Consider the following 128,698-nt stretch of genomic DNA (forward strand, 5'->3'; position numbering starts at 1 on the left):
GTTCGGACAAACTGTCGACAAACAGTCAGCCGTGGTCGTCCAGGACGTCGAGAACCTGATGCCTTGTAAAGAAGACAAGCGTGGTTAAGGCTCTCAGAAGGCGTCCGTAGTAAATGGCCCAGCCAACCGTATCGCCTCCGCTTGATGACAGTTGTCACTGGAGTTTGCTGCGTCCGTTCTTTTATTAAGGCATTCCTCCGTTTTCATGCGTCATCAGCACCAAAAACCCGTTGTTAACTGATAACATAACATAACTAATAACATATTCCCTCAAAAATGTTTTCCCTCTCTGTTGAAATATTTGACCACAAGGTTAATTTTATAAATATTATTGATATGTTATGCCGTGTGTTTATGTTCACTTGAACTAACCAACAACATATGATATTTTTATAGAGAATCTGAAAAATCTACAGATCACTCAATATTGAAAAGAACTCATTTTCAACAAAACGGTACCGCTTAACTGAGACATAAATTCTTCATTGAATTTATGTATTAACGGATCCTTTACAAAAACAGTTTTACAGTTCAGAATAGTGTTGCCGAATATCCACGCATTTTATTTCCGCTTAAGGATATAAAACTAAGCACTTAACGTGTTTACTGCAAACTAGCGTTTATTGTTTCATAAAATTAAGTTGAAAATGCTTTACCCATGTTTGAATTTCGTAATTTTTATGTTTAGTGGTCAAAATTGTATAGTACTTTATTTTATTATTGTAAAATTATATCGATTGTGTAAGATAATAAAAGTCTTATTTTTATTACCCAAGTTTTTTCTTTCACATTTTAGAGTTTTTTGAGCTTAAGTTAATTTGTATTGTGGATTTATGCACTCCCCATTACCTTCTTAAAAAATGTATGAACAAGATATTAAATGTAATCCATTTATTAAGTTTTAGCCCGGGCATTTATTCAAATAGAATCGGGTTGTGCTCCCGTGGCTAGTGCTGCGGACTCGCAGATCAGATGTCCGAGGTTCGAACCCCCCTCTACCCCAACTTAATTTTTATTTTCTAATAGTGAGTTATTTACAGGTCGTTGAAAACGGCCATCAAAATTTTAATATTTGGGATATTATGAGAAAGCTGATATATTTTTTTTGGAAATAAAATAAATATTCAAGAATTCGAATATTTTCGTTCTCTCGTAGACCGAACCTACCAAAATTCAAAAGTAGCGAACTTATTTTTTAATTACTGGAACCCCTAAGTACGTATGTATTTTTCGCTTATAGTTAACTTGAACGTTCCGGTCTTATCAACTGTCTATTAAAAACTCCTGTCCACAAATTAACGCTAAACTCTAACGCGTTGTCTATGCGAAGCGAATAGTGGAGCCTATTTTGAGCATTTACTTTTAAAAATAAAAATCCAACTACATGTCATTGTATTTTTAATTTCACACGATCCCGTCCTTTTATCAAACAAACTTATTTCTTAACTTAGTATCGTTGCGTAGTCTAACCAAAATAAGCTAGCTAACTTTTTAAGTACGTCTTTGATGCACAGAAAAAAAAAATATTTTAGCAGTTGTACAATTCAAGTTTACTTTTTAACATGATGCTCCAGCACTAGACCATAATTTTTTTTCATTAAAAAAAATTTTTTTAGAGCCCTTAAAAGAAAAATTATGTTTGCAGATTTTTATTATTTTTTATTTGAAATTAAATCAAATAACGACTCAAAACTGTATTGTACGATTATAGACCTACTACTGGAAAAAAAAAGATTGTAGTTAATAGTTTGGCTAGACTTGGGACATCCAACCTAAATCGGGTTTTTACTAAAATTCCTTAAAAATCCAAATAAATTTTAAACGACTGAATATCGCAAACCATACATGGGGATTAAATTGATAGGCATTGAGATCCTGCATCGCTCTGCAATCGATGATCTACCCTCCCAGTTGTATAGATATTTTTGATATCTACAGGAATGAATTATTTTCTGAAAGGGTTAATAATGAAATAATTTAACCATTTTTGACCTAAATTAATTCTTATTGATATGAAAATAAATTTTGTATTATTTATGTAGGTACCTACTGAAGGATTTTTTAAAACATATTTGCCATTAAAAAAAAATAATAATTAAGGAAAATGATTTTTCCGTACAATTCTGACTATCAACTTAAACGTAATAAAATAGAGACGGTAAAGGTATCATCATCATTATCCCCCTTTCTCCATACAGTGGTGTACAGGGCACTACGTTTGCAAACCATATGTAGATTATTTAATTATCTATTACATAAGGGTAAGGATCAGTCTTATGCTTTAGGTAATAAAGAGATACAAACAATAAAAAAACTAAACTCGTCCCTTTTTAATTTCAGTAGGTACGGGAGCAAACAACCCTTTAAATGTGAGTATATTTTAATGAACAACCTGTCAAAAGAGGTTGACTACAAACGCATTAAACATAGTAAAACGGTGCTTGCCCAGAACAAACTGTTCTCTTCTGTCACAATAATTGTGACAAGTGAATAAATGGTAATGAAAATGAAAGCTTGGAGCTGAATTATTCTGGCATATTACCGTTTTTAATCTGGTAATAAATAACGCCGGGGAATTTTAACAAAATGTGTAAAAGTCCTCTCCGTGACATTAGTGTGGCACATTTGTCAACATGGCGCGCTTTGGCGGAGTAGCAAAGCCACACAGCGTGCCGCCATTTTGAACAGGTCTGACGTTCATTTTCCCGCCAGTTGACAAGTTTTAATTAGTGAAGTGAAAAGTACTTAAAACTGTCGCAGTAAATAACCCGCTCAGTGCTCGATAAAGATTCCTCTAAGAGGGGAGGCTTCAACAAGCGTCAGTGTAATATTTAAAGTAATCGATCATTAACACAATTCAAGAACTCATTTACATGAACATGTATAAATTGAATATTCATTTAAAATAAATAAATATAACAACTTTGTTTTTAACCACTTTTTTTAATATTTTTCTATTAACTAGTTTTAAAGCTATTCAAGCTTTATTCAATCAATCAATTCAATCATATTTTATCAGTATTATGTTAGACACATGGAACTAATAAATCAAGTCTTTTAAGGATAAGAAGCGTAATTTGAGATGGATTCGCTCAAAACTAGACAGAAGTGGAGTAAAGAAAATATTGTTAATTTGATTATTTTTTCTTATTATATTTTCATTGTTGTACTGTACAAGAACTTTGAAAAAAATCTCATCAGAGATGAGATTTTTTTGCGTAACATCACGACTTATCTCGATGTTTTAAAAGTATAAAGTACACACTAATTGGACAAAAGACTGTTTTTAAATTATTTAAATTTAACCCAGTCAAGCAATCTTTTTTCTGTACCTTAATTTACAAAAAAATATACACTTAAATACCGTTCTAAAAAACTTAGATCTAAGATGAATTTTTTTTTGTTTTTTTTTTTACAAACGCCAAATTTGATTTTGTTATCTGACGTATCTAAAAGTTACCGGTAATGTTATTTTGAAAACTTCCCTTTTACGAGGCAGAAGCAAAAGGGAAACGTTTATTCGCCGTATCTGGAGAATCTTTCGAGCGGGAAATCTATAAACGAAAGTATTTGTTCTGTCAGGTGTTGGCACTCCGCTTCAGTAGCTCCGGTTTGGTGGTAAAACTAATTTACTCAAACTTCTGACCAAAACTCTATTTATCCACAGTTCCTTTTACCAGTGCGCAATGCCAATGGTGGGAAATTTCATTAATTTCACAATTTCATTTTTAAAGAGACAATAATTTAACACATTTTCGACGCTCTCGTTTAAATTTATTTATTTGACGAACTTATGCAGTTCATTCTAATGATGGTAAATACAATTTCTTATAATAAATACAGACACTAATAATATAAAATACAACAAAATAAAATTAAAACTAGGACAAAAAAAATAAAAATTACTACCTCAAGACAAGATTCTTAGTGTAAAATAATCTATAAAGACTTAACAATGTTTGATTATGTCCAAATGCTTGCAGACTGGCTGGATTTCCTCCCTAGGGAGTTGTTCATATTTAAATTTATTTCAACAGAGAGGGAAAAAAAATTGAGAAGGGAATATGGAAGTCTAGGCATTTACAGGGCTTATGACCTGTCATTGGCTGGTTTAAGTGGCCACTTTAAATATTGTTGAATCACTACCTGGTAAAAGAAGAAGTATAAAAATTGAAAAATTGTTTTCAGGCGTTGCCTAGTAGGTGATTTGGTTCAGCCGGATGAATCTCACCCACGTGATAAAGGTTTCAGCTCTTTTGCTTCACAAAAGTCAACAGATGGAAGAGTTGAGGAAATGTGGATGTTCAAACATGGGCAGAATGGTGAATGTTACACAGTGTGTAAAGTGGCCACTTAAACCAGCCAATGACAGGTCATAAGCCCTGTAAATGCCTAGACCTCCATATTCCCTTCTCAAAAATTTTTCCCTCTCTGTTGAAATAAATTTAAATATAAAGACTTACACTAAAAAAGTCCAGATCTTGTCTCGAGTCATAAATTAAACCTACTCTAACCTTAAAATAAGGACGACATTACATAGATTTATATACTATTAAGCGGGTTTTCCAGATGTTTATTAAAATTTTTTTAAGTAATCATTTAAATTTTTAGTTTTCTTTAATAATATGCATGCCTCCACTTTCCATTATGTAGGATCTCAACTCAATACAGAGCTCTCGGCCTTATGGATTTAGCGTTACATTATTTTTTTGTTTCGTTATTTAGCGTTACATTATGTATCTGTAATGTGTAAAAAACACATTTTATAAAATCTTGATTTAATACCCACTTTCTTGAAAAAAATCTGTTACGTTTTGGTGTTCTTTTGTTAAGAGGGTTATAGTGCATTAGACGCATATTTTGGTTTGTATGTGGAGCTACCCCCACCCCCATATACTATATAATAAAGCAGAGAAATAGGTATTTGCTATCTTGCTCTAACCTTTATTCTTACTTTGCTTACCTAGCTCCGAGTCATGTTCAGCGGTCCATTGAGGGAGATTTCCACCGCCACTCGCAGCTGTTATAATATATTTATTTTGGACAAATAATTTCAATAAAAAAACTTGAAGGTAGAAGGAGTGTGCAATCAATAAATATACACGCTTTCTCTACCCTAGTCTACCTGAATACCTCCGTCACAATTTTATTAAAAATGTTTTTCAATAAAACACCATAAATATTTACAAAGTTCAGCGCTCCTTATTGTTGTCGGCTCCCTGTAGTACCAGAGCCCTCTTGATTTAATAATCTGAGAAACTACACTTTTCATTGTCCTTAGTTACAATAATAAAAGAAAGAACCTTTAAAAAAAACTGTTAAAACTATACCTACGCCAACATTCAGTTAATTATAAGTTATAAACATATTATTTGAATGGTAAAAACTGTTAATTTAAAAATATATTCATCAATCATATAATACAAATGAATAAGGGACTAATTTAATACCAAGAATTATTCAAAAAGTTCATTTTTAAAACAACAAAGAAACAAACTTATAACTAAATATATCACGACAAAATATAAACCAAAAAACGTTGACAGTCTTTGTGCTTAAAAAGCACAATGATATCCCCATAGTTTTCTTAGTTTCATTCCATTTGTAATTAAAAAGCAGAGACTACAACATTTTATAGCGTAAGGGTATATGATTTTGATTATAAATCAGGCAATACGGAAAATGTTTATTTTTGTGATTTTTCTGCCATTTTCCTTCGTTTTATTTGGGTAAAACCGAAAAATAAACAGTAGATTATGTTGGATTTAATATTAATACATGAAGTGGGAAGGGTTCTTTGGTTTATTTCGCATTCAGCCATTTGTTTTTCTCCCCACTCGCGCCTTTTTTACTTTTGAGCCAAAATAATGTTCACAAAAGCACTAACCTTAAAATTTTATTTTTAATTTGGGTTTTGCCACAGTCAAAAGATTTGAGAGGCCCGCCGCGTTGACTTGAAAGTAACGTGAAAGTCGGCGTTAGGAAGAAATTTTCAGTTAACATTTTATAAATGTAAAACGAAAATTAAACGAACGCCAAGGCAATGGAGATATTTTACTCACATTATAAATACTAACGGAAATTTGTACATGTTTAAAAATAAAATGGGGGCTTAAATTTAGTTTTTGAAAAATACCTCTGGCATTTAGGATACCATAAAGTTCGCGGCAAAATGAAAACGTTCAGCTGTTGATTTATTTCGAAATATAAAACTGGGAAAGTTTTCTCTTGCAAAAGCTAGGATTGGCGTGGTATTAAACGGAGTTAATCTGCATACGAGTAGATATAGATAAAAAAATATGGAAGTGCAATAAGAAAGCCATTTCAAATTATTTCAAAATATTTCCACATTTTTTATACGCAGTATCATTAAAATATTTTTGTGTTTTACTTTAAATTTATTTAAATGTCATTTTCTTTTTTTTTTAAACAGGGAGATTAACATAAAAGTCACTTTACTATTTTTTCGTGTGAAAAGCAAAGTTTTTATTGTGGTCTTTATTTCCAGAAACGTGAATTTGCTAATGAGAACGGAAGGTAAGCCATTATTTGTATTTTTATGTTCCACCCCGGTTTGTTTAGATAAAAGCGACACAAAAGCGTTTGAAAATTCATAATGAAATTTGAAACAACCCTCCAGAATTTAAAATTCAGGTGTTTTTTGGTCAAATCAGTCTCAGATCTTTTTACATGCCAGGCCTCGTTTACAATTGGATGTTATCTTTAAATGTCCATAAAATGAAATCGAATTTTATGTATCAAAATGTGAACAGAATATTCGCTTTTACATTATAGACAGTTGAAGATAACTCTGCGGTCTTATTGTGTCACAATTTTTTTCGTAGGTTCGTTCGTTCGTCATGTATCCATCTCATTCTAACGCAATCGAAACCATATTTTGCTCTCGTTCCCTCTCATACGATACCAATAAATTTACGAAACGAATTAGTTACAGCATAAGGCCACTGTTAACTTCCCATTGTTATCGGGCCCCAGATCAAAATTAACGTTTTCGCAAACAAAAGACAGAATATATTTTATTGCGACCAAAAAGAATAAGCACAATGGTTGATTGTACTTTACTTGACGTAAACGATATATATACGAAAAACTCAATGTTATATCAGTTAAACAAATATATCAACAATATTTTGAGTTTGTCCAAATTTTTGTAGACAAGGACTGGATTCAACTCCCTGGGGAGCTGTTTATATTAACATATTACAACAGAGATGAAGAACATTTAAGAAAAGGTAATATAGAAGTCTAGGCATCTACAGGGCTTATGACCTGTCAATTGCGGGTTTAAGTGGCCACTTTACACAACGTCAAAAATTACTTTAAAATTAAAAAGTTATAAATTAGGAGACAAATTATAGATATGATGTACTTGTATAATATAATTCACAATGTTTTGTGTTCAAAATGTGTCATTGTACGTTCCCCGTAGGCGTCTGAGATCACCTGATACATTTTACCTTCCAATTTTTACAAACAATATGGCACATTTTAACCCTCTTGCAAGTATGTTCAGACTCAATAACAAAATGGAAAAAAAAGTTAACATTGACATTTATCATGATAGAGCAAATGATTATATAAATATTACGATGTATCTTAAATCAAATGCCTAATCCTTATTTTTGTGTATGTAAATTAATTTTAGTCTATTTTGTTATATCTTATCAATTTCTCTTTTCTTTTCTTAAAAAAAAAATTCAGTTTCTTATGTTTAACTTAATCTTATTTATTTAACTCAATCTTTATTCTTATCTTTCACTAAACTTAATCTTTATTATTACTTAAATTGATTTTACACACTTATTTTATTTAATTTATGAAAGATGGTGGAGCTCTATAATTGAGAATATATATATAAAGAAAGTTAGTAATGCTTACTTAAAATATGTATGTATTATATGTATTTTTGTTGAACTTCCAAATAAATAAAAAATATTTAAAAAAATTAAAGAAATAAAAATAATTTTAAAAAATAAATAAAAACACTAGCGGAGCCAACAGACGTTGTCCTTCCCGAGCGTTGGCTTGCCTGCTGTTAGCTGGTTCAGGGGACATTTTTTCGCTATTCGAGTTTTCGATAAACCATATACTGTGATGCCTTTAAAGTCATGATAAGTCATCTTATGAATGCTCCGATTCGAGTTGTATTTAAAAAATCAAACGTTGACTTATCGAGTCTCCAACGCCTCCCTCTCAAGATGCAACCACCAACAAACTCAGTCATCAAGAATGTAATTCCATTTAGAAAAAGTCTATACCCCTTCATGGAATCTCGAACAGATTCAACCGGGAGAACAGTATGGAAGTTGGAATTACTAACGCTCGAATAATGTTCACAGAGTTTATTTTTATGCAATAGAGAAATATCACGTACTACGAAAACGAGTTTTCATATAACTTTAAAAAAGAAAATATAAATAAATATGTCACTAGAAAAACGCGACATGTTTGGCATTGATAGTTGTGACGTCAAGATTATTGACGATGTTCTAAAAAAAATTGAATGGTTTGGAACAACAATGTTTGAGTATGTCCAAATGCTTGTAGACAGGCTGGATTTTCCCCCTAGGCAGTTATTCATATTTAAATTTATTTCAACAGAGAGGGAAATCATTTTTGAGAAGGGAATATGGAAGTCTAGGCATTTACAGGGCATGTGACCGGCAGAATGGTGAATGTTACGCAGTGTGTAAAGTGGCCACTTAAACCAGCCAATGACAAGTCATAAGCCCTGTAAATGCCTAGACTTCCATATTCCCTTCTCAAAAATGTTTTCCCTCTCTGTTAAAATAAATTTAAATTAGGTTTGGAACAAAGCTAAAAATGAACATAAATCGTGACGTATTAGGGGCGTAGCCAATGCAATGACCGTTTTTGCGGGAATTAAAAAATTTTACAACTACTAAGTATTTAAAAAACAATTACCTGACCCTTTTTACTTTAATTTTTTTTTTAAAGTTATATTTCCCTATTCGCATGCAATACAATTTGGTTTGCCTCTTTAAACTTATAATAACGCAATATCTGTATTTATTAACCGTTATATTGTCTGAATAAATTATCACGATTGATAAGAGAAATTAATGATATGTTACAATAAAAAATGATAAGACTAGAATTGTATATTATTTAACTGCAAAAATATCACCCAAAAGAATCCGAGGAGAAAACTGCTACATGGATTGATTATAATTGTCATCTTATCATTTGGACATGTTTCTATCTTCCTGTTAAATTATGTAATGCATTCTATCGATTGACGTTAGAAATTCCATTTCATCCAAATATTTTCAGATTTTACATGAATTTATGGATTCCATGCGGGCTGTTCGTTCTTTTATAATTAAATGTACGGAATTCCGATAAACATATTTAAAACAGAGTAAGAAAAAATTATCTTTATCTGTGAGCAATATTTTATATGAATATCATCCAGGATGATTAATTATTTAAGTCCAAGAAATTGTGGATAGGATTGCCAGCCTGAGGAAGGTACTGACTACATTTTTAATCTGTATTGGTCGGAGGGAGTCAGAAAAATTGTTGTCCGATGTAAAAGGACGTAAGCTGATTTCTAATTTTACAGGTAATGACTTAGGTATTATTTAGGTGTAAATGGTATATTATTTATTTACTTTTAAATCTGGAAGTAGATCACTTAGGGTATATTATAATGTGTGCTCTAATAATAATAATAAAATTACAATTATTTTTTATATCTTTATACATATCATTCTTCAGTACGTGTGATGTCACTGAACTCCTCCTTAACGGCTTAACCGATTAACGTGCAGTTTTTAGCAAAATGTAGATCTTTGCACTGCGCGTGTTCGTAGATATTAAAAATTTCAATCGAATCTGTAAAAAAAAGTTATAAGCATACACCTTTTTTTCATCGACCTACTAGGGTTGCATTCGACGAGAATGCAAATACAAAAAATGAAAGGATGTTGTTTTTTTGTGTTTATAAATGTTTACACACAACATTTGCTTTTATGGATTGCAATCAAATTATTTTCTTACATTCCTTATAATTTTCTCCCATTTATTTATTTTAACTTGATTTTCGGTGATACTTAAATAATATTAACTGACATTCAATACATTTTAGTAAATCGCATTAATGAATAAAGTTCACTCCTGTTGGTGAGAAAAGCCGAGTTTGACATTTGCAAAAAGAATTTTATATTTAAAAATGAGTTATATGATGTTTTGGAATTAAACTATAAACAAGTACCTAGGTATTTCATTTTCAATAAAAAGTCTTTTTTTAATCTAATAGCAGGCAAACTAACGTTCGGGCAGGACAACGTTCGTCGGGTCCGCTGGTTATATTATAAAATACATTATTTACTGCCTCAGTCAGGCAATTTAGAAGACCCACCAGCAAAAACAAAAAATACGTGTGTATACTTTTACCAATTAATTAATCTTTTGTATAAAAAATTCAATTTAAATTGCTGTAATAAATACGTAAAAAAAACAGTATTCAAGGTCATGGCATTATTTGGGTCAATTGGTTAGCCAAATTGAACCCTATGAGAAAATAAACAAGATAATCAGTTATCGTGCCAGATCTATATTAGATTTACGATATAAAAATTATTGAACCCACGATTTCGGTTCTTCAATGGACGTCATGGGAGCCTTTGCCGGATTTTATGTGACTCATAGTTAGCGAAATCGCTCGTGTTTCCGCACCATCGCCATTTTGTCTATGATTTGTCCGCGCGTTGATCGTTTTTGTTTTCTCTCTGGCAGTCTTGCCAGATGTGAGTTTATTTTACATTTTTGCAAACGGTTGGGCATGGTGTCTGTTAAGCTTGTACCATAACTAAGTGACATTTGACGTTGAGTTTGACATTTCAATCTTCTCGTTTCGTCGTCATCGTAGCGATGATTAAACGATATATGAAAAATGTATTTTTTGGTTAAGTTTGATAATCTATCTTTATATTTTCTGTACGCATGTATGTCAATGAACTTCTCCTAAACGGCTTGACCGATTTTGATGTTTTTTTATTACGTGTATTTGACTGGATCCCTGGATGGTTTAGATTCCTGGACCCAGAAGGTGTCGCAGCAATCTTGAAATTTAGTTAAAAAGTTATCATGTATAAAAACCCACCAAAATGTATTTTTTATGTTTTCTGGTAAAAACCAATAATTCCATTTAACATATATTTTTGTTCGAAATTTTATTTATTGAAACATTTTAAAGGAACCCAGATGGTCTCGTAAATATGTATCATATCCAAAATAAGAATTAAAAAGACCGGAAAAGATAAAAAAATATTTAGTGAAACATTCAATTTGATTTTTCTCAGTATAGACATTTAAAGGGTTTTATCAGAATACCGATTATATAAAGTTAGTGATGGCAATGAGCTTCCCAATTTAAGATAGTGATCCGCTAAAGTTTGCGGAAGCTGGTAGAACATTTCCTTTGCGAGTACAGAGTATACACATATACTTTTAACATTTCCTTATGTGATGGCTAGATTTATATTTGGAAAATAAAATTGAATCCGATATCGTGATTTCAGCATTATGGTTTATTTATGAAGGAGTTTTTCCGACGAGTCAGAAAATAATTACACGTATCCGCGATCAGGGAATGAAACGCAATTTTTCGGGTTGCACGTCCATTCAATCACAAATCACTTCAAATGTATTTTCTACAAAATGTTATTTTGAGTGCTTTTCAGATTCATCTCACTTATTTTACTAGGCGCTCCAAAAAGTACAAAAGCGATTTAAATCACAGTTTTTGAAATTTTATCTTGATAGCTTAATACAAAAACATCAGGTAGCCAGTTTTAGATAGTGACAATATACATATTAGAGGTACCTATAACAATTAATGAAAAATGTAAAGCATTCTTAGGGCCAGTTACACCTGTAGGATTTAGTTGCTGAGGGTTGGAGCTCCTACACCATTTAGAGATTAAGAGAGAAGACACAAGGTTGCTGTTTGATGGTTATTTATTACATGGCGAAGAAATAATGAATTATGTCGGACGAGTGTTACATCGATGATGGGTTGAAAAGCATGTTGAACTGCATGCTGGAACTAAATCACTTCGTTGAGCTGGACTGACTGACTGAACTGAACTTGTTGGGCTGACTGACTGGCGTTGCGTCCTGTGGTCTTTTCATAAACCACGTTTTTTTGAAGTTCACTTCTTATGATAGGGACAATGTGAATGTACTGCAGAACGATGCTCCCGATTTATGTGCAATGCTGTTAGAGTTGCATTATAGCGTTGTATTGAATTCTATAGAAAATAATGACGTTGCTTTCTTCAGTCATCACACCATTTCAAGTGAAACGTTTTAGCACGTGTGTGTCATCGATTATGAAATATAAACCTTACATATATAATACACTAATAACACAAATTTTATTTTACAGCCAATGGAATAAATTTAAAAGCTTCCAAAAGCGATATTTACTTAATTATTTTACTTTTAATTATTATTATTATATTATGTTGAAATCAATTAAATAATATCTGCTCAGATAGGAGTTTTTTGACGTACGATAGCCGAATAATATTTTTATGTAAAATATCTAATATTAGCACAAAGGAACCACTTGGAAAGAAAAATGAGAAAAGTTTGTCATAAATATCGAAAATCGTTCAAAGTAATTCGTCCAAGTCGAGTAAAACCACTTTGGATAAGTGTATTAGACATGCTCACTCTCTCCAATCTTATTACTACTAGGACCTAATACCCTTCTCCTACCACAACCAGTCGAGTGTAAGATTCGATTTGATTAATCAAGCTGATTCCAGATGACCTGCGACCTCTTGTTGTCTCTAGTCTCCTGGTAGTGATATAATAAAAATAGCCGGGGTTGCGAAGTCACTGAATTATGTAACGTTTTTAACCGCCCTATAAAATCTTCAATTGACAACTTTTTATATTACAAAGTTGATTTAAAAGCATTGATATATACGTTTATTTAAACGCAGTATAGGCGTTAACTTGTTTTACATGTGTTAAAGTCAGAAATGTATTTCCCAAAAAAATAGTTAGTAAAAATGAATTAAGAAGAATAAGAAAAACTACGCATACGTATTAATAAAAAATACATGAGTATACAATGTATACACATAAAATACATTATTTATTTATTTATTTTGTTTATTTGGATAATCAACAGCTATAATTATCTTATATATTTATATATAACAAAACAAATAACAAATAAGCCAATTACAGGTTTTCACAAGTAGCATCACAGTAAGTTAAAAAAGATTCTCAAACATAAAATGAATAGTTATTAAATGTAAATTTAAAAGAAAAGAAAAAATACTACGAATTATTTCGAAAGCAAACGCCGTACGTCATTAAGATTATTTTCAAATAAATATATGTTAAATGATTTATTTATTAGATTAAAATTATTAAAAGTTCGCCATAAATATGAATTTTGCTTATAATTAGATGAAACAAGAGGTATGTGAAGAAGAGGGTTATTTCTTAAAACTTTGGAAGGAACATTGATATAAAGTTTGCAAAGTAGTTCAGGACAGTCAATTGATCCAGAGGCAATTTTAAGTAAATAAATTATATACGCTATTTCACGACGTTTTTACAGAGGCAATAGGTGATGTTTTTTACATATATGAATATACTAGTCGGATTTAAACTCAAGTTTCAACCGGAAACACATGAACTTTACGAATTTTTTTGAATATTTTTTTTTATTTTTTTTATATTAAAGATATTACATATTGCCACATAGTAGTATTTGGGTACTTCAATTTGTGGATAATGAATCTATACACTGCCTTTCAAAATTCACAAGTGTTAATATCGTTTACGTATTCATTTGCAAATGCATGAATTCTCCTTATTGGCGAGTGTGCACTGTAGTTTATTGTAGTTACATTTACACAGAAGGGCTTATTAAATCGGGTAGTACGGCTTAACAGTCAAACATATGTATAATTAATTTACTCAACTGTAAAAAAATATGTTAAACTCTTTCGATATTATTTATATCCACATATAACCGAGTTGTATTCAAGTTGGCTACGTACCAAAGCCACATGTAAAATTTTTATTACATGGATCAAGTCAAAACCTCTGAGCGTTCGCAACAGATTTTTTTTCCTATGCTCTGGTTTGGTAGAGTTTAATTTTTCATCAAACATAATACTAACATCGGTCATTTCGGCCACTTGCTCTAAATTGTCGAATTCACTGTTTAGTTGAAAGCAATTGGGTTCTTATTTCGGCAAAAAGTCAAAACTTACATTTCGCCATTTCAGTTTCAACAGACCATTTTTAACGAAACTCAGTTAAGTATACAAAAGTTCTGAGAAAGCCTTAATTCATAAAATTAAAATATGTATTTTTGAAATATGATAAGGTATTTTTTAACGAACTTCGTCTAAAGTTGTGGTCATTATTTATATCTATTTCGTAAAACAAACTTTAAAAGTTTATTTCTGATGATTTGTGTTTTGGGCTGTTGGACAAAAATAAACTTAAGCGACGATTTGTCAATATTGAGGAATAAGTTGTTTTTTTCACACCATACATTCAAACTATTTCAGTTAGATTGTAGAGTTACGCAATGGCCTTTTTTTCCTCTCTATGTAGTTTTATACCGTGGGTATACTGGCAAAAAAGCTTTAACTCTCAAATCCCTGTTTTGAGAAATCGAGCATTTAAGTTTTGTTACAATTTTACTCTTTTTATGTAAGATGTTAACTGCTCATTTAAAAACATGTTTGTTATTTTTTTATTTTTCTTAGTTTTATACTCAATAAGTCAATATAAGGTTATTTGAAGCTTTTGGCCTCAATAAAATATCTGGTATACGACTTACCCTTAAATATATTTTGAAAACTACAGATGTATGAAATTTAATATGAACTAGTGTATTTTGCCGGTTTGAAGATCGTTAAAAACTTTACAAAACTGCATCATTAAGTCAAATCCGCATATTTTTGAGTTAACGTTTTTTGCCAGTATACCCACGATATCATGTTAATAGATTATTTCTTTATTTTTAAAGCTCATAAGACATTTCATATATTTATATAAGGTCACGTCACGTTTTGTCTGGTCTGGTTCGTTTAGTCATCACGTACTATTTAATTTCTCTCCGATGTAATCTTAGATAATTTTCAAAAGTTTAGCTGTAGTATTTAAGCCTCAGAATTATAACGCGTTACAGAAACAGAGACAGTATTTCACTCAATTGCATAAAACAAAAGCCTTGCAAGTTTTTGGCTTGATTTTTGGGTAAACAACAGACGTGTAAAGGACGGTTTTGTCGCTGTGCTTTTGACTGTCGACCTACGGCCCATTGTTTTGCTGTAAACCATAGCTAACTTCATGATTGATAATCCTAGACTGATTTTTGTCCGTCCTGTCTAAGATAAGTATGTTAATATACATATTATATTACTTAGGTAGGTAACAAAAGTCTACAATGTATGCAAGGATAGCGATTTGCTGATGAATGTCGATAAATCGAATGTGATAGTTTTTGAAAGGAATGAAAGTATGACTTAATATGAAATCACTATGAATGGGGTTATACTAAAACAGGTTGAGGAATTTGTGTATCTGGGAAGTATGTTTACTAGGGATGGAATGACTGAAAAATATATTTAAATGCCTCGACGTCCATATTTCCTTCTCTTAAATGTTCTCCAACTCGTTTAGAAGTGGTAAAAAATATAAGAATAGTTATTTCAAAAAAGTTATTCTTTCAAAACAGATAAAACAGTTTCACAAAAAAATTAAACTGTAACTGTAAAGAAAAACTTTGTCAGGACAAATAAAACTGATTTGTGAAACTGTTTCTAAAAATAACAGCTTAAAACAGCGTGGTCAAAACTATGACACCCATCTTTAATCTCTATGCGTACTAAATAAGTGTACACTCATTTAAACACGTCATAATTTAATTTTTAAAAAAACAGGATCTCTATTTCTTTTAAACAGCCTTTTTACCACGGTATTAATTTGTCATGCAATGGTTGCCGGTCATCATAGTTGAGTTACGACTACATTATAGAGAACTTTAAATTTGATTTATTTTCCCGAAAATCCCTTAACTTTTGTCCAACAAGGTGGAAAACCATTTTTCATTCCCGGTTATACTTATTTATAGAAATACGGCCTATGATCCTGTCCCTTGCGTGGGCATAGAAATACGATTATTTGTTCCTTAAAGCCTAGTGACGTCAATAAAATTTTGTTCAAATTGCTTTGAGTGCCTTATACAGATATTTATGGTGCAAGAAGGCGGTGTTTAAAAAATGGGTTAATGTATTTGCCAGCATTATATTACATTTTATTTATTTCTTAAGTTAGCTTATATAAACATAGTATATAAACTGATTTTTACATTTATTTTACTTACATATCTATTTACATATTTTTACAGTACACATACCTTTTTTTTCAAATTCATTTAAACTTTTTTTATTCTTCGTACATTCAGGTATCTCTTCGAACATTTTTAAACCTTTATACATAACTAGCGGACCCGACAGACGTTGTCCTGCCTGAACGTTGGCAAAATACTTTTCATTGATAAGTAAGTACCTAGGTACTTGTTTGTGATTAAATTCCAAAACTAAAAATTGTTCATATTGAATTCAAGTAGGTACCTAGGTACTCGTTTATGGTTGGATTCCAAAACATAAAACAAATATTTTTTCAAATATGGAATTATTTTTGCAAACGTCAAACTCCGGTCGTCTTACTAAAAAAGGGGTGTACTTATGGCGGAATACGATTTTTAAAAAATGTATTTATTTTACTATTATTTTAATGTTACTAAAATCCAATAAAAAGAACTAAATGGGTAGAAATTTCAAGGAATTTAAGGAAAGAATTTGATCTGAGATCCACAAAAAAATCCTGTTTGTAAACATTCAAAAACAAAATTTTTTATACACGAAAAAACAACCACTTTACATTGTTTTTCAAATGCATTCTCCTCGAATGCAACCCTAGTAGATCGATGAATAAAACATTTATGCTCCTAATTTCTTTTTTACGGGTTCGCTTGAAAATTTTAATATCTACGAACACGCACAGCGCAAAGATCTATATTTTTCTGAAAATCGCACGTAAATCGATTAAGCCGTTTAGGAGTACAGTGACATCACACGTACAGAGGAATTATATATATTATAAATATACAATTTTCCGATTTTGTTTTTTTTAACCGTATTCTACCCTTATTTCTAGAATGGAAAATTTTATTTGGCCCTTTTTAATTAATGAAGTATTTGAGCATTTGATTGTTTAATAATTTAAATATAAAAACAAGCATATTATGCATCAGTCTCTTTTTTATTGTTATCCAACTAAGAATATTTCGCATTTTTTATATTTTATTTTACCTACACTTAATCAATTGATTTTCAATCATTTTTACAATTTCAATTATTCTATTTCTAACCGGAGAAAAAATACAGTTCTAAGAGAGAAAAAGATCGGAACCTGGACGAACGTTTTTATCGGGTAAAAATCCTTAATAAGAAAATCGAACTAAGATAAGTTCATCTCATTGTATGGTGGTTGGCGCGTTCGCCTACAATTTTTGAGGTCCCGTATTTATTTCCTGTGGAGTGGGCGTAAAATATTGGTTACAAAGATGGTTCTGCTAGCAATATTTTAATGTTACTGGACCGGCACCTGAAGCATAAGCCTGATCACCATATCTTCTTGCAAAATTTTCAATTACGCATCCTTTTTTTTATTTTATAATTATTCTACAATTTTTATTATTATTCGTATAAATATTCATGTGTCAATCATCACTTTGAATAGTTTTGGCACCATTTAATAAAAAACACATGTTACAAAAAGGCCTTACCTAAACACAGGAAATTTATTGCTAGTCGGGGCCTGAAATAAAAAACCTATGTGCATTGTAAACAACAGTGAAATAAATCAACTTAGCTTAATAATGCAGTGCCCTATGCACCATTGGATACGTAAAGAGATTTAATGTTGATGAATCGTATAAATGTATATTTCATAACATCTATACTGCCTTGCTAAGCGTACAAGTCGCAACTGAAAAAAAATAGCCTATTTTCTAGCCTCACATATTTAATAAGCCAAAAAGTCATTTCTGTTTTTCGCATATGAAGTGTTATCAGATAAAAAAAAAAATCAAAAAAATGTAATCGACAAATCATAAAGCAGTAAGATTTTCAATTTAGCAGCTACAACTTTTAGCCTTAGCAGGGCAATATATTACTATATTAGTGCTTTCTGTTTACTTTTGTATACTTATTGTTTATATGTATTTAAATGTATACTGTAGTCAATTGTAATTTTTTTTTAAATAAATTCAATCTTTTTCCATACTTGTTTGTATGTAAAAACATATAATTCTCCCTTTCTTATTAAATTTTTTTAATGCACAATTATTATTACTTTTGTTTTTATAATCATATTCTGTATATGAAACTGCCGTGTTATAATATTTATGTACATATTATGTACTTTTTATATTTTTTTCATTTACTTTATTGAACATATCTATTTAATATGGTAAAAACTGCTGCGTGCCGTGTATATTGATAAATAAATTTCTTTTTTGTTTATATTCTATTTATTACCTTTCCTATCAGTATGCCAATAATTTTCAAAACTGAGATTTTTCAAAATAAGAGTAGTAAGTTTACATATTACTACGAAGATAAATATAGCCCACCTAAGAACCGAGTCGTCTAAGTCTAGTACAGAATACTTTGGGTTGGCGATATTGAATTCCTCGAAGGCTATATTATCAAACACTTATTCGTATAAAGGGTGAATAAAGGCTTAGTGGAATGGGCTGAACGGAAGCGGAATAGGCTGTACGAAAGTGGAATGGGACTTCTATTGACGGATTTCTAATTTTAGTTTTTGCCTAACCCTTATCGGTCTGTAAATGCACCCCGTATAGACAGACAATGAAAATTGAGTATTAAGAATATAAAATTTTCTTCGACTTCGATGTTATCTTTGACGGCAGAATCTGAAATTAATAATATAGTTATGTATGTGAAACAGCCACCATTTTCAACTAGATAACTCTCGTGTAAAAATTCAAAAACAGGACCTTGAGTGGAGATAAACCGGCCTCTTAATAAAGTTGACATAATAAGGTCGAAAAAATATTTGAATTGTGGTTTATATTGTTATATTATTTCATTGTCCCTGGACTAGCACCTGAACGTAAAACTGATCACCTTACCTTCATTTATTAAATTATTGAGAGGCACTGCATTTGGTGCACCAACACAGTGCCCTACACCACCAGATGCAGATATCGGTATGGTGATAAGAATTCTACACAGCAAAATAGCGACCTCCATGGTGCAATGGCTAAGATGCTTGCCTCATGCACGCAGAGTACCAGGTACGATTCCAGGTAAGATCTCGCAAAAGAAAATTCAAATCTGGATGTTCTGTGCTGTAATTCACCGTTGTAATTTGGCCTGCTTGCCTGTTGTGGTGCTAAAAAATACAAACACTTACATGTTAACGAAAAGCGGACTGTGGCTAAAAAACGAATTTCATTTAGTTTTGTAAAACGTTGGAAATATTTGAAGAAAGGAAAGGAACAATGATATAAACCTACCTTTGATACGATATGAATGTTTTTCAATTTTGGGCACTAGATGATGATGTGCACTATGAATTATATAATGATTTATGATAACTATAGAACGACCCGCGACGAACCCAAGAATTTTTATGTAATCTAATGTAATGTCAAAATGTTGTTTGTTTTCTTCCAAATCCAAATCTTCTAATTTTGAATATCTTCCGTATTGATGTAAGATAGGTACCATAAGGATGGTTCAAGGGAAGGATGGGAAAGACAGGTAATCGGCCAGGAATAATATTATAAAATTTTGTTATTTAGTAAACATACGTGTAAATATATATATATGGCAAAACTATTTACAATTTATTTAAAATATCGCATTGATTTCAACGTACGTATGTATTTGTTAGGCTTATAGTTCCCTGATCGATACAAATACGTACAATCATTTCACCTAAAATAAAGCAACGACCGATGAAGCAAGTCATCATTTTATATCGAATACAATACATTATATTCTGCAAAACTAACGGCATTGCACATAAAATGCCCGTCTAGATAAGAGTAACGTTTTTCAGTAATTTAACTTCGTTTCTACCATGGAAACATGAAGAACAAAGAAACGTGGCCTATAAAAAGACCACAGGGCATGGTAATGCCCAGTCAGCCCAAACAAGTCAACCCAGTCGTGTAGCAACTCAGTTCCAGCATGACATATTTCAATTCATTATTTATTTGCCATGTAATAAATACACGCATCAAACCCAACGTTTTCTGTCCTCCTCCAACTGAGTCAGGATCACCCGCACTCGCCAAAAACCCTTCATATTTATACGTTTTATAAAATCAAATTCAATTCGCGATTAAGGCGAATGGAATGAATAGTGAAATCGATCAGAACCGAAGTGGGTGAATCCAAAATATTAAATCTAGGTTTTCAATCTGGTTTGAATTTCCGCATTTTCCATGCAATTTTATAGTGAATTGAACTACAGTTCAAATAGCCCAGATGTGTATCCAAAGCAGAGTAAACAGTTACTCTCTTGCGGTCTCATCTTTCATCTCCTTTCCTCTCGTTTGTAGGGCTGGAAAGGATATTTACTTTGATGTGTGTTGTGTTTTGTGTTTGCTCACCAAAGCCAGAAGGGCTAGTGACTGGAAACAGAACGATATGGGCGAGCAGTGCCTTTATAGCGGATGTAAAAAGCTACGAAGCTCTACCGATATTAGAAAACCGCCAATAAAACCTTCGTATGTACATAAATATGAGAAAGCATATTATTTAGAATGTATAACACATCGTCGTCTTGATGGTGAAAATACCCAATACTTCTTTTCAAACACACTTTTCAATAGTTTTTTTTTTATTGTATTAGTGAAAACCCGTACAAAACCGTACGCCATGGTAAAAGCATACATGCCATGAATCTTCTTTTAAAATACAAATATTTAATTCACTTTTATGTTATTTTATTGGTCAAACAAACAGTTTGTACACAAATATTGAGAATTTCTTTGTATTTAAAAAAAATATATTTATAGATGACAACCATGAAGTTTCGCATAAATAAATTGTCTATGTTTTTATGAATGTATGTATGAGTATGCGCATGGGTGTATGTACGTGTGTGTGTATGTACATGTGTATATATGTGTATATTTATATATATGTGTGTATATATGTGTATGTCTGTATGTATATGAATCAAAATGTGTATGCGAATAAGTTTATATTTTGTTTGTCTGTGCTCTATATTAATTTGTTAACTATTATAATATATTAAAATGTAATTGCCTAGCTTGGAACGGGGTATGTACCCTTGTTCGCTGGTTAAAGTGAACATGGAATTGTATTTTGATAAAGAGTGTGAATAAATAAGTAAATAAATATTAAGTGTAAGACACTCATGCACACACCGGAAAAATTGTTTACACTTAAACCAATAATTAAAATTATGTTAAATATAACAAATGTTAAAGAAATAAAATGCATATGATATTAAAGTAAAATATCTGCTTTTCTTAAAATTTCTATGATTTTTGTAAAAAAATTACATACATTGTCATAAAAAATATCTGCCTCGGTAAATCTATTGCTATATTGGTCGCATATTCTTGATATTGTAGATTGTTTCAAATAGTTTGTTGACGCGTTATCTGTATAAAACGTAAGACTTCGTCTTGTCGGTCTAGATGGCACACGGAATGGAAGTCTTTTAAGTAAATCAATTTTAATATTTATTAATGTGTATAAAAATAACTGGTCTAGCATTATTTTTCGATCTTTAAGAGAGTTTATTCCATGGTACTGTATACTTTCAGCATAGTTAGAGAAATTAAGGTTTAACCGGTAGTCGACCTGTTTAAAGAATTTTTGTTGGTCCCTTTCTAGTCTTTTCATACTACCAAATAAGAGTACAGTATTCTATAATTTTGCTTATTTGTACACGTTGTATTTTTTGTAATGGCTGTTGTTTTCTTGAAATAAATAAAGATTTTCATTACCATTTTTAATGAAATATTATTCTCACTGCAGTATTTAATAAAACTTATAAATGTAAATTACTTTTATATTTCTGTGGCTTGGATCTATAAGTGACCATATCGTTAATTGTAATATTACCGAAGTGTAATTATTTACCCATTGTAAAGTGTAAAGCGTGTAAGTAAGTTGTGTAAAGTGGCCACTTAAACCAGCCATTGACAGGTCATAAGCCCTGTAGATGCCTAGACTTCTATGTTACCTTCTCTTAAATGTTCTACATCTCTGTTGTAATAAGCCATTTAATTATTTTTTTCTTAAAATCTTTGTCAACATTTTCTTTTAAAATCATATTAGGAATCTTATTTAAAAAATTAGTAATTGTATAATGAAGTGTTCAATAAAAAAAATAATTGAATAAACTCTGTAATCAGACTTGGGTTCATTGTCTCAGTTCAAACATTCAATAACTTATTTATACCCAGAATATAAGTTTTTCCAAAATTAGGAAAAATTAAGTTACTATCTTTTGAGACTCTCTCCGGATATTTAATAATACCGGGCGCGAAACAGGCAAAGTAAAAACCAGGTGAAAACCATTTTGTGATTTAATACGGGAGAAATAATAACTTTCCGTGTTTGGATAAATCCGGCTGCAACTCATACCCTAAAATTGAATAAAACAGTTTAACTTGTAAGTTCCAAAGTTTTGCTTACGCATGTGATCGTACTTCAAAAACTTTGGCAGATTCTGTATTTAAGTGGCTGGTTAATTTAAATTACTCAAGTACGAAATAAGCGAATAAGCGGGAGTTAATAATAGAGAATAAGCGGGAGTTAATTATGTGAAAAAATACGAAATCAATCAATAAAAAAATTATGCCGGCCGGTTGTCCCAGTTTCTCTATTACTAAAATAAAGGAGACGTTTTATTACTAGAACATGTAAGTTGTTTAAGCGATAATAACTTTTCTGAGTTCACTTAGAATCTATGGTTGCGCCACATGTACTATTTTATTGTGTATTGCAAACTATGCACGTTGTTGTGTTTAATTTATTGCTGCCTACTGAGCCTTAGTGAAAATGTTGTAATTATCCTACTGTGGGTACAATATTTTTCTCTCCAGCCTAATAAGAACTGAACTGTCGACGAATGTACATGTGATTTGATATTCCCAGCGCGATCGCTAACAATTTATTTTAGCTATCAATAAGTCATTTCAATCCACTGTGTCGGGTTAACGTGCAAACTTATAATCAACAAACCGACAAGTGCCGATCTGACCACATGATCTGATAAAACCTGCAGTCAGAGAAAAGTTTGAACATTAAGTTTGGATGAAACCCAGTACAAGGTAGGTTATTGCATTCATTTGTACTGGGGTTTGGTGGTAAAGTAAATGAAGATAACACATAGCAACTCCAAATCGTGCGAACCAGCAAAAAAAAAGCAATATTTCTTGGTTTTTTTTCTTGCAACTGGCGGGAATCGAACCCGCTACCACCTAACGCTAACCAACTGCGCCACGGCTCCTGTCTGCAAATATTGGTTGTATTTGGTCATGCCATGTCTTTCTCGGTCTTCTTTTATTTTTACATCCATCAACATTCACATCATAATTTTTCTAGCCGTTCTTTCGCTTCGCATTCGGTCAACGAGTACATGTCCAAACCAACGCAGAGCTCTTTTCTGGGTTTTGTAGATAATTCTTATCTCAGCTTTTCATAATGTACCCATCTAGACATTTGTGCATCTATCGTAAATACTTTTACCACACATTCGCTTCAGACATCGCATTTTGACAGCATTCTACCTACTATATTATCCTGTTTTTCATAGTCCATACTTCGCTTCCACACATCAGGGTCGGCACAGGACTCCATTGTGACTGCTTATTTTGCCTCTTGCGATAAACATTTATTTGCCAAGGTTGATTTAAGTGCACCGTTCACTCTGTTCTCTGGACTCACGCTTCTTTCAATATCTTTCACAGTCATTTCATCCCTAATAAACATGCTTCCCAGATTAACAAATTCCTCTACCTATTTCAGTACAACCCCATTATCAATGACTTCAACTTTCCCTTCTATCAAAAACCATCACATTCCCTTGCATGATTTGATGCATAGCGCACTACGCTATGCATCACTGCATTTCAATCATCGACGTTACACGAAGGTAATGTGATCAGTCCTACGCTTCGGGTGACAGTCGAGGAACAATGAAACATTGTAGTTTAAACTACATTTAAAATCAATCTTTCATTTCCACCCTGCCAGGAATCGAACCCAGGACCTCAAGAATGACATCTCTATCGATTTTCTAATTCAGGATTTTTACATAAGAGAAGCAATCGAGTTGAAAACACTCTTCAAGGGTTCTGGTTCTAATTTACATGTAGAAAGGTATTGTTCATCTGCCTGGCGACAGAATTATAATATTACCATAATTTTTCAATTCAAATATTATTATTTTTTTATTCTGTTATATTTATGTCCTAGCGTAGTTAGTAACAACTAATCATTTTACTGGAAAAATTTCATCAAGGTACCCCAATTTTCCAAATTATAATGTTTAAATTTACTACTTTGTCAAATGTTACAAAATCTTTTGGTCCAGTTGTGTTTTTAAAGCATATAAATTTTTATTTATTTATTTTTATCCATTATAAAAAAGATAAATAATAAAATAATGTGACCTCACTGCTGTTACCCGTGCCGAGAACACAACAATATCATTTTTTTAAATATTTTTACATGTGAGAATAAACAAAGAAGACTTAATATTCAGAGATACTTGAATACATATTTATTGTGTATGAAGACAATCGGTAGAATTCCATATTTAATTTGGTAATGTATCCAAAATAAAACAAGTTTATTGGATTATAATTCTACTTTATTTTTTATAAAATTACCATGGGTATATTGTGACGCGTTTCGTCTTGTTTGTATATTTTATAAAAAATAAAGTAGAATTATAATCTAATAAACTTGTTTTATTTTGGATACATGACCAAACTTAGATACATGTTCAGAAAGTTTTAAACGCTACGTATTTAAGTTTATATATAATTTATGTACACCAATATTAATTTGTATTATAAAACGTACTTGAAATATACCTTTATACGTTTGCGTTACTAAACGCACATAAATGTATATTTTCAATTGTGACATTTCGTGTATTTTTTACTGGGTCATTTTTTTATAATAAAAATGTTTAATAAGAAATAACGAATCCAAAAAAAAAACATGGAGATGTAATGGTTTACGCCACATACAACTGGTCTAGATTTTGTCAATTACGTTATTACACCAACGATTTACCGACTCCAGAAACGATCAGAGATGCAGAGCATTTCTCTCCCTAAGCGCATTCGTATGTATATTTTACTCGCATATAGCTCTATAGCAGAATACGACTAGAGCTGTACCTACAAATGTTAGCGACAGTACAATCTGGTAGCGACATGCCATTACCTAATAGCTTCAACAGACCGGAAGAACACGGTGCACAAGAAGGATTGGATTTCGACAAAACAACAATCTCAAACTACATACAATCTTTTTTTTGCACCATGAATTTTACAGTGTAATCATATTTTGATGAAGTATAGTAATCAGATATTCTAAAGAAAACGTACTCGATTTAAATTTATTGCAAAAAAGAGGGAAAACGTTTTTGAGAAAGGATTATGGAAGTCTAGGCATTTACAGGGTTTCTTACCTCTCATTGGCTGGTTTAAGTAGCCACTTACCACACTGTGTAACATTAACAGAAAAAACTGAGAGATAAATTGAACGTAGTTATGCAGAAAGCAGCCAGCCATAAAAAAATTTAACTGAGATAATAGTACTTTTGTGAAATGAGTGAATTATCAAATCTAACAGTTGTGATGTTTTTGAGTTTAACAAATGATAAACAAGAATCTAATTATGTATTTGATCAGTTTTAATGATTTTTTTAAAAACATAAGATTTTTCTAGAGATGTGGGTGTTTTCTGCAAATTGAAAAATGCTTTTTTTGTGATCGACACCATTTTCAGAGGGTGAATAATACAGTTTTTTGTACGAAAGCGGTCTGGCTGTTTTTAGCAGAACACAGAATTGACCTTCCTGCACCCGATAACATCAATATTTCTTTTTTTTTTTAAATTGTGGACTGGCTGCTTTCTGCATAACTATGCTCAATTATCGCTCATATCTTACGGAGTGCGTTTCTGGGGTCTCACCTTCCAGTCTCATCTGGGTAAAATTTATGATATTCTGGTAAAACCCGTTAAAGGGGATTTTACCGGATAGCATAATCCGTGAGACGAAACATATGGGCGAAGGTGTATATTTTTAATTCTGTAATGCCCTGCCAGCAAAACAACTTTGTGACTACAAATTGATTGTAGATCACTTTGTTGATCCGGAATATAAAAATGAGTTTCCCACACTCACAACACTAGATTAAAAACTAAGGGCTCCCTGTCTGTTCCCCGAATTACAAATTACTTCGGAGAGCGAACGTTAAATTGCGTTATTCCAAGGTTGTTCAATTATCTCCCACAAACCATCATTGACATGAAAGATTTTCAAATGAAAAAAAAAGAACTGAAGAAATATCTTCTAAATACTTTAAAGTGCCTGTTAATAAATAAATTAATACAATGTAAAATAAACGTGTCATTAAAAAAATGTGTCACACCGAAAAATCTTTAGACTTAGTGGGTAACAAATTTTTATATATATTTTAAATTATTAAATAAACGCTATTCTGCAGCACTGAAACTGAATTTAGTTTTAATATTCAGATTAATATTTTAATTTAATGGATAAATTAAACTTAAATAAAACTCAATTAAAAATTTCATTTAAATTATTTATCCACCATTCTTGATGAAATGCCATTGTCATGAAATAACTTGTACTTACATATAAGTTATTAATTAAAAATACTTGGTACAGTTCCAGTTATTTGTTTGACCAATTAGCGCTTTCACCGTCTAATGGGCGTCTTCAGACTGGTGAATATTATACAGTGTAAGGATAATTTATATAAAACTAAATATTGTCTTAAGAGTAGATACATTTAAAAATAAGTTGAAAGAGATACAATACGCAATATTTCGATGGAACAGAGTGGGACAAATTATTGAAACATGTGTTGGTGGTGTACTGTAAGAGTGGATTATTTTTTATTATCAACTTTTATTGTCTGTTCATAAAAAATAATCCAAATCAAGTGTACCAAATATTTTTAATGAATAACTTTTTTGTAAATATTAGTTACTACATCATTTCAATTAAAAATAATTTTAAAGTGAAAATTTAGTTACTGCAGTTTTGCTTCCTGGATTTCATGGTTCCTGAAAGAATATAGATTGAAACGTGAGTAAGACTAAAATAGTTGTAGTCAAGACGTTTGACTCACACACGGAAGGTTCTGGGTTCGATTGCCAGTTAGAACACAAAAATAAATCAATGCGATTTTTCTCAAGCCTGGGTGTTCTGTGATGTAATTCACCACTGTAATTGGGCCTTCTGGCCTGTTGTGGTGCAATAAAAAATATATAAAAAACTTATTTTCGTGATTCCGAATTATTTATTTAGTATTTATTTTAATGAATTAGTATTTAATTCATAAAAAATGCTAGATAATCGTACCGCTCTCTTCGTATGGACGACGGTCGTTATTTTATGTTTCCCAGTGCAATTTTGTGTACAATTTTATCGTCTCAATTTTCGTCAGTATTTTATGTCGAGCTGGTGTGTTTTTTCATACAGTTCAGTCGTAGGGGTCAGCTAGGATAAATTGTATGTTAGTTTCATTATTTTATTTGGTTGTGTTTATATCCTTGTTATATATGTCTTGTTTCCGGCTCCCCGGAATGCGATCATGTAGCTCAATTTTCTTTTAACGTAAGCTTTATACATCACAATTTCTTTCCTTTTTTAGTATAAGGTCTTATTGAGTATTTAATTATATACGCAATTATTTATAGGAAAAGAAAATACCGAATTTTCCATGGCGTTTCACCAAACTCTAAGCAATGTTGGACGGTATTTCTAGTTTCCTTTTCTTAATGCTAAATTAGAAGAAATGTTTCGTCCCAAACTATTCGTAACAAAAACTTATTGCTTACAAAGTCCATCCACTTTATAGCCGCGTTGTCATCTAAAAAAACAAGTCTACAATTTTAATACAATCACCAAAAAATATATATTACCTGCAATTAAAATGCGTTTTAGGCTTACACAAGTAAAAAAAATTAACGTGTTATGATCTAGCTTCTGTCTAAACCTAATTAAAGTTTGTAATATTGTAAAGCGTCCTCAGGTGATTTTTCACAATGACTTTTACAATAAATTGACAATAGATAATTCAATTTATTTTTTTCCCATCGTTTATATTAAAAGAATCTTAAAAATAGTAAAAGTTAGAAAAATCACAATTAAGAATACAGATATAAGCTTAGAGTATATGCTGTATATACTCGAAGGATATAAGTAAATAAAAAGTACACAATTTAACGACATAGTATTATTTAGGTATTTAAATTTGTAGATAATAAATTGATATGCGATTTATAGCGGCAAAATTTGATAAACAACGTTAATAAGATATTTTTTAAGTAATTGGTGATATAAAATATTATTAATATAATTTTTTTTTAAAGAAAAAATAAATATTTGCGTTCTTATAATTTACGCAAATATTTCATTTTGAGGGCCATTTTCAGCTTATTATTCTTATTCTTAGTAGTGTAGGACAGTCCTATACAAGCTCCTGACGTCACTGCGACCTATGAAGATTTATTGTGACGGGTCCCCGTGAATAGTTCTCGCCCTCCAAGCCCAGGTCTATAAAGAGCCTGGCTACTGTGTGGAAGGCGAGTGTTTACATTTTGCTAAATCTCCCCCTCCAAGCCCATATCCGTAAAGTATCGGGCTATCAGGTAGGGAGCGAGCTCTTTAATATCCTCAGGTTTAACCAGTGGTCCCCCGATGATGAGGCTCCTTTTATGATGTAAAACATTACATAAAATGTGTATAGGTATTTCCTCATCTGCACTGCAGAACCTACATCTAGAAGTTTCGGAAAGGTTTATTCAAGCAAGGTGTTTGTTCAATCTGCAGTGCCCTGGGCGGGCTCTAGTGATAACCCTCACTTGATTTCGGCTGAGCTTTATTATGTCAAAAGCAAAACTTTGCGAGCACTCCTTTATCAGTTCCTTCACATGGTGCTGACCAAGTATTTTTTGCCAGAGCATTACACTCTGCTTCCTGGCCCATGACCTTAGCTTATTACGAGGAGCACATTTAGGCAACCCACATAAGAGTTCAGGGCCTATTAGGGCTGTCTTAGCTCCTAACCTTGCCAGTTCATCAACTGCCCCGTTGCCGTCGATGTTTGAGTGTCCAGGTACACAAATCTATGTCACACTGTTACGCTCACTGACACGCCCGTAGGCGCTCCAAAGTTAATTTAGAATTGATCTCGATGGAGTTCAGTGCTTTTAGAGCAGCCTGATTATCTGAGAGAATATAAATTCATCTGTTTTTGTATTGTCTGCGCACATTTTTACGTACGCAGGCATAAATGGTATAGATTTTTGTTTGGAAGACAGTACGATAGAGCCTTAGACAAATGGAGAACCTTTTCGCGAGTCTAACTCCGTGTATCCCAGCACTTCTTTGTCCATCTTTCTTGGAGCCATCAATGTACCACACAATGTCTTCTTCCTTGTAGGATAGGGGGCAGTCGGGCAGCCATTGTTCCATATCAAGTATAAGCACCATTAAATGCTTATGGAAGTTGAATTCCATAGTCATTACATCATTATTTTTATTACGGAGTTTTTAAAATCAAACACCGATTTGACTCCATAATTTTATTTTTCAAATTCATTTGAAAATGCCCTAACAAGGCGAAACAATTATCTGATTTTTTTAATTCAATAAAATTAGTATACTCAAACTATTGTTTGTTTTTATATTAAGATCACATTATGGAGTTCAACATAATAAACACCAACTCAATAAATAAATGGAATTAATACGACTATTTTTAAAAACAGTAAAACCACGCATTATATATTCGCAGTAGTTTCGAAACTCGTTAGTAAACTAGTTGGCATATTATAAATATCGAAATGAAACATATTCAGAACATCTGTGATATGTGATGTATGTATGGAGATTAGAGCAGACGACGCCGATGTATGGAGGTGTAATATTTCAATATGATTTATAACTCCCAATCCCTACGGTAATTACTTGGCAACGTATTCAGCAGCTTTACTGCTCTGTACACAGATTAAATAATACGATTAAGATAAACGCTGCAAAGTAGATATTTTGCAGGAAGGTTTATTTTTGTTACGTTTACTTTTTGTTCGTTTCTAAACAATATTCCTTTGTGCCTTGAAAACTACAGGAAAAATAAAGATCGGAAACTTTAATAAGCTTTCGTCAGATTAAAACGCTAGTTGCTCATAATATAAAGAAGAATAAACATAGAGCTTTTGAAATTTTTACGTTCTTTCAGATTCTGATAATATTTTTGATATCACGGCATAACAACATGAAATAAGGCTATTAGAAAATGAAATGGAGATTCTTTTTTATAAACTTTTGAGTGTTTATTGTTAGATTGCCATCGTATTTGACCAAGATACATAAGACCCAAATAATCGATCAAATTAAATATATTGCACTAAAATTAATTAAACAACCAGGTTTTGTTCTCGTGGAAGTGTCGCGAAATCGCGAATTATAGTTTTGAGGTTATAACAACCTAAATAACGAAGATAGTTAAAGTCAAGAAACCAACTGGTCCAAGGAGAAGTTTAAAAATTGAAAAATTGTTTTCAGGCGTTGATTAGTATGTGAAATAATTCAGTCAGATGAATCTCTTTACAACAATAAAGGTTTCAGCTCTTTAACTTCACTAAAATTAACAAATGGAAGAGTTGAAGGAATATGGATGTTCAAACATGGGCAAAATGGTGAATGTTGCACAGTGTGTAAAGTGGCCACTTAAACCACCCAATGACAGGTCATAAGCCCTGTGAATGCCTAAACTTCCATATTCCCTTCTTTAAGATATTCTCCATTCCTGTTGTAATATGTTAAGTCAAAAAACTGTTCATATTTGTATTCTTTGTGTGAACTCAAATACCCACGCTTATAATATTATATTTCACAAATACTTTTGAATACATTAAAAGAAATTCAGTTTTATTATTGTGTCTCCATCTGAATTAAACTTGTTTTAAAACGTTTCCCGGTATATAAAGGAAAAAAGAAAAACAATATAAGTGTGTCCAATAATGGGGAATAACGTCTTACAATTACGTTTTTTTCTATTTTGTTTAAAAGTAAATAAAAATAGAAACGAATTCACTAAAGTACGCAATGTTTATTAATATATTATTAATATTTTATTTTCTGATAATTCTTTCTTTTTTAAAGGAATAAACCGCTGAGCTTCTATTTCGAGGCTTGTCAGCAGGTGAGATAAAAGAGATATAGAAGAAGGTAATGAAAAATACACCACATCACCCAGAATCGAACCCGCGACGTCAGTTTCACGGTTGGCCGTCTAACCAACTGTGCCACGGCGCCTTTCTAACAAATTTACATACTAGAAAACATACAATTTGAATGTTTCCGTCGGTACAATTTCACTTGCATATATAATAGGGTTAAAGATATTTTATTCACCCAACACGATGTAACTTCCATACAAAAAAAAAAAATAACCTTATTAAGTCAGTAAGAAAAAAATTTAAACCTAATTAAACTTAATTGCAAGGTAAATTATATTAATATTAATAATATTCTCGACAATTTAAACACTATACAATACAATGACAAGAAGGATATAATTTATAAATAAATATATATGTGTGTTTGTGTATGTAAGGGTGTTTATGTATATGTGTGTGTCTATATGTATGAATATTTATGTTGCTATGTGTATAAGTGTATATATATGTGTATGTGTACATATATGTATGTATATATGCATGTATATGTGTGTATGTGCGTGTATGTATGTGTGTATGTGTATGAATGTTTATAAGGGTGCACACGTGTGTGTATGTATATGGAAATATATAAATAATCATGTGTGTTAGTTTGCTTTAGCACGGGTCTTCTCCTACTAGGCATTACTTAATAATATATAAATATATATTATAAATAAAATAAACAAACAAATAAAAGAAAATATGTTTTTTTTATTATTATAGAATCACACAAAATAGATAGAGTTACATTTGTTCAACACAATGAAAAATAAGTAGCACGTGTGTATTTCTTAACTCAGATTCTTTCACTCCTCGATTATGCAGATGTATTTTATCCAGATGTTCATTCTGAATTGCTTGACAAGTTGGAACTATTGCAGAATGTTTGTACACGTTATATCTTTTATCTTCGCAAATCCGACCACAAAACCGAATATCGCACGCAACTACACTGGCTCAGTATCCGTCATAGAAGAAACATTCACATTATACTACTTCTTCACAATATTTTAAATAATCCCACTTCTCCGGTTTATCTGAGAGAGCTCTTCCAATCTCTATCACTGCATTGGCTAACTCTTCGTTCTAGTAACAATAGAACCCTTTTAATACCCATTCCATTCATTACCCTCATCTTCCACAGTAGTAGCTGCTCGATTATGGAATAATCTATCCACTAATGTCAGAGACGCCTCGCCTCTTCTTTATTTATATTCAAATCACGTATGAAATGCCACTTCTTAAATATTTGAGTATTTCCTTTCTTCTCCCTTGTTACCCCCTCCCCTCTTCATAGTAGATATTAAGTCAATTTTAATTTCTTGAAAAATATACATGTCCATCAATATTTGAGGGTACTATTTGCAAACCCGGCAAAATCCATAATTCTTTATTTTGAATAGACCATAAAAAACTGATACAATATTTAAAAAAAAATTAAACTTAATTTTTTTATTATAATCAGATATTTTATACGTAAGCAGTGATGACATAAGCATGATTATGTCAAGAAACAGTAGTGAAATAATAAATTTTATTTTATACGTTACCAACTTTGCATTACTCAAATTCAAATTATTTATTCACAAAGTAACATAACAAATAACAAAGGATTTAAGACGTTAAATTGAAACTTTATATCAAACCAAGAACCCTTGAGCAATGGTTCGACATTATTAAGGTATAATACTCTCTAATAGCAAGAGTATTTGCCTCTTAAACATAGTTTCACTAATGTGAAAGGTGTCGATCTCCAAAGTGATAATGTTCAGCTGCTTGACTGCTTTAGAGGCAGGTTGGTTCTGGAAACCGGGAGGTAAAACAGTCTGTGCTGACGCTGTCGGAGATAGCCATCAGGAACATAAAAAAAGAGAGTAGAGTTTGCCATGTTTGCAACAAACAACAACAACAAACCGTTTAAACCCAAAACTCCGTTTACCCGTAAGGGTAGGCAGAGAAGACAAAACGCCACAACACTCTATATTTGCATACATATCTCGCTTTCTCTACATTCATACAACTTCTCATGCACGCGCGCCGATTATTCCGACTTTTGACATGTCCATCTTCAAGTATTTGTTGGATTTGGCCATGCCATGTCTTTCTCGGTCTTTCTCTATTTCTACATCCATCAACATTCACATTGTAAATATTCTTAGCTGTTCTTTTGCTTTCTATTCGTTCTACATGTCCAAATCAGCGCAGAGCTCCTTTCTTGATTTGGCAATAATGCTTGTCTCAGCCTTGCAACAAAGCCGATAATTTAAAAGTCTAGTCTTACAAATTAAGCTGTATTTTTGACTGACAATATTACAATTATTGTAAAAAAATGTATTCTAAATAAGTTTCAATTAACATCTCACTTTTTTAAATTTTTTATTTTGCCGGGTTTGCAAGCAGTACCCTTATTTTGTCTTTTAGTAAAATATTTTGATAGACCAACAATATGTTCATATACCACTGATTTTCTCAAACTGAACGGTTGGGTAGGTAGGAAGAAATTGCTTTAAGGCAATATGCTCGCCTTTATAGACAGTGTATTCCTGAGATTATTCGCAGAAGTTGGGAGAGTATCATGAAAAATTACAATTTTGTTATTTCGGCAGTATATGTTATATTCCCGACACATGCGGGCCATAGGTGTGTAGCATGCAGTATTACTTGAAAACACAGGAAATTTAAATACGTTCCGATATCTGAGTGTTATCAATCTTGCATTTATTTGTATTTTATTAAGGAGGTTAGCATGTACTTTATAGTTTATATTTATAGAGAAATTTTACATCGAAAACAATGGTATTATGTGTCACTTGTCAATTATTCGCCTTACTTGTTTACTTATTTTAAAAATAATTTATAGTTAAAAATAAAATATTTACTACCAACATAAAATTTTAATTTTTAATTGTATGTTTAATTCCTAGCAAGTATAATTTAAAAAAAACATTAGCAAAGTATGTTTCTACAGAAAAGCATTATAAATAAATCACATAATGAGCCTGTTACTTTTTTTGAAAAGTTATCAAATGACTTATGTTATTGTGGATTCAATCATATTTTGGCTCTCTTTTATCGACTTCAGCCTTAATAAAATATTTTAATACTTTAAGTCACGCTGAAAATTGTATTTGAATTTTCTCGAGTGTTTCATAATACGAGAATATGGAAGTAAATGTCAGTGAACATGTCGCTTAAGCTCCCCAGAATTTAATCTTTTTTCGAATCAATTCCACAGACTTTAACTGGAAATGAATAATTTGTTGCACGTGACTCTCGGGAATTCTGGGGATCACCTGCCATGAGAGATTTTCGCTAGGGTAAAGAATTAATCCGGAAATCCACCCTAATTTTTTTAGGTAGATTATTATAGCCTTCAAGCCCGTTATTTGAAAAAATCTACTCCGAAAAACAGAATTCGCAAATATTTTAATCCCAAAAAAAAATTTTCGACAGTGCCGACAATGTCAGCGTTTATTGTAAATAAGTCCAACTTCGTTCTTACAGTAATACAAGTAAAATATATGTACTATATACGGTGTTTTACCAGACCAGACCGCGAAACTTCAGAGAAACATTCCTAATGGTAAACTTTTTGTTAAAAAACTGACATATTTTTTTAAATGAAAATAATAAATGTAAATGTAATGAGAAAATAGAGACGATCCTTAATTTCTCGTACTAACATCCCTTCCACAGACGCTTCCCTTAAAACACCTCTTGCATGTGAAGGTTTCGATATCATAATAATTCAAACTAGCAGGTAAGAAAGATTTTTACGAAAGAAAGGATATTACAGACCAGTAATCAAATGTAATTTTTCTTAGGTCGCATTGTTTTTGAACAATAGTTTACTAACGTAATTAAAGCTGTAGTCGGGTAAAACGCACGAAAAATAAGGAAATCAGACGATTTTGCCATTTTAAAACGAATGTTTTTTAATAATCGAGCAACAAAAAAAAAAACGTGAATTAGATAAAAACAATAATTTTTATAAGTATTTCTATTTTAAAGTATACTTAAAAGTTTTATATAAATAAAATATAATTCATTTTTAGACCGGCAGATTACGCCATTTCAAATTTAGACTAAACTTTGGTATCTCGATTCTTGTATAAAGACTAAGTATTGAACTATTTTTTTTTCTAATAATTTGAAGATGATTAATTTAACAATAAAATAACGAAAACAAAATCTTATTTTTTTGTTTTTGAAAAGAAATACAAGCATTTTAATTTACATAAATTATTGTGACATTTTCATTTATTTCTATGTGAAATTATTACATAATATTTCCATGTGAAATATTTTAGTTGAAACCTTTTTCATACAATTGTTTTCTCTTTTTTTTAAAGAAGATGTTTTTGGTAGTAGTATTCAATTTCTAACAATTTCTTATTTGGGTTTTTATTACCTTCATACCGGCCCTTCGGTACTTTTTATTTTTGATTATTGCGTGATTTTTCAAATACATTCGTTTTAAAATCATATGATTTCCTTGTTTTTCATGCGTTTTACCCGACTACAGCCTTAAGACTCTTATAGTGCAAAAATAAATGTAATAAATAAACTAAACCATTTCGCGTTCGATAAACCCGGTGTATTGTATTGGAGGAATGTTATTGTTAAATTAACAACCTTAATTAATACGTTTCGTGTTAAAATAATTTAACATAATTGTTATGGAGATGCCCGGAGCATAGTTCCCGGGAGACAAGTGATTTCGGTATTCCGAGTCTTCCAAGTTCGTCTCCAGGCGAACATTCTCTTCTGCCTAACTGCTTCTCTCTGAACTCCAAAATATCCCAATTATCCCCCAGGAATTCTCATTGTGAAACTTGTTTGTATTTGTCGAATTTATTTACAATTGACATACGTATTAACACTACTCCCTAGTATTATTACTAAGTTATTGAAGATCGCAAATAAAAGTAGAAAGATATACGCCACAATTTCATTATGTGCAGCGCAATGACGCTCTAGTCCGGTTTAACCTTAATCCTTCGAAATAGGGTTGTAGTCCCAAAACTCGAAGATAAGAAGTTCGAGGTTCAAAACACAATTTGTGTATATAACTTCTTAAAAATAGGTACGAGTATTAAAATTGAAATATTTGGAACACAAATATTCCCTCTTAATATGGTCGTAGAAGAAAAAACAAATAAAAAATTTAAAACTTTTTAAGCCGATTTTATTTGTTTACTAGCATTTTTACACGGCTTCACTGGAGATATATTAAAACTTAATTTTCTTACTAAAAAAAATGTACAGTATAAACATAAACATAAGGTCATGCTGTGTCTCATTTTAAAAACTTAAGTTTTTTAAACCTGCGGGCTCGCGCCGTCCTGGAAGGCCGTCGATGACGATCTTTTGACTTTATTTGCCGGAATAAGGGGCGCCAAGAATGCTGACTAGCGACAGGGTCTTCTGGAGACAACTGGTGATATCCGCATGCTCCAGTTAGAAGCGGATGTGGAAAAGAAGAAGGAGATCTCTAATTTAGAAAACTAATTGGTATTTTTTAAATTTCAATATTTCTGTTTTAATATTAAATAGGAATGACCATATATTTTTTTAAAGTAAAAGTAGTCATCGAGTCAAAAACAGTCGTCCGGAATTCTGGTTTTATTTTCCTTTAAAGGTATATTAGTATTTTATTACAACAGCAGACTATTGAATACAAAAGGAAGTTTACCCTTTACTTGACAATGTATCCTGTTGGATATATATGATCTCATGAATTAAAACATGAGTTAAAAAGCATGTAGTTAATTCTTCGACTTGTGAACATAGATCAAGTAGAGTTTTTTAACTTTTTCTTTTCTTTTTTATGTTATTTATAGTATGAAAACGATAACGTATTTTTCTTGTTTTTTTCAAAACTTTTGGAACACAAAAAGTTGTTATTTTTCCAATACAACATAGGTAACATATTTACAAAAGTAAACCAAAAACCCGCATTATAATTGAACCATAAAAATATTTGAAAAAATAAGAACTCACTTGCTACTAGTAACATTAATTTATTTTGCAAAGCGTAGACTGCATTATTTTACGGGCTGTTTAACCTATTACGTAGACCTACGCAGACTATAAATATAAATTAGAAGTTAATAATTAGAAAGCAGATAGCTGCTAAACTGCCAATATGTACAGATCTAATAGATCCATATTATCCGCAGAAACCGTATTTAGCAAACTAAATGCCATATTAATGGGGGAATTCAGACTTGCATTTGTACGGTTTTTGGGTGTGTTAAACAGTGCATGATATCTCGCTCTAGAATAATGAATGGGAACATACGAACTGGTCTCTTTTGGTATATTTGGATTATATGTACTTCCAGAAATCAGCTTATAGAAATGTTTCCCAAAAAAAATTGACGGCAAGATTCGAGGGTGTTGTAATCCAGCATCCCTGCTGGAAATAATGACAGATACAATAATAGATAATCATTTTTTTAAAGATATAATTATTGCAAAAATTGTTTTTGAGCCTTCTCTATTTCAAGGATGTAGTTTGATTCAGATATTAAAAAGGTTTGTAGAGTAGTAGTAATTTTACACAAATAAACAGGCGACAGCTATACGCTAAACCGATCCCTGGAGTCTTTTTTTTTATTACTGACAAATGGTAGGAACTACTCAAAAATGTCAACACATGTGCTGACAGTGATTATTTACATGAAACGCATAAGAGACGTATGAGTTATTTTACACCAGGACAATTTTGCACCGTCATGGCGCAAAGCGTTAAAATAACTTTATCATCTGTTGTATTCACCATGATTTGGTCAGACACACGTTTTGTATATCCGAATTATAATTCAAGTAATCATGTGTTCATTGTACTTTACGACATTTCTTAGGCATCCAGATGTTTACTAACTGAGATGGATATGTTCTCATCATCACTATGGCAGCATCATTTGCATGGCATGTGATGTTAATAACCTTATCTCTCTTAGTGGATTCATTTCTTTTTTTATTCTTAAAAGCGTTTGTTTTATATATTTATTCTGCTTGTGTAGGAAAAGGTTTTTAGCAGATAAATTGTTGTTCTAGATTTAGTTATAAAGGTGCTAAACTTGCTTTGTTTCTTTGTTGTTCTCAATATGTGTTATTTGCTATATGTTAATATTATTTATATCGCTGAATGAATTGAGTTGTTGTAACTCCTGGGAATATAATTCAACGTATTAAACTTGTAAAATACTGTGTGTTATATGATTTACAAAAATATATAAATATGTATTTTTCAATATTATCTACATAATCACGATCCATAGTTAGCTGACATTAAAACAAAAAAACAAATGTTTTTGTTTGGGATTCTGAAGCTTTTTCAACTATCAAATGGGTACAAATATATTTTTGCGTTCTGCCAAGATAAGGGTTAAAAATGAAATAAATAAATGCTTGTCACTTGTCACTTTATGGCGAAAGTTTTATATGGTTGAGAGTTAAATCTTGAAACTTATTTACGACATGCACTTGCGGTGGACTTAAATTCAATCGAGGCAAGTGCACCATATATTGAGCTCGTATAGATACACAAATCAATTTTAGCTGTGTGCAAAGTTAAATTTTTCTGAATACGTACTATGTACATATTTTATTTTATTTATTTTTTATTTATTTTTTATTTTATTTTTGCACCACAACAGGCCAGGAGGCCCAATCACAGCGGTGAATTACATCACAGAACACCCAGGCTTGAGAAAAATCACATTTTAATTTTTGTGTTCTCACCGGGAATCGAACCCGGAACCTTCCGTCTGTGAGTCAAGCGTCTTGACCACTACACCACGGAGGCCACCAATATATACATGCTAGTATTTATACATGCTAGTATTTATTTATTTACACGTTTTATCAAAAATACAATTTTACGTTAACTTTGCCCAGCTAACAAGGGTACATGCCCCGTTCCAAGCTAGGCAATTACAGTCCAATATATGATAACAGTTAACAAATTAATAGAGAGAACAGACTAATACAATTTAAACTCACTCGTATACATATTTTGATACATATACATATACACACACACACACATATATACACATGTACATACAGACACACGTACATACACCCTTGCGCATACACATACATACTTTCATAAAACACAGACAATTTATTTATAATGCGAAACTAATGGTTACCACCTGTATATATATTTATTTTCATTATTCTTTATTTTCATATTTTATTTTCGACATCCAGTAAGAATCTCCAATCCGTGGCATGCATCAACTTTTCTGACTCCCTACGACCAATGTCATGAAAGAGCGAGGTCAACACCTTCCGCAACTTGACAACACTCCCGTCTTTCCACGATTCTGGCAAAAGGTTATAGACTTTTTTGCCTACGTAATAGTGTTGTCTCAATGCCAGAACAGTGTTGACTCCTTCAATTAGTATCAGATCCCTATTAGAGTATCTTGTATTATGGTTGTGGTTGACGCTTGGGTAAATGTCTCTGTTGATGTGTGTAACCACTTCCGTTCTCAATATATACTGTTGAATAATATTCAGTAATCTGAATTCTTTGAAGAGAAAGTCATTTAGATAACGAAATGTTTTTTTTTTAAATGACTCGGATCAAATATTTCTGTGCAATTGCTACAGGATCAAGGACGGTTTTTGTGCAAGCTCTCCAACCAATTAGACCGTAAGTCAACACAGAATTTGCCAGTGCATGGTATAGGTGTTTCAAGTTCGGGACTTTAAGTATATTTCTAAGTGGGATGAAAAAATGTACCAAGCGTTTAATTTTTGCAGTTATAGTTTCAGTTTGTTCATCCAACCTTAAATACTGGTCTATATTATATTTACTAAATAAATACTGTTTGGATATAAAAACGTTTATTTATTTAAGTATTATGAAGTATCCTTGGGGATGTCACGCAAAACTGATCTTGCCTTAACATAATATATTATCAAAATAAAATGCACTCTGTTTACTTTGTACAGTGTCATATGCACTATTTTCATTATTTATTTATTTATCCCTTCCAAAACAAATTCTATGATTGTTTATAAAATTTGTAAAAAAAATATCATGAAACAACAGATCTAATGTATCAAAATAGATATGCAAAACTTTTAAGAGAAGGTTATGTGAAAGTCAAGGAATTTACAGTGTTTATGACGTGTAATTGGCTGGTTCAAGTGGCCACACACTGTGTTACATTCACCACTCTGCCTATGTTTGAACACCTACATTCCTTCACCTAGTAATTAATTAGCAAGTTAGCGACCTTGTAAAAAGTTGCGTGTGCGTGTGTAATGAGTACCTATGTGTTTTACATTGCCGAAGGTTGTATGTTATAAGTATTTGAGTAGGTTACCTTGCCGAAAGCGAGCGGCCTGTGCCGTACTACGTCGTGGGGGTCCATGTCGCGCCGTGGGCGCGGGGGGCGCGGGGAGCGGGGGGGGCGGCGGGGGCGCGGCGGGCCTAGCCCAGCTCGCGCGGGCTCTGCCCGTGCCGCCCCATGCTGCCCGCTCTCACCCCCGCATGGAACCTGCAACAAGACATAACACCACTATTAAAACAAATTTCGATTTATTAGTTAAAAAATAAAACAATACTGTTAGAATAAGCAACCGTAATATTTTTTTAATCTGTACTATATTTTTAGGGTCAGTAGCATGAATAAAGTCGAGTTAAAACTAAAAATACCAGGAGGAGGGGGACCAATTTGAACCTTTTATCTACCGTTTGAAAGGTTTTTTTTATCAGTCATCGCCCCCCGAGACCGCTTTAACTCATTGCAACACTACTGACAGCTCAAACCTCGAAAAATTTCTGCAAAATAATTATTGTTAAATAGAGTTTATTTGAATAATAAAATAAAAATGCGCTCATTTTTTTAGTTTATTATGAAATATAACACTCCCTCCCCGGTGATGTATAGCTAGTACACATTGCGTCTAATAACTTTAATATCTTTATAAATACAATAAATATTGGGTTTAGATTTTCAGTATTCCTCCATTACACATTTACGTATCGACTGAAATAATTTGTTGTTAAATTATAAGTATTTATTAGACAAAAAGAAAGCATTTCATCGGAAATCGCGGATAAATTAAAAATATCATCTAAAATATATTCACAGAATACCAATAACAACTGGAGTTACACGTCCACTACATGTCCAGTCACGTAGTACAGTACTAGCTACTTAGTAGCTCCGGCAAGTTGGCGCGGGTGCACGTTTCGCCTGAGTCGTTAGCGATACCCAGTGGTTTTTTCATGTTTTCAGCAGTTAGGTTTAAAATATTATCATGGTTGAATTAAATTATGGTTGATTAAAGCCATTCCCTATAAATATACCATTTTTAAATCTCTTATTTTTTTAATGTGTAGTGACTACACAGCACCGTAACGCGCGAGTGTTTTTAGGACAGTAAGGGAAAACCTTGTATTTTCATTGCCTTGTAAATGCACAGACCATCCATGGGGTTAGAGCAACAGGCCGAATCATCATTCTGGTCAGGAAGAATGTATTAGTCTCCTATTTACAACCCTTCCAGTATTTTATTTAAGGCAAACATTCAGAGACAATAAATTAACAGAATGCGTTAGGCGTGAGAGAAATACCGAGGGATTTTCCCGGATAAACCGGATTTGCCAGGGACCCTAATACTGCAATGTAAACACATCAATTCTGCCACAAAACTACGAAAATATTCTATTTCATTTTTTAAATAACGAAATACGAGTTTTTTTGAAACCTTAAACTGGTTTGAACTATTTTTTAGTGCGTTTTAAAATAATGCGTTATATTTTTACCCGAAGAGTACTATAAGTAACAAGGAAAATGCAGATTCAACATTATATTCAAGGAAGATGGCGAATACATAAATATTAGACATTAAGAACCCGGCTTCCTCATAACAAAGCAAAACTGAATATGTTACAAAGTGATCACTTATATCAGCTGTTGACAAATCATAACCCTTGTAGATGTTACTTATATTTATTCCATTTTCTTCTTCTATGTTGCATATACAAGATCAATCTTAATAACTCCGTGTCCAAGCGGATAAATAAAACAGTCCTGTGGGTGATTTTGACGCAGTAGCTACTTTCACGCAAAATTACGGAAAAAGGAAAATGTATTGCAGCCATAAAAAACATTTGAAATACAATGTGAGCTTCAAATCTTCATTTAAATTACGAATAATATAATTTTCACAAATAAATCCATTTTTTATCATTATTCATCCGCATCTAATGGTGCATAAAGCACTGCATTGGTATACCAACCCTAAGTTTCGTGACGATAAGATGGCCAGTCTAACGTTTTAAATGCCAGTCCAGGGACTATAAATTGAACTTAGCTACACAGAAAGTAGCCAGCCATGGAAAAGTTAAATTAAGATAATAGCACTTTTGTTAAATGAGTAAATAGTCAAATTTATACAACAGTTATAATGTTTTTACTGTGACAAATAATAAATAATGCATTCATGCATTTTTTTTATGATTCCAAAAAGATTTCAAGTGTGTATTTGATGCGTTTTGATGATTTTTAATGTCTGGCTGACCCCACAACCGAAAATGTACATTTAGCAGAAAATAGCCAGCTCTAGTAAAACTCTGATTTATGTTGTGTCATTATGACATGTATTGAGCATATTATTTTATATTTATATAAGGTTACCGAATCGTAAAGAACCACTTAATTCATTTGTTATAATAACTTTCAAAATAGTTCAATTAGGTATGTGTGTTGTATCTCTTAAGTCCAGTTAACCACAAATCTTAAATTATGCATTTTGAAGAAAACGGCCAGATCTGATATTAAACAAAACCTCATTCAAACTTTGAACGTATGACGGGAAATTCTGTATTAAAACATTTTTTTAAATTACAGATATTTAAAAATTGCAGAATTTATGCAATTAAAATACTCACGTACTTATCAAATTTAATTTATTTAAGAGAACTAGATTTCTGGATGCATAAATCTTCCCATCAACATCTGTACCGTAAGATTTTTCTAGTGCTGTGGTGTTTTCTGCAAATTGAAAAATGCCGTTTTCGTAATCAGGACTATTTTCAAAAGGTGATTATTACAGTTTTTTGTATGAAAACGGTCTGACTGTTGTTAGCAAAACATAGAATTAATCTTACTGCACCTGATAACACCATAATATTATTTTTACAAAATTATAGACTGGCTGCGTTTTGCACAATTACGTTTAATTATTCTAGTGTAAAAACACTTTTTTGTGTTGATATTTTTAATGGGTAATTTTTTTTAAATAGTTAAACTTTTCCTGAATTACTTTTTTGCGGTTTCTTCTTCCTAAAACAAACGCGGAGAAGTTCCTTAACAGGATCACAGCCGACTATCACGCCAGATCCTCACACTATGGTTAGAGTAGCTAGAAGAAACATACCGTTTGCAGTAAGCCTTGTACATGATAAGCAAGGCAAAAAATAATCAACTCCTTTAAAAAAAAAAACAGATCAGCTTTCCTAGTAATATTTTATTGTACTGAAACTCAAGGTTCGCATTAGCTCTCAACAGAGGGCTTAAGAAGAGATTGCGGTCACAGAGCAATGTCAAATAGACTAATGGTAGCTTTGTATATAAAAACATGATCCATAGACAAAGCTTTTTGTTCATGATAATTTCGTATCCGATTTATATCAAGCGAGAGGTTAAAAAAGGCACCTTAAAACGCACCTTGAACCTCAAACGTCTAATCTATCAACATCAGCGTGCACTCTCGTTTTTAGGTTGTTTTTAAAACATTTCGTTTTATACAAATACATGTTTGTATTATATTCCTAGGACATTAATTACATTAAACTTATTCTCGGACAAAATAACCTACATGTAAAACATGAATATGCAAAAAACAAACGAACCTAGAGTAAGTAAACATAGTACAAAAAAATAACAACATGACAAAAAGACTTGATTTATTAGCTCCATAAGTTTAGATGTTTATTTATTCGATTATATTTGGTCATCACTGTCAAAATAAAATAGGATAAGATTCACTAGATAAGTCTACCTTGTCAAAGAAGCTTGTCTACCTTTGAAACCGGTTTGTAGAAAAAAAATATTTTTAAAAACAAAGTAGTTTTATTTATTTTATTATAATGAATAACCACAAAGTTAGTGTTTCAAATATAAATTTTGAAGATGTTTTATATTTATTTTATTATAATGTATAAATTTATTGCATAAAATAAGTATACATGTTTAACAACTGGGAATCTATATAAAACTAGTGAAAAAAAAATGAAAACGCTGTGTTCTTTGTTTAGGATAGTCTCCATCTAACATGGCTCAGCCTGTTCTAAGATGGAGATTTTTTATCTTTTAAAGCATAAGTTGTTCTATACTAATATGACAATAACAAAAAAAACTAAAACTACTGAATTATAAATGCCTAGCTAATCAAATGTAAGAAATGAATAATCGTTATTGTACAAATATAAAGTATATTTGTATGCCAAGAATATATGTTACTTAAACATAAATAATATAGTATAATATAAAATAAAAAACAAATATAACGTAATAAAAAACATAAAAATAAAAATAATGTGTGTACCAATTATATAAAGTATAGTATAACCACAAGTTAGTGCTTCAAATATAAATTTAATTTGATGTAATTATATTTTTATGAATCCATTGATTATTAAAATATAACTGTTTAAAAAACATGTTTAAATCCTCAAATTCAATAAAAAACTAAATAGAGTTTTGAAGGAGAGTAAAAGCTTTAAAAAAATAGCAAAGGCAAGGAGGCCCAATTAAAGTGGTTAATTGCTGCACAGAATACTAAAGCTTGAGTAAAACAATATTAAAGTTTCGTCTTCTTACAAGGAATCAAACTTAACCTTCCGTGCGTGAGTCAAGTGACTTTACACCCATTACACTAAGGAGGCTGTGGTAAACATTTTTTTAAAAAGAAGCCAAACAATTTATTTTTTTAATACGTAGGTTATCAAAATGCATTTTCTAACAAGATTTTTACTTTTTCCAGAATATTTACGTTAATCCTATGATCTCCTGCAAACCATTTTTAACGTAGAAGATCTTTAATTTTAAAAAAAGAACTGAAGAAATATCTGCTAAATGCTTTATAGTGACTGTTTAAAGGTAATAAATAGATACATATAAAATTGTGCAAAATAAACCTGTTCTAAAAAATTGTGTCCCGCTAAAAAGCCTTAGACTTAGTGAGTTACCAATGATAATATGTTTTTAAAAGTACCAAATAAACGCTGTTCTGCACCACTGAAACTGAAATTCATACCTTTTTACAATTTTGAATCCTCAACCTCTTCTTCTGACCTTAACATTATGTTTCATGATAAATACTGTTAGCTTGATATATGTTATAACTGTGAAAAAATGAAAACTGAAAAGTTGATAAAATATTTAAGAGTAACGAAAAAATTGTTAACAAATTGAGATATTTGACCTATGTTTACAAACGTTTAACTTATGTTCATCCAAACACTAGCAAAATGGTTTATTATGCTCTGGTACAGACAGTCGTCTCTTTCTTATGAAATTATTGCATGGGGAGGAGCCTGTAATAATCATACTAAGCATTTTGAAACCGTAAAAAAACTTATTATTAAAATTATACTTTATAAAAATTCAGCTTTTCTCTCCAACCAATTGTTTCAAATAGCTTAAATTTTGAAGCTATGGAAAATCTATTGCCATCAATGTCTAAAATATGATTATATGCGCCAATATTTATTTCCTAAAACTGTTAATAGATCTTGTGAAAGATTGAAAAGTTTGCTTGAAATCCCTTATTGTAAATTCAGACTCGGGTAAAAACAGTTATTTTTCATAGATCCAAAACTGTTTTATGCGATTCGGAAGGACAATATGATAGAGTTAATTAATATTAGTCGTTCAATATAAATTGAATTTTTTTCGATTAAAATTTTTGCTGAAGTTATTAATGAAAAAAAAGCAGATTTAAATAGCTTCTCTTTTAATCAATAGAATGTGCTTTATTGTAATTTTCTCATAATTTGCGACAAAACAATTGTGTTCTCAATTAGCACTCATTTTTTAGCTTTTTGACATCTATCGTATTCTTCCAGTAGACTTTATTTCATTTTAAAATAAAATGCATACTCACACACAGACCATGCCTTTGTGGGATTCTTTTGTGTTAATGTAATGGTTTTTTTTGTATTTGTAACTTATGTATACCTGTAAAATGCGAAGAAAAATTATAATAAATAAAAATAATAACAAAATAAAAAAAAATATTTTAAGCACCGTAAAACCAGTTTTTTTTGCTCATAGTCTTTATTTATCGTCAATAATAATTTGTTTTCACCTGAAATATTGCTAGATTAATAGAGTACATAAGTAGCAACGTCCAGTATTATGTATTATGGTAGGTATGTATTCGGATAAAAGAATCCAGGTCATAGCGCCCAACGTTCCCTCAACTCGAATTAACGAGGTGTTGTGCTTTTTGCCTAGTCACGGAATTTAGGCGCTCAAAGTGAGCGATCGTTTTTTTTTAGAAAGGCTTTGTGGTGGCTTTGTGACTTGTTCAAATATCATACGATACATATCAAATGCAATGAATCCGATGAATATATTCATATTTATCATGGTTTCGATAAGTAGTTACTGTAATAATGCTTTATTTTTACATATATAAGTCAAGCGATTTGATTGATCAACCGTCTAAGATATTAATTATTGTTAGTTAATATTAGTGTTGAACCACTTGCTGACTTTCTATGTCTGGTTTCGAGGCGAACTCGTATTTTCGTTAGGATATTCACTATACCAATATGCAAACGCTAAAATACACTTTCAATATGCAATCGGAGGAAACTGAAATGGCTCAAAATTAGACAGCGGAGAGACTTTCACTCCCTCTCACTTATGTTCAATGTACTTCATAGTTCTAACGCTTTTATATACCTGCGTGAAAAATCTCAACGCATATCAATTTATGGTTAGCCACTTTGTTCTAATTCTCAGGGCAATCTCATAAAACCCATCTACAATTCCTCTTTCTTCTCTAACTCATACAGTGTTCATTCGAATTGACTGTGGAATCATCTCCACCATCAAAGATGTTACTACAGTATCTCTGTTTAAATCTTGTCTGAAGAAACATCTTTCTCTTTCTCAATCTCTCTTCCTTTCTTCTTTTCTCTTTTTTCCTTTTTCCCTTTGGCAATAGTTTTGATTGAAGATAATTTATAAACAAATACGTTTATTTCTATTTTTTATTTCTTTAGCTTTTTAATTTTTATTTTTTATTGATTGTTTTGTAACTTGAATTATAAAAATAACAAAATCATTTTATTGGTTGGTTGGAAGAAATCGCCATTTGGCAATAAGCCTCCCAATGTACAAATAACATTATGTATAAAAAGTTAAATAAATTAATTAATGTACAAATGCGTAAATTACATGCAGAGTTCAGGAGAATATGACCACCACCGTGTACAAACATGCATTAAAAATTAGGTTAGTAATATTTAGTAATATGTTTGAAAATGGATTGGGATGGGAGTTTGGGAAAATGACGAGGGGGCTAATAGATTGCAAGTTACACGATTGGTTGATTTTTAAATAAAAAAAGTAGGCTTTATTAAAACGATATTGGATTTTTTATTAGGGTCATATTTTTCAAAGCTTAAGAATGTGAAACACCTCCATATTATTTCATTTAAGTCATTTTTTATTAATCATTTTAACTTTGCATGTAATGTATATATTTTTTGGTAAATGTCAGATACAAGTATACTGCAATTTATGAAAATTTTATGTTCGTGCACAAAAATATTAATGACTTCAAACGAAGTACAGATTTTCATGGTTTTATTTCATTTTATTGTATTAACATGTACGGCAAAAATGCCTTTTACAAAAAATCGATAAAATAACGGCAAACAATACTTTTTACCCAAGATTGAGAAACAAAAATTAAACCTAAAAATTATATTACACATTCAAAAGAAGTTTAAAACAATTAATAATCAATGTAAAAATCAAATTAAATAATATGTTATTTTAAAAATTAATATTACAAGAAAATCAGAAAGCACTGTTTCATAATAAACGCAAACAATACTTTTTAGCCACGATTTAGAAAAAAAAATAAACCTATAAATTATATAACACATTCATTAAATGCTTAAAACGATTAAAAAATAAACATAAAAATTAAATTAACTAGGTACTAAAATATGTTAAGGGATGAAATAAATAAAAATAAATAAGTTTTGCCCACTACTACACAGGAAAAAAAATAGTAATTCTTTTGCCTTAAACTGCATACGCTTCTATAGCAAAGTACCTTTTGATATTCGGGCTTTGTTAAAAAAAAATTTGAAGAATTTGTCAAGCACAGGCTACTTGAAAAGAGCAATTGCAAAATCGTGGGATATTCGCAAGAATTTATAAGTTTGTTGATTGAATTCATTAATTGTTTAATTATTGCATTGTATAAGTTATAATTGATTGAATATTGCAAATTATAAATTATATATTTTTTTTTTTAAATAATTATAAAAATAAATAAACCTATTACGGGCCGCAATGTTTGCGAACCATTATTACAAGAAAAGAAGATAATATATTATAATAATACATTTTAAAATGAAAAAAAAATGCGATTCAATCTATAAGAGAAAAACAAAAAAAATACTTTAATATTAGAGTAAAAGAACGCGTAGGTGCTTAAATGCCTTGCGACCTCCGTGGTGTAGTGGTCAAGACGCTTGACTCACGCACGGAAGGTTCCGGGTTCGATTCCCGGTGAGAACACAAAAATTAAAATTTGATTTTTCTCAAGCCTGGGTATTCTGTTATGTAATTCACCACTGTAATTGAGCCTCCTGGCCTGTTGTGGTGCAAAAATAAGTACATAAATAAGTATAGTAAGTAAGTATATAAATTATAATCATTTTTCTGAATTTGAAAACCATGTGATAGAAAATAATTATAATTTTATTAAAGAGGCTGGATTAAAAGTTTTTCATGTTGAAAATAAAATATTAAAATTAGACAATTTGGAAATCTAAGAAATTAAAAAAGCGATTCATAATAAGAAAAAAATCATGAATAACCAAATAAACAATATTTTTTAAGTCCACTACTCTCTAGTTTTAAAGATCATACCTATCACAGTTCACACTTTCTTTATTTATCTTAAAAAGAACAATAAGACAAAAAGACTTAACTTACCAGCTCCGTAGGTTCAATGCAATATTTAGTAATCATTGTTAGAATAAAATTAAATAAAATTCGTTAGTTAATTATAAAAAAAAACTTTTAGAAACACTGTAAAATAAAACATTTTTCATTGTGTAATAAGTTTATGTTCCTTTAATTATGCTTATTTTATTATAACATAAAAATTTTGAGTTAGTCAACTATATTATGAAAATCCCTCTCCTCCACTCCTCCACTCTATTTGCTTATCCCTTAACCTTCTTAAGAGCTCTTTTTTTTTCTCATGTCTTATATAATATATTATTTTTCTCTTTACTATGTAACATCTCCTCTCATTATAATTGTGAAAAAATTTAACTGAATGTATGTACTATTTTTTTATATTTTTTATTCTTATATAACAACTGTTGTTTTTCCTTAATAAATAAAAATAAAAAAATACCTTGATAAAGAGGTTTGTGTAGTTTTGAAACCAGTCGGTAGAAAAAAAAAGTGGTTGAAAACAAAGTTGTTTTATGTTTAATTTATTATGAATACTGTGAATTAATCTTAGCAATAATATAAAAAATACTTAAAATGCCATATTGTAAACGTATCTAAGTAAATATAGCAAATCAAGAACAAAAATATGGATTTTCAAACATAGTTAAAATGGTAAATGTTACACAGTGTGTAAAGTGGCCACTTAAACCAGCAAATGACAGTTCGTTAGCCCTGTAAATGCCTAGACTTCCATATTCCCTTCTTAAAAATGTTCTCCATCCCTGTCGTAATTTGTTATTTTAAACTATTTTAAAAATGAACGAATATTTATAATTTACTTAAAAAAACAGTAAATAAACAGAATTAATAAAAAAAATTATTACAACAGAGATGGAAAACATTTAAGAGAAGGTATTAATAGAAGTCTAGGCATCTACAGGGCTTATGACCTGTCAATGGCTGGTTTAAGTGGCCACTTAAAATTAATGGATTTTTTTAAATAACGTTTTACAATTAAACAGATAGATACCGTTTCTTCTTTTAAAATACCCCCAAATAAATCTATTTAGTTTATCGAAAGAGTGTAAGTAGATCAAATAACTATTTCTCTATATCAAAAACCAGTTCGGTCCCTAATAAATTTCCAATCAGTGAATACCAACACTCGTGAGCATGAATATTAATGGAAAAGGGATGTATCCTTTGGTCCGAGTGGGAGGAGGGGGTGGCGTTTATTCTACACCCTTGCCCTACAAGAGTGTTGGCTTGAAGCCTCATGAAACATTCACAGCCTTAATAGTTAAGGCAATAAGTTGAATTTCAGATACACAATACGACTGTGCTACGGAAATACAGACCTTTTAAACAGATTCGCAGGGCTGTTATTCATTTGCCTGAATGGTATTTAAGTCCGGAATTTTATTCATTAACGTAACTGTTCACTGAATACATTTTTAAAATCCTAATAAAGTATGCTCTTTCACTTGAACGGAAAACTTTTACAAGGAAGTGCTCGAATAGAATTTGATATTATTATGGACAGTTCAGAATTGTGTGAGTATCTCTAACAGTTGGTTTTTGTTTCGACCATTAAATTTTTTAATTCTTTCATAGAAAAGGGAAACATCAATTTACATCATTTTACTAATATACACTTATGCTCACATTGCAATTAATGAAATCATTATATAAAACAGTTAAATAGGAACCTTAAATAGCAGGACATTGCGACAATACCAAGAAAGAAAGTGACTAACGATTTTTTCAACACATTTCTGAAATACTTCTTTGTCTTTGTTTTTAAAGTATTTCATTAATTTACATAATGAAAATAAAGTTTAAAACATATGTTTTGGAAATATGACGACATTTCTGATTATCGTAGGCAATTACATATATTTAACGTATACAAATTTATAAAGAAGAAAAAATAAAAGAATTTGAGATGAATAAGTCACTCAAATACCAACATAATATTAAAATTCCTAAATTCCACACAAGTCATGGTCAAAATAACTTTGTCTTTAAAGGTGTAAAAAATTATAATAATCTTTCCAATGAACTAAAAACTTTTCAAAATAATACATCATTAAATAAATTTTAAGTAAATCTAAAGAACTTTTTTGAACACGTGTAAAAACTACGTTAAATTTTAACTAGTATGAATGTTTTATGTTTTTTCTTTAAATATCCCATGTTTTTTTTTCTCATGTACTCATATTTAAAATTACATACTATAACTCTTATAAATAAACAACTACAACAGTGTAAGTCACTCTCCAAGCACTAGAGTAAGTTTTTTTTTTGAGAGTTACAGTGATAACATTTAATAGATGTGTAAAAGTAGTTAATTATAGAATTAAAAAAAACATGTACCTTTTATGAAAGTTTTTAATAAAATAAAAAAAAAATGAAATGGCTCAAAATTAGACAGCGGAGAGATTATCTTTCCCTCACACTTCTGTACCTGTACTTCGTCGTTCTAACGCACCTATATACCTCCGTAAAAATTTTCAACGCTTGTCAGTTCACGATTTACCTCTTCGTTCGGATTTTCGAAGCATCCCATCCACAATTTCTCTTTGTTTTCTCTAACTTATATGGTGTCCATGCGGCTGGACTGTGGTATCATCTCTCATCCACTATCAAAGATATTTCTACATTATCTCAGTTTTAATCACGTCTAAAAAACTATCTCCTTTCTCTCCCTTAGTCAATCTTTTTTTCCTCTTTCTTTTTTATTCCTTTTATTATTTCCCATAAGTTATTTCCATTTATGTATATCTTTAGCTTTTCATTTTATTTTCTATTGAGTATGTTTTGTAACTTGAATTTTATGAATAACACTTTTATTTTATTCGTCAGTTGGAAGAAATTGCAATTTAGCAATAGGCTCGCTTATGTACAATTTACACTATGTACAAAAAGTTTAATAAATAAAATACAGATAAATTTAAAAAACCGTTTGTACCACCTACCCATTTGTTTTGTATTTTTTAGCTGTTAAATAATTAGTTAATGTTATTTTAATGTACTATCTTTTAGTTCTAATATTTTGGTTATAATGTTCAATGTATTTGTGTTGTTTATGTTTACAAAACCGCATTTGTACTGTGTACACCAATAAAATAAGAAAAAATATGCATATTGAAATTATTGTCAATACATCAATCATAAAAAGCACTTATATTTAAACAAAAACCTCTTAGAACAAGCTGATCCACAATAGAGAGGATAAAGCTGGCCACAATATAAAATGCGTTGAATTATTAGAATCATTAGAAATTTTAAAAATAAAAACGATGCAATTGCAATACAATGAAATAAAATATTTTATCTTATCTAACCTCCCTAACTCAACGGAGGGATGGCGTTATGGGGTTGTTTGAAATAAAATATGAGTACACACTTGCACCGTCCCGTCACATAATCATGAAAACAAACTCATACTTAATCTAACGTCATTATGATTACGTTTTTATGAAAATCTAATTGATAATATTTTCCGTAATTAACATAACAAGTTATTTATAAATTTAAAAAATGTATCAATGGTTTTGTGTTGTAATATTTTGCCAAAATAAAAGGATAATTTAATTACAAGTATTTTGAAATGTGGAAATTTATAATTTTAAAAAATTGTTTAAGAACCTTTCAATACGTTAATGTGTTTGGGAATATTCACTGAAAACAAAGATTAAAGCACTAGCCAAGAAAAATAATAAGCTTTTTTCTGAGAAATACTGTTCTAAAAGTTTTAATTAACACGTTGCCACTTATTATGTTCATACTTCCAAAAGTCTTTTCTCTGGAATAAAAACATTTTCTCATTGCTTTCTATAACTTTTAGAAGTTTTCAATAAAAATTGAAGATAATCCTTAAACTTGAACGCTTTACTAAAGTTTTCCTGGCAAGCATGCGATAGTCATTTGAATAATTTCAACTTAATATCGCTTTTTTATCACATTAAGTATGCGTTGTAAAGATTTTTTTTAAATGTTTTAATGTCACATTATTTATTTAATAATTAACGGACTTAATTCATTCAAAAAATGGCAAGCACCATTTTTTATTATACACACAGGCACAATTGAATAAAATGCAAATAAAGAAAATTAAAGCTAAGACAAAAAATTTAGAAATTTCTAGTTTACCATTGATTAAAAAAAAATTAAGATCACCACACATTTGTGATTTTCTGGATCACTAAAGTCAAACGCTATCTTCATCGGTGTGTACCAAAAAAGTTTATTTTTATTTTTATTTTCTTTTATTTAGGAAACATACAGTACAGTTACAAAGTTTAATATTTTTCACAATTAGACTAAATTCTAATGGACCAGTGAAGTTGCCATATTATAAAGCAATTATATGTAAGGTTAATTATGAAAGTATAAAAAAGAGACGAAAAAGAAAAACATAAATGAAAGTTGTTATAAAATTAAAATTTAAGTGAAAAAAAGATATTTTAAAATTTGTAGTTTGTAGTGAGTATTTACAAATGGAAATAATATTAAAAATGAAGAAAATTTGTAAGAGTAATTAAAAATTAAGAATTGAAATAAAGAGTGAAAAACATGCTCAGATGTAAAAATAAAATAAAATAGTAATAACATTTTTTAAAAAAAGGAAAAACATAAATATACACATTTATTTTAAGGGATTCAAAGAAACGATGAGAAGAATCTTTAAGTAAAATATAAGACAATAAATTTAAATCAATTTAAAAAACATCTTCAAAATTATGACACATTATAGTAAGAGCAGCAGTATATTGATTTTATTTAATCATATAATATAAGTAATTAAAAGTAGTTTAAAAGTATAAAAACATACCAATGCAGCAGAGAAAAAATAAATAAAGAAGGAATAACAAGTATAGCAAGTATTCTTTAAAATTTGAAAAAGCAATATAAGAAGATTTTAAACCAAGAGAAGTCGATAAAATTTCATTAAAGCGATTTTAGTAGTAATACAAATTTCAAAAGAGAAATTTGATTTATAATAATAATATTAATGTATGTAATTTGAGTGATATAAGAGAAAAAGGGACCAACGGGAGTTTAATTCAAAAGTTTTCGATACACTATTTTTAAATTATTGTAATCCTATATGATAGATATCTATATGGTTAAAATATAAACCCAACTTTTCTAATATCTCTATCTACCTCAGTATTACGAAGCCGGCTCTACGGTCGTGTCGAGATATGTTTTTAGTAAGATATGGCACTATAGACGAAAAAAATAAAATTGTAATATTTTATTGTAAAAAACGTTTCTACCAAAAGTTGCCATTGCACCCCTCGGCGCATGAAACGTCAAATGGTATGTCGCATACACCAAAACTACCTCGAATTTTCAATTCTTAACCATATCGGTTATTATATATATCTTAACATACTGACAAGGTGTTGTCATTTAACTGCGTTGGCTGTGCTGTCTTAATTTTAAATAGACTTCTGTGATAAAAAGTAGCCACCTCTAAACGATTTAAAATTTTAATGAAAAAGCAAAAAGGGCACATGATTTTCGCCACTTTCGGTACGTAGATATGTGTAATGTGAACCGTGAGGTATGAGCGCCTTCAAAATCTATCGATGTGTTTATTTTAAAACTCAAAGATAAAGGGTCGATAGTGTATCTTCTTGATCGCTCGGAATAATTAATCTTCAACTATAATAACGTCATAGTGAAGGTATGGCTTCCGTATTTTCTAAATGTACTCACCCTCGGGTAAATTAAATAGCTTATTATAATTTAAACAACACAATCATTATAACCGTATTACGTATAAGTATCAGAAAAACAATAAAAAAATGTTTTGTAATGCACAAACTTTGAATGCAAATGTTAAATTTTAGAACATATAAATCTTCATCAAAATACAAGTACTATACTAACAAATAACATTTGTAAAAAGCCGCCGTGAAATAAGTTTAATCAAGAATTCATTCATTTCTGATTGATAAATAATCTGCGCGCACGTATGTACGATATTATGCCAAATTAGCTTAACGGTTTCTTGATATATTTAAAGCACTGAGTATTTGCATCTAAGATAAAAGTTTTACTATTTAAATATTTTTTGCAAAAACCTGTAACTTTTATTTTATTCACATTTTATAATTTATGTACTTCTTTTTTTCAATTTTATTGATTTAAATTATTTCCATACTTAATTTTTTTCTCTTTATAATAAGAAAATGGCACCTTTTTTTACAAGTTTAAATTTATAAGGGTCTATTGAATACAGTCGAGTAAAATATTATTTTTACTACTTTTAATTTTGATTTCCATTGAAAACGATCCATTGCATTAGCCACTCCCCAAATATGACACGATTTGGGTAAATTTTGAACTTTGTTTGCGACCGTTTAAATTTTAACAGAACATCGTCACAAATCTTCAGGTAACAATTAACAAGGTCAAACATGTCACCTTTTTGTGGGGATATATTTTTTAATAATTTATTTTTTAAAGTTATGTATGAAAATATTTCTCCAGAATATCCAAATTGATTTTGAAAACACAATTAATTTTTCTAAATCCATTTCAAATATCATTTATCGGTATTCGTATTATGTGATTATTCCCTATTGTTGTAATATTTTCTCTTCAGTTTTTTTCCTTCCCTATAATGGTACAAAGGATTACTGGCCCCGTTAGTATTCAATGTTTTTTTATGTGTCTATAAAAATATTATAAGCTTTGTTACTGTTCTTAAATAAACACATGACTTTTATGGAAACAAAAGACGAATGATCCAAAAAACCATACATTTGAAATAAACGGTAGCTGGTTTAGTGATTTAAGTGAATTGAAGTATCAATCGTCTTATATTTCTATAATAAATTACAAAGAATTTTCACTGATATTTTTCATCAATAAACTTGAATGTTTTAAATAAATAACTTATATAAGCTTTTATAATTAAATATTAAAGTATCGTTTTTTAAGGTTACACTAGCATATAATAAATTTAATATAATGTGGCAATTTTTATACATAAAAGAATTAAGGGGATGAATAAAATAAAAACAATAATAAAATTTAACCAACAATGTCATACATATGAAACAAGGGGTGAAAAAAAGATAAGATTACCAATGAGGTAAAAAACAGAATCTCAAAACTCATTGTACAAGGGATTGAAGCTGTACAATGAGTTACCTGAAGAAATAAAAAAAATAGAAAAAATTGAAATATTTAAAATTAATTTGAAAAAATATATAATTGAGAAATTTTGATAAAAAAATTGTAAAATTATTAATAGTTTATATTAGTTCTTAAAATGTTATGAAGTAACTTAATAAAGCATAAATAAACAAATATATAGTGAAAAAAACGTTACTAATTGAATAATAAAAATTGATATGGGTTATTTGTTAACACGTAATATTATAAATGCTGATTTGTACATAATGAAAAAAATATACTCACGCATCATACTAAGAGTTTGAATATGGTTTATTTCTGATCAGTACACCAAGTTCTCCTTAAAGACCTTTAATTAATCGGAACTACAATTAACTCTCACAATGATCAAATAACGGCTAACCCAAAGGTTTGTTTACTTCACATCAATGTTTAATCACATCCCAAACGATACACACATTAAGAAACTGCCCAAACACATCTTCACGTAATTGTTAATAAAACAAGGATAAATATATTTTTTTAATGCTTTGAACACTAAAATCCACATTCGTTTTAAAAATGTTTTAAATTGAAATACAAATCAGTTGTCCACTTTGTTTTAATTTTTAAAAAACCTCAGTTGTCTTAAATACACTATATTAATATGAAGTATTATTCTTTTTAAAAATCGTTGTTTAACTTAAAAAGTTTTTTATAGGTTGAACTTATTTCATTTGGTTTAAAAGATATGATATTTTGGAAAATCTTGTTTCCTGAACATTTCGTCAAATGTGATTCCCGTGGTTTATCCTTTAAAGCACATATTTAAATGCACATTTATTATAAATAATATGCCGACTGGTTTTAAAACAAAATTATTTATTTGTCGGAGCATAAAAAAATTGACAAAATGTAAGATTTTAAAAATAACAAATTTGCTCCAAATATTAATATTTACATTTATAAAACACGGTGTTATAGTGCCAGACCGCGAAACTTCAGAGGAACATTTCAGATTTAAAAAATTTTTTTTTTCAATAACTCGTTTATTTAAATTAAAAAAAAAACATTCTTATGATTTAAAAATATAGACAATCCTTGCACTGGAATCCCTTTCACAAACCACAACCACTCGCTTACCCAGCCCCTCCCCTAGTCCGCAACCGATGCGTATTGCTTCGTTGGTCAATTGTGTTGTTTTTTCAATTTTTTTATTAAAAAAATTTCAGATATTTTTCAAAGAAAATTTAAAAAATAAATACCATAAAGACGAGTTTAAATCTGGTAATCTGTTTTAGGAAGGTATTAGATGTACTGTAGAGAAAGGGTTTGTATAACGCATAACCTTGTAACCAGAATTGAAACAGATTATTATTAAACTCTCGAGTGGTTAAAGCCTAAGGGGATGGGTATAAATAGATGTACCGAGAAGTACTGTCTAAGCTGATTTTAGGTCCTTTATGCATAATATTGTTCATATACATAAAAAGAAATATCAAAAAACGAGTTATTTTATTTGTTTATTTATTGATATACCTATATATATATATAGGTATATATAACATATATACAAATCAACAATATTTTGAGTTTGTCCAAATTTTTGTAGACAAGGACTGGATTCAATTCCCTGGATTCAACTCACTTAAACCAGCCATTGACAGGTTATAAGCCCTGTAGATGCCTAGACTTCTATATAACCATCTTTTATATATCGGGTTGTGGTCCCGTGGCTAGTGTCTCGGACTCACGGACCAAAGGTCCGTCGTTCGAATCCCACTCTACCCCAACTTGATTCCATTTTCTAATAGTGAGTTATTTACAACTCGTTGAGAATGGCCCTCAAAATTAAATATTTGGGTATATCATAAGAACGCAAATATTTCTTTTTTTAAAAAAAAAAAAAAAAAAATATGTTCTTTATCTTTGTTGTAAAATGTTAATATATACAAATATTAAAAATAAAAATGGATGTGTCAGTTTTAGGAACTAGGCAAAAAGTATCAAATTTTTAATGTAAGCATGCGCTTGCGAAATCCCGAATTATTACTAAATAAATAAATATTCCTATAGTTTCTTATACTTTCTTTTACTTTTATTTGCTTTTTATAAATCTTTATGTTTTTATGTTTTTTCTATATATATTTTTGTATTATTTAATTAAGTGCGTACTATAATTATGCATATTATTTATTACTCTTATTTCTTATATTTCTTACTATGGTAATGAGTGAGTTTCTAGAAAACATATCTAAATTATCGTTTCAATTATTTTCTGTTGATTTCAATGATAGATACTATTATTTCGTTTTTTTAATACTACCATATTTTTCTATTATTTTGTTGATTTTAATGATACCATTATTTTGTATATTTGATTATGTGTGAATCTTAATTTGTATAATTTATATTTGAAAAATTATTTCTGATTATTTTTTTGCATTGTATTCTTTGGAATTTTATTATTTATTACTTTTATCTTTTTTTTAGATTGTTATTCTATTGTATTACATGTCATTATAATTTAATCTTATCCATTTTACTATGAATTTTTATTGTTAATTTTTATGACTTGACACGGGCATAGCCTTAAAAGCCGTAATAAGTTCATTTTCATCAGTGTAATTTAGAATGAATGAATAAATAATTAATATTTGAAAATATAAATAACAAACAGGTACCTAGAATATATTTTTTTAAATGATTATTTCGTCCTTATTGAGATACATATTTATAAGTAGGTTTGTTCAAAGTATCTTCATCTAAAAATATTTTAGTCGAATTGCTACCTGTTGTTAAAAAAAAAAAGAGATGAGATAAAAATACAAATAAAGGCAGTATTTTTGACACCGTGAAATTGTTTGTCACATTAATCTGGATTCTTACGAGATTTAGCAATAGTCATTTGTGCAATCTTTAACTCATAAAAAAAAAGATTTTTTAAATAGTAAAAACTACCAATGAAGAGAAAACAATGTTTTATGATTAATTGTAAATGTGTTTAAATCTGTACAATTAGTTACCAGAGGAAACAAAAGAAGCTGAAAACCTAAGAATACTTGTAATAAAAAAAGGGATATTTTTTCAAACAACATTAAATTTTTATAGACATGAATAGTTGAAAAAAAAACACCTTTCTTTTTAAAAATAATTAAGCTAGGATAAAAAAAATGACCTCAAGAAAAGATCTAGTCTATTTGAGTGATTGTTTAAATCTAGAAAGACTTACTCCAAAAAAGTCTAGATTTACAATATGACACAATCGGGACATTGCTGCATGCAAGCCATAGTTTGTGATGTGCTGAACGAGGAACAGCATATCATTATTTCGCAAGCGGAGTGGCGGTTCGGGACATTGAAAGTCACTTGTTACAGTAACGACGGTACATCAATTAAGCTATTTGAATATGCCATGTTCCTAACAAATTTATATCAGTTTAAATCCTTAGGAATTAACTTATCAACATATAAATTAAAAATACTTTTTCCTGTAAGGGTATCAATTAGTTTTTTTTTATTTCAAAAATGTTTTTAGTTGTTAGGACATTAACGAGTTTATTGACAAATTTGGTGTAATTAAATCATTTATATCACATCAAGGTTAAGTCGTATACGTTGACTCATTCCGTGAAATTCAAGTCAAAGTAAAGTTCCAAAAATAGCGACAATTTTATACTCAGACAGCCATTAAAATATCGTCAAAGTTGTATTAATGTCAATTTTATAACAGGCGTAGAATTTTGTCAGAACTTTTGGTTTAAAGTTACCATTGGTTTGATGTGAGGGGTGTCATTAGCCCTAAAGAGATTTATTACATCCTATTTTCTTTAGACTTGCTCCTTAAATCCGTCTTAAACTTGTTTTAAAAGTCTCAGACTTGAGGATATTAAGAATATTGACATTATATTACCGTGACATAAAAGAAACTGGTTTTTAGAACCGGGTGAAATTTGCAAAGTTAAATAAATTTGTCTTTACTTTATTTTGACAAGTTTTATTAAATGGAACAAACTTTTTTGTAAATAATATTTACGAAGTAAAGAATACATGTTATTAATGAACAATTTTTACTCAAATTAAAGTTAAAATAAAAAAACTTTGTTTTTAACCACTTGTTTTATATTTTATTACTGACTGGTTTCGAAGCTTTACAAGCTTCCTTACCTAGCTATAATTTAGTAAACAATGCTTTGAGTGTACCCAAATGTTTGTAGACAGGCTGGATTTCCAGTCTAGGGATTTATTTAGATTGTTATTTGTTTCAACAAGGGGAAAACATTTAAACTAACTAACTGCTATAAGAAGAGGTGTAAAAATTACAAAAAAAAAATCCGGACCGGTTTTCAGGACCGATCTGACAGAAAGGCCTGGGGACTGTTTGTGAATGGATTTATTATTATTTTAGACTATTTAAAAGCATTTTTTAAATAAAAATTAGGGGCAGTACAATAAATATTCCAACACGTCTTGCAGCTACAAGTGCGTGGACGGTTTGAAATAAAGCCCTCGTTTCAATTTTTAGGAATATGGCTAGGAATCAAGATCACAACACGCTTAAAATAGGGCATATTGGAAAATAGAAAGTGAAAGTCACTCCAACTAGAAAGCGAACATGAAATGATAATTACGATTTTACAGAAATTGGCATCTATAAAGCAATATACAAGATGCTAGAGAAGCGACGTCCAAAGGTAAAAATATACACAAGTGCCTCATATTGAAGGTGTCCGAATCACCCCCATGTGTGTTTGCGGTTTTTGTAGTTTTCTAGATATGATTTTAAATGAGTTTTTGAAAATTTTCGACCAGATTAGTTTTTTTTTTTTTAATTTTTGGAAGGTTTTTTCAGGTTTTTTTTGTAACTCATTTTATAAAAAATGTACTTTCACGCACCAAATAATCAGTAAAGTAACATTAAGGGAAACCACACAAGTTTTGACCTGAAATGCAGAATTTAAGTTCGAGCCAGTCAGACTTGAAATTTCAACTTAAAATAAAAAAGCAATTCTTCCGCTTTTAAGTAATTTCGAAAACTCTCTAAGCTTTTTTAATAACGTAGTAGTAGCAGTAGGCATTTCTGATCTGTCATTTCTTTTCAAAATTTTAAACAATTTTATCCATAGTCCTTATTATTCGTCGGTGTTTGAACATCCACATTTCCTCAACTCTTTCATCTGTTGACTTTTGTGAAGTAAAAGAACTGAAACCTTTATCACACACTTCACAAAAGTCAACACATGGAAGAGTTGAAGAAATGTGGATGTTCAAACATGGGCAGAATGGTGAATGTTACACAGTGTGTAAAGTGGCAACTTAAACCTTATACTTATGTATGTATATGCGCATGGGTGTATGTACGTATGTGTGTATTTACATGTGTATATATGTGTATATTTATATATATATGTGTGTATATATGTGTATGTCTGTATGTATATGAATCAAAATGTGTATCCGGAGAAGTTTATATTTTGTTTGTCTGTGCTCTATATTGATTTGTTAACTATTATAATATATTAAAATGTAACTGCCTAGCTTGGAACGGGGTATGTACCCTTGTTAGCTGGGCAAAGTGAACATGGAATTGTATTTTGATAAAGAGTGTGAATAAAAAAAAAATAAAAAAATAAACCAGCCGATGGCGGTCATGGGCCCTGTAAATGCCTAGACTTCCATATTCCCTTCTGAAAAATGTTTTTTCTCTCTGTTGAAATAAATTTAATTTTGAATTAATCAACTATATCATAAAAAACCCTCTCCTCCACTACTACGCTTTTTTCTTATCCCCAAACTTCTTGCAGTACTCTTCTTTTCTTTTTTTATTTAATATTTTATATTTTCTCTCTATTGCGTAACATATTCTTTCATTAAATTTGTAAAAAACTTTACTGTATGTATGTACTATTTTCGATGTATTATTATTCATGTAATATCTATCGTTTTCTATATTAAAAACATATTTTAAAAATAATGTACTGCATTTGTACTCTAATTGCAACGTATCGTAATTATTTTTGCTTTATGAAAGGTAAAGTTAATCTTACTGCCATTTTAGGAACAATGAAATATTGCAGTATAGAACTGCTATTAAAATCCATATTTTACATCCACCCTATCAGAATTCGAACCCATGACTAGTATTTAGGTTGGCGTTAAATAAACCCACCACTAATATCAGACCAGTTGGATATGCATAAATTATTTAAAAAATTACAAGATTAAAATATTTATTTATTTATTCATATTTTACTCTTACAAACTATAAACAAAAAAAAATAATGTGACCTCACTAGGGTTACCCGTGCCGAGGACACTTAACAATATACTTTTTTGAAATGTTTTTACATTTGAGAATAAACAAAGAAGACTAACTTAATTAACAGAGATAATTAACAAAATATTCAGACTGTTTTAAAAACTAGGTATACATGTACATCTATATTATTTATATTACAAAACGCACAATGAAAATAACAAAAACCTAACATAAGCTATACATTTGTGGAGTAGTTGATTCAATATTGGTTTGAGCGAATGAGACAATCTTTTTTACTTCTACCTAGCTTCACTATCTATTTTTTTATAGCATTTTTAAACATTTTGTCGTTACTAATTGTTTTAATAAATAGTAGAAGTAGGTTATAGATTTTAATTGAATAATACTCAAAATCCCTTTGTCCGAAAGTGGTATTAGTTTGTATTTGTTTAAGTTGTCTTTGTGTTGAGGATTTAGTGATTATATTACAAATAATATGTGATGTATTGTAGGGATTATGTCTTTCATTTGAGTAACAGTAGTTTTTGAATCTGTGAGTATTGATTAAGCGTATAATCTTATTCTTTGTTAGCTATCTTTAATTTAACGCTTATGAATAATAAGGATGTGTAATATAAAAGTTTCATTATCATCATTATGTTTCCTGCATCTGATCACCAGGCTCGTACGGTTACGTCGATAAAAATACTTTTCCCGAGTTTTATATAAAATACGTATTCCATAACCCTTAGTGCGACCGCAATTCAAAGTTCCTATCTCAACTAAGTATTTTCTGTCTTTCTCTTTTGACTTTACGACTGTTATTTTATTTCTGCGTTAGAATGAGGCCTAGCCATCAAACTTAAGAGGCTGTGAGTGGAAAGGGAGCTTAGTTACTACCCTTACTTAGATCGATCGCCGCCCCCGCCCCCTTGTACCTCCTGCCACTCCGTTTCCCAACCCGCGCCCTACGGGCGATAGGACGTGATCACGAGTGCAATAAAACGTAAAAACTGGGTCAACATTTCTGGTTAACCCATTACTAGTAGGCGCACCAACCTACAAACACTTTGTATTACGTTAAAAATAAATATTATTAAAACATTTTAGTTTTATAATTTAAAAAGAAACCGAATCTATGACAATATTTTTAATTTTATTTGGGTATTATGACTGCAAACTTGGTGAAATTTTCACATTAAGCATTTAGAGAACATTTAATAAAATTCTAGAAGGCAATATTAAACTTTAATCCAGTTGAACATTTTATCAATAGCAGATCTGAAAATACATAGAATGATCTGCCTCAAGAAATAATTACAGCCCTATTTGTTAATACATTCAAAAACCGATTGGACCAAATAGCATGTAAAAAATTAAATAATTTTACCAGAAACACAAGATAGAGGCAATCAGCTTATAGTTGCTCGTTCTTAATTTATTTATTTTTTAATTGAAATTTATTTATAAACCCTTAAGTATTATTTCATTCATTTAACAAAATACGTACTCTTGTATTAATGACAATATTTATACCATATTTTTTTATTATCTAGTTTCGTTTGGAAGATTATTGCATAATTTCAGTCCCTGATTTAATAGTCTCAACTATCCTTGTATTATCCTCGTATTATGTATTCAATTTCAATTCAATTCATTTATTTTCAATAATGCATAAATTACAAACTAAAATTTAATGCGTACATATTATAAAAAGAAGAAAATATATAAAGAGACTGTTGTCAAAATAGTAGGAGAATTCTGCTCCGGAAAACCCCTTCAGAAATATGGAACAGATCAACATCCGGAGCGATGTTGTTCAGCATAGCGGTACCCCTTAAAACAGGCATAACCATCGGCAGGTTAGTCCTGTATTTTGAAAAATGAAACAATCTATGCTGACGCTATCTCAAGTAATTATCAGGAACATACAAACTAATGCTCATCATAATCTCAGAATTATCGATAACACCGCGCAACAATCGATAAAAATGTGAAGTCAAATACACATTCCTTCCAGTCTGTAAACTGTTGAAGCCAAGTATACCCTGGAGAAACTCGGTCGGGTAGAGCTAAGGATAATACCCGCACTCTCTCATGTAGAGATATCTCAGAAACTTTTTTTGGATTTTCTCTATCATAAGAGAGTACTTTAGTTCATGTGTCCCCCAAATCATCGAGCCACTCTCGAGTATACTTCGCACCGAGGAGTTGAAAAGAGTTATCAGTGTACATGTTTACTACACAAGAGCAAATGCTAAGTTCCTGATTGGTCTACCATAGAATATCCCTCCTGATCCCAACACTAAAAGAGAAAATATAAGCTTCTTAAATGCAGAAAAAATCCACTTTAAAAAATACACACCTTGTACATAATAAGCAAGGTAAATAATAAATGAAACTCCCATCTGAAAAATTAACAAGTTTACATTAAAAAACATTTAGGTTTGTAAGTGAAAATTCTTGATGGAAGTTCATTGTAATTTATTATATAAATAAAAGACGAGTGATACTTTAAAGAAATCATCATCACACAAAACCACACTCACGAAGGATAGGAGACTAAAAATAAAATAAAATACTTAAAATACTTAAACTCATTAAAATAGCATTATATCAACTCATAAGTTAACCAGAAGAAAAAGTTTTGATAATGATCCTTAAGATAAAAATAACTTTATTTAATTTACTTTCATACAACTTTAAATTATCTATCCTTACCTCTGTTTTGTATAAATACATTGAACTCCTTAATAAAGATACCAGTCTCGAAGGTGTCGCAAAAGCGATGAAACCGGTCTCTGGATATTCCCAATTTGTGGATTAAAGTATCACTCGTCTTTTATTTATATAATAAAAATATATTTACATTCATTTTCAAATTCAAGTTCTTTGTCACCAACCAATTATATCCAAGGCTAATTTATGAATAAACTTTAAGGATTCTTGTTCAAAAAGCTCAGTTACATTCAATTGTTTGATTCGTTTAAAGGGTTCTTTAGTTGGTGATAGAAACTAACATAAATATTTAATTTTGCTGTCTTATAGTCTGATTGTGTCATTTACGTGATTCTATCTACAAACATCTAAGCACACTCAAAGCATTGTTTACTAAATTATAGCTTCGTAAAGGAAGCTTGTGAAGCTTCGAAACCGGTCGGTTAGAAAATATAACACAAGTGGTTAAAAACAAAGTTTTTTTATTTTTATTTTAATTTGAGTAAAAACTGTTTATTATAAACATGTATTCGTCACAATATTCAGATTTTAATGTAAAATTTTTAAAACCACAAGACAATTGTTAAATCTTGTGTAGTGGTGCATTGGCCTATTATTCTTGAAGTCCTGGGTGCGATTCCTGGCAGAGTGGACGTAAAATATTTATTTTAATGATTTTTTAAGCCGCAGTATTCCATTGTTCCAGGACTGGAACATGAAGCGTAATACTGATCATCTTACCTTCATGTAATCGATGTTCAAACTACCGTGCATTTAGTTGACTTATTAAGTACCCTATGCACTACTGGGTGTTAAAAGCGGGATGATGATAAAATAAATTTAAAAATACGTTTTAATTAAACATAGTTTTTAAACCCTATACATAATGACATAATTGATAAAACAAAAAAAAACAAATAACTTTATATATCCACTTCTTTACTTCAATTATTTCAAAACTTTTTGTATTTAAATTCAATAATAATAAATAATTAAATTACGCATGAAAAAGCTCGTTAATCAATAAATAAACATTCTTATTTGAACACATTGAAGGATTTTATCATATTATAATAATTATTTTGGTCGGGATATAAGGGGTTAAACAGCCTCCAACTGAAGGCTTCGTCACAGCCCTCAGACTTCTCTTAGGTCAGGATTAGAGTCCCAGATAAGGGACGTTTATTGACGAAAGTGGTCGTTATTATATCTACTCGATTGTGTGATGAAGTGACGCTTCAGTTTTAAAACGTAACTGGTAATCACACATTATTTTATTTTAAAACTTTATCAAGTGTAATTAAAATTTAATACGACGTAAGTTAAATTACTGTTAGTATACACTCCATAAAATAATTACAAAAGATCTTATGAAGTTCGGATAAAATAAGTTTTAATGTTTTTAACGATAAGAAAGTTGGAATCAAAACCAAACTGGTTTATTTGATGCACAAACCATTAATATATTTTTTTTCAATAATAATAAAAAAAATAATATTGGGGACTTAAATTATTTCCCGCTGTTTTTCGTGAAAATTATTACAATTTATTTTTATTTGTATTAAAGAACATGCCATTAAAAGTATTGTTTGTCGCTAGCGACAACTCTTTCTGGGGCCCGATTACAATGGGAAGTGAGTTAGGTTAGTTAGAGTTATATTCGACTGTCTATGAAGAAAGTCCGTATACTTGCATGAACATTTAAAGTATCTTTGTCGGTAACTTATAATTGAACATGTTTAGAAGAAAAAATGTATGCATATTCTACTTTTTTATTTATCCATCATATGTACGGCTTAAGCCAATTACAACAGTTACACGAAGAAACATAAATACAAGAAACTAAACAAAAAGAACATAAAGCTATGTAGCAAAGACAAACAAGGGCACTACAATAATAGTATACAATACATTCATAAAGACGAAAGACATAAGACTTCGAGCTAAATCATGTTCATCTCACACTGTTTTAGTCGCGAAGCGATCTACGAAAAGCCGGAAGATCTATCCCAAAGAATTCCAAGTCATGTGATGAATTGACTAATCTACACATTCTAGACATTGAGGCATAAAAGCAAAAGTTGCTTTTAGAAGATTTAATAAATAGCAGATTTTTACTTCTGGTGAAACGGTTGGGAACATGAAAATAAATTGATTGCAACAGAGATGGGACATCACTTACAGAAAGAATTGTCAATAAATGCATAAATAAATAAAAAGTATTGTGCAAATTAATTGAATAAGAGTAATTTTTGTCATTTTTTACCTACAGCAACACTCGTATGTCAAATTGACAGTTGTTTAGCGCCAAAAATTATGACTTACCGTTCATCTTTGGGAGCTCATATTGGTGTTTGTTGATATACTATGTGTTGTTTATTTTTACATTTTCTCTTGCTTTTAATTGTTTGCATATTAAACAGTGTTTTTGAGTTGGTTTAAATCATGGATATCACGCCAAGTAAAAAGGAAAAGATTATAACGTTAAGTGAACATACATTAATGACTCGGATGGAGATTGAAAATGAATGTTTTGTGAGTCAGGGAGCAGTCAGCAAGATTATTAAGCAAAAAAAGAAACAGGGTTAGTTGAAGCAAAGAGAATTAGGAAATGTGGAAGAAACCGGAAAACTAGTGTCCAAGACTAAATATATTTTATAAGAAATAATAAGTTAAACCCCAGGAAAACAAGTTACAAACTTCAACGGAATTTGATAGCCAATACAGTGATGATACATGACTCTACAATACTAAAGTAGAAAGCTCTATTAGAGCAGCATTATAATGCAGAACTTAGTAAATGTTTTCCAAATGGTGGGGCTGTATTTCAACAGGATTCAGCTGCTTGTCACGTATCAAAGTTATGCTAAGGTATTTCAATGATAAAAAGATAACTTTTTTAGACTGGCCTGGAAATTCACTCGACTTTAACCTTATAGAAAATGTGTGGGCGATTTGTAAATCTAGGATACAAAAATTGGACTGCACCACCAAGATAAAGATGATAGAAGCTGTTATTCAGATGTGGTTCCGAGATGACAAAACAAAAGGAAATTGCCGAAGTTTAATTGATTCCATGCCAAAACGTGTTCAGACTGTTATAAAAGCAAAAAGAAGACATACATCCTTAAAATAAAAAATACTGTATTTTTTTATTTGAAAATTTATTTATAAACCCTTGCGGATTATAACATTCATTTTACAAAAAATAATAAAATCATTTTTCATTCATACTCTGTTGTTCAAATTAATATTTTTTACATCTTTTGAAAAGTTTGTCAGAGTCTTTTGTTTAGTTTTGTCTGGTAGTTTATTGTATAATTTCAGTCCCTGGTTTATTAGTCCTGATTGTCCTTGTCTTGTTTTAGAAAGTTGTATATGGTATTTGTCTGATATTCTCGTATTATGTCCATGTTGACCACAATTTTTTACAAGTTTTAGTTCTTCGTCTACAATTACATTAGTGGCTAATTTATGGATAAATTTTAATGATTCTAGTTGAAAGAGTTCAGTTATATTTAATTGCTTAGTTTAGTATGATTGTACGCCACCTGTAACTTGAAATATTAATAAAAAACGTATTTTATGATTACAAAAAAAAATATTCCATTAATAATATAAAATTTTCTTCACAGACACTATTTTAACATTTGATAAATCTTACTTCCCTTCATTTAAATGACTCCATGAAATATACAATTTAAATAGATACGCGAAGTTTTTTTATCATCGCCATATCTCTAAAAACTTGAAATCATTAAACGAAAAGTTTTTTCGAGAAATAACATTTTTCTCTTAAAATCTTTTTGTTTTCTCTAGGGAATACATATTTGAAGAGTTTTTTGCTACAAAAAACAGTTCGTTCGAACACAAAAAGAACTTTGCTGTATCATGGTCATTTAGAAGAAAAATAATGTACCTGCGAGTATCTTACTTTGAAGATAACCGAACAAATCTTCTTTTAAATTAACCTGTTTACAAATATCGAATTAAACAATTCGACTCTTCGAATTAACATTGCCATATTAGAATAAATCATAAAGGTAATTTTATTAACATAAACGGCAAATCTGCCTTTTACAAAAATTGATAATACTAACATATTTGGCTTAACATATATATTTATTTTTAAAAAAACATAAATTTCCTTATACCCGAGATTTATAAAAAAAAATAAACCTAAAAATTATACAAGATCTATATTTAAAAAAATAACCTTAAAAATTATACAGCATATTCAGTAGAAAATTTAAATAATTCAACAATAAGTGTAAAAAACAAAATTAAATAATAAAACATTCTCAACTAATACAACAAGAAAATCATAAGTACTGTTTCATACAGCTGGGCAAAGTGAACAAAAAACTGTATATATTATGAAATCTATGAATAAATAAATATAATTACCATTCACCATCTTTGAAAAAGGTCAAAAGGTTTGTTCTTTAAGAACAATACCCTTCACTAAATATTATATCAGATACGTGGGAATAACTATTGCCGAGTTCATGAAGTCTGTTTAATACGGGATTACAAGTATACATTGTCCGTGAATTGTTGTAATATCCCATAGTCGGTTATATACTTTAAAATGTATTAATCGATAATAATTTAATTTTTAACATACACAATACGTGTATTTACATAATTATTAATACATTATCATAAATCCAAAAAGTTTGAACTCGTTTATTTCAATAATTTAAAAAAATCATGGTTGTCAACTCTTGCTTATACTTGTTTATAACATAATAATTTGTTAAGTTTCTACCAGTCTGACGATGTCGATCAAGATTAAACCCAGTAATTACTGAAAAATTTCTGAATATACGTGGAAAAAACTAAACACAGTTTTTTTTTATTGTAATGAAAACATTATTAGTTTTTTTACTTTACTACATTAAGTATTAAGGTGAGTATAATAACCATATTTTATTTGACTATAAAAATTTCAGCCTCGCGGCGTAATGGTCAGCGCGTTTGCCTACCATGCAAGAAGTCTCGAATTCGATTCCTGACATGGTTGAAATGAAATATGTGCTTAAAAATATGTTTTTACACTAGAATATTTCTTAAAACCTTAGTAATTGACTTTCTTAAGACCTTAGCAGTACATATATATTTTTAATATTGGGGGAACGCTAGACTTACACCCATGAAAATAACTCTAGTACAAAATACATACAGGGTGTTCTTTAAACCCCGTCACATCCGAAACCACGGTGATCAGTATGAGCAGGAACACATATTGGCACATAATTTTTTTTTTTTTAAACTAATAAAATTAACAAAAATAAAAATCAAATAAAGCAAATGGTTGCTTACTTCTGCAGGGGAGAAACGAGGAGGGGGGAGGGGAGAATCTGATACTGCGCCGCGCTCCCTTCACTTCTCCCTTGCAGAAGTAAGCAACCATTTGTTTTTTTAAATATTTTATTTTTAAAAAAAATATTGGTTCTAAATATTTTTTAAATATGCTAGTATGTCTTCTTGCCAATACTGATTATTGTGGTTTCGGATGTGACAGGGTTTAAAGAACACCCTGTATATATATATATTTTACCACCACCATTCCCATTCCTCATCTATTGGTGCATAGGGCACTACATTGGTACACCAATCGCAGTGTATCGTGATCATTTTTGTTACATGAAGGTAAGATGATCAGTCATATGCTTCAGGTAATCCAATATCTCGGCATCCTTAAAATTTTTGAAATTTCGTTATTTAGCCTGTATCACTTGATAAATATCTTTTGTGCCAAGTATTATATGCATTTTCTTTCACTACATTTCTAACGTATAACATGGGCAAATGGTTAAAGGTATTGAAAATTGAAAGTTCAAATTTTAGAACCTTTTTTTGAAAATTCATCCACTCGCTCATTTTCAATGTTACCATCGTGTGCTTTAATCCATGTGATTGCAATTTCGGTTTTTATTTGTCCGGTATTTAGTACGATGGCGTTGAATGTGAAGGTGAAATACGGGGACGTGTTGGTGTTGCCAAAAGTGCTATGAGTCGACTGGTGAAGATTTGGAAGAATTGCAGTATAACCATCAACACCAAAAAGAGACTCGTTAAGGCCATGGTTTTCTCAGTGTTTATGTGCGGTGTGGAGTGTTGAATACTAAGAGAATCTAAAAAAAAAAGTCAAAGCTTTCGAAATGTGGTGTTTGCGGTGAATGTGTTTGGAATTCGTGAATAGCCAGACGTACATATATCCATACTCCAGGAACTAGATGACATAAGGGAAAGACTAACATCAATGTGCGAGAAAAGAATCCTGCAGTTCTTTGGACATATTTCCAGGGGGAACTTTGATAGTTTGAAGAAAACTATTCTCCTGGGAAATGTCGAGGAGACAGGTTTGCGTGGACGTCAACTGACAAGATGGAGCAGCTTAGTTATTTAATTGTCAGAATTATTACTGACAAATGCCTACAGAAGATCACATGACCGTTTTAGATGGAGGATAACTATCTACAGATGAGCCATGCCTGGAATCACCAACCTCAAACATGAGGCACGGATTGAAGATAGAAAGAGATTTATTACAATGCATATACTACTTTCCAATTTATTTTGACTATGTATTCTATTAAATAACATCCTTTACTTTATTTTTCGATATGTTTATTGTCTCTTTCTACAAGGTATTTTGCTATGTTTTTTTAAATATACTTTTTGCTATACACATACATACATGCATTTTTTTTACTATGACTTTAAATATGTTTCTTACTATGTACTCTGTTTTTATTTCGCATTTTACCAAGTTTTATTTTTTTTTACACACATTTATATATTTTTTATGTTTTTTACTATGTTTTCACTACACGTATTACTTTATTTTTACTATGTTTTTGTTTTGTTTTATTTACTACATTTTTAATATGTTTTTTCTACATTTTGACCATGTTTTTACTCCATAAATAAAATAAATATATATAATGTGGTGAATAAGAAATCGGATCTTTGTTTTGAATTTTGAGAGTAACGTAGAATAATTGAACTGGCTGGCTGTCCTTTATGTTGGAACTGACTGACAAACTTGCTAGATAAACTTTCTTTATATGATAAAATATTTTATTTATTTTTCTATTCGCATCTAATGGTGGATAGGGCAGTGCATTGGTAAACCAATTGCAGTTTACCTTGATCATTTTTCTGACGTGAAGGTAAGATGAATAAAGTATTACACTTCAGGTGCCAGTCCAGAGACAATGTAGTGTGATAACATATCAGTAAATAAATATTACATGTCAACGGTCCATACGAGGCTGACACAAATATTATTTGCTGTATTTTATTAAATACTGTTGTTAATTACAGTAGAACTCAAATTATCCGATCTGCGACTATCCTAATCGCTGATTACCCGAATCGAATTCCTGAGTATGACCACGTGTAACTTCTCACTGTCAAGCGGATGCGCGACTTGGCTGCCCGAAAACGGATGATGACAGTCAAACAACTTACTTTGACTGAGATGTTCAGCAAGCAATGACTTTCATTTACTGTACAGCACTTCCATCCGTCAGTGCTTAAAATCTTCTTGGGTTATCCCTTATCACTAAACTACGCAGTTTTTATCAGGTCAAGGTATTTTAAACTAAAAATGATATGTTTTCAATATTATTGATCCCCCTTCGTGCTGCTGCGGATATCCCAATCAATCTTCTGAACACATCCTGTGGTCTTGTCCCTTTCCTCTTCTTTATGATAACCGAATGGAGCTTCATGCTATAATCCATGACCCTGTTATAAGTCCTGTCAGATAAACAGATCTGGAAGCTTCCATAAATAATTTTAATGCTTTTAAAAAGTATTGTCATCATTTCGGCGAAGTGATCATGTCCAATCAATTTTATCCCAGTCAGTGAAGGATTTACTTCTTTCTTTTCTCAATCCAATGAAGTGCACATTATGTACTTCTGGATTACCTTCATTCAGCACAAACATGCTAAGGCTACCGGATTGCAGAGAGCTCCTTAGGGCAGCTTTTCTCGTTCGGCAGCGAGCAACTTTTCCGTGTATGTGGGCATCGCCAAGGAGACTTACATATGTCCTCAGGTGCGGTGTGCGGTATGTGGTAAGCAAACCGTAGTAATGTATGTATAACACTTGTAACTACGCTTAACATGTCAAAATGTGGCCATTTCATTTAATTGATCAAAAACTCTTTTTCTTTGAAAATATGTTTTCATCCATTTTCAACATATGGTTCATATAATAGTTCATTAAAATAGAACCTTTTTTCGGAAAAATCCAATTATCCAAATTTTCGATTACGCGAAAGGGGTCCGGTCCCAATTGATTCGGATAATTGGAGTTCTACTGTATAACAAAAACAAAACAAAACAGCAAACCATGTTGTTCTACTGTAGATACCATCTCATTGTCTTTGCATTGGTACATACCTCGCTTTCTCTAAATGAATCCATAAAAATATGTATAATTTTTATTTTTTTTCATTTCTTTTCTACACCGAATGGTTAATAGGGCACTGCATTGGTACCTAAATTGACTGCATCGTATCTCTATCGTTTTTACAACATAAATGTGAGATAGTCTTACGCATCAGGTGCTAGTCCAGAATATATATAATACTTTATCGTAAAATCACATTTAATATAAATATTTCAATATGCCGACCATCTCGGAAATCAAACTTAAGACTTTTTGCATTGTAAGCAAACGCACTTAACCAATATACTACGAGACGGACACGTAAATTATCATAAACACAAAAACTATGTGTTTCGCAAATTTCATTTCAAATAAAAAGAACTTTGGGTTTAACGATATGGCTAAAGTTACAGAATATTATGGTGTATGGATCTAACGACACGGACGCGACGCCATAGCAATAAATTGGCGTCGCGATGCCCTCTCATAAAGTTAAATTTATGCATGTTGGAAATATAAAGGCGCCTGATACCGGACTCTATAACGGCCCCTAGAGAACCATTTAGGAAAAATAAAAACTAACGAGAGAACTCACTCTTATACTCATAATTTTGTTACCGGTGTTAATCAAACTTTAATTTGGACAGATTTAAAAAAAAATGTTTTCTTTTTAATAATCTACCAACAAAAAAATACGAAGGTAAGCAACCATTTTTTTTTCAATTCAAATTTGCTTTATTGTGTAGCTACTTCTCTATCAAAAAGGCATGTTTGTGTTTGTCAAAATTATTTTTTTGGAGGTTGATGTTCCCCGCTAGGGAGTTATAAAGAACTCTTAAAAAATAATATTTCCCAAATAAATAATCAAATATCTTTTTAATTTAGCCCCCTTTTTTATTTTATAATTAACCAACCGTGTAACTTTCAACCTTATTGTCCCTCCTCTTTCCAAATTCCCACCCCCAGCTATTCCCCAACATACCACTGAATACTATTAACCTAATTTTAGTAGTGATGTTTGGACGCGTAGTGATTGTATTCCCCTAAATATAATTTATGTTTTTTTTCTTTAATACTATGTATACTACGATGGAAGTGAAGTGTGTTTTAGTATTTATTATTTTAAACATCTATTTTATTATTAAGTCCTGTAGATGCCTAGACTTATATATTACCTTCTCTTAAATGTTCTTCATCTCTGTTGTAATATGTTAATTATTAAATTACAATTAACAAAAACGCCTATTTAATTTTGTTAACATTGACGGTCACCTGATGCGTTGTTTTGCTTTAAATGACGTATTGGCGAGAGGGCGAAATCACGTCGGCGTATATTGTTTTCGCGGGTTGTTTACATCTGGGGATGGAGTTTCACCCCTCCATGTCTGTTTGTGACACGGTCAGTGCAACCTTAAATAAATTGCAAGGAAAATAATCATCTAGACTCTTGTGGCAAAAGGTATTATATAAATTAATACAAAAGCGCGTTTAGTAAGAATCAAGAAAAAAATGAAACCTGCAGACATAATATTATTTATTCGACGCCGACGTGTACTTGACATCAATAACAGTTTCTCATCAAATAATTTGTAAGTTTAAAGTAGAAATCAAAGAAAGGAAAATTGTTGTTGAATAGAATTCATTTAATGTGTTTGCAAGGATTCCCTTTTAGTGGCATTGTGTGCCGCGCCCGAGACCATAAAACTGTATTTTAAAAATATCTCACATTCAGAATTATTAAATTTACGCCATATTCAATTTTAAATTCAAAATCGAGCACAACCTTAAGAATAATAAATTGTCAATATGGATTGCCAATTTTTGCGCCATTAGCACAGAATAAATCATGGTTAAATTTTTGGTTTGAAAAACACATTTGAAAAATACCTGATTTTGAAATATAAAAAGTTCTAGGGTAGTTTTTTGCATTCATTATAAATTTATTCAAACTATAAAAATAAACGAAACACAAAAAGTAAACGCAGTCTATTTGACAGACAATATTGAGTTCTTGCAGTATTTATTGGTAAATTATGGCAAAATCCCAGACGGGATCCCTCCTATTTTTATAAAAGTATGCTACCAAAATTTATCTCTACCACTTATTATCTTGTTTAAAAAGTCTCTCAAGGAATGTGTTTTTCTCTCTCATGGAAGAAAGCAAACATCACACCTATATTGAAATCTGCATAAAGGAATGACGCAAACAACTATTGACCAATTTTAATATTATCGACATTCGCTAAATTATTTGAAAAAATTACATATGAAAAATTATTCCATGCAGTAAAATCCTATATCTGTCCTCAAGAACATGGCGTCTACTCTGGACGCTCTTCTGTTACAAACCTTACTTTATTTTCAATTAAAATTTTTAATGTAATGGAAAGCGGTTTCCAAATTGATGCTATGTATACCAGGGCCGAATCGTCAATATAATCGATTATGCGTCGCTTACCATTATATTTGACTATCAATAATAATGTTTTAGAGTAGTTTTAAATATGGGAAAGTAAATAAAATTATCCTTATTTATTAAAAAATAACGTCACAGTTTATATCTTCCTCTAAAAATAAATATAAATATCTATAAGCGCACCCAGCGCATAGCCCGTTCCAAGAGGGAGAAACAAAACTGGCCGATTATTGCAGCTTATTTCTCAGCTTATTTCTCCGTGGCGCAGTGGTTAGACGGCCAACTGTGAAACTGGCGTCGCGGGTTTGATTCCTGCCGGTTGCAAGAAGGAAATCCAAGAAAGATTTTTGTCTCAGTTGGTCTGGGTGTTGTGATGTATTTTTCATTACCTCCTTCTATATCTCCTCTGTCGCACAAGCCTTAAAATAGAGGCTTAGAGGGTTATTCCTTTTTTTTTAATGTACAAAATGTGTACTGTATTTTGACATCTCAAAACCCAGTTGGTATATTTTACTTCCCGAGTTCACTCGCAGATTACAGATTCTATTTGAGTTTCTCTATTTGGAGAGTAGCATTTCGAACATTCTTTCATAAAGGCCATTTTTGTTTGATAGTATTCTGTTGACATATGACGCTAGTTATTTCGTCCGCCAGTCTTAGTAAGTAGCGTTCCGCCCGGTGCTGTGTCAATTATTTTTTTTTTTTTTTTTTTTTTTTTTTTAATACGCCTCCACTCGTTTGCGAGTGATTTTGGCTCTTAGAAACAAGAATAAGAACTTTAAAGAATATACGCTTCAGTGAACGACAAAAAAAAAAACATACCCACGAAAAAATATAATATAATGTGAGGTAGATAAAATCAGTATGAAAGAGTTATGTGACAATAAAATATTATTACTGTATAAAGTAAACGTAAACATAAAATGAAATTTTGGGCCAAAAGTAAAGAGGGACATTCAATTAGACTTATTAATTAAATTATGCAAATCATATTTAACAAATTCAAATATTTTTATTATTTGTCCTTAAGAATTTAGTCAGAAGTAAATAAGTATCCAAATCATTCTGGGCTAGTAAAAATTTTACGTTAAGAGGGAACGTATTATATTCTTCACATATATTTTGAAGGAATTCGCTTCTTTCGTAGAGGGGACAGTCAAAAAACAGATGATCTAATGTCTCATCGTCATTTTCACAAAGACACATTGCCGAAGTAAAGACACCTATTCTCGATAAATGCGAGGCAACGAGACAATGTCCTATTCTCATTCTTGATATTAAAGAGATGTTCAATTTTGATTGCTTTTCGATTTCAAACCATGGTGTAATGGGGATGGAGCATTGAATACTCTTATAAAACAACCCAGTCGAGGAATTCTGCCAGAAAATTGTCCACTCAGATCTGATTTTATTAATTATAGTTGGTACACAATCATCAGTAGGACGACTAAAGGAGTGCGGGATGCTTCCATGAAGGCATGCTTCCTTTGCTAGGTGATCAACTCTTTCATTTCCAGAAATTCCGATATGCGAAGGAATCCAACATAAGGTCACCTTGAAATTTCTCTCGAACGCAAAAAATATAAGATATTTCATTTCACAAATTAGTCCATCATTACTACCATAAATTCCAGATTTCAACTTTTTGATCAGACTAAGGGAATCAGTAAATATTATTGACATAGGAATCTCAAGGTGTATAACTTCCATTAAAGCCTCTTTTAGTGCAATGCACTCGGCAGTAAAAACTGAGGAATCGGAAGGCAGTATGAAAAGTCTACTTAATTGAAAAGTTGGAATATAAAATGCCGCACCACATCCTTGGGCTGTTTTAGATCCATCAGTAAATATAAATGTGGAACCAGGCCATTTTTCTTCTATATTCGCCAAGAATGTTTGGTTATTACCTTGGTGATTCAATCGAGCAAATGATTTATCAATACTTATATGTTCTTCTATTTGAGAGGAAAATATTAGTGCTTTAAATGGAGTAGAAAATATTGGCAAGTTATCCCTGGGGTAAATTGTAAATACTGACTGAATATACTGCATGGACGAACACAATAAAGGAATAGATCTGCGAGCGTTTGTTTCATTTGTCATCTTTTGAGTTAGAATTGACAAGGATTTTATCAAAGGATGATCCTCAAATTCAATTCGTTTCAAAACAAATTTTATTGCAAGATATTTCCTGCGCAGCAACAATGGCATTTCACCAGTTTCTACCTGTAGAGATACAATAGGTGAGGACCTCATCGCTCCTAAAATTAAACGTAAACTCTTTGACTGAATTTGGTCTAATTTTTTCAATTGATATTTTGGCAAAGGGTCAAAAAAATAACTGCCATAATCGAGATGACTACGAATCAATGCTTTATACAACATTTTTAAGGTTGACGGGTGAGCCCCCCACCATACTCGAGACACGGCTCGAAGAATGTTAAGGTTCCTCTCGCACTTTGCGACAACCTCTTCTATGTGTATATTCCATGATAATTTCCTATGGATAGTCATACCCAAGAATTTCACTGACTGCTTAATTGGGATCGGTATTTCCTGAAGTTTGATGCATATATCCGGTATTTTATGTTTATTGGAAAATATTACTAATTGACTTTTTGAGGGAGCAACTTCTAAATAATTACTGCTCAGCCACAATTCTAGATAATGCATTATTGTCTCCATTTCGATCGCACCCTGCGTTATGTTTTTATGGTGGAGATAAATAACAAAATCATCAGCATATTGTAAAATTTTACTCATACTTGGGAGGGAACTATGTAGGTCTATAGTATATATGTTAAACAGCAAAGGGCTAAGAACTGAGCCTTGTGGTAGGCCCTTATAAACAGTACGCATAATCTTACCAGTAGGGGTTTCAACTACTAGCTCTCTCTGGGAAAGTATATTGAATATTATACGTGATAATTTTTTTGGAATACCTGACGTACAAAGCTTTCTTTCCAGAAAAGGGAGGTTAACGTTGTCATATGCACTTGCTATGTCTACAAAACACGCAATAGTGCACATTTGTGATGTCTTTGCAGATTGTATATCCACGTATAGTAAAGCAATGTTATCTAGACAAGACTTTGCTTTCCTGAAGCCGAACTGAGTGTAGGGAAGGAGGCGTTCAGTTTCAACATGCCATTCTACTCGAGCCTTTATCATGTATTCTAGAATTTTCAGCATACAACAAGATAACGCAATAGGGCGATATGAAGAGCCTTTTGATGAACACTTACCTGGTTTCAAAATTGGAATAATAAGTTGTTGTCTCCATTTTATTGGGACCACAGAAGAATCGAGAATATTATTATATAATTTGAGAAGTTCAACGCGAAAGGAATGTGGGAAGTGTCTTATCATTTGATAAGAAATAAGATCTATACCAGGAGTAGAGTCTCGTGCATGACTGATAGCTAAAGACATTTCATCCAGAGTAAATCTCTGAGAAAGCCAACTTGGTGACACAACTTTTTGTGCTTCCGAAAATACTTCACATTCTTGAGGAACGTACGGGGGAGCTAGTTTATTTACAAAATCTTCAATCCAATCAGTAGAAGAGCTAGACAATGATGATAAGCACCCTTTGAATCGACGCACAGCACTCCAAATTTGAGAAACAGGTGTTTCTGGTGAGAGTGAGGAACAAAACTCACGCCAACCTTGACGTTTTTTGCGCTGAAGAGTTCTTTTAGCTAATGCTTGAAGTCTCTTCAGTTCTAAAAAATTACCCAAAGACATGTTATACCTATACTCACGCATCGCTTTTTTCCTATCAGAAACTATTGAAGTACACTCATCATCCCACCATGGGGGACACTTAACTTGCTTACGTTTTGCCGTTTTCTTGGGGATAAGTTTATCTGCAACTGAGTACACTTCATTAGTTATAAATGATAGCATTGAGTTTGTATCTTCGAGTTCAAAAAAAGGAAAGCTAGCCGCTTCCAAGGCAGTTTCAAAATCTTTCCAATCAACCTGTCTCAGATCGTAACCTCTTGGCTGTCGGTTCAGATAAATTGAGTGTAAGGATCGTTCGAAAGCAAGAATAATTGGAAAATGGTCACTTGAGTGTGAGTCGTCTAAAACCGACCATTTAATTAATCCCGCTAAGTCCGACGTGCAAATAGATAGGTCGACTGCGTTTTGATTCTGTGTGGGGGGGGCAAGACGGGTAGGTGACCCATCGTTAATTATGCATAAGTTAAGGCTATTCGTAAAGTCTAAGATAGCTCTACCACTAGAATCTGAAGAATTACATCCCCATGAAATTGAATGGGCGTTAAAATCCCCCAAAAGAATAAACGAAGATGAGAGCTTTGTAGTAATAGAATCGAAGTACGAACTATCAAAATGCATTTTTGGAGGGATATATATAGAAACAAAAGAGATTCCCGATATATCTATTGCAACAACTTGGTAATTTATGTGTGTTGGTATGGTGATGTGAGTAAACGGAATTTCTGATTTGATCAATAATGCTGTTCCCCCTCTACCATCAAGACGATCGTGTCGAACCGTCTTATAGCCAGGGATATTAAAAGTGAAATTTGGTGGAAGCCATGTTTCTGAAATTGCAGCTATGTCAACATTATGTTCTTGAAGTAATGATATAATTTCGGATTTGTTTGAAACAGCACTTCTGCTGTTCCATTGTAAAATAGTAAATTGTTTTGAGTTAAGTATCCACTTCACCGCCATTTTTAATATTATGAATTAGAGAGTTAATTATAGGAATAAATAAAGCAGCGTTGGACGGTTGATATGAATTAGGATTTGATATCAAAGTAAGTAGAAGTTTAGCAATAGAATCAATTAGACTAGAAATATTTGATGGAACAAGTTCTGATGATGTTGAATTCGATGAATTGTTTTGGGAATAAGCATTATTTTGAAGAGCACAGCCATCCACAGGATTGGACGCCTGTCCATTCCGATAAGAGAGAAGTGATTCATGTTCCTTTGAATTCCATGCCTGAACATGTCTTGAATTTACAGCAGTAGACTTTATAGGAGGCGAAACCATTGTGATGGGAGTTGAAACGCGTTTAATATTTTTGGAAGTTTTTTCCGCATAGCTAATGGCAGATGTGGGATGTAAATTGGAAGCTTCCTTGTACGTCACATTACCAGCGGCCATTGTATGCTTTATATTCTTTTGTCGAGTCAGTTCTGGGCATGAAAAACTAGAGGCACTGTGCGAGCCATTGCAATTTACGCATTTAATGTTTTCAGTCTGGCATACTTCTCCGAGGTGAGATTCCCCACATTTGTAACACCTAGGGGTCGATCGGCATTGTGTTTTCGTGTGGCCAAAGCGGCAACATTGAAAACATAAAATAGTCGGAAAAATATATTGCTCCACTTTTAAAGAATTATGAAACAAATAAACGTTATTGGGTAATGTTTGCCCCTCGAAAGTCAAAACAATCGACTGAGATGGTTTCCATGTCACAGTTTCACAAGATTTATCTTTATAATTAAGACGTCGAGCCTTAATTACCTTACCACATCCATAAGGGACCTCGATTGACTCAATAATTTCTTCAATTGTAAGATCTGTAGACACACTTTTTACAATTCCTAATTTGGTTACTTTAAATGACGGTACATAGGCTTTCAGGGAGTTAGTAACGACAAAGTTTGATGTTAAAAAATTGTTTGCTGCAACGGCAGTCTTAAATGTTAAGGAAATTTTAAATTTGTTTTCCACTCTCACACCTCCTAATATAATGTTACTAATTTTGTTGGTATATAAAAGTTTACCAAAAGTGATAGGATGAAGGGGTTTCGAAGATTCTTGGTATTGAACGAACATCAAGAATGGGCCAGAAGCATTATCCGAATAGGTAAATGATGGAGAGGAAAGGTCGGGAGCAGGGAAAGGAAGTTTGCATGGTTGCAAATCAGGGGAACTGGGTGCCCTGGGTCTTTTTCTATGCTCAAGATCAGGAGGATCCCCAGGATCCTCCATACTTAAGCCTAAAACAACGAAAATGCGAAAAAGAACGCAGTAACAGAAATTAAATAAAAATAAATAATAATCAAAAATCGAAAACTTGTCAAACGCTCCTCCCTCGATGTCGAGTTATAACTTGACTAATCCAGTACAATGCACCGAAGACATATTGTTATTCACACAAAATTGTACGCGCTGATAACAAAACACACAACCGTCCACTGTCGATGTTACGAGACAACTGTGTCAATTATTGGAATTATTCATTTTTGAATGGAACGTAGTGGTCACGTGACATTTTTGTTGCAATATTATTGCTTATGTATTTTGTCTAATAAATGATATTGTTGTTTTTTCAGTTTATTAAAAAAAAACATTATTGTATAAGTACATAATGGAGAGTGACGTTTTACAATAACATGTTTATTGTATTTTTAATAAGTGAATATTTTTAGTATAAAATGTAAATTACAAAAAAATATGTCCGGTGTTTTCAACCAGTGGCTTCACAAAAAGAAATTATGAATATAATTATTTTATTGTTCTTATTTTTTAACACATTTTTTAAAAAATGCATACATGTACTGTATCAAAATAATGGAGAATGTACCTACATATTACGCGAAGTTATGAATTGTCGTTTAAGTCAAATTAGTGGATTATTGGTAATAATTATTTTTAATAAAAATAAGTAGGTATTCCGTCTTCCGTTGTCAGCAGGTAAAGCTTGAGCTGGAGAGATGAAGTTGTTTTCACACAAAACTATAGAAAAAGAAGCCGTGTATATACCTTATTACTTATATGTACACGTAAGTACAAATTATGAAAAAAATTATAGCTTGCCTATAAAAAAGTCACCGTTCGCCACTAACTGTAGTAAAGCCTTTGACAAAGTTGATCATTCAGTCTTAACACGCAAAATTTTGGCTATAGATATACATGGTGACCAAATGGTTTGAAGTGAAAATGGGTAGGCCACATAATTTGTAGAAAGTCTGACGATAGATGGATAGAGAAAATAGAATGGGATGATCGGATGATATTCGAAGGTTTGACGGAAGACAGTGGATGAGCCCGGCGCAGAATTGGGGAAGTGGTCTATGTCCTTTTTTTTGGGGAAATCCATCATGGATACTTAGTTTCTGAGTAGTGCCGGATTCCTAAAAACCATATTTTTCTCCTATTCAGCCCGGTCCCCTCCGTGCGGTCTTATCTTTGACTGCAGTTTGTCTTATTCGGTCTGATGTGTTATTCCATCATATTCTTTTTTCACCATTATCTCATCTATAAAGTATTTTATGAGATTACAATGTGCACTCTTGAGCATCTCTCCCATGATATTGTCTAAAGTCAGACTGTCAGGGATGTTCAAGTCTATTTTTTTTATCTTCTTTACTTCTAACAATAAAATACTGTGTGCCCTGCATTATCCTTAGATTCATTACAGTACAGACATCCTTCTCATTCTGCCTTGTTATTTTTTTGGAGATATTTATAAAACACCCCATGTTCCGTTATACGCTGGTTCATTCTTAATGTCACCTCACCATGCAGCAGGGGCGAATCGTCAAAGTAAGCGATTATGCACAGCTTACCATTATATTTGACTTTAAATAATAATAAATTATAGTAACCATGTTTACGGGCAAAAAAATAAAGTTGTCATTTATTATAAATCACCGTTTATATCTTTCTACAAAAAAAATATCTATGAAGCGCGCCCAGCCTATTCTTACTGAACGATGAAACTAGCCGATTACCTCAGCTTATTCTTCCATACAAAAAAGTACACTGTATTTTTCGTCTTTAACCCAAGTCGGCTTTTTTAGTACTAAAACAAACTTGCAGATTACAAATATTTTTAGGAGATTCTCTATTTGGAAACTAGTATTTCGAACATTTTTTCCGAAGGACTATTTTTCTTTGATGGGATACCGTTGACATATTATGTATCACATAGGACAGGTGGCGTTCGCAGTTGCCGTTTTAGGCATTATTCATTTTAAAAGAAATCGGCCAGTGCTCAAGTCTTGACAGTACTGTCAATGACAGATCATAATGAAAATATCTGCGGAATGTCATTGTGTGGTATTTGTTAATAAACTTTTGTGCAAGTATTGTATTAAAATAGTGTAGAATAAAACTACGTTTATCGCGTGGTTAATAATAATTGTTGTTTGAGTTGATTTTCACAGAATTACATAAAAATTGTCATTTTTAATTACATTACTTACATGTTATGTAAGTATTTATATGTAGTACAAATTCATGAACATTTTTAATAGATTACCTATAAAATAAATCACGGCTCGCCACTGCCATGTAGTCTCTCTTACCAGGCTAGGATATCTTTTATCAATCGGTGTGACCACCTTGCTTGAAGACGTCGACTCTAGACGTCTCCAGAAGCCTATGTCTTGCAGTGAAATAATGTAGCTGATTTCAATAATCATGAGTATCAAAAGTTCGCAGCATTAAAAATGAATTAGAGCATATTTGGATTTTTAAATATTTTTTTAGTAATTTATTTATTTACTAACATTTAAATAATTTATAGGGTTTAAATATTACAATATAAGAATAGTTAAAAAGAAAGCATTGACAAACATAAGGGAGATAAAAACAAGATCTGGACTATTTATTTAGTGCTTGTTTAAATCGCAATAAACTTAAACCAAAAAAGTTCAGATCTTGTCTCGATTTAACAGTACGACAAAGACGGGTCATTGGAGAATTAAGGCCATAGTTTGTTCTATGCTGATCGATGAACAATACTTCGTTGTTTCTCAACCCACGAGTTGGAGTATTGAATTTTACTTGTCTCAGTAATGATGGAACATCGATTATACCATTCAGTATGCCGAACATATATATGGAATCAATATTAGTTCTACGTTTTTGTAGACTAGAAATTTTTAACATTGACTCTATGTCAGCATGAGAATAATTACCTGTCTCTAGTCCAAGCATCTACGCTACTTTTCGAAGCAAGCGATGTTGGACTGATTCAATGTGATTTATGCGATCTACATAGAATGGAGATCAGACCACGGAGGCATATTCTAGAAGAAGGCGAACAGTTGAGCAATAAAGAGTTTTGATTGTACGGACATAAGTAAAATCAAAGGATATTATGTTAATGAAGCAAAGTAATTTCAATGATTTATTTACTGTATTATCTATTGTATGTCAACTCTTTGAAGTTAAATGTATGTTTCAACGTTATTTTCCTATCAATTTTAGATATTCTTTTCGTTGAGGTCTCAAAATACTGTTCTGCGGCCGCTAAGCTACTATCGTTAGAGTTTTTTTTTTACTTAGATGTTTTTTGATATTGTATAAATTGGGCGGTTAGTGGTTGGGTTAGCATTTACCCAAACTCTGTTGTTTGATGGACAGTACACGATTATTAAATACATTATTGAATAGTCAAATTTCATGCAAAGGCAGGTTGTAGATACATTGATCGTTTCCCGCCCCCGCCCTCGGCTCCTGAGACGCGGGAGTTACGTGGGCGGCGCAATGTGTGGGAGTTTAATAGTGCCTCCAGCCTTTAACGCTGAGCTAGAAATACACCGTTTTTCCTACCGAACTATGTAAAAGTAATTATTAAATTAAATTAATTACTTATTTCAAAGTGACCCGATCCTTTACACACGTAAAGTATTATTTCTACAAAATTTTCAGCAAAATTTTTGATTCGTTAAAATGCATTTTATAATTTGTAATTTGAAAGTATTTTACATTTTACTACCCTTTTGTAAAATATTTTTATTTGTGGCTAAGATGTGCTACGCTAAACGATACATCAGTACTTGTTTTTACATTATTTTAATCGTAATGACTTATTTTAATTCAAATAAAATTAAAAGACTTTTTTATTTTTATTAAATATTTTTTTTTTAATAAAAAACAGAAAAAATGAACACGAAGCACGTTAGAAACATTTGATAATAATAAGGGGTTAGAACTGTCAGTAGGGTCGCAGTGAGTCACATCTTGCTGGAGGATGTGATTCTATAAAATGCTGCAAACGCCTAGTTGCATTCCAACGGCAACAATACTAACTAGTCCAACTCGTAAGTGTCCACGTCGCAAACCCTGGACAATGGGATCACACTCATAACGGTGTAATCACAGCAGATAGCGAGAAGATGAAAGGCGAGTTTTTGGCGCCTCAAAACCAAAATCAAACAGCTAAGGGAAGGTTATCCTGACAGAAAATTTACCAGAGAAGGCAACGGGAAACCACTCTGATCAGATTTTACCAGGAATCACTACGGCGAGTACATCAATAAGCAGTCGTCCTGGGTGAGAAATGTAAAAATTAGCTCAGGACTGATACATATGCTTTTGCTGTAGTGATCGCCAACGTCGGGGGGACCCGGCAAGGCACTAGAAGAAGAAGGTTTTTAATATCTGATTTTCCGTTGCAAATTTACGTTTTTAATAGGATGTTACTAAATAAGCAAAAACTATTTAAATAGGGCAATGTTGCCCCACATATAACTCGATTTGCATAAAATCGTCAGATTGCTGTTTTTGATTCGATTGGACGCATTTGTTAAAAACCTGGATAGAGTCAGTCTCTGCGCCGTATATCAAGACGATATATTGATTAAATATTTTTGTTTTTAGGGAGTTGTGGAGTTTTTAATAGAACTTTGAAATTGGGAATTATTTAACTTAGCCTATCTATGCCTATATAATATGTAATCAATAAATATGTTTTTTTCATCTAACAATTCTTCAACATACTTTTCAGTTTCAGTTCAGTGACATATAAAAGTAGCGTTTATTCATAAAATAAATCGTGATTATTTACAGATTCCACAAACTGTCTAAAATATAAATATCATGGTTACAAGTGAATTTCTATAATTGTAAATTCACATTCAAAATAATATTTTATGAATAAGCAAATAATTACGATGGTAATGGTGTTAAATTTTTTTTCGTGCAACGTCAGATAAATTTTTTACACAGGTTTAATATATGCATAATTTGTATTAACCTAATGTTTTCAAGTATCAGTTCGAGAGCCGGATTTCCACTTTTAAAAACAATTGTCTTTTTTGAACGACTTTCTGAAAGAAAAGTATTTATTTCTCCGGTCAAAAAGTCGAACGGGCGACTTATTAAGTTTCTAAACTTTTTGCTTTATCGGCTGAGCAAAAACAAAGATGTAATTTTTTTTAATGAACGATGTTATTTCATTTCTCCTCAAAAAAATCACTCCTTTTTCATACTTTTATTTTTTCAAAATACAATTTTGTTACAAGTTTGCCGATTTATGCATTGACAATTTCCACCTAGTTCCCTAATAGTTAGCGTGTTTGCCTACCATGCATGTGTTTTCGGAATCAATTATCGACAAGAATGAGAAAAAATAATATTATAAAAAGGTGTTTTTAGAATAGGATATTCCATAGCTCCTGAACGGCCACCTAGAGCGTAAGACTGATAATTTTCCCTTCATGTTGAAAAAAAGTGATCGAGATAGGCTGCGTTTAATTTGCCAATGCAGTGCCCTATGCAACATTAGGTGCGATTAAGAAATGAAAATAATAATTTACAAAACAAGTTTCCAATTTTTTTTCTGTAGGTTTTTATTCCATCTTTACTATTGTGAGGTATTCGACATCAAATAAATAATTTCCCGTAACAGTAACATAATATAAAAAGACAGCGCTGATAGCAACCTCTGACGTCACATGTCTAATGGCCTTAAAGAGACAAGTGGGACCATATTTCTTCCTGCCTTTGACTATTAACAAGTAGTAAAAAGCAAAAGTTTCGTGTTTTCTCCTTAACTGCCTTTCTAAAGTTCATCCAAGCGAACCCTTAAAACAAAGCGATCTATTACGGGAATTTTTATCAAGCCGTACCATTCACCGGTCGTTCTTTCAAGCTAAAATATATAATATAAACAATTCATGAAATTATTACCAGGAAAATGTCATAATGATTTTTTTTTTGTTTGAACGGTTGATATAATGTTTTATTCGTTAACGGATTCCGATAAATAAGTCAAATTCATCACTTAATCGCTTTATCTCGTGTTATTTGTCACCCTTAATAGATATTATTATTAGTTTTCATTATTTTACTAAACTCTCAACTCTTTTACAATTTTCCTAGATTTAATAGGAGATTAACACACATTTTTTATCATCGCTTCAGTGGTCAAATTTAGGTTAAAAATAATAAATCATTCGAGTATGCTTCTCATACAATAATAATTATGATAAACTTTTTTAATGAAACTGATATTTTTAATAAATGTTTATCACAATTACGATAGAGACATGAACCAAGCAAAAAAATCTTACTGATTATGAAGGCTGTAGTCTGGTAAAACGCGCGCAAAATTAGGAAATCATACGATTTTGCTATTTAAAAACGAATGTTTTTTTTTTAATCACCAATAATTATTGGTAGCGGTAAGGGCAGGTATAAAGGTCATAAAAACGTCAATAAGATGTTGTTATAAATTGAATATTACAACCAGAATTATCCTCTTTAATTTTTTTTTTTATATAATTCTAGAAAAAAAGGTTTCAACTAAAAGATTTTAATAAATATATATTTTTAAAAGTATTACCAAAGGCATAAGTTTACGTAGAAGTAAAGGAAAATGTCACAAAAATGTACGTGATTAAAAATGCTTGTACCTATTTCTTTTATAAAAAAAAAGATTTTGCTGCCGCCACTTTCATGTTAGATTTATTATCTTCAAATTATTATAACAAATTTTAGTTCAATACTAAGTCTTTATTGAGATCCCAGATACCTAAGTTAAGACTAAATTTGAAATGGCGTAATCTACCGTCTTAAATATAATTATATTTTAGTTACATTAAACTTTTGAGTATATTTTTAAATAGAAATACCTTTAAAAATAATTGTTTTTGTATATTTATGTTCTTTTATTTTTTTATTATTGCGCGATTAAAAAAAACATATTCTCCACAATAGCACTGAAAATTTTATTAAAATTTTCAACCCCATATTTGTATGAGCTAGGTTTCTCGACATTAACCAATATTAAAACGAAGAAACGCGAAAGACTTGGCAATTTGGATGAAGAAATGAAAGTAGCTACTTCAAATATTAGACCTAATATCGCTGAAATTTGTAAAAGCCGGCAAGCTTAGGTGTCACATTAAATAATTGTCACCGCAAAAAGTCTCATTGGAGTATTTATGTTTATGTATTTTTAAATTAATGTAATTTTTAACTTGTCTGTAATAAATTAATCTATATACGTATTACTTTAAAATACACTATTTACGTATTTTTATTATTATAAATAAAATAAACAGTGTTATTTTTAATAAAAGTTATCTTTGTATGTTTTTTTAAGCTTTAGTTTTGGTGTACCGGAAATTTTCCTTTCGATCAAAAGTGCTTCCTGACTTCAAAAAGGTTCAGAACCTAGATCTAGACACATACTGCTCGGGTCGAGAAGGGCTGGACAAGAATTTCAAATGCGCGGCTACCTGAGATAACCATGACTGGGTATCCAGGGAGCAGAAGAAAGATTGGAAGACCTAAGCTGACATGAGAAGACGACGTAAAGGAAGACGCAGCGCAGCTTCTACAAGTTCCAAATTGAAAGACGGAGGCTGAAGACAGGCAGAGTTGGAAGCGAAAGTTGAAGGAGGCCAATGTTCGATTTGGACTGTAGCGCCATCGAAGAAGAAGAAGATTTACAAATTGGACAGGCGCCGTGGCGCTGTTGATTAGACGGCCAACTATGAAACAGGTGTCGCGGGTTCGATTCCCGCCAGTTGCAAGAAAAAAGTAAATCAATTGACGTTATTATAAAAAATCACAAAATAATCATCTTTGTTACTGTATCACGTATTATAAGTAAATACATAAAAACAGTACATGGGTTGTGAATATTCAGCAGCTCCACCTTTATACTATTTTATTTAACAAATTACATCAGGGATGGAGAATACCTCAAATAAGGGAATACGGAAGTCTAGTCATTTACAGGGCTTATGACCTATCATTGGTTAGTTTAAGTGGCCACTTTATACACTGTGTAACATTCTAGAATTCCATATTCCCTTATTTATGGAATTCTTCATCCCTGTTATAATTTGTTAATCTTAATGACTCCTGAGAGGGTGAAATCCAGCCTTTTGTCTGCAAACATTTAGACAAACTCAAATATTGTATTTTACTTAAAAAGGTGCTAATTTGTGGCCCTTTTTGATGCAGCAATGTATTTATCGATGCTAATTTTAAAGGCCCTAGGTAGAAACATCGAGATTCTGGGGTTAGCAACTGATAATTTACTTACAAGTTTGTGTTGCAATCGTAGATTTTATTTATTCGTATTGGAAGCAAGAAAAATCTTCAACTGTGGGCTTCTTGGAACATCTCCGAATTTGCTTTTCAAAATAATGTTTCATTCGCTGTTTACGTTTTAAGGTGAAATTACTTTTCAGAACTCCACTCGATTAAAAAAACTTCGGAAATGCTTTTTTCTCCAGGGAAAAGACGTTTGCTTTATTAATTTTACGATGAAAGTTTGGGCATGTTTAGGGAAAAGCGTTAATTTTAAGGATTTGAGTTTTCTTTTGCTAACTTAAGAGCGATAATATAATAATATGACCGTTTCTCATAGCTTCTTAGATAGCGGATTTTTTTAGTACATGGTGTTGCGAAACAAATATGATCTTATACATATGGTCAGCTTCATTAAAATTTCTCAATCTGCATCCAAACAAACAAACTAATCGCGCCGTTTCCCTTTAAGAGTAGGCAGAGAGGATATAACGCGATATCAATCTTTTCATACAGATCTCGCTTCATCTACATTCATATATCTTCTCATGGACGCGCGCCTTTTATTCCAACTTTTGACAGGTCTTTCTTTAAATATTTGTTGGATTTGGTCATGCTATGTCTTTCTCTTTTCTGTGTTATAGACATGGTTTCTAGTCCATATGTTGTCAGTTATGTCTATAACACAAAAAAATACCCAGAAAATAAAAGCACGCAACGATCCATGGAAAAACAGATGCTCGGTGTATGTCTAAGAGACAGAATAAGAAATGAAGAAATGAGGCGCTGAACCGGAGTCGTGGATATCATGGATCGTGCAGCGAAATTGAAATGGCAGTAGGCAGGGCACTCGGCGAGACAAAATAATGGCAGGTGGACACCCAGAATAATAAAGTGGAGACCGTGGGAAAACAAAAGAAGTGTTGGAAAGCCACAGAAAAGATGGGTCGACGACATTGGCTCTATTGCCGGTAAAACGTGGATGATGAAAGCGGGTGGTAGGAAGGAATAGAGACGTTTGGAAGAGGCCTTTATCCATCAGTGGAGATAATAAGGCTGCAGAAGAAGAAGATGTCTTTCTCGGTCTTCCCCTATTTCTGCATCCATCAGAATATTTTTAGTCGTCCTTTCACTGTCCATTCGCTCTACATGTCCAAATCAACGCAAAGCTTCATTCTTCATTTTGTCGATGATGCTTATCTCAGACTTGCATGATGTGCGGATCTGGACATTTGTGCATCTATCGTTTTTATCATACATTCACCTGAGAGACCGTATTTCGAAATTCAGCCATCGTTACATCCTTGTTTTTTTCAAGTCCATACTTCACTCCCATACATCAGGGTCGGCACCGGGACTCCATTGTGAACTGCTAATTTTGCCTCTTGCGACAAAAATTTATTTGCTAATTTATCAATTTGCATCCATTAGTACGCATGCAGTGCTTTTTACCTTTTAAAAAATACATGGGTATTTAGTAGATATAAACATATATACACAATACATATAAAAACATTATAGCACAGCAGTTTTATAAAAAGTACATGCCTTCAGATTATAAAAAAAATCAATTTGTGGATTTCAAAATTTAAATTTAAAACCGGAGAAGTATACCTTTTGATATACAAACATGAGAAGATTGAACAAAAAAGGTACGAAATAGAATTATACCGTTTGAAAAGGGTTTTTTTTTAACTACTACTACTACCATCACGCCATTTCCCAATAGGGGTAGGCAGAGAGAATGGACCGCCGCGTCTATTCTGGCATACATTCCTAGCTTCTTCCACATTCATACATCTTGTCATACATGCCCTTCGGTTCTGTATACTTTTGACATAACCAGACTTAAGATTTTGATTTATCTGATCATGCCACGTCTTCCTTGGTCGTCCTCGTCTCACGTTACCAGTTTTTTTTAATGTTAGAAAATAACAGCCTATGGTTTGAATTAAATCTTTAGTATTATAAGTGGAGAATTTTAGTCGTTGGTACGAACGATTGGTACTCGTGTAAGAAATAAAGAGCTTGACGTGTAACAGGTGTGGTAGACAGGTGTATTTTTAATAATATTTGACATTTTAACCAAAAACTTAACGTTTTAAATATTATGAGGGTTTTGGTATTAATACTTTAGTGAGTCTACAATATATTTATTACTCCAATGCTGTTAGACTTGATGATTATTAATTACCTACTGTATGTTATTAAATTTTTACAAAAAAACGATATCGAGAAAAAACGGGGGTATTTCTTTTTGAGTTTTTATAAAATTACAGAGTTTTTCAATACTAGATTCATACGTACTCAATGCCAAAACTCTTGGTACCAACAAAAGGCGACGAACGACTTACAAACAGCACACTAACGGAATAGTAGATATAATGATACAGCTATACGCTCGCGATATGCTCGCTGCTCCCTTCCTCTTGCTTCATCTACGAGACACCATAAAAATCAGACTCAATAATGACTCATCATTTGAACGAATTATGGTCAAAAGATTCCCCCAAGGTCATATTGTGACGACCGGCAAGTATGATTTCTCTTTTATTTAGAGGCTCGTTTACTTAACGCCTAACTCTTAGGAATATACTGCAAATTCAACCTTATGTCCATAAAAAAAAAACTGTATTTTTGACAAGGCTTGTTAATACGTCAACATATTTAAATAGTAAAGTTTTGAGGCACCATTAAAATCAAACTCACTTAACCTTCATCATTTGAACGAATTATGGTCAAAAAAGTCCCTCAAGGTCATACTGTAACGACCAGCAAGTACGATTTCTCTTTTATTTAGAGGCTCGTTTACTTAGCGCCTATTGTGAATGTACCAGAAATTCGAAATTATATACATTCAAAATCTGTATTTTTGACAAGGCATGTTTATACGTAAACATATTTTTATGGCATAGCTTTTTCTTCAACGCTCCGTGTTGTAAACATGTGGAATGTGAATTACGATTTCTTTGCTAGGCGGAGCCTCACTCACTTCACCTGCAAAACCACCAGTGTTTAAATATAAATAACTTTTTTACCCTATTTTTCGACTCACCGTGCACTCCAAGGGTGGAATATAGTACAGACAGAGTAATACTATATCTGAACCGAATTTGCAGCTCCCTCTAGGGGCCGTATACTGGACGTAAAATAACCCTATCTTTTCAGAAGTTAGACTGGCTGAACTATACCACTGCTGCCACACAAATCATAACTTTACCAATTCGCAAAGCCGGTGATTTATTACTAACAAACTTCCTTCCGACGTATTCCGAGTTCAAATTGTTAAAAAGTATTATATGTATATTAAAAATTTAAACAGATATCTTAATGGAGGGTAGAAATCTTGCAAACTTTTCTTTAAGAATGTAACGCGGAATGATTCGTAGCTCATAGGTATCTTAGTAATATATCAAATCAATTTTGCACTAACTAAGTATGTGCATCAATTATTTCACTAAACAATTCTGAAAATGTTATTTGCGATATGAAATACGTGGTTGGATTTTCGACTAACGAAATAAATAATTATTTTAAAAGTTATTTTATGTATACAAAATTATATTAACATCACTCATCATCATTTCCAATACGGCTTGTGAATTTGGTTTAGTTTTACAAAACACTCAAAATTTTGAAAATGTTTAAACAATTATTAATTAAATTAATGTTAGTTAATATAATTATTTAACCACTTACCGACTTTTTATGTCTAGTGGTTTCGAGACGTACCGTCTTTTCGTCGGGACACTCACTGATAGACATAAAAAGTCGGTTACTGGTTATATACTAATATTTACAAACATTAATTAAAATGTTTGACCACAAACTTAATGCTTTGAACATAAATAATAATTATCACTGTATTTTGTTTCCTTCACAGATCACAGAATCCGTACATTTTTTTTTAATTTTTAAAATACATATTCAATTAAAATTAGATGTCAAAAATAGAATATTTCCAATTTGTGTTTTTTTTTAAGTTGAAAATGGAGTAAATTGTTCATTTCTCGGACTAGCATCCCTTACACGAACTCCCACCCCTCTCCAACAAAAAAAATAGTTTAAAAACGTATTTGACCAACGAAACTATACGCACTGGACGCGTAAAAGGGAAGCGGCTGCGTGGAGGAGGTATGGGTTTGTGTAATAAAATAAATGTCTTTTTGCGAAATATATTTCAAATTTTTAAAAGTTTAAAGGAATGTTCCTCTGAATTTTCACTGTCTGGCCTTGAAACATCATGTATAGTTCACTGAAAAATTCAGGATATCCTCTTTTTTTAATAAATAAAAACTATATAACGCCTGCATAACTTATATTCTCCTCTACGGATGCGAATCTTGGCACCTCATTAGGGCCCAAAACAGCAAAATACTAGATTTTGAGACTAGGTGTCTAAGAAGAACCAAGAGTTTGCGGTGGTTTGACTGTGTGAGGAAAAAATGAATAGCATCAGGTACTCGACGTTCTAGACGTTCACTGCCGACTGTTCGTCAGCAGTTTATGTCAGAACTACGGGACGTGAACCTGACTTGACGCGCAGACGCTGGCAGCTGAACAGATGCATGGAGGCTCTTTGTGAACGTCATATGCTCAAACTAGGAAGCGGACATGGAATGACGATGTTGATGAATAAATAAAAATATTTTTTGCTTTCAACATTTGTTTTATCAATCATTTTTGTACGGATTTGCGAAAGCGGGCAATCACTTTGATTTTAGAAGTTTTTTTTATTGTTGAAATAAATAGTCACCATGTTGCAGTTTAATTTATTTAATGCAAAAATATAAAAGGTACGTTGTGGATAAGGATTTTATATTTAAGTATAGTATTTTTATTGGACGAATAAGATCAAACCTACAACCATTTAAAATCAAAATTTGCAATCATTACCTACTTTACCATATATTTATTATTTACATAGCAAAATAGTCATTTAAGAAAAAAATACATATACATAGGTGTTTTCAGAAAATAACGGGAATTTTTAAATTTCGCGGGTTTGGAGAGTCCGATTGTCAAAAAATAATTTATTTTTATTATGTTGGTATACGTATCCCTGAAGTATGCTGAAATTTTCAGTTTTATTGATTGTTTACTTCATCTGTGGCAGCCGCTAAGGTTAGACGTGTTTTTATGAACTCGGCGATTTTCGTTTGTTTAAAAAAAATGGATCAAAGAATTTGTATCAAATTTTGTGTAATAAATAAAATAAAATGTGTACAATGTTTACAAAGGCCAATGGTGATTTTGCTATGGGTAAAACAAGGATTAACGAGTAGTATAAGCGTTTCTAAGATGGCCGTGAAGATGTTGAAAATGACGAACGGCCCGGACGCCCCAGCACATTAACAACCGATGAAAACGTAAAAAAAGTCAATGAAATGGTTGCGAACGATCGCCAAATCACAACCAAAGAAGTTGTTTATGATATTGGCATACCAATTGGCTCATGCTATGTCATTTTATTTTGGGTATAAAACGCGTGGCAACAAAATGTGTTCCAATTTTTTTTAAATTCCAAACAAAAAAAGAGCGAATAGAAGTTGCTCTGGCGTCACTAAATTAAGCCAACGAAGATACAGAGTTATAACATGTGACGAAACATGGGTTTACGGATATGACGTCGAAACTAAGGCTCAATAGTCCCAGTGGAGGCATTCTGGATCGCCCAGACGAAAATCACCGAGCTTATAAAAACACGTCTGACCTTAGCGGCTGCCACAGACAAAGTAAACAATGAATAAAGCTAAAATTTTTAGCATACTTCAAAAACATGTGTACCAACATAATAAATATAAATAAAATTTTGATAATCGGACTCTCCGAACCCGCGTAATTTAAGAATTCCCGTTATTATCTGAACTCACCTCGTAAGTTCTTATTTTGAAAAGCTTAACTTAAATATAATAATAATAACGTGGAACCTCATTTGAGTTTTCATAAACCACAAACATAATGTTTTGACTAATTAAGCTTAGTGAAACATTCTAGAAATTTTCAAATTACGTCAATACAAGTACAAATTGAAACATTAATTGTCAGTCACGTAAAAGCTCTCTTGTGTATACATATTGGTTAACCTAGATTACAAATTAAAGCTTTTTGATCGATACGCTTGTTACGTAATTGATGCAATAATCCTTAGAGATTTGTATCAATTAAAAATATAGGTCGTTCCATTAAATAAAGTACCACAGCATATCAATATTCAACCCTTAATGACTGAAGAAACGTAAAAATTAGTTTGAATTTTTAAACTGGATTTTTTTTTTAATTTTATTTATTTACTTAAGTTAGTTAATATTACATTGTATATTAACTAATATATTTACAATTATAACAAATACTTATTAAATATTTCTTACATAACTACATTATTACAATAAACATAACATTTTTTTTTTAAATCCGTAAGTTTTCTTTCATTCTTCATACTTTCAGGCATCTCATCATACAGTTTTAACCCTTTATACATTAAGCTATTTTGTGATTTTGTTTTTTTCTTAAGTGGTAGTCTTATCCTATTTCTATTTCTTGTCCTATATTTATGTACATTTCTATTTAATATAATTTCACTTATAAAATACTTTGGCATGAGATTATTAAACACTTTATATATAAATACAAATACATTATACAATAGTCTTCTATTTTATCAATTTGAATAACGTAATTTTTTTAAATAGCAGTTTTCACGCTTTTTCTTTTTCTCGTCTGTTATGGTGGAATTGGACCGAAAACTATATGAAATAAATGGCTTCAATATTTTGTTTAATTCCAATAACACGAAAGCAAAAAATGCATTTATTTGATAAAAATCTACGCACACTTCACACATATATTTTTTAATCTTGTTTATTTGTAGAACATTCATTAAAACCTTTTATTGGTGAAATTTTCAGAGTACATGAAAAACAATGTAATATTCAAATTATTAATTGCTCTATTTTTTCATTGGGATCTTCACTCAAGAAAATCGTCATTTAAACAAACGCGTTCGTGAAAAACTCCGAATGCAAAACGATTGTCATGAAAAAAACGGTGATTAGAAATATAACTGACTAGTCAAATGCAGCCTATGCATATCGCTATCAACTGGAAGGAGAGTCGTATGCCTGAAAATCGAACAAAACGAAAGACCGGCCAACAGAGGGCGCTGTCAAAATGTTATAAAACAATCGATATCAGACAGATAGCTCTCTTCTCCACGCCTTTCAATGAATACGTTTTAATATTTAAATCTCTCGATCACAAATATCTCTGTAAAATCAGTGAAAGATCAATTTCTTGTCAGTAATCTTTATCGGGCGTCATTTAATATTTCCTTATAACTTATTAACTACAGTAATATTTAATCGTCATAATATTTCAACAGATCTTATCCTAAGATAATTAAAAATTTAATTTCAATATAGCAAATCCATAACCTAACACATGACCGCAAAACATATTTAATAATCGGGTTGTGGTCCTGTGGCTAGTGTCTCGGACTAACGGACCAAAGGTCCATGGTTCGACTCCTACTCAACCCCAACTCGATTCCCATTTTCTAATAGTGAGTTATTTACAACTCGTTGAAAATGGCCCTCAAAATGAAATATTTGGGTAAATCATTTTGTCTTTTTTTTTAAATAAAAAAATATAAACTATAATAAAGGAGTATGCAGGCAAAAAATGCATTTTATACAACAATAATTCTTCGCCAAAATCCTGCACGTGACTACGTATTTTGTCCCCTTCATTACGGGGTGGGTTCTATGTACATTCTATGTTAGTCGGGTCAAAATGATTATGTAAAATAATGATATAATTACGCAAGGCAAATATGTTGTGACAGTGTGGCGTGTACCACACACATGGCTTGGAAATAAGATGCAGATTTCAACATTAGCATACGTTTCAAGTATGATGAAGAGACTCGACAAATCGTGAGGACACGTGCATAAATACATGAATAATAATTAATGAACAAAAATAACAAAAACACTTTTCACTCTTTGTTTATTTTGTATATGATAGTGAACATATTTTTTGAGGTTAAAGGCCATTATTCTGAACAAGGCCTGATTTTTTGGGCCTAAGAGAGTTGAAACAGCTTGTTTCAACTCTCCTCTTTTATTTATTTTATTACTAAAATGTTTTGTGGTGTGAATTTGGACACCGAATCGTTAATTGTTCGTATTTCAGAATGCCCAAGCAATATGTACGAAATACTATGTTGCTATAATTTATAATAACTGCACGATAAAGCTTAATCAATATATTTTTATTGATGAACATACCAACGGTTGATTACAGCAGTTAAATTTGTTTCACGCGTATTTTTCCCATTATTTTTTCTTATTTTTTGTATTGTTTTTTTTTAATAAATTATAATCCCCAAATACCAAACTGTCACAACTTACCTTGACCTCTGTTTCAACTTACCTCGGTTCTAGGAGAGTCGTAACGCAGGGAGTATTTTCCGTTTTAGCCGATTTTCTCATTGACCCCGATTATTTTTTCCTGTTATTTTGTCTAGATTATTTAGTATATTAAATTGGCTATATTAAAATATAAAGTTCATTGAGTTATGTTTGTTTTAGTCTGAGATATACTAGGTAATGTAAAAACTGTTTCAACCCTCCTCGGTATCCCCTACATATTACGCATAAGCTGAAGAGTATTTATATAATTGCATTTATAAACAAAAAACACGATATTTGAAATCTAGAAAAAAATAAAAAAGTTAAACCAACTTTATAAAGCTTTTTTTATAAAGCTTTCTAGTATACTAGAATTGGAAATGTTTATTTACAAGCAACGTAGAATCTTCAGATCAACACCACTATCAAGAACTTTTAAGTGTTTGCGTGAAATGGCGCTAACAAACTCTATTAATGCCAAACAACACGGCAAAATATTTATACGTCGATTTTTTTAAATAGAATAGGTACGAGTATATTAAATAAACCAATAAAATTAAAAATGACAAAAATTTTGTATTTTTTAACATTATAATTATTTTTATTACTTTTATTTTCTTATAAAAAGAGAAATACTTGTGTTCTTATCATTTGATAAAATATTTAAATTTTCGGACCATTTCCTAAAAAACGTAAGTAACTTGTGCTTGAAAAATGGCAATCGAGTTGTGGTAGAGTGGGATTTGAACCTCGGACCTTTGGCCCGTGAGTCCGCAATACTACCACGAGACCACAACCCAGTAATATAGGCACTAGGTGAGAAAAAAGTACAAAATATCGGTGTAAGGTATTTTCTACTAGGATAACCTGTTCTAAGAGGACTTTATAGTGTTCAAAATTTAATTTACTATGTTCACATGTAACTCAAACACGATATTAATTTATAAAATGTTAATATTATTCAGCCAGTTTTGATTTGTTTTTGGAAATATTTTTCGTTATTAATCAACTCATTTTTTTATGAAGCATATTAAACAATTAGAAATTATCACATACTACAAATACCGATAAAAATATTTGAGATGAATTTAGAAAAAATATTGTATTTTCAAAATCAATATCCATATTGTGGAAAAATGTTTTTTTCATAATTTTTAAAAGAAAATTGTTAAAAAATACGCTTTCACAAAAACGCGCTATGGTTGATCATGACATTCTTGTTCGTCTACAATGTTTGGCTTTTTTTTACAATTTGGATGGCCCGTCATTGTTACGTGGACGAAGGATTTAGATATTGTAAATTAAATATTCGCTGTACATACTATGCAATATTTATAACCTTTTCTTCCAGACATAATACACAAAAATAGTTGTATAATCACTAATATGTGTTAATAAACGCGAATGAAATAATAAAATTTTATGCGAATCGTAACGAGTAAGGGGCGTGGCTAATGCAATGAAGCGTTTTCGCAGGAATTCAAAATTAGAATTTAAAAATAATTTTATGCCACTAATAGATAAAATATTTCACTCAAAAGTATTTTGTAAAGTCTTATTAATTCATAATCAGAAAAATAAAATATTTCTCTCTTTGCTTGATAAATAATCCTCACTCCTTTGACCAAATTTTGTGTTAAAGGTAGGAATATTGACAATGACATTATTTCTTGCCCTTGTTATTATGTATATTTATGTCCCTGAGCAGGGGATGACAATGTCCATCTCCAAATCTGTCTAGACGCCTCGGCGTCTATCTTTTACGCAACAATTCTGTCCAGTAAAAGTTTCGTCAATTAGTTTGCATTTAAAGACAGTTTTTTGACTATTTATTAGCTTGTTCAATTTTTTTTCTCAGTTATCAGTTATATTAGATGTAAAAACTGCAGTCTTCAAAGCCATTTTAGTTTTACTCTTTATGTGATATACGTCTATAAGTCATTTTGTACTATTTGAAATTCCTTAGTCCATGGTAATATATTTTTTTGAAGTGTTCATAATTTATTTGGATGGCCTGTATTTAATATACATGTTTAAGTTTATATCTCTTGGAATATGCATATTTTTGTTTAAACGTGGATTATTTTCTTATGTTTCAAGAAATGGGTGCATGTTAGTCAATGAGGAAGATATGTATATTGCCAATATGGTGGTACCTTTTTTCTTCTTTCTGTGCCATATCAGGTCCCCTCGACGTTGACCATCACTCTGGAGTAGGCATTCAACAGCGCCTCGACCCCGTGCACTCCCGTCCAGTCGCGGATGTTTCTAAGCCAGGGCATCTGTCGCCTTCCAACTCCACGCTTTCCCTCGATCTTCCCCATCATGATTAGCTGTAGAAGCGCATATTTGCTTTCGCGTAATTATTATTACCTCAGAGTAAAAATTCACTTGAGAATCCGTTAAGCTCTATTACATAGAACAAATGCGATCCAAATATTTGGTTATGTTTTTAATTAGGTTTTTAGTTTAACAGCGAACGTGTAACGGACGGTTTCGGTTTTCGTCTGCAATTCCCGACCCAAGTACTTACGGCCAATTGTCTTGTTGTAATATGTAGCTTACTTCGTAGTTAATAATCACAGAATAGTTTTTCTTCGCATAGGCGACTCTGGCCAGTAGCGTGTTATTACTCAAATATTATTACATATAAGTTTAATTTTAGCCTTTTAATAAATGTTAGCAATTCAATACAAAAGTCTCACAGAGCATATCAATAAAGAAATAACACACAAAAATAAGTGTTTGATTTACATTATTAATTAATTCAACTTATGAAAACATCGTCGAAGAGTTTCTTACACAAATCCTTCCATTTAAGAAAAATCCCGTCCTGAACATTTCACTTAAAGCTTAATTTTGTCCTCGATAGGTTAATGCGCTTTTCCTAAATACTAAACGCTCGCACCCGGTTCGATCAAGCAGAGGTGCTTCTGAGCAAAAGTCGTCCAGGTTTTGTGTATCACATAATTGATATTCTGGGAAAACCTCATATGAACTTACTTAATCCATCTTCGCTCGCCAGGTGGAGAATATGGAGTTCACATGATCTATCCAGGCCTCTGGCTGCGGCAAACTTACATGTATCACGTCCGCATCCGAAAATTTTGTTTGAACCTCTTTTTATGTTGAACCAGAAGTGTGTCAAAGTATTATAATCACAGTGAATTGTTTTGTTTTTTATATTATTTAATCCACAGATAAAACAAAAAAAAAATTTGCGTAAATTATTATTAAAGAAGTCATTAATGTTTTTGAAGCCTCAATAATAACATGCATACATAATAAATAGGAAAAAACAAAAAGATAGAATATTGAATTCTCTATCGCGGTGGAATGAAGATTAGTTTCATTCTAATTACAGAAAATTGAGATGAAAACACCAAAAGATAGGCGCTGGTTTTAATACAAAATGAGTTAATTTAATTTATTGGGAATTTGGGAGTTTTAATCAAAAGTAGGCGTTCGTAAAAGATTTAATTAATAAAATTTAAATAGGGCAGCCTTTAAGAGTTTCGCCGGAATGAATTTCCGTAAAACTAACACTCGTTTTCAAGAAACTCCGTAAAATGGCTTTAGGTTTATTTAAGGCGAACTTAAAAATGCAAAGTTACTGAAATTCAAGCATTACTCTAAATAAAGTTTAGTCCGCTCTAAACTTCCACAGCTACATAGTAAAAATTCGACACTAAACACTTTTAAAGGAGTTTGTTTGAATTTTTTTTACTTGTTTTAGGTCATTTAACGTTGCATATTTTATACATTTAAAGCGTTACTAAAAACACCATGCTATAATTGAAGACACGAGTGGATAAAAGTCTTATGTGACAAAAACAAAAAACAGATATGTCTGGGGTTCAAGTTTTGAACGCCAGTACATTTATTGATAATATAACGCCTTGATTCGCTCTCGAAATAGATTTTCTGCTTCTTTTTGATAGTGTAGTTGGTTTTATAAGAAACGGCCATACATAAAATCTTCATCTATGTAAAAAAAGTACATTTTCTAACATTTGCGACATAACGCCTTCATCAACTCATGTTTTTAATTAAAACAGGAAAAAAAAAGGTTTGACATTGCTTCAAATCATAAATGGATACTTTTTTCAATATTTTTTTAAGCATTTTTAAATTGTAAAATCAAAATTTTAATATATTTTGTCTTGATACGGACACATTGACACATTACACATTTTCAGATATAAATCGATTTTTCCATTGAATTTAGGTAATTCTCTAGTGTTAAAAAGTACAAGTGTATTGAACTATAAGGACATAAAAGTTCAACATAAATGTTTTTTAATAAAGTAAGTAATTTTGCTATCCTTCGGAAAAAACAAATTTATTCCCATCCATTTATCGCCAATTTTCAGGATTTTATGTTTAGTTGAAGGTACCTACCTACCTGTACAATAAGCAATTTGTACTCGCTGTGTATTTGAGTGTTCGTAATTTGAATCCTCACATCTGTGTTCTATTTATCTATGGAAGTTAAATTGACGTGTAAAGGAAAATGCACCTAAATAACTCAGGCGTAAGACCCAAAATTCAACACTCCCTTACCTCGGGGCGTCAGCAACATAATGTGTGTCAAGGAACAGATGAACCGATGATCCAATTTGGAATAGGACACTGAAATAACCTTTTTTGGTTGAGATCAATGTGGTGAAAAGACTATAAAAAATCCTAGAACATGTACGGTAAAAAGAACAGAGTGTTTTCCTGGTCCGAAAATGAATGAAAATAGTAAGGAAGGGTGAAGTCGCCGGACTGTCGATAAACAAAACTGTCAAAAACTCTCATTACGCCAACTCGGCTGGTGGAGTCATTAATGAGAATAACATGGTCCCTTTTACCGCAATAGTTAATAAAATTACAAATTACATTTTGGGGTATGGGCTTGATTTTCCTAATTAGGATATCTTAAAATAGAAAGAATTTCCTTTTGAAAGATATATAAGAAAAGATTTTGTCGCAAGCGTGAAATTTTAAATCATAATTGGTTAGTTTTTTATTTTTATTTTTTAAATTTTTATTTTGTTTATTCAAAAAAACAACAGCAATACAAAAAATATACACAACATATTAAAAAACATAAAATAAAGCCAAATCAGTTTTCCACGTAATACAATTATAAAAATCCAGTTCAGTTAGATATTCATTCAGAGAAGTGCATGTGTGCAAGTTTTTGTGTGAGGATGCGTGTGTAAGTGAGTGGAGTGTGGTTTCGGTAGGTATGTGAATATGTGTGTGAGTGTATATGGGTGTGAGGGTGGGTTTAATATGAGTAAATAGAAACATCTTAAATTTATAATGTAAATACTCGTATATATATATTTTATTTTATTTTATTTTTTTTTTATAATAAAACATTTTTTTTTTCATATGATAGTTTTTTATTCTTGTTTTAAAAGTGAGTTTACTGCAGTTAAATATGTATATGTTATCGAAAAATACATTATAATTACGCGCTAAGCGAATCAGAGGAGAGTTCTGTGCATAGTTGGCGCGAACTGTAGGTACATGAAAAAGAGATTGATTCGTGTGACGGGTGCGGTAGCCAGGTACATTAAGGGCCAACTTAGAAACCAGAACAGGACTATCAATACGTCCATTAAGAATATCATGTAAAATCCCCATATCTAATACCAAACGACGATCCTCAAGACTAAGTACATTATTTTTATTTTTATTCCATCACTACCCCCAAAGTGCTATTTACTGCCTTGGTTAAAAGTAATTTCGAATTTAATTCAACAATTTGGTCACCTTATTACAATGTTCATATTTTAAAGATAGAAAGAGTACAACGTAAATTCCGTAGATTCATCAATTACAAACTTAATATACCCACTGAAAATATTGATTACGATAATTTATTATGTACACTAAATATGTCAGCTCTTTGTAAAAGAAGAATTATAAATGATTTATTAAATTTATATAAAATAGCAAATGGCGTATTGGACGTCCCGGAATTAACTGGTGTTATCAGCTTAAAAGTACCAGTTCGAAATACTCGGCAGCTAACGTTATTTTTTTAATCTCCTGGCAGTCACAATTATTATTACAATTCACCAATACCTAGACTACACCGGCTAGGTAACGAATATGGTGAAGTTGAAATATTTTGTCTGTCTTTATTTAAATATAGGTTGAGTATTCAAAAGGTTATAAATTAATTTGTATAAAATTTCTTTTACATACTTATGTTTCACTGCTGCACTTGAATGTAATTTCTAATATATGTAAAAGCCCGTAGGGCGTGTAAATTAATAAATAAATAAATTACTGTTCAGATAAAATCATAAAAATAGTTTGTTACGCAGCAACATAACGAGTATTCTGAGATGCGGCGGTGGTCCTCCAGAAAAAGAAAGTGCTTTAAAAAGAAAGTTAAAAAGTTTATTTCATGGTTTATATAAATATTAATACTAAGCAATAATAAATTTTAAAAATAATGAAATAAAAAATAAACATGAGTAAAGAGTCAAAACAAAAGTGAAGAACTAGTCATTATTAGAATTTCTAATTGTTTATTCTTTTTCAAAACACAGGACTTGATCACCAGCGGCGTGGTATAAAATAAATCTAAATCATCACTGTATTGATTTGCAAGTCACTGCATGCGAATAATTAGTGAATTCAATGAATAATCACACCATGATGAATACTGTAAAACAAAAAAAATAGTCGTGTTGGTTTATGTGGAATACGAGTACGACAGTTTATTCAAGTTAACAGTTCTGTGCAAACTATTTTATTATTTAATAATTTATAAATAAACGAGAGGTCATTTATTTTTTTCGTGCTTGATTGTAATGTTAAATTGAAATTATTCATCAGGGATTTCTAATTTATTTTTGACACAGGTAGACCTAATTAGAATTGAATGTATCGTAAAAACTTTCTTTGTACTCATTCAGATGTAGAAAAAGAATAATCTGTTACGTTTGAAGGGGTCTTTTGACGCCAAAGATTGCGCCGTGTATACTCACTCGTCCGCAGACCAAGTTTTGAGGATCTCTACTTTATGTAGTAGGTGCAAACAAGGTGTGTACATTATTTGTACGTGATAGTTTGCAGAGTACCTTAGTGCTTCAATTTAGCGCAAGTTGGCAAAGTTCCTGATAAATGGCATGTGTTTAGAGATAGTGGGAGAAATGCATAAATCACAAGTCTCAGACGGAACTGTCACGAGTTATGCACTTACATAAATATACGTACATAGTGTATACAGACTTGAGTTTAAATTAACGAGGTTGCGCAGTAACGAACCAACTCTCCCCGTGTTTATTAATTAACTAACTGATAAAATAAACCTCGTCGCCATACAAACGAAACAACCGTTGAAACATAAATGATGCATTATGGTTAGAATATTTTTTTGTCAAAAATCAACAAACCGCATAATGATCCAATATTTTTTTCCAACCTCTAACTTAAACATCGGTCATTTTACAATGCATTTTTTTTTGTGCGTACGTTTATACAAATAACGGATACGAGTGTCGGTTTAAACTGATTTATTATTATTTTATTATATAATTTTAATATTAACATACCAGGATTCAATAATAAAATGTACATATTGTAACAAAATAAACAAATAATAAAAACATGACTGAAAGTACCATAAAAAGGGATTTTTTAGTGTTTTCAGGTGCAAAAATTGATTTTTTCTTCAAATTAAATACCAACATTTTTAAACGTTGAATAAAATCGTTTTTTTCAGATCGCAAAATAAAAGACAAAAAAATATTTAAATAACCCATTCGTAACGACTATGGCCATATAAAATATAACTTTATTTCTGGTTATCGTAAGCAACTGAAATGGCTCAAAATTAGACAGCCGAGGGACTATCACTCCCTCTCACTTCTGCTCACTGTACTTCATAGTCCTAACGCTTCTATATATCTCCGTGAACAATTTCAACGATCATTTTTCATGGTTTACATCTTCGTTCTTATTCTCAAAGCACCCTCTTAATACCCATCCACTATTTCTCTTTCTTGTCTAACTCATATAGTCTCCATGCGGCTCGACTGTGGAATCATCTCTCATCCTATCAAAGATGTTTCTACAGTATCTCTGTTTAAATAACGTCTAAAAACATATATTTTCTCTTCTTTAATATATTCTCCTTTCCTTCTTTTTCCTTTTATCCCCCTTTCATTCAATCAATAGTTCTGATTTTAAGTAATTTACACACAAACACAATTATTTCTATTTAAACAATTGACATAATGTTATACAATTTTCATTATATACAAAAAGTAAAACTAAAAATAATTGTTTAATTATTTAATACACATATTATGCATATATATATATATAACATATGTATATAGGGACATTTCGTAATTAATTTAACATGAAGACGCTTCTTAGGTCAAATGTATAAAAAATGATCAGTAAGTGGATAAAATTAAGACCTGTTTTTTATTTGACATGATGTTTTGTCTGTTTTAATTATATTTCGTTATTTTGTAATTTTTTATTATTATTGATATTGATTTGAATAGCAGTATCAAGACCTGTTTTTAATTTGACATGATATTTTGTCTGTTATAATCATAATTCTTTATTTTGTATTTTTTTATTACTATTATTGATATAATTTGAATTGTAGTATCATCCAATGATAAACACGTAAAGGCCCTGCCTAACCACAGGAAATTCCTAGCTAATCGGCACCTGAAACAAAGAACCTCTGTATACTGTAAGACTAGTGAAATAAATTAAGTTTAAAGTAATCAAAACTTAAAATTTATATAAAACGGTAAAAAAAAACAGGAATTAAATGTAAGAAAAATATGCAAAGGACGTCCTTTGAAAAGTACCTACTCAATAAACGAGTTAATTAAATTATATGAAACGATTCGGGTTGATGCCATGTTGTTTAATGTCGGTGAAATATACAGTTCATGAAGCAAGGAACTAGATTGATGTTAGCATCTAATCTACTGCTGTTTCAATTCTATTTGCAAAACTCATCAAGGAAACAAATTAAATTTCTCAATTCAGTTTAATTTGGGCGCGATTAAATTATGTTGAATTGCATTTTAATAAAAACAATCAACGAATCATTTTCTAATTATTCACTAACCTTTTCTGCACAGGAATACTTAAATCCATGTATAAGAGAGCCCTAAAAATAACTATTTCAGTACAAAAATGTCTAAACATTTATTTTATTTTATTTATATATATTAGGGATATCAACAGTAATACATGTAAAAAAATATAACAAATAAAATATATAGAGAATAAAAACAATGACAAATATCCACAGAAATACATTAAATATTCGTACAATAGATGCTAGTGTGTTTGTGTGAGTGTAAGTGTAAGTGTGTGAGAGGGTAGGTGAGTGGGTGTTGTAATGGAATGAGGGTGGACATGTGTATAAATATTATTGCACAAGTGTCAAAAATATAAAAAATATTAAGAGTTAGAGATAAAATAAGATTTTATGATATAAACTAAGTATAAGACAAAAAAGTTTGTTTTAAAACGCGAGTTTTAAATGTTAATTTGTTACAAAAATGAAAATGATTCAGTATTCGGCAAATTGATTGAGCTAAAATAATGATTTGACCAACAGATTTCTTCACAACGAACTTTTGTCGTGTACACTAAACCAGCTTGCAGAAAAAATATCTCACAAGTCCAATACCTACTAAATAATAATATTATCAATTCAACATTATAGTAAAAAGTACAAATCATTTTTTTTTATTCATTTGTAACTATTTAAAAAAACGGCTGGATGAATCTAAGAAATGTTCATACATTGACTTAAACATCATTGTACCAGTCATTGACAGATCACAAGCCATAAGTATGTAAATGCCTAGACTTCCATATTTCTTTCTCAAAAATGGTTCTCCATTACAGTTGTAATATTTAAAATAACAAAAATTAATTTAATTTAATAATTTTTAATTTAAAAATAGAAAGAGTTATTAGATGTGAATAATATTAACACCTTAAGCCCCCAAACCATATCCTTGGGATATTATGAATTACTGTTTTACAAAATTTATCGAAATGCGTAGTCAAAAAAATAAAATAATGTTCCACTTTTTTGGGATTCAAAATCGTTAAAATTACAACTCAGGCCATAAATCCCTTTTATTTTGCAATAATACACTTATGGACAACATTTTATTTATTTCACAGTTTTTAAATATACAGAGGTTATTTGTTTCAGGTCCCGACTAGCTAGGAAATTCCTGTATTTAGGCAGGACCTTCATTTTTATAAGTGTTTTTTTTTTCATTAAATGATTAAATAAACATGAATCATTTTAAATTAAACATGAATGGTTTTGTAATGAGGAAGTTCAGTGCTACGGGAAATTTGATACAAAATATGTTTCTTACCCGCTGTAAAAATTAGAGCATTTAGTTGTACGGCGAAGTTTCTCAAAATGTATTATTTTTATGCATGGCAAAAGGACACTGGAATACAGTACACCTAAAATATGTAACATGTTACCAAACAATATTAAGAATAGTGATATAATACAGGAGAGAGACGTATACTCAAATTATGGCTGATGGAAAATAGTTTTTTGTATTAACCATAGTTTTAATTTGTAGTAATATAATAATACATAAAACAATCGAAGCAATATATAAAAACCTGCTGACGAGTTGTATGCTTGTAATTTAGCCGGGCTTTAATTTTGAAGATTATAGTGTAAATACATTTTTTTAAATAATTTTATTTAAATATAGAAAACCTGCAGTCAATATAATCTTCGTATTCATTTGAAAATGTCCCTTTATGAAATTTCTACTTTTATCAAAGTGTATCAAAGTGTACCTTGAAATAACAGAAATTTATTTTACTAACTTTAACATTAAACTTAATTTGTATGTGAATTAAAGCGTAGGAATGCCTAGTTAGAATTTCATACAATGTTTTGGTGGATAAAATTTATGATATTCTCAGACTTAGCTCAGAGCTACGTTAAAATTAAAATATTTCAATATGCAGCTCACGATCTAAAGAGACTGGGGTTAAATAGCGATTTTATAATTAGCTTTAGACCTTTCATGAAAGCATTCCTACTTTGTGAATACCGAGTAGCATAGATATACCTCAAAGCCTACCTAATCTGCGTATTTATCAGTCAACTTAATGTTTGATCTCCATACATCATATTTAATATTCAAATTTCAATTCATTTAATTCATTAGACAACGCACGAGATTATTGGAGCAATATCATCTTACCTGCTTAAATTTACCTCCCAGCTCTCATAATGGCGGGATTTATTTTAAAATGGCGCCCAGCTGACTTGTTTGATCTTTTCATACATATCTCTGTAATTTAACCAAATGACACACAAAGATGGCGCCTTATTTACATTTGCAATAAAAGATTTAACGACGCCTGTCGCAAGGTTAAACGCACCGTTATGACTTGGGTAAACAGATGTACCGACAATACATTTATCGCAAAGCGAAGTACGCGAAAACGAAAAATAATTTTCGAATACATACGAGAACATTTTATTTTATGTCAAGGAACTATGATACATTGTTCTTTTTTTTATGAGAAAAGGAATTATTTTTTCTTTTTTAATTTAAAAACAATTAACTGCGGATGAGACGATGCTCCATTTAAAAAAAAAGGATTTTATATACCTATTTCATTAAGGTATTGTAAATAGAGATAATACTTCATATAACGATTGTTTAAAATTAGCTTCCGAAAAATGAGCGTTGTCGCGTGAACATTGCCGTGCAAAACGCGTAGTACAGTAAAAATGACCAACTGTCTATTCCAGTTTACTATAAATTCAAAGCAGAATGTCGCATCTTTTTATGCTGCTTCGCGTTTACTGACGTTCCGGAACTTAAATTGAATAGAACACAAGACGACGGCTTATTGCTGCATCTAGTATAAACGTATATTATATCGATGGCCTATTTTTATTTTTACGCAAATTAACCATATTCCGGCAGCAATGACGAATAATTCAATCGAATCGTTACTTGCGCGAAGAAAACGGCGTTATTCTCTAAAATACTCTTATTAATCAGACGTAATGCTACGCAGAAACATGCCGTCGAGCGTGATGAAAAAATGCTTTAATTGCACTCCAGCTTTGAAAAAAAAACAAAAACATATCGTTTCATTCGTAAATACCACCCAATTCATGGAATAAGTAGATAATTAGTTGGATAATTATACCTTTGCATTGCTCTTGACTGCGACCTCCCGAGTGAGGCAAAAGTTTATCGTGTATGGGGGGAAAGAAGAGAAAAAATAAATAAAAATAATTTTGATAAATTTTCTAGTGTCCCGTAAATTTTTAAACCTACCGTCCGTTGTGCATCTGAAAAACAGCTATTGCAATTATTATTTATATTTATTTATTATTTATTCATTAAACATGCTTTATCCTCTTTCTGATTTTTAACTCATATTTTTAAGGAGCCTTCCTAAAAAGAGCCATTAAAACGCATATTTAGAAGTACTTTTATTAAAATCGGTTTTTATTTAAAAGTGAAGAGTAAATCGGATGCATTTAAACGAGTTTGCTAATATCGTTAAGTTTAACATGTCCATCTTCAAGTATTTGTTGGATTCGGTCATGCCATGTCTTTCTCGGTCTTCCTCTATTTCTGCATCCATCAACATTCGCATTGTGAATATTTTTAGCCGTTCTTTCGCTGTCCATTTGCTCTACATGTCCAAACCAGCGCAAAGCTCCTTTCTTGATTTTGTCGATAATGCTTATCTCAGCCTTCAGCTCAGCCTCAGCCCATAATGTACGGATCTCAACATGTATACATCTATCGTACATAGTTTTACCACACATTTGCTTGAGAGATTGCATTTCGACAGCATTTCGCTTACTTTCATCCCTGTTTTTCCAAGTCCATACTTCGCTCCCATACATCAGGGTCGAGACTAGGACTCCATTCTTCTTCGCAGTCTCAATCCTGGGGATTAGTTTGCAGCAAAGTCTTGCGTCTCGTCCTCCATTGGTCTCTATTTTCTGCAGCCTTCTTCAGCTCGACATATGAGACGAGTTTAAATTTTTGCACACTCGCTCCAAATATTCCCGTAGGGGGCGCCCTCCATTGTAAACTGCTAATTTGCCTGTTGCGATAAACATTTATTTGCCAAGGAACTTGATTGCTACAAAAACGGCACACGGGCTAAGAAAGTCGTGAAAAATAAAACAAAAACAATGTAGGAATAATAACAAAATTAATTACATCGATAAATCATAATTTTTCGCTTTATTTTTAATCAGCCATCGCCCTCCTAGACTGACTCGATGCTCTCCAATTTTCTCTAGGCCTTCTACCGTCTCTCTGAAGGCCTTCAGCGCCCGCAAGGAGAATTATCGTCCACTTTGAAAAATATTCTCTCAGATGTATGCAGCTACTATAGGAATAACGTGTCTATTTATTACACGCAATTGTTTGAGAGTCAATTAGTCGGTACTAAGAAAATATTGATACTGATTTACTAGGTAATAATTTTCTTTATCTGGTTAATTTTACTAATTTCAACTCAATTTTACGGTACGAAAATTTTCATCAGGCTAATCTCATTGGAAAACAAATAACATGTTTTACCGTCACGAATTGAAAACTGGCCGGACATTAGTTAATATTAACTTCGTATTGATTTTTAATTAAAGATGTAAAAGAATATAGGATGTTTCAATTTCACCCGTTTCAAATTAAAAGATATAAAAAATTGATTGTCTTCATATGAAATTAGATTTCACTTGATCACTACAAATATGAATTTAAAACTAATTAATGTAATCAATACCATCATAGTTTCACTTTACGTCTTACTTATTCCGTCTTCTTTCAGATTCAGAAATAAATTACATTGCTATTATAGAAAAGTTTTCTTGCTACATTGTTGAGTGTAAAATAAATATTGCGCATTAATGATGGAAATATTACTCGTATGTAGGTTCAGCGAAAAATTTGAGATGTATTTTCAATTCGATTGAATCATTTTGACTGTCGATTCCGAATGTAAATGCACAAAAAACGTTATCCATTGTAAATTGTCGCAAAGACGAAATTGAAATTCTTAGAATTTCTTGTCACCGCGAAATAAATAAGAATAGTTTTCTTCAAATAGGTACATTTGTAGATACAAAAATACACGCATATAATATCAATCTGAAAAAATATGTCTTGTGATTTAATATTTACCATTTTCAGATAGTGAGTCCGGAGCCATACAAAATAATTGATCGGAAATATTTTATCGCAGAGCTAGTTTCGTTTGATTCTCTCGAGACTCCGATTCAATATCTTATCGGAGCCATTTTTGTTGGAGAGTTGATATTAAAATGAAGTAAATAAACAAAACCTTTGATCCGTTTCTCCAGATAACAGATTGCTCTCCTCAATTTAAAAAAAATATTTTAATTAATTCTTTCACAATAAATTATTTCCCAAGGATTTAGTTTTAACCACTCTTGAACATCAAAACTGCTATTAAAATAGTTCTTGTAAAAGCGTTATTCTGTGTAGTTCCCGACCATTTATTTCAAGTGAGTATAAAGATTTTAAGTAGGTATGCCCAAATGTTTGATGAAAAACTGGATTTCACTGCCTAGGGAGCTTTTTTTTACTTTTTTTAAAAATAAATTTCATAAAAAGTACATGTTTTTGTAAAATTCTAAACATACATATCTACTTTTACTCATCTAGTTAATGTTATCACTGTAACTCTCCAAAAAAAGAGACTAACTCTTGTGCTTGGAGAGTGACTTAAACTGTTTCAGTCGTTTATTTATAAGAGTTTAATCAATTTTAAATACGAGTACATGAGATAGAAAAATAAAAACATAGGATGTATAAAGAAAAAACATAAAACAATAATAATACATTCATACTAATTAAAATTTAATGTTGTTTTTACACGTGTTGGAAAAATTTCTTTAGATTAACTTTAAATTTATTTATTGATATATTATTTTTAATAGTTTTTAGTTCATTGGGAAGATTATTATAATTTTTTACACCTTTGAAGACAGAGATATTTTGACCATGACTTGTATGGAACTTAGGAATTTTAATATTATGTTGGTATCTGAGTGACTTATTCATCTCAAATTCTTTTATTTTTCTTCTTTATAAATTTGTATAATAGAATTTATTTTATATAAAGTGTCTACTGTATGAACCTTAAATATTTTATCTAGACTTTCCGTATTGAATGTTGAGGGTTTCTTTAAAATTATTAGATACAGGTAGGTTATTAAGATCTAAATTTATTGCAACAGAGGGGGAAAACATTTTCACTCCCCCGCATCAATAAAGGTACTCGTTTACTTCACAAAAGTCAACAGATGGAAGAGTTGAGGAATGTGGATATTTAAAAATAGGCAGAATGATAAATGCTACACTTTGCGTAAGTTGTCCACCTAAACCATCGCATGACAAATCATAAGTCAATCCCTATACTACCATCTTTCCTTTACAAAAATGTTTTCAATCTCTGTTGCACTAAATTTAGAATGAAAAGGGGTCTTCTTTAAATAATTGATCTACTGGAGTTCACTATCCTCAAATGAACAAAAATATTGTGACTTCCACATTGGAAGCTTTTATTAAAGTAAACGAAACATCATTATCTCTCTGCTGCGTATTTACCTTTTCCTCCTACACATTTTACGTTTTGTGTTAAGCTTAATAACCGTAAAACGCTAAGCTGGCGTCTCTTCTACTATTTACTTGGTAAATTTAATATCAACTCTCGAGCCTTTGGCCTTATTCCGTGACGAATTCGTTTCGTAAATTCATTCGTATCGTATGAGAGGAAACGAGAGCGAAATACGACTTTGATTGCGTTAGAGCGAGATGGATATATGACTAACTTACGAAACGAAATCGTGACAGAATAAGCCTTCTTTACTAAGTTAAACCATCAGTATTTTTGAAAAGTAGCTATCGTTAAGTTTTAAAATGCTTAAAGGACACAAAAATAATATTTCACGTGGAAAATTAATTGTAGATAAGTAATAAAATCACGGCTCTACACATTCGACTTGGGTCAGTTCGATGGGTCGGATTAAAATAATTTTGAGTGATATTTTTTTTAATTGCCGGGGGGTTCTGTCTGTAATTTATTGGACCTCCTAGCCTGCTGTGGTGCAACATAACGAAGAAAACACTTAATTTATTACATTCAAGTTCACGGTTTATTCATAATTACAAACCATAAACTCAGGGATGGATTACAGGGTAATAAGTTCGGTGTTACAAGAAATTGGATACAAAAATGTTTTCTTACGCGCGGTTAAAATTAGGGCATTAAATTGTACGGCAAAGTTTCTGGAAAATGTATAAAAAAAAAAATAACAAAAATAAACTACTTTGAACGACGTCACTAGTTAGTGGATTCTTTTTTACTCTTATTATTTTAATCCGTTTTATGTTGTTTTGTAATGTTAGAATAAAATAACAATAATTTATTTTTTTAATTTTTAAAAATGAACATATACTCGAAAACTAAGTTTTTAATTCATGCGAAGCTTGATCTTAAAATATCTTGACTTAACCTCGGAGAGATGGTTAGCTATAAAAGCTAAAAATATCGCCCTGGAGAACTGCTTTTTACGATTTGTCTCCAGTTTAAATTTAAATGGCGACTATTACGTCCTAAATGTGGACTATATCATATTTTGCTACACATCAGAAAACGACATAAAGAGATTACCCTGACCACAATGTATAAAATAATTTTGAAAGATAACAGCGTCTAACCAAATCGAGCATAATCAGGTCAGGCAGCGCTCAGGCTGCCAATTTCACCCACTTTATGATCTCGGTAGAGGGTTGTAAAGTTTTTTAGATTTTTTACGTTGAAAACGCTTGCTCAATTCATCGCTTTTTTGTTACTTAACGTCATCCCTACATTTAATCTAGCCACAAAAAAATATTTTATGTAAAGTAAATACGAGTATTTACAAGTGCCTCTAGTAAAAGGCGAGATAAGAAAATTCATTGAGGTGTACCGGCACAGACGCGGTATCCACATCAACGGCGGCCTCCATGGTGTAGTGGTCAAGACGCTTGACTCACGCACAGAAGGTTCCGGGTTCGATTCCCGGTGAGAACACAAAAATGTGATTTTTCTCAAGCCTGGTTGTTCTGTAATGTAATTCACCACTGTAATTAGGCCTCTTGGCGTGTTGTGGTGCAAAAAAAAAACAAAAAAAAGAGAAAAGAGAAACAGTCTGGCCAGCAGCTTACTAGACGCAAACGGAGATGTTAGACATCTCAATAGCTTTATTGTTCTGGATTTACCAAATAGGTAGTTAGCCTAACAGTTTAATAAAATACATGTCATAGGTCATCTGATGACTCCTTTCTCTTACTCGATAAATCATTGAAAAAATCTACCCATGGTCTATGACTACTTGTTTATAGATTGGAGAAAAAAAAAAAGAATTTTAAGTCAATAAAATGAACACGTTACTAGCGTGAAGAAAATGACTTTTCAATTCATGGGTAATTGCCTTCCGTGTTTTCATTCTCTAACGCACTTTCATCGTGATCAGACGTGATTTTACGACGAAATATACCGTCGTGTGTAGTAAATAAATGCTTTTATTGCACTGCAAAAAAATACGAAGATAGTTTGTTTTATTCTTAAGTGCATTTTTGACACATAAATAAATATAAACAAAGGAAATATATTTTGTATATGTTTCTCACATGAATGATTGCATGCATATCATAAAATTTTAGGTGTAACTAGCATAGGAGTCATGTGTCTACTTATTGAACATCATTGGGAAAATTGCATAGCATTTATTGCTAGTTGTAAATAAACACTTTTATAGTAATAATTTTGATACTGAGCATCAAATCGTTTAATTAATTAATTTACTGACCAACAAGCGCTCATTGGTGAATATTGTGAAATAATGATTTAAAGTTTGATTGATAATCTGTGTCAAAATTATTGACCATTGAGTTTTATAAAGAAATATCTAAAAAAAACTAATATTATTTTTCAACAGTAATAATAAATAAATTAATTCTTCCGTTTTTATAAAGGTGTATTTTTTTGCTTGAATATTATTAGAAATATTCAAAAACTGTACCTTTATTCAAATCACTGAATAACAACAAATAGTTTTGTAATTATTAAGTAGATTTTTTTCTTTATTATATCACCAAATAGTTGTAGACAAGGACTGGATTCCACCCACTGGAAGTTATCAATATTAAACAATAGAAGATAGGAAATTCGAGGGCGTATGACCTGCCATTGATTTATTTAAGTGGTCAGTGTACACACTGTGTAACATTCATTGTTTCGTCTAGGTTTTCACATTTATATTTGTTCAATTCTGCCATGTATTTAAACTTCACAAAAGTCAACAGATGGAATAATTGAAGAGAAATGGATATTTAAGCGTAGGCGTAACAGTACCAATGACTAGTACGTAATAATGCCTAGACTTACATAATTATCTTTAAAAAAATGTTCTCCATTTCTGTTGTAATATTCATATTATCAGTACTTTTAAAACGTAAAAAATAGTAATACTTAATTACAAATTTTATTTTAAAACATTTTTTTTTTAAGTATGCCCAAATATTTGCATACAGCGTGGATTTCCTCCCTAGGGAGTTATTTAGATCGAAATTTGTTGCAACAGAGAGAAAACGTTTTTAAGAAGGGAAGTCTAGACATTTACAGGGCTTATGACCTGTCATTGGACAACATTTGAACATACTCGAAACATTGTTGCATTAACTAACTGGTAAAAGAAGAAGTATAAAATCTGAAAATAGTTTTCAGGCGTTGCCTAGTAGTTGAATTGGTTCAGCCGGATGAATCTCACCCACATGATAAAGATTTCAGCTCTTTTCACAATAGTCAACAAATAGAAGAGTTGAGAAAATGTGGATTTGTAATCATAGGCAGAATGGTAAATGTTACACAGTGTGTAAAGTGGCCACTTAAACCAGACACTGACAGGTCATAATCCCTGTGAATGCCTAGACTTCCATATTCCCTTCTCAACAATGTTTTCCTTCCGTTGCAACAAATTTCGATTTTCTTAAATTTCAATGCCAAAAAAACTACAGTAAAATATTGAGTCAGAACTTTTTTAGAATGCTTTTGTTATTGGAACAGGAAAATACTTTAAATTCTTTAACGAAAGAACATTACAATGAGCTTCTTAATGCGCAGTTAAGCCGTTAACATCTCATTCCAAGTTTACGAATGTCAGTATTGTAACCAGTTACTGATGGAAACGTGACGCTTACCAGATATTGAATAGTGACGCTGTCCAGAAATCAAACTGTGAAGTTTCTTGAAAAATTTTGCATTCATCATAATTTATTATAATAATGTAAACGAGTATACATAGGTGGACTGAAATAACGTTTTGTTTGTGTTAACTGACTGCTTATTTTTTATTTCCAAGTGCGATAAAAGGAATGTATGACTTATCCACTCAAATTAGCATTCTCAATAATATGATATAAACAATCAATGTTTTGTAAATCGTATCGATAAATCAATCACATCCTAAGTCGATGATAATAAGATTCAAACCGGGTAATATTTATCACTCTGAATAAACAGTAAGATGTTTCTTCTGCATTTATTTGAAAGAATTTAAAACATACAACAGAATGTGATATAGATTGTGTTTAAAAATGGGTGCCTATTTCGACTACCTATTTTATTTATCAGCTATGTCATTGAATTCAGTATTCATTAATTCGGATAATTTCTGAAAAATAGTATGGCCATTGATAATTTTAATCAAATCAAGATTTGAAATACCCCTGAGTTAAATGTTTGATGATTTTTAATGCGTCAATTTTTTTTTATTTATCTTTGATAAATGAAGATATTTTTCCATCTTAATTAACTTTTGTAAAAACAAAGTTCAGTATGAATCGCAATAGTATTTCGTAGATTTTAAATCATACAATACATACAAATTTATAAAGAATAAAAAATAAAATAATTTGAGATGAATAAATCACTCGGATTAAAATAATATTAAAATCCCTATAATTCACATAAGTCATGTTCAAAATAACTTTGTCTTCAAAGGTACCAAAATAATCTCCCTAATGAACTAAAAACTATTATAACTAATATATCAATAAATAAATTTTTTTTAAATAAAAAGAAATTTTTTGAACCCGTGAAAATACTGCATCCTATTTGAATTGGTATTAATGTATTAATATTTTCTGTTTTTCTTTTTATATCCTATTTTTTTTTCTCGTGTATTCAAAATTATATTCATTTTAATAAATAAATAACTATAACAGTGTTAGTCACTCCCCAAGCACAAGAGCTTGTCTCTTTTTTTGGAGTTTCAGTTATAACATTTTTTTAATGTATAATAGATTTATATTAGATTAAAAAAATGTGTACCGTTTATTAAAATATATTAATCAATAAAAAAATAGTAATTTTGTCTTCGTACCGTTGATTCATCCGCTATTTTTTACTGTTATATAATTTACAGCTAAGTTATATTTTATTCTATTTTAAATATATTTTTATTTTATTTATTTCTTGCACCACAATAGACCAGGAGGCCCAATCACAGTAGTGCGTTACAGCACAGAACACCCAGGCTTAAGAAAAACAACATTCAATGTTTGTGTTCTCATCGAGAATCGAACACAGACCCTTCCGTACGTGAGTTAAGCGTCTTCACCGCTACACCACGGAGGCTGCCGCGGAATATACGGATTACGATAAAACAGTAGATAGAAATCGTATATAATAATCATTTTTCAAAATAATACAATATTTTACTAATTTGGTATTACTTAACTTAGCTGTATACATCAACGTCACGTAAATTGAAAATTGCCGGAGGGTGGTTTCCTCGAGAGAAAACTAAGACCTAACAATTTATGGGATCTTATGTGAGACTTGCTAAAAGCTGTTAGCATTTGTTCATTATTTTTCGAGATTTAACTTTTTCGTATTGTTTTCCAACTCAAACTGCCTCGTATTATCGAAACTAAGTTGTGTGCTAAATTTATGACGTACTACATTAAGTAAAAGAAAAATAATATTGTTACAAACATATTTTAAGTAAAATATTTAAGAGTTTGATAATACCAATTTATTCTATGTTTGTACTAAACTTATTGTGCAGTGAACAAAAATATTTAAAAAGCCAATTTGAAATTATTCACCTTCGGGTGATGTTCGTACCGGGTAAAATAATGTAGGTAGTGATTAGTCCCGCGGGTATAAAGCCTTATCAGCTCTCTACAGTATGTAATAGCGACCGTGTCAACACTAAAGTCTCTTGTAGACACAAAATATAATCAGATCGAGTGTACTCTCGCAAGAACTGCCGACAACTGGACAAAAGTACATGAATTATTTTAAATAACGCGGAGGTACAAAATGGGACCACGAAGCGCAGAGTATTCTTATCACGTGGCCGTGAAAACACTGGAAATTAGACGTAGAATCGAATAAATCCTTATCGGCATAGCGCAGCAGGAACAAATCAAAATAAACCGTGGTGTCTGATAATGGAATATTTCGCGATAGATGAGCCAGAAGCGAATGACAACAACCTGCGGGAATATATTAAAAGAAAACAGGTAGGTGGGTATGTAGGTACGTATCGTATTTATGTTATAGATAACGGAGTGACCTGTGGGAAGACAAAACAAGTGTTGATTGTAGGATCTTACCAGTGACGGAGACGCTGCTGTCCACACGACAACACAGGTTTAGTCGTTTCATCCGAGGCCACTGCTGCTCAAACCATACACCACTCCGATACGAAGCACTGGCACACAATATGTCCCGAATCACGAGGCCCGGAGCGGCGCCTGACGTCGCGAGGTGTCGATTCCCTCGGCGGGCGATCGATGGGGGCGATCTGCGGATCTCGCTGGCAGGTGGCGGCGGAGGCGGCCGGTGCGGGCGGCCGCTAGACCAGCTGTCGCGGCGGACTCCCGCGGCGGAATGGCCGCGCGGGGGCGGGGGGGAGCGCCTGCGCGGCGGGGGCGCAGGCGCCGTGCGCCTCCCGCTTTTCCGGGAAGGACGATTATTCGAATTTTCAGAACTCGAATTATTCATGAAATGAGGCTTAAAAATGTTTGTATTCAAATCCGAGAAACGCCGAGATCTTCGATTGAATAACTCGAGGTTTTGTGTTTTCTTTCAAATCAGTCGATTGAAATAATTATTATATTGGTAGAAACAGCCTTTTTGGAGAAATAACTCGTATTCAGTCCAAGTCGATTTTCATTAAAACAGTGATTTCAAATAAAATTTACGATAAATTAATTAAGATTAGTATCTTACCGCTCTCAGAAATCTTTATTTTATATAAAATATTTGCTTATTACAAAACATTTACCGCCGCATATGCATTTGAATAATAAATAAAACAGTTGCGTCATAATTTTTAGATTAAATTTAATAAGACGAAATTGAAAATAAATCTTAGATAATACACATAATACATTTAAATATCATTGTGATGGTCAATATATTAACTTAATTGCAATTTTTTTTTAACTAATCATTTTTATTTAAAAGATAAATTCTTATTGTTTTATGTCCAACTCTTGTAAATGTGAATTGTTCAGCAATCACTCCAAAATTTGTATGCTCTGTAGTTAACTAATATGAACGTCAAAATAAATTACAATCGGAAATAATAAAATACTTCTTTGAATATAAATAGAATTTTTTAAAACTCAATCAAATAACAATTTAGGTCTTAGATTGGATCCATACCGTGATACTTACGATTTTTTTTAATAGCCCAAAATCGAAACATTTGTGTAAATCACTGAATATTAGTATATCTGTGGTGTATATCAAAAGAAATAACATAGTTAAAAGTGAATATATAGACAGTTCTGCATGTGAAATAGAACCAGAAACCCTGACGAGTGTTTTAGACTCGTTAGATACTCTAAGGTAAAAATCCTAAAAAGAAAAAATCGAGTAGAGATCAATCCGCCTCGTTATGAAGTGGATGGCGCTTTCACCTACCTTTCTTGAGGTCCTGGGTTCATTTCCTGACAAGTTAGATGTAATTTATTAGTTTTAAAGGATATTTAAAATACAATATTTCATTTTTCCTGGGGTGCTATTCTGAACCGCTCTCGCGGCACGAGAAAACAGATTTTTTACATACAATGAATCTAATGATAGCTTTATTGATGATGATTGTCTGGAGAAGAAAAATAGTACTTAGTACTTGGGACTGTTAGTGGACTCGCAGCTCACTTGGGATGAATATGTTGAGCATGTGAAGGGAAAGATTGTCCCGGTAGCTGAAATACTGTACAGATTTTAGAGAATGCTTCCAGTTTCGCTGCTTCGAGCTATCTATTTTTCTAGGGTCATTTTACATTTATCATACCTATGCTGTGTTTGGGGTTTTGCAACTAAGCGCAAAATTTCGGAGGAGCAGGTTATTCAGAATAGAGCGATCAGAAATGTGTCACCTACCGTATGATACTCATGTAAGGGACATTTATTTTAAAACAAAAATCACATGTTTTAGTATGTTTTCCTGTTTCGAGATAACTAGCACTATCATTAATACAACTATCGACTCAATGCACAGTAACATAAAGCCCGCTTTCAATAGAGACATCCATCAGTACAGTACTCGATCAAAAAATTATATTTATATTGCATCTGTGAAGTCTACAAAGTTAGGTACTAGATTTTTACAATACATAGGTTTTAAGGAATTTAATAAATTGCCACAAAAATTTAATCTACGAATTTCAAAATACAGAAACAGGACGTGCGAATTGAAGAATTATTTTTTTCCAGGAGTACTTCGAATAAATAATTTTATTAGATCCAGAGAATGCGCATCTTGAACATATAATTTTTAATATTTTACCGCTTTTGCTGGTATATGCAACTTTTAATACTTTTGAAATGATTTTAATGCTTTTCCATACTTTTTTAGCTTGTAATATGTATATGTAATTTTAATACGCATTTGGTACTTTTTAAACCTGTATTGGGTACATATATTTTGTTGATTTTAAAAACTTTTTCACTCTTGTATTTTTTAACATTTGCACTCTCATACTTGTTCAGCTTAAATATATACATTCATACACGTAATTTTTAAACTTTTTATTTTTTTTAATTTTTCACTTTTATAGATTGTATTATGTATATATCATTTTGCATTTATTTCTATATCTTGCATTATGTTTATTTTAAAATTTTTGGAAACTTTTTCATACCCTTTTGATTCGTATTGTATCATAATTTTTATTATGCTTTTGTAAATAATGTTATAGTTTAAAAAATAAAATCCTCTTTAAATAAATATTGTTATCTGCTTGTCCCTAAATGAGTTTTTTATGAAAACTCCTTGGGAATATTATATAAAATTATATATAATATATTTTTTCAATTTAAATGAGATTTTTTTTTAAATACGTATTTACATACAAAATACACGATGTAATACGGCCGCGAGAGCGTTGGATTATCAGCCCTGGACTGGCATATAAAGCACGAGACTGATCACCTTGCTTTTATGTAACATACGATCGAAATGCGCTTCATTTAGTTTACCAAGACAAATGTACAGTATTATGTTTAAATTATTTTTAATATAAAATGACTATATCTTATACAATTGATTGTGGTAATTATTTTTGAATTTCGAAATCCGATAATAGTTTGTAAGTACAAAGAAAAATTACATTCCGTGGCCTTCGTGGTGAAATGACCAAGATACTTGACAGGCGCCGTGACGGTGAGACGGCTAACTGTAAAACTGGCGTCGCTGGTTCGATTCTCGCCAGTTGCAAGAAAAAATCTAAGAAAGATTTTTTTCTCAATTGGTCTGGGTGTTGTGGTGTATTTTTCATTACCTCCTTCAATATCATCTATATCCCACCTGCTGACAAGCCTCAAAATAGAGGCTTAGCGGGTTATTCCTTTAAAAAAAATACACTAGACTCACTGCTCTGCGTTCGATTGAGAACAGAAAAAAAATAAGTTTTTTAAGCCTAGATGTTCTGTGTAAAAAATAAGTTCAGTGCTTCAGAAAATCAGACATGAAAAATATTTTCTTTTGGGCGGTAAAAATTAAAGCATTAAATTATGCGTCGAAATTTCTAAAAAACGTATGAAAAAAATAATGAAATGATTTCAATAAAAACAAACTACTTTGAACAACAAGTTCTTCGAAACCAACCAATGATGGAGTGTTGTGATAGATTTCTAGTTCACGGAAAGCTTATTCACCAATCAGCTGAATTCATCGAAGAGAACTTGTGACATCACACGCAGAGTAATTTCAAAACTTATAATACGATACATAAAAATATTTTTTTATTGTTTTTGCTTTGTTTGATAGTCTATTAAAAATAAAAAAACAACTGAACTAACTTCCTCATTCACCACTGTAATTTTTGTGGTGCAAAAAAAAAAGTTAATTACTCTGAGCAATAAACTATTGAATACGTAAGTTTCTTTTTTTTATTTATTATAATTTTATCTTTGCATTTTACAATAGATATAAGTTACAAATACAAAAAAAAGTTCGTGTGTGTCTTTAACCTTATACAATGATCTTGTTTAAAAAGGACAGCGCTATTGTTTTGAGTAAGTAAATTTATGAAAAACAAAACAAAGTTCATAAAATATTCAATTTATTTAGGTTAGGCAAGTCAAGCCTACCTAAATAAATATGCCTTTAACAGTGAATAATTTTACTATCGTAGTAAATGGCTGGGTGAAAGAATGGGGTATCCAAAGCCGTGGAAATATTAAATACAATGTATATTTTGCTGGTTTAATGTGGACCTCCGAATGCGCATTGTACGATAAGTCTTTCGGTATATTTTTACGGTGCGGCGTCGAAACGAACACAGTCACCCAAGCCACTTTTAAAATGTTTGAAATGTGGTGCTAAACGAGGATATTAAAAGTCTTCTGGGTAGACAGAGTTCGAAACGATTATGTTCTCCGAAGAATGAAAAAATATAGATTGAAGAAAGTCAAGAGAAGAAAACTTTATAACTTCCGGCACGTGATGAGAGGCCATTTTACATGGAATAATTGAGTGTAGACTTGTAATTCGCTCTATTCCAGTCAGTGGCTACCTGTGGTATAGTGGGCTGGGGAGGTTGCATGGCGTATATAACGAACCCTCTAATAAATGTTAAAAACTAATACTTAGAGTGATGCTTCGATGTCCTCCAACTTTCTCGTCTGAGACACTGTTTCAATTTATGATGGTGCTGGACATTACACTTTTAAAAAGAGTTATTAAGAGTTATTAACACATTTTTAGAGATTATAATAGCATAATGCTCGTACGAGGTTTTCCTGTAATTTGAATTATTTAATACCAAAAACACGTATGACTTTCGTTTAGAGAAATTTATCTTCTTTGCCCCCCAGAGTGTTCAATGTCCTGGATGAAAATATTAAGTTCTCCAAAACAAAAGGCATTTTCAGGAGAAGTGTACAAGTTTGGATTTTGTCTAATGAAAGAGTCTACTGCGAGACATTGAATGTATATATATATATTACTAAGCGTGTTGTCCAGATGTCCATTAAAATTTATGTTTATGTCATAATTATTATTTTTGGTATTCCATTATGTTATATCCCAACTTAACACAGGCTCTTGGCCTCATAGAGTTAGGGATACGTTATTTTTTGTAATATGTTCCTTTATATGAATAAATAAATATTTTTTTTAAATATCATACATTGCACGATTCACTTAGTATATGGTTATGAGTCCTTGATGTGTGTGAATTGGGTATTCTAATAAAAATATTTTTCAACAATATTTTGAGTTCGTCCACATTTTTGTAGACAAGAACTGGATTCAACTCCCTGGGAAGCTGTTAATATTAACAGATTACAACAGAGACGAGGAACATTTTACAGAAGGTAATAATATAGAAGTCTAGACATCGACAGGGCTTACGACCTGTCATTGGCTGGATTATGTGGCCACTTTACACACTATGTAGGAATGTAGATGTTCAAATATGGGCAGAATGGCGAATATTACACATTGTATAAAAGTGACTGGTCATAAGCCCTGTAGATGCCTAGACTTCAAATATTAGTATTAGTATTATTATTATTCAAATAGATGGTAACTTAAACGATGAACGACTATAGTTGAAATTGAACATTTAAAATACTTACGACTAACAATAGACAGACAATCAACGTGAACAATATTGTCGAGACTTATTTTTTAAGTGACAAACGTGTACGAAGCCCATGTGAAATCTCAAATATGTTATGTGCAACAACTATGGGGAACTGGAAAACCAAAATGACATAAACAGACCACAACGACAACAAAATAAAATATTAAAGTAATTATATCTATTACTTTCCTTATTTAACACCAATTAAAAAAACTTGTGACCAAACTTTTCGACTAGAAACTTAAAATATATCCATAAATTAGACACAGATGTAATTGTAGACGAAAAAACTAAAACTTGAAATAAATAGTAACAGACAAGGACACAATACGAGAATATCAGAACAAGATCACATACAATATTCTAATACGAGACAAGGACAGTCAAGACTTATAAACCAGGGACTGAAATTATACAATAAACTACCAGATTATACTAAACAAAACGAACATCCTTTACAGAAACGAATGAGTATGAATTCTTAATGAAAAAATATTTTGTTTAATTAATCCGTAGGTGTTTTCAAAACTTTTTATCAACACAAAAATGCATGGATGCCTCCTTCAGCCTTAACCACGCTTGGCTACATTACTTGGATTCAGATTCTCTAGTCTTGGTTGACCATGGCAGACAATTTGTCAGTAGTTTATTGATGAGACGAATTGGGGTTAGTATCCTGTTTCGTAATTTGTTAAAATTTTAAATCTTACATTTACATTTTAAATTTTTTTTTTTACATTTACTTTTTTGCACCACAACAGGCCAGGAGGCCTAATTACAGTGGTGAATTACATCACAGAGCACCCAGGCTTGAGAAAAATCACATTTTTGTGTTCTCACCGGGAATCGAACCCGGAACCTTCCGTGCGTGAATCAAGCGTCTTGACCACTACACCACGGAGGCCGCCTTAGTGTGTTGACAACCGACAGAGACCTGGAGGCTATTATTTTTGGACGTCATATATCTCCAACTAGAAAACGAACATGATGTATTGTTTTAAATGCTGTTTCTAATTATTTTTAAATCCCAGTTTTTGCTCTGAATCTTTGTTGGGGCATTTCACAATAACGCAATACGCCTTTATAATTTGAGTCAGGCAATCAACACAACATTACGATCAGTATGAATAATAATGATTATTATAATATTTGTATAATTTATATAGCGCTATTTTTGAGAAAAATACCTCAAGGGCGCTGTACAATAAATAAATATAGCAGCACGTCTTGCAGCTACAGAGCACATGAGCAGTAAGAAATGTAACACCCATTTACATATTTTTTATTTGACAATGAAGTTTAAATTTGTAGTGATATTTTAAAAATCTAAATAAATAAAACAATTTACAAAAATAGGTGTTAGATAACAACAAGTCTTGCAGCTACTGAGCGCATAGACGGTTGGAATTCTAGACCTCATTTACAAAATTTAAATATTCGATAGTTGATAACAATTATTTCATGTTGATGTTTCAAGCACGAATAATAATAAGAATGCATCTTTGCCCAGAATTGTAAATAATTATAACACGTTTTTTTCGGAAATAGATATATATTTCCTCGCTAAAAATATTGTTTGTCCAGGACTTAACAATTGTCTTTTTTATTTTATTTATTTAACTTTTTGGACATGGCGTAAATTGTACATCTGCGGGCTATTGCTAATGGCACGACCAACCAATAAAATAAATGTTTAATTTGTATAATTCAAGTAACAAAACATATTACATCCATACTAATTAAAAATTAATGCAGTTTTTACACTTGTTCAAAAAATTTCTTTAGATTTGCCTTGAATTTATTATAGATATATTCGTTTTAAATAAACAAAATAAATAAATTTTAGTAAATGTTTGTATACACCTTATAATGCTAACATGGCAAATATCCTTATACACCTTACCATAGTAGTAGCCTTTTTTCCTAATTTATGCCTATTTGTGACATAATCAAAGTGACGAGCTAATTACAGTTCTTAAGTCTTATAAATGCCTATATTTTCGATCTCAAAAAGTTATTTATCTCTGTTAAAAAAGTCTATT

At 31.3% G+C, this 128,698-nt stretch overlaps 1 protein-coding gene across 1 annotated transcript; it reads right to left on the minus strand.

The window, feature by feature from the left end:
- Positions 1 to 40,975: 40,975 nt before the first annotated feature.
- On the minus strand, positions 40,976 to 121,595 carry LOC148272319 (uncharacterized). The gene is made up of 2 exons (XM_088240209.1): positions 121,167 to 121,595; positions 40,976 to 41,149 (listed from the first exon to the last, which is right to left on the minus strand). Exons 1-2 carry the CDS (start codon positions 121,555 to 121,557, stop codon positions 41,133 to 41,135), a joined length of 408 nt encoding a protein of 135 aa, XP_088096335.1. The 5' UTR covers positions 121,558 to 121,595; the 3' UTR covers positions 40,976 to 41,132.
- Positions 121,596 to 128,698: the final 7,103 nt, after the last annotated feature.

This window comes from Micrasema longulum, unplaced genomic scaffold, assembly GCF_059751315.1.
Source record: "Micrasema longulum isolate JH-2025_06_02 unplaced genomic scaffold, ASM5975131v1 h1tg002379l, whole genome shotgun sequence".
Classification (NCBI taxonomy): Eukaryota; Metazoa; Arthropoda; class Insecta; order Trichoptera; family Brachycentridae; genus Micrasema; species Micrasema longulum.

Bases quoted from the DNA above. Each gene is read 5' to 3' on its own strand.
- LOC148272319 (XM_088240209.1), bottom strand. From the start codon at position 121,557: ATGAATAATTCGAGTTCTGAAAATTCGAATAATCGTCCTTCCCGGAAA.